The sequence below is a fragment of the Coregonus lavaretus genome (assembly GCF_964263955.1).
Source record: "Coregonus lavaretus genome assembly, chromosome: 23".
Lineage (NCBI taxonomy): Eukaryota > Metazoa > Chordata > Actinopteri > Salmoniformes > Salmonidae > Coregonus > Coregonus lavaretus.
Genome location: NC_140010.1, coordinates 19,383,825 through 19,528,003, shown reverse-complemented (window position 1 = coordinate 19,528,003; position 144,179 = coordinate 19,383,825). Strand labels below are relative to the sequence as shown.

Genomic DNA, 144,179 nt, shown 5'->3' with positions numbered 1-144,179 from the left:
AGACTATGATAAGAGTATGTGTGTGTGTGTGTGTGTGTATGTGTGTGTGTGTGACCTGATGGTCAGGAGAGCAGAGGAAAATCACATGAGCTAAACCCAGGTGTGAGCTTACAAGATGTGTACAGTGGAAAAATACAGCCTGCCTAAAGCGGGGTGGGATTTTTGTATGACGTGTGTGTATAAAATATGGACTCTGAAATTGTGATAACAGAATTCTCTGGGCAGAATTCTCTGAATAAAGACGACCTGACTATTGCAGACTGGGAGCTCTGTCCGTTTCTTGATCCAAAAGCCTTACAACCTTTTGGGAGACGCACAGGGACACTGAAATAGTTAGTTAATAAATTATCTTAACAGGTGTCCACATCACTAAGGACCTATCAAGGTCCAAAAACACCAACACTGTCGTGAAGAGGGTACAATAACGCCTCTTTCCCCTCAGAATGCTGAAGAAATTTGGAATGGGCCTCAGAACCTCAAAAAGTTATACAGCTGCACTATTGAGAGCATCTTGACTGTCTGCATCACCGTTTGGTATGGCAACTGCTTGGCATCCAACCAAGGTGCTATAGAGGGTATACGGCCCAGTACATCACTGTAGCCGAACTCCTTGCCATCCAGGACCTCTATACCAAGCAGTGTCAGAGGAAGGCGCCTAAAAGTTGTCAAAAACTCCCGCCAAGTCATAGACTGTTCTCTCTGCTGCTGCACGGCAAGCAGTTCCGGAGCGCCAAGTCTGGGACTAAAAGGCACATGAACAGCTTCTATCCCCAAAACATAAGACTGCTGAACAGTTAATCAAACGGCTACCCGGAAAATGTACATTGACCCCCTTTATTATGTATTTATTTATCTTAATTGTTTAGCACTGACTCCCTTGCACTGGATCTATGCACTCACTAGACTCTACCCACACACTCACACATGCTACACTAAACTCCAACACACACACACAACATACAGTTGAAGTCGGAAGTTTACATACACCTTAGCCAAATACATTTAAAATCAGTTTTTCACAATTGCTGACATTTAATCCTAGTAAAAATTCCCTGTCTTAGGTCAGTTAGGATCACCACTTTATTTTAAGAATGTGAAATGTCAGATTGTAGTAGAGAGAATGATTTATTTTCATCACATTCCCAGTGGGTCAGAAGTTTACATAAACTCAATTAGTATTTGGTAGCGTTGCCTTTAAATTTCAGGTAGCCTTCCACAAGCTTCCCACAATAAGTTGGGTGAATTTTGGCCCATTCCTCCTGACAGAGCTGGTGTAACTGAGTCAGGTTTGTAGGCCTCCTTGCCCGCACACGCTTTTTCAGTTCTGCCCACAAATGTTCTACAGGATTGAGGTCAGGGCTTTGTGATGGCCACTCCAATACCTTGACTTTGTTGTCCTTAAGCCATTTTGCCACAACTTTGGAAGTATGCTTGGGGTCATTGTCCATTTGCGACCAAGCTTTAACTTCCTGGCTGATGTCTTGAGATGTTGCTTCAATATATCCACATAATTTTCCTTCCTCATGATGCCATCTATTTTGTGAAGTGCACCAGTCCCTCCTGCAGAAAAGCACCCCCACAGCATGATGCTGCCACCCCCGTGCTTCATGGTTGGGATGGTGTTCTTCGGCTTGCAAGCGACCCCCTTTTTCCTCCAAACATAACGATGGTCATTATGGCCAAACAGCTCTATTTTTGTTTAATCAGACCAGAGGACATTTCTCCAAAAAGTAAGATATTTTTCCCCATGTGCAGTTGCAAACCATAGTCTGGCTTTTTTATGGTGGTTTTGGAGCAGTGGCTTCTTCCTTGCTGAGCGGCCTTTCAGGTTATGTCGATATAGGACTCGTTTTACTGTGGATATAAATACTTTTGTACCTGTTTCCTCCAGCATCTTCACAAGGTCCTTTGCTGTTGTTCTGGGATTGATTTGCACTTTTCGCACCAAAGTACGTTCATCTCTAGGAGACAGAACGGGTCTCCTTCCTGAACGGTATGACGGCTGCGTGGTCAGATGAACGTGGTACCTTCAGGCGTTTGGAAATTGCTCCCAAGGATGAACCAGACTTGTGGAGGTCTACACATTTTATTTCTGAGGTCTTGGCTGATGTCTTTGATTTTCCCATGATGTCAAGCAAAGAGGCACTGAGTTTGAAGGTAGGCCTTGAAATACATCCACAGGTACACCTCCAATTGACTCAAATGATGTCAATTAGCCTATCAGAAGCTTCTAAAGCCATGACATGATTTTCTGGAATTCTCCAAGCTGTTTAAAGGCACAGTCAACTTAGTGTATGTAAACTTCTGACCCACTGGAATTGTGATACAGTGAATAATAAGTGAAATAATCTGTCTGTAAACAATTGTTGGAAAAATGACTTGTGTCATGCACAAAGTAGATGTCCTAACCGACTTACCAAAACTATAGTTTGTTAACAAGAAACTTGTGAAGTGGTTGAACAACGAGTTTTAATGACTCCAACCTAAGTGTATGTAAACTTCCGACTTCAACTGTAAATGTTTCCCCTTAAACCACTTGAGTGTTGCTTTAGCAGTATGCTTAGCGTCATTGTCCTGCTGGAAGGTGAACCTCCGTCCCAGTCTCAAATCTCTGGAAGACTGAAACAGGTTTCCCTCAAGACTTTCCCTGTATTTAGTGCCATCCATCATTCCTTAAATTCAGACAAGTTTCCAGTCCCTGCCGATGAAAAACATCCCCACAGCATGATGCTGCCACCACTATGCTTCACTGTTGGGATGGTGTTCTCGGGGTGATGAGAGGTGTTGGGTTTGGGCCAGACATAGCGTTTTCCTTGATGGCCAAAAAGCTCAATTTTAGTCTCATCTGACCAGAGTACCTTCTTCCATATGTTTGGGGAGTCTCCCACATGGCTTTTGGCGAACACCAAACGTGTTTGCTTATTTTCTTCTTCAAGTAATGCCTTTTTTCTGGCCACTCTTCCGTAAAGCCCAGCTCTGTGGAGTGTACGGCTTAAAGTGGTCCTATGGACAGATACTCCAATCTCCACTGTGGAGCTTTGCAGCTCCTTCAGGGTTATCTTTGGTCTCTTTGTTGCCTCTCTGATTAATGCCCTCCTTGCCTGGTCTGTGAGTGTTGGTGGGCGGCCCTCTCTTGGCAGGTTTGTTGTGGTGCCATATTCTTTCCATTTTTTAATAATGGATTTAATGGTGCTCCTTGGGATGTTCAAAGTTTTGGATATTTTTTTATAACCCAACCCTGATCTGTACTTCTCCACAACTTTGTCCCTGACCTGTTTGGAGAGCTCCTTGGTCTTCAAGCTGCCACTTGCTTGGTGGTGCCGCTTGCTTAGGGGTGTTGCAGACTCTGGGGCCTTTCAGAACAGGTGTATATATACTGAGATCATGTGACAGATCATGTGACACTTAGATTTTACACAGGTGGACTTTATTTAACTAATTATATGACTTCTGAAGGTAATTGGTTGCACCAGATCTTATTTAGGGGCTTCATGGCAAAGGGGGTGAATACATATGCACGCACCACTTTTCCATTATTTTTTTCCTTTTTACTTCACCAATTTGGACTATTTTGTGTATGTCCATTACATGAAATCCAAATAAAAATCAATTTAAATGATAGGTTGTAATGCAACAATATGAAAAACGCCAAGGGGGATGAATACTTTTGCAAGGCACTGTACTTTATTACCTCAACTACCTCATACCCATTTTTTTAAGCTAATATTTCTCTTACTTTTTAGCTCTGCAATGTTGGGAATGGGCTCATTAGTAAGCATTTCACTGTGAAGTCTACACATGTTGTATTCGGCGCATGTGACCAATAAAATTGTATTTGATTTGATGTTCAATGTTTCTTTTGAAAAATATTTTTAAAGGAATAGTTTCACCATGCTTTACAATGATGGTGAAAGCTTTGAGAAACTTTAGTATTAAGAGGCTTAAGATATTCCTAGAAATCACAGAGGATGCTTAGAGGGACATGTGAAATTCAGAATTTTGGTACTTTAGCAAGTCTTTATTCATGTTAAAATCTGATTTATTGAATTTTCCATGTGGTCTATATTAAAGGACACATTCAATATTTGTGCACAGTTTCTACTTAAAATAGCAAAGGGACACAAAAGACACTCATTTCGTGGAACGACGAACTGTGACACTAGGGTAGAGTTGAACATATTCTCACATGGCCTGGGCTTCCGAGGCTAAATTGAACATAATAATCAAGTCATACTTTTCAGTCCATACAATGTTGAAAGTGAAGTTTTAACCTCCAGGTCTGCTACCATGCCGGAGGACAAGGCTGCTTTGTCTGAGGAGCCCTTCCTTGATACAATATCTCTAGCCCTATTCTTCTCACATGACCTAATGCATGCAGGGAATACCCTCACCCCTCAGACAGAGAACCAGTCTCACAAGGACACCACATACAATCTCTTCCAGCCCTAACACCAAGTAAACTCCTCACTAAAAAAAGTATTACTATGGTCTGTGAAACAATGTTCTTATTGGATGCCAAAGAAATCAGTGCCAACATACAGTAAATAGTAGGCAGCTGCCAGCTTCTTGGTGATTAACTTGTCAGGCAATGGGCGTGAGAGCAGGAGCATGTGTATGACAGGTTATACTGGATGTTTTCTAGTCATGTATCCAGCCGTGATACTATCAGCCCTGGCAGGGGAAGCTAGATATTTTCCAACTCAGTCCTTTACTCCTTTCAGTTGTAAATCTCCTCAATGTAGCTGGGAAATATTCTGCGACACCCATTGCGTGAAAGAGCAACATGACCAGCTGTAGCCCAATACTCAACACCTCACTATTCACACCATGCTAATACTTAGGGTCTAGAGAAGGTACAGTCCGGATCAGGTTTAAGTTTATGATCCCAGATTAATCTTGATTGAAAATTGAAGTCTCCCTTGTGCACGTACTGGTGAGAAATATTTGAAGACTATTATTCTGGATTCAATTACTGTGATCATGTTCCTGGGCATCAATGCCAGAGAACACCCTGCAGTGCTTTTTTTTTTCAATGCATTAACTGCAATGCTGTCCACCAGAGACCATCCACCACACATCATAGACCCTTTCCTCAGAGCCAGCCAGCGTAGGGGACTTCCTGTTTTGCAGGTTGGCACTCAGCGGGAATTACGTGCAATGAGATTAATTTCATCAAAGGAACTTGGATGAGCTTTAGGGTTTCACTTCAGAATTGCCCTGGTTTTGCTATACCATTGCATTAGTCCTACATGCCAAATGTTGGCCTTTTCGTAAACAGGTTTTGAAACAAGAACCAAAACAGTCAAAGTTGTGGTAAAAATAAAGTTTAAATGTAAAAAACAAAAACCAGGTTCAGCAAATTCTAGTTTTACCAAATCAGATGCCATAACAGTATATCAGTTGACAAAAAGGATAAAACTCCTTCATGAGTCTTATAGGAACTCTACAATTGCCAATACGGATGGACGGACCCAAATGTAAAATAACAGTATTTGGAGCCAGACATCTAAAGAGTGTACCATACATGATCCAGTAATGTGTCAAATCTGAAGAGACCGAAGTGTTGCCATTTAAAAACACTTCCTATTTATAGTTAATAACATTGAAACAGTACATAGTTTAAATGGCTGGTCAACATACAAAAGTACACAAACTAGCCATAGGTTAAGAAAATTACACATGCCGCCCAGCCATAGCAACCCTAGTCTTCAGCGTCCATATGTGCTTTAGTTCATTTCAGTTCGACAGACGGCAGGGAAAGAGACGAAATGGGGACTTAAACAGTTACATTACAAATACTCCCCACTATAAAACAACCAAAACGAGAAGGGAAAAACAATACCCTGTCAGACATATTTTTTGTTTACATCTCATATGTTACCACCAGATTTAAATCCATTTTAAGTTGACCAGCCAACTTTAAGCTACTTAAAAATGCAAGGTTAGAATCATTTCAGTGGAAAATAAAAATGACAAATGCAGTACTAGTTTGACTTTTCAGTCATTCAAAACATTTTGAAAAGAAAGAGGGTGAGGGGATTCAGTCCAGAGAGCTGTGGATCTCGTATCTAATAGTCCACAGGTTCGTCTCCCTCCTCGCTGAGCAAACAGGTGCGGATCAGAGCCTCCGTCACGGCATACGGGTCACAGTTGGCCGACGGTCGGCGGTCCTCAAAGTAGCCCTTCTTCTCCTGGCCCACGGTGCGAGGGATGCGGATACTGGCGCCGCGGTTGGCTACGCCAGCAGAGAACTCGTGGATGTTGGAGGTTTCATGGTGGCCGGTGAGGCGACGGGCGTTGTCAAGCCCCCCTTTAGGGTCGTAGGCGCGGATGTGGTAGCTATGCCTCTTCCCCAGCCTCTCAATGGACTCCTCAATGGCCCTGAGCAGAGAGAAGGATAATTAAATGAATCACAGAAAAGTACAGGTGGTCAGCACCATTTCCTTTAACTAGAGAACATTTAAATAAGTCTGGCTTAATTCAACATCCAAAAGATATAGATGGGTGATATTGAACAAATAACACTAATGATGCATGCAGATTTCTCATTAAACCTTGTCTGAATGCATCTTGATATGATCCAGTACTCACTTCAACCCGCCTTCTTCCCGCATCTCTTTAGTGCTGAAATTGGTGTGGCAGCCAGCACCATTCCAGTTCCCAGGGATAGGCTTGGGGTCAAACGAGGCCACCACGCCAAAGTCCTCACACACCCGGTGGAGGATGAAGCGAGCCACCCAGAGGTGATCACCCATGCTGATGCCTTCACAAGGACCAACCTGGAACTCCCACTAAAAATGGACAAAACCAGTGTTTCAGTGCGTCAGTCTTATGAATCAGTATTTTCTAATGGCTGATCCTTTGCAATCACATAAATGCCACATTATAAAACAGGATTTGAGCTTACCTGTGCAGGCATTACTTCAGCATTGGTGCCACCGATCATGACCCCAGCATACAGACAGGCTCTATAGTGGGCTTCCACAATATCTCTACCATAAGCCTTGTCAGATCCCACTCCACAATAATAGGGACCTATAGAGAAGCATGGTTTGATTACAATTCAGAAAATTCACAAACTAATGCATCTGCTGGGATAACAAATTGTATAAGGTCAGTCAAAGATCACTATGATGGGTCTTTACCTTGTGGGCCAGGGAAGCCGTTGTTGGGCCAGCCAAATGGGTGTCCATCAGTGCCTAGGATTGTGTACTCTTGCTCCATGCCAAACCAAGGGACCTGGTTCTCAACCATGTCCATTACTTTCTTACACGTCAAACGAAGGTTTGTTTCTGTGCAAATAAATTTACCCATATTAGACACTAAAGCAAAAATATATATAACCTTAGCAAGACCGATGCACACCAAGGATTCTAGGTTACCTGCAGGCTTGTGGTTGTACTTCAGCACTTCACACAATACCAATTTGTTGGGATCTTTGCGGAAGGGATCTCTGAACATTGCAGAAGGAATCAAATACATATCACTGTTTGAGCCCTCAGACTGGTAGGTGCTGGAGCCATCAAAGTTCCATTCCGGCAGTTCTATAGAATCAAAGCAAATTATTTAGTTAACTCAAGTCACTCAAAACAACTAGGTAGGCTACAAAATAATAAATTATGCATACAACGCCCAGAAATTCAACTCGAATGCCAACCAACAAAGAAAAAAGTAAGCCCTTCGGTTCTAATTATTGCATACCCTCGATGCTCTTGGGCTCTGAATCCAGTGTTCTGGTTTTGCAGCGGAGTCCCTCTCCGGTGCCATCTATCCAGACGTACATGACTTGGACTTTGTCTCCCTGAGGGAGTGCCATGTACTGCTGTTTAACAGCCTTACTCAGTTCGGCGCTGGCGGACGTAGCCATCTTGTTTGTTATAAAACCCCTAAGAATTGACGACGAAAAGAAAACATGTACGATGAGTTTACATCAAAGCAGCCGCCTTGTTGACCAGCATTGATTTCATTGAAGAAGCATGATGTTGCACAACAGCGCGTTCGGAGACAGGGTTGTGTATTGTTCCTTGTTCCAAAACTAATCAAAGCACGCACGCGAAGATGTCGCTTAGCCATTTTCTTTAGTTTAAATCAATGTCCGAGTCAAAACAGATGTTTGCACCACTTCAAGTAGAACAAGTCTGACAAAAATACATCAATGTCTGCCATATTGATCACAGATGACCATTCCTAGATTGGTAGGCTATGAACCACCATAAGCCATGTTGCACTAATTAACACATTTCCCAACAACAATATTTTATCATCATCATCCTCCTTTGAACCCAAGGAAACAAACTAGTTACCTCTTGTTGCGGCATCCCCAGAACAACCCCCACCCACTGTAGTCATGGCTACACACTATTGCAATTCTAATAATACATCGCACATTTCCTTCATAATTTATAGAACAATTAATCTAACATTACATAATAGAGAGGAGATCAATAAATTATCAAAGACACCACAAATTTGACTTCATCAGACTAAAAATAAGCATTTCCATGTAAGGAAAAAGTGACTAAATAAAAAAAAAAAGGTGTCATCTACTCTGGAACGAGGAAATAACTAGGCTACAATAGAATAGGTCAAATAAAAAAAGGTAGGCAGTAGCTATATCATAAGGAAAACATTTGAAAATTACCTGGAAAAAATTGAATTTTTTTATAATAACTAAAGGACTGGCAAGTCCAATATAACATTAAAAAATATCCCGATAGTTGTTCTCTCATTCTAGCCTCGACCGCTTGTTTCAGTTCAATTTATAACAAGAAGAGCTGGAGCTCGGCGTCTTTGATTGGTCAGAAAAAAAGTGAGTGAAAGCATACGCGGCTCGATCATTGGACGGGGTTCTAGCAATAGTTAAAAGGCATTGCGTGTCATTTTGGTAGACTGATACAATTTAACCAGTACGGTACAGTTGATGAAATAACCAGTGTGGGCTATTTAGTACCTACACCATTACAAAGAGCAGAAAACTTTAGGTTACATAAAGTACTACACTGGCTGGAAATATATGTATATTTAAAGCCAATCGAGATTTGATGGGAGATTGACCTTCATTCCATCTAAGGGAAAATAAAACTCCCTGAAAAAGCCTCTCATCAGTGTATTAACAGAAAAGATGCGCTGGTTGACATCAGCTATATTTCCAACGCCACCCTGTGGTACAAATAGGCTATTGATGTACTGAGAAACTAGTAGTCACGGGCTATAATTACAAATAACTGAATACCAATTAGATTTAACTAGTTTCTCAGCTTAGAAAATATTACATTTGATGAGAACCTTCGTATGCTATAGAAATCCTTTGTTTTTACACTGCTGCTACTCGCTGTTTGTTATCTATGCATAGTCACTTTACCCCTACCTACATGTACCCCTACCTACATGTACCCCTACCTACATGTACAAATTACCTCGACTAACCTGTACCTGTACCACCCCACATTGACTCGGTACCGGTACCCCCTGTATATAGCCTCGTCATTGCTATTTTATTGTGTTATTTTTTACTTGATTTTATTTAGTAAATCTTTTCTTAACTCTATTTCTATTGTTGGTTAAGGGCTTGTAAGTAAGCATTTCACGGTAAGGTAAGCATTTCACCTGTTGTAGTCGGCGCATGTGACAGATACAATTTGAATCATTAAAATTAGCATTTCTAGGTAAATATTTCTCATTTCTGGAACATTGATCAAATAAGAGGTCTGCACAATGAATTAACTACTACTACAGGACCTTCATTTCTGTATTATTCTGAAGTAGGCTATATCATGGTCACTGTGGAGTAGCAGAAAAGTTGACAATCTCTTTGGCATTAGGGTATTGGTTTTCCATGAGGGGAGAGAAGGATGACTAGACTACAGTAGGCTACAAAGTGAGAGATGGTGTCAAGACATTCCAATTTCACCCAACAATGATACATTTGGAACATTTGACATTTATGACATCACTTCAAGAACGTGAAACTTGTGGAAAGACTGTTGTAAAGATGTTTTTGTAATGGTGTTCCTAAAGGCCTAGCTTTTATTTCTATATGGACAACTACTTAATCTTACGTAATTGATCAGACAAAAGGGATGCCTTTTGGAAGTTTAAGAGGGTACACATCTCAAATGACACCAAGAACAGGTGGGTAGCTATGACTGATGCACGTTTTTACTCTGTGTGTGATAACTTAGATAAATAACATTTTAATTTCCATGAAAACATGTGGTCTACTTCTAGGAAGACAAAGTGATAAAGCACTTGCGGACCTTTTTAAAGATTACGTTTTTTAGAATTTCTTCAATACATTTGAATTTGCCAGTATGTGCGCATTTCTTCAGTTAAAATCAGTAGCTACCATTGTTGATTCTGTATCGCTTGGATACACTTAGTTCTCATGTATGTCTTAGCCTAGGTGTTTGTTCAAACTCAGTTATGTGTTCTATCCTAAAACAATTGGTACTTGTGTCCAGAAATTCCATGCATCCAGGTAACCAAACCATCTTTGAAAAGTCAATGAATTACACACACTGATTTAGGTATACAAAACAATCAAATTATCAACAAGATTCCCACATTCAAGCTGATAAGTCAAATTGCTACTGAGTGGCCTGTCATTCATTGCAGGATGTGAGAAGAGGTAGGTTCCTGGTATGACAGATCGTATCGTGTAAAGAGTTCCTGCAGTTTTCGTCATGACAAGCTGAAAGTAAATATGTTTGGAGTAGATAAGTTGAATGGGTTGTCATCTTGACACGTTGCAAGACTGTGCCTTTTTCCTGATTAAAAGAATGTTAGAAAATATTGAATATTAGTTTCCAGCCCAGAGAAAGGCATACAGCTGTGACAATGTTCCACCGTGTCATAGTAGGCCTGTATTGAGAGTTAGCAAACCATTTGAAGCATTGTGATAATATACACTGAACCTAATATAAATGCAACAATTTCAACGATTTGGCTGAGTTACAGTTCATATAAGGAAATCAGTCAATTGCAATAAATTCATTAGGGCCGAATCTATGGATATCACATGACTGGGCAGGCGTGCAGCCATGGGTGGGCCTGAGAGGGCATAGGCCAACCCACAGGGGAGCCAGGCCCACCCACTGGGGAGCCAGGCTCAGCCAATCAGAATGAGTTTTTCCCCCACAAAAGGGCTTTATTACAGACAGAAATACTCCCCAGTTTCATCAGCTGTCCAGGTGGCTGGTCTCAGACGATCCCGCAGGTGAAGCCAGATGTGGAGGTCCTGGGCTGGCGTGGTTACACATGGTCTGCGGTTGTGAGGCCGGTTGGACGTACTGCCAAATTCTCTAAAACGACGTTGGAGTCGGCTTATGGTAGAGAAATGAACATACAATTCTCTGGCAACAGCTCTGGTGGACATTCCTGCAGTCAGCATGCCAATTGCACACTCCCTCAAAACTTGAGACAATTGTGGCATTGTGTTGTGTGACAAAACTGCACATTTTAGAGTGGCCTTTTATTGTCCCCAGCACAAGGTGCACCTGTGTAATGATCATGTGGTTTAATCAGCTTCTTGATATGCCACACCTGTCAGGTTGATGGATTATCTTGGCAAAGGAGAATGGTTGTGCTGAAAGAGGTCTACAAATAAAATGAATGCACAATGAAAGGTTTTGAATGTAAGACTGGCTGCGTTACAAGTATTACCAGTTTGGAGTTTTATACTAAAGAGTTTTTCAAATTCACCACTTACTTGTGAAAATAGTACCAAAGCGATACATTAAAAAAAAAAAATACCCCTGAGATAAGAAGTTACTTAAATGTATGTGGTAAGTGGCCATTTGTTTGCGTGTGTGTGCGTGTATGCCTGCGTGGGTGTGTGTCTTGTGTACCTGAAGGAGAGGGGCAGGTGACGTTCTCTGAGAGAGTGCAGCGCTCCAGATAGACTGGCAGCAGGATGAAACCCAGAGGAACCTCTACCAGGCCCTGCTCACTGTCATCAGGGCTGTCCACCTCACAGAGGGCTCCAGCATTATGACCACCTGTTGCATCCCCTCGGGTAACACAGGAGGGTCTGCGTCCCAAATGGCACCCTATCCCTTTATTGTGCACAACTTTTGACCAAAGCCCTATAGGCCCTGGTCAAAAGTAGTACACTGAATAGGGTACCATTTGGGATGCATACAGGGGTTAGCCTAGTGTTATTGTACAAAGCACTGTGACATATATAGTTATATGGACTATATAGATACAAATTGATTGACACTGCTCTGTTACATATGTATGGCCCTACTACAGTAGTAATATACTGTAGCCTATGTAATGTAACCAACAAAGTAAACATGGATTCTATACAGTACATAGTTTAAACATGTCATGGTATGTTAACACGTTTACGTCATGCTGTATCACCATGTGTTCCACAATGACCCAATGTTAACCACCATGTCACCACTTTTTGATACCATGGTCCTCCTCAGAGGGTTTGTTGAAGATCATCTCGGAGAGTGAGCCTGGTAGGATGAAGGATCAGTGGCAAGAGGGAGGGCAGAAGCAAGGAGGAGGAAGTTGGAGCTCAAAGAGAAGTACCAGTACTCCTCTCCTCAGAAAGTTGAGCTCTACTACGCTTCGGTCCAGCACCGGCCCCCTCCCGGTCCTGCCCGTCCAAGAGCCTTCCCAGCCTGGACAGCAGGAGCAGTGATCCCATAATCCCCCCTCACCCCTGCATGGAGACCCCGATCTGCCACCTCCCCTCTGGCAATGTGATGCCCTGGATCTACATGGCCAAGCAGGAATTATACCAGGTGGGTGTTAAACGTTTGACTGCAGTATGTGCTTGACAGCAAAGTGATAACATGGACAGTCATGTCTTTTATACTTTTCCCTCACCCCTTGATTACAAACTCATATATTCAGTATCAGTACAAGGCTCTCCCTTTCCATTTGAGCAGATTCTGGGTCCCACCTACAATGAATTTCAGGATGAAGACAAACCCCTCTTCTAGCTGGTAACTAATTTATAATCTGATTGATAGGATAGAGGAATTTTAAAAACAGCTACACCAGATCCTCCTGTAATTTTACTCCTCTATGTTCTCTCTCAGTTCACTCAGAATGAGGTCACGGGGAAAGTGAGTCGTGGAGCGACAGTGCCCTCTAGTGCTCCCACTGCTCCAGAGCAGCAGGTGAGGAGGATGAGGGAGGCTCTGGCTCATTGGCAGGCCTGCACTGAGCCTCTCACTGAGGAGACCTGGACCCTCCTGCCTTTAGAGGACATCAGGAAGAAAGGCTCAATCCACCTGCACTACAGGAAGACCAGTAAGAACAGAATGAGTGCCATTTGGTTGTAGTAGAAGTACTCTACGGACAAAAGTTGTACCGAATAGTGCAAGGACATGACAGAAGGTTGTAATTGTGGATCCTCTCCTCAGATCTGTACGACCTTCCATTTGAAACCTTAGCTTAGAAGTACCCCAAGATGGCTATGGAGGAGATCAGTCAAACTCATAGGCTCTATTGTGACTGGAAGCCAGTACAGGGTATGATAGAAAAAGTTTATGTAATTTCAATCAGCTTCAATGATAACAGTCAATGAAACATAATAAAAATGTGTCCTTTAGAGGAGATCCCAGAGAAGCCAGTGGTGACATCCACCAGTACTCCGGCTACGAAGGACAACAGCTTTGCCCGAAGACCATCCATGAGACCAAGGTCTTTAGGGGAGATGAAAAGTCCCACCAACCTGGACTTCTTCAAGCATTACGTGAAGGCCTATGAAGCTCACGGGGCTCTGAACTTCTACCAAGAGGTGGACAAGCTGCGGAACAGACCACCTCCGCAAGACCAAAAATCAACAGCATTGTTGCCCGCTTCGTCAGGTGAGCAGACATTGGTAACCACACTGAATAGATAATAGAATGGATGGTCTTCGGGCAAAGCTGTGGTCCTTCAACTGGCAAGTGTCTTCACTGAAATGTTAACCCTCTCCCTGTCTGAGTCTGTAATACCAACATGTTTCAAGCAGACCACCATAGTCCCTGTGCCCATGAACACTAAGGTAACCTGCCTAAATGACTACAGACCCTTAGCACTCACGTCTGTAGCCATGAAGTGCTTTGAAAGGCAGGTCATGGCTCACATCTACACCATTATCCCAGAAACCCTAGACCCACTCCAATTTGCATACCGCCCCAACAGATCCACAGATGATGCAATCTCTATTGCACTCCACACTGCCCTTACACACCTGGACAAAAGGAACACCTATGTGAGAATGCTATTCATTGACTACAGCTCAGCGTTCAATACCATAGTGCCCTCAAAACTCATCACTAAACTAAGGACCCTGGGACTAAACACCTCCCTCTGCAACTAGATCCTGGACTTCCTGACGGGCCGCCCTCAGGTGGTAAGGGTAGGTAACAACACATCCCCCACGCTGATCCTCAACACGGGGGCCCCTCAGGGGTGCGTGCTCAGTCCGCTCCTGTACTCCCTGTTCACCCATGACTGCATGGCCAGGCACGACTAACACCATCATTAAGTTTGCCGATGACACAACAATGGTAGGCCTGATCACCGACAACAATGAGACAGCCTATAGGGAGGAGGTCAGAGACCTGGCCATGTGGTGCCAGGACAACAACCTCTCCCTCAATGTGATCAAGACAAAGGATATGATTGTGGACTACAGGAAAAAGAGGACCGAGCACGCCCCCATTCTCATCGACAGGGCTGTAGTGGAGCAGGTTGAGAGCTTCAAGTTCCTTGGTATCCACATCACCAACAAACTAACATGGTCCAAGCACACCAAGACAGTTGTGAAGGGGGCACGACAAAACCTATTCCCCCTAAGGAGACTGAAAAGATTTGGCATGGGTCCTCAGATCCTCAAAAGGTTCTACAGCTGCACCATCGAGAGCATCCTGACTGGTTGCATCACTGCCTGGTATGGCAACTGCTCGGCCTCCGACCGCAAGGCACTACAGAGGGTAGTGCGTACGGCTCAGTACATCACTGGGGCCAAGCTTCCTGCCATCCAGGACCTCTATACCAGGCAGTGTCAGAGGAAGGCCCTAAAAATAGTCAAAGACTCCAGCCACCCTAGTCATAGACTGTTCTCTCTGCTACCACATGGCAAGCGGTACCGGAGTGCCAAGTCTAGGTCCAAGAGGCTTCTAAACAGCTTCTACCCCCAAGCCATAAGACGCCTGAACATCTAATCAAATGGCTACCCAGACTATTTGCATTGCAGGTACAGGTTTTATTTTTTGTTGCCAAAATGATACGTGCGTCCACTTATTGTATGTCAGTTTATTCGTAACAACCTAGCCAGTACGAAATGTATGAGTGTGTCAATTCCTTAGTAGGCAAACGGAAGATGGTCCTCCCTTACTCGATAGCTTCCTTTTGGTGAGGTAGCACAAGTGAATCCTACTGCAGAAGAGTTTTGATATCTGCCATTTTGATATCTGCCACACACCCTTTGAAATCAGATGTAGGCTATTGTCGGAGAAAAGCATGCACACATTTAAAAACGATATTCTTAGATTTTATCTATAAAATGTCTTTCACAACTTAATTTGTTTATCACTTTACAAATTTATGTTAGGATCCACCCCTGTAAAACGTAATTTGCTAATTTCATACAAGCCATTTTTGTTCTCTCCTCGCCGCCTCTCCACGATTGCCATTGACGTTTTTCCAAAAGGAGGCGAGTGAGGACAGAGGAGAAAGGACCCAGATGTTGAGCAAATCTAATTGAAAAAATTCATTTTTCTACCTGGCTTTGCCACTTCTGTAAATTCTGAAGGCAAGGAGAGAGTATTCGTATAAACAGATCATTCTCACGAAACTGTCCAATTTATTTTATTTCAAAACATTTTACTAAAATAATCCTCTTTAAAATCACTGAGATTAGGATCTGTACATTATTTCATAATCATTATTATTATTATTATTATTTTAAATCAGATATGCATTTTACCAACATCTTCACCTAATTCTCATTACCGCAACAGTAAGACATCCAATAAAGTAATAAACAAATATTTAAAATATTTAAAGATTTCATTAGGGGAGCAAAGGCCTGAGTTAAACATAAGACTTAAAATATATTTCAAATGAAATGATACAATTATAAAATCTGACTTATCCCAATTTGAGCTCTTTAACCGTCTTGGTAATGAGAAGGCCAAGTGGGGTAATAATAATAATAAATAATATGCCATTTAGCAGACGCTTTTATCCAAAGCGACTTACAGTCATGCGTGCACAAATTTTTTGTGTATGGGTGGTCCCGGGGATCGAACCCACTACCTTGGCGTTACAAGCGCCGTGCTATACCAGCTGAGCTACAGAGGACCGGGTAAAGGGGGTGTTTGAGAATAAGAACCTCATTCTGAAGAGAATACATTTACTTAACTTGTGTTCATCTAAGGAACTTGAAAGTGTTACGTAATGAGATGTGTCCACAGATACTGTACGTAATAAATATAGTTTAATGTAAACTTCAACTAGTATACCATTGTGATTTATGGACAAACTACAGCAACATTTTGTTTTGTTAAAATAAAATTAGGTTTTTCTAAATATTCTCTTTTATAAAATGACCTGAGAATCATCCGGACACATTTCAATAATGAGAATTTGGGGTGGAAATGTAAAACATTCAAGCGAAAATGTAACATTTATGTAAAATAAGACACTTTCCCAAAAACGTGTCATCTTAGTCCTCAGAATGATAGTTGATTTTTACAGATGCATCATGGTTTTGTAACTCAATTTGCTAGAGACAATTTAAAAAACTGGTTTCATGAGAATCACCACCTGTGGGTAAGCCGTTTGTCTCAATGGTGCCCGTAGCCTGGACATATTTACAGACATTATGTAGGCTACCTATACCACTGATAGTCCTACCAATTCCACTGTTATTTTGTTAAACGCCCAATGCTGCCATTATTATATCAAATCACTTCTGGGTAACAAGTACCTTTCAACAGGGACTATAACCAATCCATGAAGTGTGTTGATTAGATGTTTAGAAGTGGTTGCCATGAGATAAAAATAGGACTATCAACCAGGACCTTACTGATGTTACACAGTCTTGAAAAGCACCCTGATATTTATAATACAATTCTACTAATGGTGAAAAATGTATCTTCCAGACTGTCTACAGTTGGCTTTTGTCATTCTGTAACACAATAAGAACAGTAACAGCATTGCATAAACCTGTCCATGTAAAAACATTTTTTTTTTGTCAAAGTCAAGAATGGTTGACTGGCGCTGCAATGGATAACAGCCATTTAATGGGCTCCTGACCAATTTTTTGTTGTTGCTGATCTTAACATTATGTACCAAAAAAAGTTTCCACCATTGTTTCCTATGACCGAAAAGAGCTTCTGGACATCAGAACAGCGATCACTAACCTCGATTTGGATGAAGATTTATACTTCAATGAGTCGGAGGCGCAGGACGTGCTGCTCACCCTGGACCAGGCCCTAATCCCCGAACACTCGGAAGAGAAAAAAGGTGGTATAAAAGAGGCGTGCAGGCACCCTGACGAAACTACGTCGGCGAGTACATAAACCTCCTCTACCCTCCGTTTTATTGGCAAACGAACAATCACTGGAGAACAAACTGGATGAGCTCAGTTTGAGACTATCATTGGGACCTGAACTGCAAAATATTGTGCTTCTCGGAGTCATGGCTGAACAAGGACAATGTACAGTACATCTAGCTGGTTTTTCGATGCATCGGCAGGACAGAATGGCAGCGTTGGGTAAGCTCAAGGCAGGAGGTGTGTGTCTGTTAACAGCTGGTACGCGATCTCTAATATTAAGGAAGTCTCGAGGTTCTGGTCACCTGAGTTAGAATACCTCATGATAAGTTGTAGATACTATTTACCAAGTGAGTTCTCAGCTACACTCAGTGTACAAAACCTCTTTCCTTGACAGACTGACCAGGTAAAATCTATGATCCCTTATTGTCACGTTAAATCCACTTCAATCAGAAGGGGAGGAGACAGGTTAAAGGATTTTTAAGCCTTGAGACATGGATTGTGTATGTGTGCCATTCAGAGGGTGAATGGACAAGATAAAAGATTTACAGTGCCTTCAGAAAATATTCATGCCCCTTGACTTATTCCACATTGTTCTGTTACAGCCTGAATTCAAAAGTGATTCAATACATTTCACACCAATCTACACACAATACCCCACAATGACAAAGTGAAAAGGTTTAGAAATGTTTGCACATTTATTGAAAATAAAAATAAAAATAATTTACATAAGTATTCACACCCGAGTCAATACTTTGTAGAAGCAACATGAACGTCATGGATACATTAGAACTAGTAGATATATGGAGGCTTAAATATCCTGATCTAGTGAGATATACATAGCGGAGACTCAATCAAGCTAGTCGTCTTGACTTCTTTCTTATGTCATTCTCGTTGGCACCAAAAGTTTAAAAAAAGTGTTGATAGTGGACAGAATGCGGTCGGACCATCATATAATAGGCATATACATTACTCTTACTGAATTTCCACGTGGGCGAGGATATTGGAAATTTAATCAAAGCCTATTGGATGATAATTTATTTATAATTAGAACAAAGGAATTTATAACTGACTTTTTCCAACATAACATAGAATCCCCTTATTGTATGGGACACCTTTAAATGTGCCTTTAGAGGCCATGCAATTCAGTACTCATCTCGAAAACAAAAGCAATTTAGGTCAAAAGAGTTTAGACTAACAAAGGAAATAGAAAGTCTAACAGAACAGATAGATGGCAATAAAAACTGTAACATAGAGGCTCAGAATAAATTAGAGGAAAAACAAAAAGAAATGGAGAAACTTATTCAAGAAAGATCAAGTGTAATATATTATAAAAATAAAGCAAACTGGATGGAATATGGGGAAAAATGCACAAAATTCTTTTTTAATCTTCAACATAGGAATGCTACCAAAAAGAACTTAATGAAACTGGTTACAATTGACGGAGTCACCCATAATTCACCAAATGATATTTTGAAGGAAGAAACAAAGTACTTTAAGCATATGTTTTCTTTTCAGTCGCCTCCATCTCCTCTAACTGAAGCTAATTGTAGAGATGTTTTTTTCTATTGATAATGTCAAAATTAACAGCCACACAGAAAGACTCATGTGAAGGTGAAATTACAGAGGAGGAACTTCTGGATGCAATTAAAGACTTTAAGTCTGGGAAAACTCCAGGGTTGGATGGCATACCAGTCGAGGTATACCAAACCTTTTTTGATATACTAAGAGGACCGTTATTAGCATGTTTTAACCACTCCTATGTAAATGGTAGATTATCTGACACTCAAGAAGAAGATCTCATTATTACTGAAACAGGATACAAGTGGAAAATATAAAGATCCAGTCTATTTACAAAATTGGAGGCCCCTTACACTTCAGTGTTGTGATGCAAAAATTCTAGCAAAATGTATAGCGCATAGAATTAAAAAGGTATTGTCGGATATTATTCATTCTAAATCAGACAGGTTTTTTACATGGAAGATACATTGGAGATAATATAAGGCAAGTATTGGAAACAATAGAACATTATGGAAAATATGCGAAACCAGGCCTGCTATTCATAGCAGACTTCGAAAAGTCATTTGATAAAGTTCGACTGGGGTTTATATATAAATGCCTGGAGCATTTCAATTTTGGAGAATCTCTTATAAAATGGGTCAAAATCATGTATAGTAACCCTAGTTGTAAAATAGTAAATAATGGCTATTTCTCAGAAAGTTTTAAACTGTCAAGAGGAGTGAAACAAGGTTGTCCACTATCGGCATATCTATTTATTGTGGCCATCGAGATGTTAGCTATTAAAATCAGATCCAATAATAATATCAGAGGATTAGAAATCCAGGGCTTAAAAACAAAGGTGTCATTGTACGCTGATGATTCATGTTTTCTTTTAAATCCACAACTAGAATCCCTCCACAGCCTCATAGAGGATCTAGATACATTTTCTAACCTCTCTGGATTACAACCAAATTATGACAAATGTACTTTATTACGTATTGGATCACAAAAAAATAATAATTTTACATTACCATGTAGTTTACCAATAAAATGGTCTGATGGTGATGTGGATATACTCGGAATACATATCCCAAAGGAAATTAATGATCTCACTTCAATACATTTTAATAGAAAGTTAGCAAAAATAGATAAGATCTTACTACCATGGAAAGGAAAATACCTGTCAATTTGTGGATAAATCACCCTGATTAACTCTTTAGTATTATCCCAGTTTACCTATTTGCTTATGGTCTTGCCTACGCCTAGAGAACAGTTTAAATTATATGAGAAAAAAATATTCAATTTTATTTGGAACGGCAAGCCAGACAAAATTAAAAGGGCATATCTATATAATGAATATGAATTCGGAGGACAGAAATTATTAAATATTAAAGCATTAGACCTATCACTAAAAGCTTCAGTCATACAAAAGCTATACTTAAATCCGAACTGGTTCTCAAGCAAATTAGTAAGATTGTCTCACCCAATGTTCAAGAAAGGCCATTTTCCCTTTATTCAGATTACAACTCATTTGCAGTTATTTGAAAAGGAAATAATCTCCCAAATATCACCATTTCTAAAACAAGCCATAGAAAGTTGTTTGCAATTTCAATTTAATCCTCCAGAAACGACAGAACAAATAATGCAACAAATATTGTGGTTAAATTCAAATATACTAATTGACAAAAAACCTTTATTTTTTGACAGAATGTTTAAAAAAGGTATAATCTTTGTAAATGATATCATGGGTAGGACTGGTGGAGTTATGTCGCACATGCAGCTAACAAAAACATGTGGAAATGTCTGCTCTACCCAAAATTACAACCAAATAATTGCAGCCTTACCGCAAAAGTGGAAGAGGAAAGTGGAAGGGGGAGAAAGTAAGGAACTTGTCTGTCGGCCTTGCATTAAAGAACATAATTGGTTAAGGAAAACTGTGATAAATAAAAAAAGTATATCAGTTTCACTTAAGGACCAAAGGATTGACAGCCATCCCATATAGATTGTAAAATAGTTGGGAAGAGATTTTTGACGTACCGATCCCATGGCATAGTGTTTATGAACTGACACGCAAAACGACACCGGATTCAAAATTTTTAATTATTATATAAAATTCTTGCTACCAATATTTATATGGGGGATACAATCTTCCCAGCTCTGCAGATTTTGCTGTGAAGAGACAGAATCATTAGATCATTTGTTTTGGTTCTGTCCATTTGTAGCTTGTTTTTGGACACAGGTACAGGAATGGCTAAAGGATTGCAATATTTACCTGGAGCTAACCTTGCAGATAGCATTACTGGGTGATCTGAAAAGTCATAGTCAATCATAATAATATAATAATGCTTTTAGGAAAAATGTTTATTTTTAATTCACAATCTGTAGAAGCAATGAGAATAGAAAGGTTCAGAACTTTTGTAAAACATCACAGTACGGTTGAAATATATATGGCAAATAGAAATCCTATATGGATGGTCTTAAGCGATAGATGGGAGGTATTGAATAGAGTTGAAGGATGGGACTAATAACAAATAATAACAAAGATAGCTAATAATGTAAGCATACTGTGTCCATAATAAGTATATAGGTTGTATGTTGGGAGCTTTTGGAAAAGAGCACAGTTAGAAAGATATGGCATTTAGAAGCAAACCGGATGGACATCATGAAAATGATCGGAGAGGTTGAGAGTAGAAGAAGTTCAGGAGCAAAAAAAAATATATATATAATATAATTATTGTAAAATTAACTGTGTCCATAAGGTGTAGATAGTAAGTATAGGCCAGAAGTAGAGGCCTGGGCATTGTTGTTCACTAATTTACCCCAAGTAGGGAAAGGATGGCGGGGTTGAAAAGTAATAAAGGGGAGTATATATATAAAAAACATGGGGGATTGGAAGTGATGCAGACAATTACATTGATAGAAGATACAATCTGCAATATTAAGCTGATCCATCCCCCAGGGAAAAAAAAGAAAAAAAAAAAGTGAAAAGGTTTAGAAATGTTTGCACATTTATTGAAAATAAAAATAAAAATTATTTACATAAGTATTCACACCCGAGTCAATACTTTGTAGAAGCACCTTTGGCAGCAATTACAGCTGTGAGTCTCTGGGTAAGTCTCTAAAGAGCTTTCCACATCTGGATTGTGCAACATTTGCCCATTATTATTTTCAAAATTCTTCAAGCTCCGTCAAATTGGTTGACAACCATTTTTAGGTCTTGCCATAGATTCAAGTAGATTTAAGTCAAAACTAACTCTGCCACTCAGGAACATTCATCATCTTCTTGGTAAGCAAGTCCAGTGTAGATTTAGCCTTGTATTTTAGGTTATTGTCCTGCTGAAAGGTGAATTCATCTCCCAGTGTCTGGTGGAAAGCAGACAACCAGGTTTTCCTCTAGGATTTTAACTGTGCTTAGCTCCATTCCGTTTCAATTTTAGGCTTGCCATAATAAAAAGGGTTTCAATACTTGACTCGAGACATTTCAGCTTTTCATTTTTTAATTACATTTGTGAAAATTTCTAAAAACAATTTCACTTTTAAATTATGGGGTATTGTGTTGGCCAGTGACAATCTAAATGTAATCAATTTTACACAGTAATATGTGGATAAAGTCAATGGGGTGTGAATACTTTCTGAAGGCACTGTATACAACTTTGAGGCAGTTGTGGCTGGCGGTGGGAGATTACATTCCTCATGCGATTCTAAAACAATATACAGAACAAAAACCATGCCAAGTATATTGAACGTACACAAACTGTCAATGTGCCTTTAAACATAAGTTATACATTCTTTCAATGTAGTTCTTTAGGTTTCTCTTTGAGATCTGCACCGCACTGGCGTCAGTGATTTTGACGTCTTCACATTGCCGTTTTCATTCTGAATGGTGGGGTGAGGGTTTGAACAATTTAAGTCATTTTTAACAACCAGCAGTTTACTTACTGCATTTAAGTATAATGTATCTGCTATTTACCTGTTAACCTCAGAAGCTGAAATGACTTCCATGTCAGAAGGGGTGTGGACCAATCCTTTATTGCTTTGTCATTTATTTGGGGGTCACCACAGAGTTTGGTCTTTGATCCAGTGCTCTGGAATAAACACATACTTCCTTCTCATTTTCCATCCACACTGCTCTGGCCCATATCCTCAGATTAGAACCAGGGGAAATGGACAATAAGCAATAATTGCAAACCAAACTATTCCAATAGATCTGGGCCCGGTTTCCCAAAAGCATCTTAAGGCTAAGTTAATTTTAGAACCATCCTACGGTTCTAACAATGAACTTAGTCTAAGATGCTTTTGGGAAAATGAACCGACCTCTTACTTAGCAAACCTGTGCAACAGAGGGATCACTATATATTGCCTATGATAGGGCAGACACAGCCTTGCTGAGGAGGTACTTGCGATGTTCAAGACTTTGGAGGCACATTGAAGTTGTCAGTTTGAGTATGGCAAATGACATCACAGACAAGGTATACAAATGCACACTTGTCCTGTAAGAGGAAGTAACAATCGCAAATCAAAGTTTATTGGTCGCATACACAGTTTAGCAAAAGTTATAGCGGGTGCAGCAAAATGCTTATGTTACGTTACTAGCTCCTAACAACGTCAAGAATCCAGTATCTAAATACATATGCAGTGTATAAAACAGTGTAACTGAAATGCAATGTACATTAGAATGAGCTATGTCGAGAATAGGCCTACATTATATAATTACAAAGTACAAATAAAACATTGCAAAATGGCTAGAACTGCAGGAAATTTGCTTCCGGATCTGAGTCCAGAATATACATTTAAAAAGGTGGGGGTGTGGATCAGAAAACCAGTCAGTATCTGGTGTGATCCTTATGCAGTGCGACATCTCCTTAGAGTTGATCATAGAGTTGATCAGGCTGTTGATTGTGGCCTGTGGAATGTTGTCCCACTCCTCATCAATGGCTGTGCGAAGTAGCTGGATATAGGCGGGAACGCAAACACGCTGTCGTACATGTCAATCCAGAGCATCCCAAACATACTCAATGGGTGACATGTCTGGTGAGTAAGCAGGCCATGGAATAACTAGGACATTCAGCTTCCAGGAGTTGTATACAGCATTATTATGATGAAACATGAGGTGATGGCGGCGGATGAACGGCACGACAATGGGCCTCAGGATCTCGTCACAGTATCTCTGCGCATTCAAATTGCCATCGATAAAATGCAGTTGAGTTAGTTGTCCATAGCTTTTGCCTGCCCATACCATAACCGCACCATGGGGCACTGTTCACAACGTTGAAATCAGCAAACCGCTCGTCCACACGACGCCATATACTGGGTCTGCGGTTGTGAGGCTGATTGGACATACTGCCAAATTCTCTAAAACAACATTGGAGGCAGCTTATGGTAGAGTAATGAACATACAATTCTCTGGCAACAGCTCTGGTGGACATTTCTACAGTCAACATGCCAATTGCAAGTTTCCTAAAACTTGACATCTGTGGCATTGTGTGACAAAACTGCACATTTTAGAGTGGTTTGTTATTGTCACCAGCACTAGGTGCACCTGTGTATTGATCATGCTGTTTAATCAGCTTCTTGATATGCCACACCTGTCAGGTGTATGATTATCTTGGAAAAGGAGAAACGCTCACCAACAGGGATGTAAACAAATTTCTGCACAACATGAGAGAAATAAGCTTTTTGTGTGTATGGAACATTTCTGGGATCTTTTATTTCAGCTCATGAAACATGGGACCAACACTTTACATGTTGCGTTTATATTTTTGTTCAGTGTATAAAGTATAATAATTGCACGTTTAAGCAACTGCAAATGGTTCTCAAACTCAAAGCAATTAAGTTGAGTGAGCATTTGCCAAGTGAGTGAGACCATGTACATTGTAAAATGTATCACTATAGACACTCTTGCTCAGCTCAACAAAGTGCATCAGCAAATGTTTGGCATAATCAAGGTCATGTCCCCTCCAGTCATCATCTGAATCGAGCAAAATTGACATGCCTACACTGCGGGACATAGTGGTGATATACCTCTTAGAAAATAATATCCTTCAAGACTATTGGACACATGTAGAGCAAAAACTGCCTGTACTCATTGGCCTTCCATCAGTCAAGTTCTGCCAGTGAACGAGGTTATCAGGCAAATTATTTTGGCAATAAGCCTGAAAAAAGGAGTTCAGAGCTTTTGACAATTTGGTTTTCTGAGAGAAAGATGGTCTGCATGTTCTAGGACCTCGTTTAAGGAAAGTCAACATCCTCATGACACCCAAGCACACAATATGAATATAATCTAATGGAAACCCTGAAATACAAGAAATGCCAGTGTCTATCAATGGAGATGCAGTTCAGTATTTAATGGCTAGCCATGTAGGCCAAATTATTGAATTAACCATAATTTCTCTCTGGACATGTTCTCTCTGAGTGCAACACTATCCTTCAGTTCCAAGAGCCTTTAATCTGACATCTCACATGCTAAATTACCAGTATAGAAGTTGATGCATTTTAGCATGGCTCGCACTGGTACATCAAAGAAAAGCTTTGATTGTGACATGGTAATGACAATTTGTCAGATTGATACCTGAAACTCGGAGCACCTTCAACTCAGATAGGACATCAGTCAGGTAATCATCCACAGGGACTGGCTTAACCTCTCCAGTGAATAAGGCAACAACAAATGAATGGAAATCATTAAAGCTGCATAAAATAGGCCAAAGTTGGCAGCTAGATGATTTGGAGAGGAACACCAACATTGACTTTCAAATCCTCAATAAAATCTGAATGCTCAGAGTCTTCACTATACCCTGCTCAACACCAAAATATGAATAGTTACCCTCACATGTCTCAATAGGGTTGTACTCTGTGTGCATGCTAGCCAGCAGATCCGACCCACTTGCTTACAGCTGCACTAGGGTCGGACAGACTTCCTGTGTAGATTAAGACACCGCAGAGCCGGTGGAAAATGTACCTCAATGAGAAATGCTTTGTACTCAGAATTGTCCCAACTGTTACACTGAGATGATTGAACAACTGCTACTTAATTAGCAGTTGTTCAATCTTCTTGTGTAAGAGTTGGGATAATGGGACAACTCAGAGTACAACGCTTAAAAACAATATCCCTGGATTGAGGTACGTTTTCCGGAGACATATCTCGCACCAGCTCCGCAGTGTCTTAATCTACACAGGAAGTCTGTCCGACCCTAGTACAGTTGTAAGCAAGCTGGTCGGATCTGCTGGCTAGGTATATGCATCTTTTGGAACATTAAGCCCCTCTCTGATAATTACCAATAAACAATTTACCCAAGCTGTCAGCTTCACATACACCACCCTTTGTTGCAGATTGAGAAGATCCTGCTTCACACACTATCAGACGACCTCTCAATCTCATCACTATCAAACAACCTTTCAGTATGATCACTTGTAACACTGGAGGAGGTGTCACTCAAGTTACCATCTACACTAGTTCCAGTAGAAATGTCAGATGTTCCATTATTGCTAGACTCTGCCAGAGCTAAAACATCCGCATGGAATTTACCCCACCGTTTATGATAAGCCATAGCTAAATTGCAGTAATACAACAAACAATCAAACTAAGTTCCATTTGCATTTATAGGCGACAAAATGATTGTGTCTTACCTCTTCAGCGATTGTCTTCTTCTCCACAGGGCTTGATTAGCTTGAAATTGGTTGCACTCTGTCTTAAAGATCAAAGGATACCCATACTAATAAGGCAATCAGGTCATTCGGGTGCAGCTGTCAGACGACGTCGCGAACAGGTTGACGAGACACCTTTTTCACTAGTCTGGCAAATCACAAAACATCATATGGCAACTTAACCTTATAAATAGAATGCCAAATTCATGATAATAAACATTTACATTTGGATATTGTCTTATTCATATACATTATAAATAACATATTTATAAAGACAATATCCAAAGGTAAAAGTGTATTATTAATATAATTTGGCATCCTATTTATAGGGCTACTTCTGAACTTCTAAAGATCAATCATGAATGAATGATAGTATACTTATCTACACATTGAAATTATGGTGTGCTTTGGGCAAATCAGATGTCAATGTACTTTCACATAGCTTGTGGAAAATAAGTTAGAGGAGTTACTTTCAACTATTCAATGTTATTAAGGTAGAGCATAGCTATGCAAATGAGTATGGAAGCTGATCAGTATCCATATGTGTTGACATGATAGCTCAGCAGAAATGACCACAGCTTGTTTCCAAAACTAAGCAGGGTACATGGAGGTAAGCATCTGGATGGTTGACATGTTCTCTTCATATACCAATAGGAGATGCTGTTTAGGCAGGAATCGTTGCACTGTGGCTTCAGATTTTATTTCAATATACCTGTAGGTATCTCTTTATTTTGGTTGATGGCATGACATTGAAATAATGACGTTGATTCAAACACACCATTTTACTATCAACATTGAAACAAGGTCAAATAAAATATGTCTAACCAAATATGAAATTCAACATATTTTCAACCACCCAATATACAGTCTATTGAATATAGGATGAAAAATATATGTTGATTAAACAGTGACAATATGCAAAAATGTTAACATCTAAAATATTATGAAAATGGGACATGGATCTGATGTTGCATGTTCAACGTATTTACAACACCACATGACTTGAATTGTGTTGTAATTTCCACGTAGATTCTACATGATATTTTTAACCTTTCTACATGGAATTTTCAATGCAATTTCAATGTATACATAGTTTTGATGATTATGTTGAAATTAAATTGATGTAGCAACCTGTTAGTCAGGTTAAGTCATTGTATTTAAGTTTAAATTTTCAATGTTTGCAACGCTGGTTGAAATGATATGAAAACAGTACTGTTTGATGACTATTTGCAAATCCAGATTCAACGTCATAATACATTGACAAATTACATTGAAACAACATTGATTCAACCAGTCTGTGCCCAGTGGGTTACTGTAATAGTTTACCATTAAACATTTTAAATTTTTTAAAAAAAGAAGCTTTTTTAGCAAAAAACTATTTCTCAAGCAAGAATTTTGCTAGGAATGTCTGGGAGTGGTCTGAGTGGAGAGGGGGAAACTGAAAACTTGCTGTTATTGGCAGAGAGGTTTGGAACCCTCTTCGTTATTGGTCTATATTAACTAAGCCAAAACTCCACCCATGAAAAACCTGCTGATTAAAGGTCCTGTGTAGATTTTTTTTTCTATCAGGAAATAACAATGATAAAAAACAAATTCCAGACTTTTACAGTGTTAGTTGCATCAGCTGTTGTACAATATGATTAAAAGACCGTAAAACCTTTTCACACACTGAGCCAAGCTATTATTAATAACCAGTATTATTTTGATCCCCTGTCTGTTTGTCTGTCATTGTAGAGGATTATCTTCAGTGCAGTGCCAACCTCATCTTGCAGATCCCGAAGATGAGATAGGTTTCTCCCAACTCCCTCTTTGCTGCTCAGGATACGGTTATCACATTTCTGGAGGCAAACTGGTAGGCAACTGAAAGTTGATAAGTGATACCAACTTTTCTTAGTTATTACAGCAGACGCAGTTTATATTATATGAGTTCATTTTAAATGCCTATTTTCCTTGCTGTTCACCACATGTAGGCCAATGTGAATTTTTGCTATCTTTAGACACTATCTGCAGTATGCATGACACCTGCCTTTTACAGTGTGAAGTTGGATCATAACATGCCCATAAAACAGGGGTAGGCAACTACATTCAGCTGCGGGCCGATTTTTGTCGGAGCGGATGGTTGGGGGGCCAGAACATAATTATAATAATTTGTACACTGCAAATTGACCACAACTAAGCCCCAAAAGAGATTTGAAAATAACAATAATGTCACACCCTGGCTCTGGGACTCTATATGTTGAGCCAGGGTGTGTTCATTCTTTGTGTTATATTTCTATGTTGGGGGTTCTAGTTCTTCTGTTTCTTTGTTGGCCTGAGTGACTCCCAATCAGAGGCAACGAGTGTCAGCTGTGGCTGGTTGTCTCTGATTGGGAGCCATATTTATACTGTCTGTTTTCCCTAGGTGTTTGTGGGTTTTTGTTCCAGTTGGTCTTTGTTACCTAGGACGTTACGAGTCGTTTTGTTGTTTTGTATCGTGTGTGCACTTTAACTAATTAAAGTATGTTCGCTCAACACGCTGCGCCTTGGTCCTCCTATATTAACGACGATCGTGACAGAAAAACCCACCATACAAGGACCAAGCAGCGTGTCCAGGAGCAGGCAGCCTGGACGTGGGAGCAGATTTTGGACGGGCAGGGGTCCTGGACCTGGGAAGAAATCCTGGCCGGGATGGATCGCCGGCCATGGAGTGAGACTGTAGAGAGGCGACGGAGAGAGGAGCAACGGCGTGATCAGGGTCGTCGTCGGACGGTCGAGAGGCAACCCCAAATAATTTTTAGGGGGGGGCACAGGGCATGGACGACGGGGCTGACGGAGGCAGAAAAGGGGCGTATTCAGAAGGCCACCAGGTTAAGGGGGCCACTGGTCAAAGTAGAGCCAGTGGTGTGTGTCCCCAGTACGGTCCGGCCTGTCACGGCCCCTCGCACCAAGCCTACGGTGTGCGTCGCCAGCCCGGTCCGGCCTGTCCCTGCTCCTCGCACCAAGCCTACGGTGTGCGTCGCCAGCCCGGTCCGGCCTGTCCCTGCTCCACGCACCAAGCCTACGGTGTGCGTCGCCAGCCCGGTCCGGCCTGTCCCTGCTCCACGCACCAAGCCTACGGTGTGCGTCGCCAGCCCGGTCCGGCCTGTCCCTGCTCCACGCACCAATCCTACGGTGTGCGTCGCCAGCCCGGTCCGGCCTGTCCCTGCTCCTCGCACCAAGCCTACGGTGTGCGTCGCCAGCCCGGTCCGGCCTGTCCCTGCTCCACGCACCAAGCCTACGGTGTGCGTCGCCAGCCCGGTCCGGCCTGTCCCTGCTCCACGCACCAAGCCTACGGTGTGCGTCGCCAGCCTGGTCCGGCCTGTCCCTGCTCCACGCACCAAGCCTACGGTGTGCGTCGCCAGCCCGGCCCGGCCTGTTCCTGCCACTCGCACCAAGTCTACGGTGCGTGTCGCCAGCCCGGCCCGGCCTGTTCCTGCCACTCGCACCAAGCCAGGGGTGCGAGTCGTCAGCCTGGTCCGGCCCGTTCCTACTCCACGCACCAAGCCAGGGGTGCGCATCGTCAGCCCGGCCCGGCCTGTTCCTGCCACTCGCACCAAGTCTACGGTGCGCGTCACCAGCCCGGCCCGGCCTGTTCCTGCCACTCGCACCAAGTCTACGGTGCGCGTCGCCAGCCCGGCCCGGTCTGTTCCTGCCACTCGCACCAAGCCAGGGGTGCGAGTCGTCAGCCTGGTCCGGCCCGTTCCTACTCCACGCACCAAGCCAGGGGTGCGAGTCGTCAGCCTGGTTCGGCCCGTTCCTACTCCACGCACCAAGCCAGGGGTGCGCGTCGTCAGTCCAGCACAACCCGTGCCTGGGTCACCGGTGCCTGGTAAGGTACCGGTCAACTGCTCCACTACGGAGCTGAAGCTAACCGCTCCTGCTACGTCCAGTTCAGCTCCAGCCAGCGGGGCCAGACCGGACCAGGGGCGCTATGGGGGGTTTATTGGAGGGTGGTGGGCAAGGCCGGAGCCAGAACCGCCGCCGAGGAGGAATGCCCACCCAGCCCTCCCCTGTTTTCTTCTAGTGGAGGCGCGGTCGCAGTCCGCGCCTTTAGGGGGGGGTACTGTCACACCCTGGCTCTGGGACTCTATATGTTGAGCCATGGTGTGTTCATTCTTTGTGTTATATTTCTATGTTGGGGGTTCTAGTTCTTCTGTTTCTTTGTTGGCCTGAGTGACTCCCAATCAGAGGCAACGAGTGTCAGCTGTGGCTGGTTGTCTCTGATTGGGAGCCATATTTATACTGTCTGTTTTCCCTAGGTGTTTGTGGGTTTTTGTTCCAGTTGGTCTTTGTTACCTAGGACGTTACGAGTCGTTTTGTTGTTTTGTATCGTGTGTGCACTTTAACTAATTAAAGTATGTTCGCTCAACACGCTGCGCCTTGGTCCTCCTCTATTAACGACGATCGTGACAAATAATTTCATACCTTAATTAAATTGAGTCATGATCACGTGTCTCTTTTTTTATTCGTGGGAATACTTGGGAACAGATTTCCTAAATTAACAGATTTTCCTGAATATCATTTTTCTTTTATGAATTCCTGGTGATTTTACAGTCTTTTCTGACCCAAAACTAAAATCCTTTCTTTAGGAGGCCAAAGAAAATCACTTACGGGCCGGTTTTGGCCCACGGGCCGCATGTTGCCGACCCCTGCCATAAAACATGCATATTTTCCTACAGACGTTTGACTGATTGACTTCAAAGCATTAAAGTTAAATGGACAAATTTGTGCTGTCTTCTTTTGTACAAAGTAATATTTAGATTTTGTTTATAATTTATTATGTATGGCGCAGCAAGGTAGCAAAACAGTATGATGTTATTTTATTATTGTTAAGTCTATTTGAACAGGGACAATGGAACACAAAGTCTCAGTACACTTGAGAAAAGATGCGTTATACCAGATTTAGCCAACAGATCATTTCCGTCTGCGGTCCCCGGGCAGGTGAACATATAAACTACGAAAACATTATTTACGAACAGACAACATACAGTACAAACATCAGACATACTGTACATTAATTATTTTAATTTTTTATGGTCAGGACATACAGATTAGTTTTTCTACCAAACTTTTGATTTCACCTCATTTTAACATTCTGTCATAAAGAGCACATGTTCAACTGCTCAAAGTCGACCTTTAAGAATATATACAGTAGTCCATAGGCCATGTGTATACGCCTATTAGAGTGACGTCACTGGAGAGAGCGTTCTATTCTTGTCAATCAACATTTCTGCTTAGATCTTCACAGTCTAAAGTAAATTGCCCTGAAAATCTTTATATATGTGGATAAGCCGTCTGATACTGTATATCGTGATGCCAGTTGCATGTGCTCATCACAGAAGCAACTAAACCGCAAGCGCTTCAACACACAGCATTTCAGCAAGAAGGTGCCAACTGCTGCACCACAACCAGCCAGTGGGGCGGCAGGTAGCCTAGTGGTTAAGAGTGTTAGGCAAGTAACTGAAAGGTTGCTGGTTCAAAACCCCAAGCCGATTAGGTGAAAAATCTGTCAATATACCTTTGAAAAGACTTAACCCTAATTGCTCCTGTAAGTCACTCTGGATATCAGTGTCTGGTAGATGTAAGGAAATCCAGTGGTGCAGGCTGAAATATGATGAAAACCTACACTGAGTGTACAGAACATTTGGAACACCTTCCTACATTATTTGCACCATCTTTTTCCCAGGTCTCTTCAAGGCTTTCCAGACATCCAGTAGCTGTGAGGAGTGTAGAGGATGGTAGCGATGACAGTTCTGTAGTAACAGCGGTTCTAGCAGCCTACATACATTTTATGATTCTGATTACCTGTTCAGTAAGATTACCTGTTCTGACCTGTTGACTTGTTCTGATGATCAATGTTATCAATGTCTGCAATGTTTTTGTTTGTTTCAGCTTTTTTTTAATACATTTATACTTTATTTGTACGTTTTCAAATTTGAGAACATAGAGACATTGACATCATTAGAACCATTGGAGATGCCTATAAAAGTGGGTATTGGGAATATTATGGTCAACCCTCAGAGTTTTGAATGAGACAAAGGTGTTATCAACAAAGAGGTCACTAAAAAACACCAGGCCATTCCTATACCAGAACTGGAATACTGTGTCTGTCTGCAATGCTGGGAAAAGATGATTAGATGTTAATGGGGAGAAGCAGCTTGCTTGCTTAAGGCTAAAGTGATTTTGGAACTGGGACCAGATTTTAAGGGAGTTCTTGACAATGGGATTCAAAACATGGGTGCCAAGGTATATAGGCGGTGGGGAGCACAGTAACGAGACAGGAGAAGTTGGAAGGCTTGACTGTAACTCCATGATAGTCCAAGTTGGACCATCCTTGTTTTCAAATGTAGAAACCCAATAAACACATTTAGATATATTTGCTGACCAGTAGTAGTTTAAGAAATTGGGAAGGCCCAGCCCGCCTGCGGGTTTAGGTCTCTCTTGATATACCTTTCTGCAGCTGTCTAGTTATTTGAACATTGACTTCGGCAGAAAAATTTGAATCATTTGGAATAACTACAAAAACCTAGGTAGTACAGTCATCTTGACAGACTTACAGTTGAAGTCGGAAGTTTACATACACTTAGGTTGGAGTCATTAAAACTTGTTTTTCAACCACGCCACAAATTTCTTGTTAACAAACTATCGTTTTGGCAAGTCGGTTAGGATATCTACTTTGTGCATGACACAAGTAATTTTTCCAACAATTGTTTACAGACAGATTATTTCACTTATAATTCACTGTATCACAATTCCAGTGGATCAGAAGTTTACATACACTAAGTTGACTGTGCCTTTAAACAGCTTGGAGAATTCCAGAAAATGATGTCATGGCTTTAGAAGCTTCTGATAGGCTAATTGACATCATTTGAGTCAATTGGAGGTGTACCTGTGGATGTATTTCAAGGCCTACCTTCAAACTCAGTGCCTCTTTGCTTGACATCATGGGAAAATCAAAGACATCAGCCAAGACCTCAGAAATAAAATGTGTAGACCTCCACAAGTCTGGTTCATCCTTGGGAGCAATTTCCAAACGCCTGAAGGTACCACGTTCATTTGTACAAACAATAGTACGCAAGTATAAACACCATGGGACCACGCAGCCGTCATACCGCTCAGGAAGGAGACGCGTTCTGTCTCCTAGAGATGAATGTACTTTGGTGCGAAAAGTGCAAATCAATCCCAGAACAACAGCAAAGGACCTTGTGAAGATGCTGGAGGAAACAGGTACAAAAGTATCCATATCCACAGTAAAACGAGTCCTATATCGACATAACCTGAATGGCCGCTCAGCAAGGAAGAAGCCACTGCTTCAAAACCGCCATAAAAAAGCCAGACTACGGTTTGCAACTGCACATGGGGACAAAGATTGTACTTTTTGGAGAAATGTCCTCTGGTCTGATGAAACAAAAATAGAACTGTTTGGCCATAATGACCATCGTTATGTTTGGAGGAAAAAGGTGGTCGCTTGCAAGCCGAAGAACACCATCTCAACCGTGAAGCACGGGGGTGGCAGCATCATGCTGTGGGGGTGCTTTGCTGCAGGAGGGACTGGTGCACTTCACAAAATAGATGGCATCAGGGGAAGGAAAATGATGTGGATATATTGAAGCAACATCTCAAGACATCAGTCAGGAAGTTAAAGCTTGGTCACAAATGGGTCTTCCAAATGGACAATGACCCCAAGCATACTTCCAAAGTTGTGGCAAAATGGCTTTAGGACAACAAAGTCAAGGTATTGGAGTGGCCATCACAAAGCCCTGACCTCAATCCCATAGAACATTTGTGGACAGAACTGAAAAAGCGTGTGCGAGCAAGGAGGCCTACAAACCTGACTCAGTAACACCAGCTCTGTCAGGAGGAATGGGCCAAAATTCACCCAATTTATTGTAGGAAGCTTGTGGAAGGCTACCCGAAACGTTTGACCCAAGTTAAACAATTTAAAGAAAATGCTACCAAATACTAATTGAGTGTATGTAAACTTCTGACCCACTAGGAATGTGATTAAATAAATAAAAGCTGAATTCTCTCTACTATTATTCTGACATTTACATTCTTAAAATAAAGTGGCGATCCTAACTGACCTAAGACAGGGAATTTTTATTAGTATTAAATGTCAGGAATTGTGAAAAACTGATTTTAAATGTATTTGGCTAAGGTGTATGTAAACTTCTGACTTCAACTGTAATGCGACCTGCTAATTAAATAGGAAGAAATGACCAACTTATGAAATCCTGCTTAGTTCGCTCCAGGAGTGTTTTGAAATGTTGCTTAGTTTTTTACTGCAGTTTGGTTAATACAACTCAGTTTAACTCAAATTGATATAAATTGTCCTCATTACATGGTTATATCTTTGAAATACAATGTTTATAGAAAATCTTGGAGTGAATTTGAGAATAAACAAAACCAATTGATATGGAAGCCGTATTTGTCTCTTCAACCCCGTTACCATCTTAATAATAATATGCCATTTAGCAGACGCTTTTATCCAAAGTGACTTACAGTCATGCGTGCATACATTTTTTTGTGTATGGGTGGTCCCGGGGATCGAACCCACTACCTTGGCGTTACAAGTGCCGTGCTCTACCAGCTGAGCTACAGAGGACCATCTTCAACACCGTTACCCTAGTCTCAACCCTGTTACATGACAATTTTTGTGATAAAATGTTGGAACGTTTATGAAATATTAATTTAATGTTTGTTGAGCTCAGTCTGAAATATTTAGAGTTATAATGAGAATATTGATTTTAGTTCAAATTCTGAAGTGAAACTATACTTTTTATAAAAAACGATGAGGCTGCTGACACAGTGTCCATTTCAGGCTTTAATATATCAAAAAGTAAAGATTTTATATACATTTTATATTTGCAATTATTGAATGAGTTTGAGGGACATATGATTAATATGGAAATGTTGATTTTATTACAAGTATCTTTTATAATCATATTCAAACAACTACCGTATTGTCCATAATGGGGTTGAAGACAAATGGTGTCTATATCAAAAGAAAATGGCAGATAACAATAGGTCATTGTCACGATCGTTGACTGAAGACACGGACCAAGGCGCAGCGTGGTAAGCGTACATACTTTATTTAACGTACTTAACGACAAAACAACAAACGATACGTGAAGTCCTGAGGTTACAACAACACAAACCTATACGGATCAAGATCCCACAAATACTAGTGCAACACAGGCTGCCTAAGTATGGTCCCCAATCAGAGACAACGAGCTACAGCTGCCTCTGATTGGGAACCACCCTGGCCAACATAGATCTAAACGATCTAGAACGAAAACATAGAAAAACTAAACATAGAAAAATCCACACCCTGGCTCAACCTTTAAGAGTCCCCAGAGCCAGGGCGTGACAGTCATTGATGCCTGAGATGGGAAAATATGTTTTCTTGGAGGTTAAATATGTCCTTCATGTCATGGGGCATTCAGAAGAATAATTTTTTTTTATTTTGGTCCAAATCGTACTGGTTTGGTGGAATGACCGACACATACAAACGACGGCATCATACGAACATCAGTTACATCACACCTGCCCAGACCCACTAGCCCTCACCCCTATCTCCAGCGCCTGTATTACTTTCTGCCACATGGCAAAACTGCACGATTGTGTTCTCTTCGTCGCCCACACACTTTCCATTTTTTTCTAGTAAAGCATTTTACCTTTCCATTGCGTGAACGTCAGAGGATAGGTTGATTTCCAGTTTTTAAGTTAACTTTTTTTAGAGGATTGTTGAGAATAGTATTGTCCATCCCATTGGGTATCTCATTGCACCCTCATATGCAATGTCTTGAAATATGCAGACAGACTAATTAAAAGTAAATTTATATTCTAATACTTCTGACAGCCATCTTTCCAACTACACCTTCAATTCCTAATGTGGCATGTCTATATTTCTCAAATATTAAGTATTCTTTTATCACAAAATTATTTCCTATTTTTCTTTCTAAAAACATGTGTTGAGCATCTTCTCCTGGTTCATCAAAAGCATCTGTAAATTCCGGAATGCCATGAAGGACATTCTGACCAGGCGCAAGTTTGAGGCATCCCTCAGACACAACTGGCGTGACGTCTCTCTAAGTAAGTTCCCCTGTTTAGCTTTACAGTTCCGGTATTTTACTTGTGATGTAGCTGATGTTATTAGGGATAGATTTAGAGTTAGCAGTTTCACCTCCGTCACCCATCTAGTAACAAAGGTGTCTTTTTCCATGTTTCTCAGAGTACATGCCGTTAATGAAAAAGAGACCCTAGTCTCAGTATAACTTCCCTGTCAAAATAAAGGTTTAATAAAAAATGGAAAGCCAGCAGATTGAATCAGTCAGCTTGGGTTCAGAGGATGGAGACTCCTCCCACTTGAAGAGGTGGGTCGTCAACCACAAAATGATAACGATGGAATTCCTAGTCAACGATCTGTCATTTTACCTGGAGACAGAGAGTTAACTATTGATGATTTTATTTGTTTTAAATTGAATATGGAAATTATTTTATGGAGAAGGATTGTCTACTAACTTCAATTTAATTGTTCAGTCAATTGAATATGAAGAACGTTGTATCAATATTTTATGAATATTTTGCCTACTTACCATAATTGAAGTGACAGAGGAACTATTTTTGTGTTTGTGTCTGCTGTGATGGCTGTTCGTGTCAGGAACATGGCAGACTCAGGCACTATAATGGTGTCAGTGGCATGTATGGGAGAATGACCATGCCCTCCACCAGAAAGCTGAAATGATCTGCAAACTGTTCCTCAAGTCAGAGATCTCTCCTGAACTGTTTTCTTATTAACTCATCCTTTGACTGTGCCGTATCTCGCCCCTCCCAGCCCCCCTGCCCTTCCATAGGAACAGTCTTAACATATTAGAGCTGATCAATAGCATGTGTGAAGTATTTACCTTGCTATTTACATTACAATTCAAGGAGTATGAAATTAGATTAAAAACTAATGAGAACACAGACTCCAGGTGGATATTGTTATAATTTAAATCCTCTAAGTGTCTATCTCACCTATCTCATGATTCTAATCTACCGGTGTCCTCATTGTCTCCTATAGATCAACATAGTAGAGAGTGCCAAGGAGTCCATCCAGCAGGCCTTTGCCATCGGCAAGGTGGACCGAGGACTCTTCTATGAAGCCATGATGGCTATCTTCCCTAACCTCGTCTTCTGTTGGAAAAAGTGAGTGTGTGAGCAACACCTCATCCCAAGTGTGCCCAGCACCTTCTAAAACCCTCCCCACCTTTTGCCCACAGGAATGATAAATTATGACTAAGGCCAAACGATTTTTCCCGACCATGTGACCTTTTACTATCTGATTGTTATTTTTATTTATTTTACCTTTATTTAACTAGGCAAGTCAGTTAAGAACAAATTCTTATTTACAATGACGGCCTACACCGGCCAAACCCGGATGACGCTGGGCCAATTGTGCACCGCCCTATGGGATGATGACTGTATTTGCCTTGCAGGTTCTATAGCCAGAAGGTGAAGAAAGCTATAGTTGGAGATAATGCTGAGAAAGAAGACTCCACAGCTCTTCCTGACTACCTCCATCGCTTCAACTCTGACTGGTACCAAAAGGTCCAAACTACCATGTCCATGACAGGTGAGTCCTGAGGGATGTTATTTCAACACAGTTTTTCATATAAAATGATGAACCCATATATAGTTAGACTTATGGAAACCTAATTATTTAGTGGTGTGTGGGGTTTTGTGTGGTAAATCTGTTTATCTAAGTACACTAAGATTGTCCTCTATCTCTGTCCACAGACGACTACATCACCCTTAGGTTTACATTGTGGTCTCAATCTGGTCCTCTCTCAAATCCGCTCCTCAGAGTAAGTTCTAAGTTCCCAACCAACTGTCATGAAGTAGTGGTGACCCATGCAGTGACCAGTTCAGTTGTTTCTCTGTTTTGTTTTTTACTGCTGTACTTCCCTGTACTTACTGTGCATCTCTTATCGTTTCTGCTAGATTTCCACCACAGGAGGTGTCCAATCGACACAGAAAGTCTGCCGGTCCCATTCTCAGGTAAGCCTATAAATGCACCTCATAGAGTTTAGTGGTACATATCTATTACAGTACTGCAATTACAGTTAGTATTGGGAGGAATCCATTTTGTTAAATGTTGTTTTAGTCCTCAAATGTCTCTGCCTCGTTCTGACTTAACCCACTCGTTCTCTGGATCCTCACTCTCAAAAATCAAAGAGAAGGACTGGTCTATCTTTTTAATAATATAACTAAAGACTATATATTTTCTATATGAATAATACAGCAAGGTTATTAACATTTTATATGGATAGTTAGGATAAGTCAGCACCAACAGCTACAAAACAGATGTGAATGGGGAAAGCCTTTTTATACATGTCTGCTCATTCACCAGCAGGGGGAACCACTGACCAATACAGAGCACTGCTATCAGATCTATTATGGCAATGACATCGATTATTTGCCATATACATTTTTAGCATGCAATATTGTTTTGGTAGTTATTTCTCCAATTCCATTAGTAAGAAAATATATCTAATGTAGTCAAACGTTTGGTACGGACTGTGTGTTGAAGTGCTGTGTGTTGAAGTGTCTCATCCAGTACAATAATCTCCCTATGGAGCTTTGTACTCTTTGTCCCAGGAGGGATAGAGGTTTGTTTGAGGCTAAGATCAGTAGAGACAAAGCATTAAGCGAGATTCAATTTCCATACAAGTCTTTCATCCATGACACCGACCCTCCCCCTCCCCCCAACCTCCCAACTGCACAGACTAAATATTTTCCCCCTCTCAAAACACTCCTCCCCTCCCCTCCCCTCCCTTCTCTCACCCCTCCATCCCCCTCTCTCTTCCTCCACAACCTCAACCCCTGTTGTCCCATGTCTGTCATATATCAGTATGTCTGTTGATACTCAGGACCCATCTAAACCCAGGATAAGAGTCCACCTTAAAAATAAATAAGGCTAACAATATGCCTGTCTCTTAGCTTTAAATGTCCCATGCATTATATCACTAAGCCAATGACCCAAAGTCTTCCCCTGTGACTTGTCACCACTGGAGATGTAAATCAAAGCTAAAGGGGTCTTTTGGGATGCTGCTTCCCTAATCCATTTAACACTTTATTTGGATCATCAATAACCAAAGACTACTTACATTAATTAATATGGCATCATTAAATACTGTAAATTGTGCTTGAAAGGCCATTTGTACCAATCCTGCTTGGATTCAATACTTAGTGTTGTGACTCAGGCACAAAGTACATGATTTTCAGCTTAGAATTTGTTTTATATTGTGGTTACAGTGAGGTCCAAAAGTATTGGGACAGTGACACATTTGTTGTTGTTTTGGCTCTGTACTCTAGCACATTGGATTTGAAATGATACAATAATCAAGAGGTTAAAGTGCAGACTGTCAGCTTTAATTTGAGGGTATTTCATCCATATCGGGTGAAAGTGAGACAGTTACAGAGGCATAAATATCATGGGGGGGGGATATTTGTGCCTCTGTAAATGTCTCACTCATCATTATTCACGATTCATTCAGGATTATCCGCAATCATGGTAGCATCCACATGAATGTAGAAGTGTTCAGAAACATATTCTATTGTTATTTACAATAAAAGTGACTCCAGAATGACACAATACATTATTTACCAAACTGCAAATGCAAATGGGGCTGTTTTTCATGGTTCGGGCTAGGCCTCTTAGTTCCAGTGAAGGGAAATCTTAACGCTACAACATACAATGACATTCTAGACGATTCTGTGCTTCCAACTTTGTGGCAACAGTTTGGGGAAGCCCTTTCCTCTTTCAGCATGACAATGCATCCATGCACAACGCGAGGTCCATACAGAAATGGTTTGTCAAGATCGGTGTGGAAGAACTTGACTGGCCTGCACAAAGCCTTGACCTGAACCCCATCGAACACCTTTGGGATGAGTTGGAACGCCGACTGCAAGCCAGGCCTAATCGCCCAACATTCTAACATCTAGTGGAAAGCCTTCCCAGAAGAGTGGAGGCAGTTATAGCAGCAAAGGGGGGACCAACTACATATTAATGCCCATGATTTTGGACTGAGATGTTCGACGAGCAGGTGTCCACATACTTTTGGTCATGTAGTGTACTCAGAACTGAGGTCAACATGTGATTTTCGAATGGAGACGATGATATTTAATTCCCATGATGCCTTCTGGAATGATAAGGCATTCTGCCTCTTCTATGTCAAAATCAGAGCTGCTGACGGAGAAAGAGGCTCAGTGCTAGGCATCATGGGTTTTATTTAATCCAGCTTTGCTCTTTGTGATAATAACTTTTTTGCTTCATTCCGGACCTTGTCTGTCAGCTTGACATAGCAATATCTTCCAACTCCACTGTTTCATAGTCAGTTTCATTTATTTCAAAACACCATTTCACACCCTGCTGGCTTTAACTAGGTATTATACAGCGTTTGGGGAGAGGGCTGTAGATTGAATCGTGACAGAGACAAGGTCTTTCCGGTGAAAAATAAGTGAATATTGTAAATGGCAGACTATATGTCCCTTTTTCTCCCCATGATTTTTTTGTGTTTACTGTTGTAGTCTGTTATATCTGTGCTTTCTATCATAACTTGATAAAATATTGCTTGTTCAAAAGGCATTGGACCTAATTTTGTCTGTCGTTATTGTTGGATGTTAGCACTGTACACTTTGGTGATGCATCTCCAAATCTGTAGAAAACAATCAACACAAAGTTTGTTTTGGAATCTCAAGCTTGTAAAATGTATTTGTAATATCGTTTTTTAACCAATGAAGCTCAAATCAGAAGGGCTGATGTGAAGTTTGTCCATTGGATTACTTTTTCTTATTTATAATACAGGAAGAAATGCACTGTTAAAGGTCCAATGCAGCCTTTTTATATCTCAATATCTAATAATTTCTGTGTAAAAATGAAGTACCTTACTGTGATTGTTTTCAATTAAAATGGTCAACAACAAAACATATATAGCTTCTTAGCAAAGAGCAATTTCTCAAGAATTGTGCTAGGACTGTCAAATCAAAATCAAATCCAATTTTATTTGTCAAATACAACAGGAGTAGACCTTACAGTGAAATGCTTACTTACAAGCCCTTAACCAACTATGCAGTTTTAAGAAAGAATACCAAAAAAATACCAAAAAAAACATTTTGAGTGGTCTGAGTGGGAAGGGGAAAACTGAAACTCTCTTTCTTATTGGTCTATTAACTAAGTTACAGCATGATGATGTCACCAGGCAGGCTAAAACTCCATCCCACCAAAGCAGGCTGAACTTTCGGGTGGTCTTTTAAAATTGCTCTTACACTAAAAGGGCATTATCATCATATTCACAATTTCACAGTATTATTCCAACCTAATAGGTGGAAATATACATAAAACACAGGAGAATCATGTTTTTGAATGTACTCGGCCTTTAACCAAAGATTTATTTCATGAAGATTTTAAATTCAGCTTTTTAATCTAATCCTCTTCAGTGTGTTCTTTTCCCTTTTGAGTTGTCTGATATTAGTCTGTCCTTCAGTAAAAACCCAGCCACTGGCAAAAGTCAAATGATATGCTAACATATTCTGCATCTTCCAGTGCTTCAGTGTATAATGAGACTAATATCCCCTAAGCATTACTGTGATTGGAGAGTTTTGGAAAGGGACTGCTGGAGTTTTGGCTGTTGCTTTGGCTAGGGGCACAGCTGTTGTCCTCTTTGACACAAAAAAAGAAAATTGTATTTTGATGGCAACTACTTCTCAACTGAAGGTAGTTGAACTGTTGTGTGGGTCTTTGTGTTGTATTTATGAAACACATCTCAATAGTCGTGCATTCAAGTATCTTATTTAACCTTCAAACTAAACCATACAAGTAGCTTTCAGCCTCAGCGCAGTACAATCTGGACTGTAGATTACTGGAACTCTTTCCTCAGCTTGGTTACATTGAACAATTGCCAGGCAAACCCATTCTGACATTAACAGGCAGTTAAGGGTTTTACTGTCTGTGAAGTATTGATTCATACTTCATATCCTGCCTGTTTACGGTCTGATCATCACCTGGTGCTACCCTCCAGTGCCCTCCGGGGCCCCCTTATGGAGCGGGCTGCCCAGGGCCGGGTGTGCCAGGCCAGCTGGTGGTCCTGCCTGTGGGTGGGTGGGTCTGCTGGATCGGGTTCAGTCCCTCCTGCTGCTGCTGCTGACATATCAGTTGTGTTTATTAAGAGGATGACAAGTATATCAGGCTTCATAAGCAGGCCTTCATGCGCAGGAATTCCTTTGTTACTTTGCGAGGAGGGTGTCATCAATCTTGCTGCCAACACTACTCTCCTGAGCTGTTTATGTCAAACTCAGATTCCCTTCCTTTCTGCCTGGCCTCTCCCGCCTCTCCTCTTCTCGCCTTGCAGAGAGAGAGCTTATCACTCTGACGGAGGGAGCGACCGCGCGCCAGCCACCACGGGTGGATAGACTAGGTCTAGGAGTATATGGGAAAATGTGATGAAAAGATATTGACAGGTGGTGCTTTGGTTTGTAATGATTCAAGTTGTATTAATCGTATATACGGGATACGCATAGTATACATTGTCCAACGATAGAAACTGTCTCTGAGCCTGTTGGTATCAGACCTCATGCTCCGATACTGTCTGCCTGATGGTAAAGGAGAGAACAGCTCATGACTGGGGTGTGTGGGGTCCTTGATGATGCTGCATGCCTTCCTCAGGCACCATTTTGAGATGATGTCCTGGATTGGTGTTAACACGGCCCCAGTGATGTACTGGGCTGTCTTCACCACCCGCTGGAGGGCCTTGTGGTCGTGGACAGAGCTGTTCCCGTACCAGGCCGTGATGCAACCGGTCAGGACACTCTCGATGGTGCAGCGGTAGTACTTGGAGAGGACCCGGGGTGGCATGCCAAATTTCTGCAGCCGCCTTAGGATATAGAGTGGTGGTGTTGTTGGTCCATGAAAAGTCCTCTGTGATGTGGACGCAGAGGAACTTAAAACTTGTGACTCTCTCTACTATAGTCCCACTGATGTGGATCGGGGCATGTTCCCTCCTCTGCTTCCTGAAGTCTACAATCAACTCCTTTTTCTTGCTGACGTTGAGGGAGAGGTTGTTGTCATGACACCACAATGCAAGTTCACGTACCTTCTCCCTATAGGCTGACTCGTTGTTGTTAGTTATCAGGCCTAAAACCGTGGTGTTGTCAGCAAACTTGATGATGGAGTTGGTGTCGTGCAAAGCCATGCAGTCGTGGGTGAACAGGAAGTACAGCAGAGGACTGAGGACACACCCCTGGGGGGCCCCTGTGTTAAGAGTCAGTGTGGAGGAGGTGTTGTTGTCAATCCTCATAGCCAGAGCTGTGACTGAATACATACATTTCTCTCTGCTGTGCATTCTCACACATGGACACACACTTGCACACACACGCATCCACACACAGACATATGCATACACACCTTTCCAGGCAATTGGACACAATTGTGTTGTGTACCGTATGTGCTTAACAATACCTTTAAAAAACATATATTTCAGTATTTTAATTTGATCTTTCTATGTAATGAAATCACATCTTCCCACAACTCATTATCCGTAGCAAGTGAATCCTTAATTCCCCTTAGCATGGCCACAGGAGGTTGCTGTAGATATATGAACTGCAGCTGTAGTGTCTCCTGTCCTTTACTGGACTCCCTGTACTGAGCCTGAGAGACTCACTGTGTGTAACAGAGATGGACTGTGATGTATGGACTCCCCACTCTAGGATTGGCTGAGGTCAATGACTCCATATATTTATTTGACAAGTCTGTTATTTTAATCTTTTTTAGTGAAAGATTAAATCAATTCACAGGGCAATAGTACTGCCAAGATCTCTTATGATGGCTTTTCATTGTTGAATATTTTAAAGTTAGGCTGAAATGTTAAGGAGAGATGAGAGAAAGAAGAGATGGAGAGAAAAGGAGGAGGAGAAAGAGAAGGTTAAATTGAAATTGTGGCTATCTCTTCGTTCTTAAAAAAGTTTCTCATAATGTGGATGATGGTAACCATAGAAATTGATTTTATTTCTATGGTGATAACCATGTATCTCTATGGTGATAAGCCAGACAATAGGGTTCTGAGGATCACTGATTGTCTATGCAATGGAGGAGAGGGAACAGCCCATAGAAATATAATTACTATTCTATTGAATAACTATTCTATTTCTATGGAACAGCCTCAGAGACTAGATTTCCATTTTATTCTCAAATCAAGGCCAAGCTGTTTCATTCGTCAGTCAACAATAGCCAATAACAGGGGAGGGGTGAGGCTGTGCTGCCTTTGTGTGCAAACGCCAAGAATATCAAGTCAATCTCTCACATTAACATTGGTAATTTGTTTGCCAATGGTTTCCCAGACACTGTATAATTGGCTAGGAGACAATGTTAGTTCAGGTGTTCCACGTAATTGAATTTTGTAATGCAAATCCTGTGAATTAAATGGCAAAATAATTTATTGAAAAGAAGTATTGTGTATCTGAGGTTTCTTAGAAAGGGACTGATCAAACCTTTCTAGATTGGTGGGTTAGTTTCTTTTTTCTATCAATGTGTAATATTAGATGCAATTATAGTTGCCTAATTGTTTGGCTAATGTATTTTACATAATCATGTGGAACATAATTGTTTTTTTTTTCAAAAGCCCATAGCGGAATCGGTCCACTTGTGTGAGTCCACTTTAATTGATGGTAGTTGGTATTCCCCATATGTTCTCATTTTGATTATCACCGTCCTTAGTTGGAGTTAGAGGAGCATAGTTTATCCAACTTTTTGATTAATAGCTTGTCATATTTCAAATGTTAGAGGTGGTTTTCAATTATAATTATGTCCCTGTGTAAGTGATTCGGTTTGCTAGTATTGTCGGGGTAACTTGCATTGTACTTAAAAGATTACAGATTTGCACCATATTTCATTTTCAAATTAACACACCCATTGAATGACATTATATTGATTACCTAGATTTATTGTCCATTTTCCACAACTACTAATATGTGTTCCATAAGTGTTCTTGTTTGTGTGTGTGTGAGAGTGTACTTCTGTGAGTGTGTATGTCCCTCTTCATGTGCACATGTGTAAGTAATACGTTTACTGCATCCAGCTGGACAGAATTGTTGACAGAGCCAGATGATATATCTGATAATAGTTGGGGGGAAAAGCCTTGACTCAGTTTGATTCAGCTGCCAAGTGCTGACCTGCTGCCTCGTCCCAATCAGTCACCTTGTCCTCCCTTTGACTTCTCACCCCCTGATCCTTCTCTCCTGCCCCAGAGGACCAAGGGAAAACAACCAGAGAGCAGCTCGCCTGTCAACTATCTCTAGCCTTCCCTTAATCCCCTCCCAACTGCTAAAAGCTTTTAGTCACTTCCAAACTCCCCGTCTCCTCTGCTAGAAATGAGATTGGATAAGGAGGCGATTTGATATCTCAAGGCCCTAGGTCAGTGAACAATCAATGTAGGGGAAAACAAACAAAAAAACTCCACATGCTGTGAGATAATGCTTTATATACTTTATACTGGAGTTAGGACCGTCTATGCATCATGACTGAATCTGTGCTTTCTAATTCTATGATTGTGTATTTGCCTACAGCTCAACTCTTGGGGATAAGCCCTATATGTTATTTTTCCTCTGCATTTGTTAGACAGTGTGAGTAGTGCCTAACAACGATCAATGACAGAGATGTTCCAATGACGTGACAGAGAGACAGAGTGCTATTTGCCATAACTGACATCTTCATCCGATCACTTTCCTTGTTTTTGCACCTTTGTGAATGCTGGCATCTGTGGTGTTTCCAGGTGGATACGCTGCAGTGGACTGGGAATTCACCGTTTTCAGACAAGGCCACAGCAGCTTGGGCAGGGAGAGAGAGAGAGAGAGAGAGAGAGAGAGAGAGAGAGAGAGAGAGAGAGAGAGAGAGAGAGAGAGAGAGAGAGAGAGAGAGAGAGAGAGAGAGAGAGAGAGAGAGAGAGAGAGAGAGAGAGAGAGAGAGAGAGAGAGAGAGAGAGAGAGAGAGAGAGAGAGAGAGAGAGAGAGAGAGAGAGAGAGAGAGAGAGAGAGAGAGAGAGAGAGAGAGAGAGAGAGAGAGAGAGAGAGAGAGAGAGAGAGAGAGAGAGAGAGAGAGAGAGAGAGAGAGAGAGAGCTCCAAGACCTCCTTTGTGTTTTGGGTATCTCATCATGAATAAATAGTGAAAAAGATACAGCTAGTGAATAAAAGAACAACACGAATCAAAACTGAAAAGGAATTGATAGCGAGCAGAGCTGGCTGCTGGAAAGCCTATTGTAGCACTTTATCCACTGAATAACAAAAACACAAATAGGAACGTTGGAGAGAAAAATCAATAAAAAGGCCATGCAGATATCAACCTATCAAACACGTACCCTCAATAAATTCCAAAGTATTTCTGCACTCTCAGCTAGCTTACTCAATTTAATTAATTCCCCACAGTTTCAATTACATTTGAATATGATTTATACCAGCAAGTATGACAAACAGGCAAAAAAACTGCCTCCATAAATTGTAATTCCAACTCAAGTTTTACCATGCAGTTTTTTCCTTGTACATTTTGTGATTGGCATTGCTAAATACATACAGTGCTCCTAGTATTAAGAAAATTTGATAATTTATTAAATGTGATATTCTGAACCACTGTACCTCTCTGCTTAATTAATTAGGTCTTATGACACCCCATATTTTGCTTTGCTCTCATCTGATACACAATGTACTGTGTGCCTTATCTGTACGTTATATAGTATGTTTATTTTAATTTAAAATGTTTGCCTTGTCCTGGCTCAAAGGGTCATACAGCACCCCCGGCTCTGTTTAACCTTTTGTAGTAGAGAAGAACTTGGGTTCCCAGAACACCCATAGCCTACCAGTTTCAGAGCACGTTTGCTTTCTCTGTAGGGGAGAAACGGCTGGTTCGAGACTAGAGATTGTCCTTCTTCACGTCACACATTCATATGGATCAGTATCTATCAATGTCCCCGCTCGCTATTTCTGCTCTAATTAGACAGTTAGACAAATGTGAAATAGATTAATTTGTAGATACACTATAATTATCTTGGACTTTTACGACTTGCAAGATGTGAGTTTCACATCTACTAGTTTTGGTCTAACCTCTAGGTCAGTGCTGACTCAAAGACAGACAGACACACAAACACACACACACACACACACACACACACACACACACACACACACACACACACACCGTCTCTCTTTTATCTTCATCCTTTCATCTGTGCTCCAGAGATGCTCGCTGTGTCCGACTTCCACACACTCATCCACTAGCTGCTTTGATGTAGTCCTATATGAGATGTACTGTATATGAGATGTTTTCTGTGGTGTACTGTACGGAATGTTACTGTACATACCAGGGTTAGGGCCAATTCCATTTTAATTCCAGGTAATTCAGAAAGAAAACCAAATTCCAATTCCAATTGTTCCCCATTGAAAAGCATTGAAGGGACTTGGAATTGGAATTTCAGTGTACTTCCTGAATGGACTGGAATTTAAATGAAATTGACCCAACCCTGGTACATACTCTGTTGAGGCATCAGTTCAGTCAGTACAATGCAACACAATTAGACAGTAGAGCAGCGCTTCTTAAAGCATTCTTGAATGCAAGTTTGTGAATCAAACTCATCAGAAACACATCAGTATCAAGCATAAAATTGCTTTATTGTGCATTATGACATCTGAACATCCTCCATGACGATATGGTTGTCTTGTTGGTAATTGAAGGACAGTAGTTGTGTCCTCGAGAGGGAATAACTTTAGGGGTAATTTGCCTCCTACGAATTTGAATGTCTTCAGTTATTTCTCGTCAGCACTTGTACAGACAGAGTCAATGTTTGTAAGGGCTTAGAGAGTAAACTCAGGCTAGTTTACAGAGCCTGTTGTGTTGCCAGAGACCCACGGTGTCTGACCCTCTCCTCTTTTGTCCTTACTGGCACTGTGCTCTGTTTTTCTTTATCTCCATGGCAACCGCCAGTGCATGTCATTGTGTTGGTGTTTGTCCAGTGCTAAGGTGTTGCCTGCGTGTTTGATAGACCACAGCAACACAAAGGCTTCGGGAACCACTCTGCATCTGCAGTGCCCATTTTCCACAGTCTGCCAGCATGCCATACAGTACGTTCTGTGCCCAAGCTAAATTACTGCCCTCCCAACCTTTACCAACATATCAAAGGGTCCTTTCACTCAGCAGGCAGCAGGAACACTAACATTTGCATAGTGCGGAATAGAAAGGATTTGGAACACCTTTTGGAGGTGATTACACTGTGTGACAACAGTGTGATCATAGGTAGCTATAGTACACATGGAGGAGTAATGGCTTGTCAAGGGCTATATTCTCTTAGAAATCAAGTTACTCATTGAATAAAAGGAAACCAGTACAATAAGGTTACAATCAACATTGATGCTTTCCTCCAAATGACAAAAAATCGATTATTAATTCATGAATTTACTTCCCATATGAAAGAGCTTTGTTTGTCTTTTCCAGTGGTATACTATAGGCCTATATTTGTGAATGTGGATAAATGTCATTGTAATGCTTTTCAAATATAATTTTCAATTGATTGATTGACAGAGCCAGAGCAACGTTCCTGTCATGTAGCTCTATGAGTTTTCCATCTGAAAAAAACAATAATGCTTCTCCTCCATTATAGCTTTTACCATTTTCCTGCAATGAAATGTGAATCTAATTCTTGCAGAGAAAAGCCATGTATTGTAGTTTAGGGAGACGATGGGGCATGGATTTAACAATCAATAATACAGAAAGCCCGTTAAAATGGCAAGAAATAATATCTGAGCCTAATGTGCCACAAATTCTCATCTAAGACCCGGTGTTCTAACCTCCTTAGCGCAGCCCCTTGAGGAAATGGGGGATATGATTAGGAATTCGTTAGCAGGCTTCTATTTTTATGCTGATGACACACTTTCTCCTCCCGGGCTCCCAATGTTGCTGGCTCTTGACTTTCTCACTGTCTTTCTAAAACTAGATCAGCTCTTTACCACCATGTTGAAACGTGACATGAAGTTCACTGACTCAAAGTACCCAGAGGTGCAGAGTGATACCAGTAGAATTGAGGATGGGAGGGGAAAATAAGAAAATAAAAAACTGTTTCATCTAGTCTGGTCACACATGTTGACTTCATTGCTTCTTGGATTTTTTAAATAAGAAACATATATTGGCAGACTTGATTTAGATGTTATTCTTTACAGTCCTGTGTGCAGCTCGATTAAGCCTATTGATGAAATGACACACAAAGGACAGACAAAACCAATACACAGAGCTAAACGGTTTTGTTGCTATTCAGCCTGTATATATTGTGTGTGTATCCCATCATGTTTGGAGCAGATTACAGTGTCCACAGCCCCTCCTCCCCTGGCTTGGTCAAGCCCTCTGTGGTTCAGTTATTGTGTACTTGCCAGACAGGCAATCATACCCTTTTCACACTATCATGCCAACCCGAGCCGTACTCTGCTGGCTTGGTTATTTTCCTTTCACAGCACAGTTCCTTTCCAGCACAGTTCCAGCAACTATGGTGGATGCATAACCGGCGCAATACAGTTTGACTCTGCTTGGTTTGGCTCGGCTTAGTAGTGTGAAAAAGGTAACAGGCCTGCCTTGCAGCTCATAGGCCCTGTGTGCTGAGGGAATGGACAGACAGTCGCTAGCCGGCCGCAGCATTTGTTTCCCATTGAAAAGGATTACAGATCCTGACGGCCATGATTAATCACCCAGCAGCAGACATCTGAATACAGCCCGGGAAAGGTTCAACTTTTTAATTCATCCCACACGCAATCTATTCAAACCAGCTGTTGGCGTCTCTCCTCTCTCCCTCTCCTCATTTCCCTCTCTCTCTCTCTCCTCAGTGACCACAGCCTTCCACTGTCTTTCTCTCCTCATCTATGCCTCACATAATTATCTGGGGAAGACTGCTTGTTGCAATTGTGCTGGTTTTGGACATCATTTGGGGCTCTTTTTCTGTTAGAGATGGATTTCCTTCTTCCTTTGTGAGAGAATAGTTTATTGACTTTTTTGTTGATGCGTTTTGGGATCACTGTTCTCTCAGCAATGAAGGACCTTTATGGAGCTCTGTGCATCACATTGTTTGCTATGTGGGTGTGCACTGTCCTCATTAGGAAAATACAGTTCTACTCAGTATCAGGTGTAGAAACATTAGATTCAAATAACCTTTGAAAAACACATTTTATTTTGAAACAATAAAAACTATATTTAGGGGTCATTATACTGTAAATCAAATCAAATCAAATCAAATGTTATTGGCCACATGCGCCGAATACAACAGGTGCAGACATTACAATGAAATACTTACTTACAGCCCTTAACCAACAGTGCATTTATTTTTAATAAAAAAGTAGAATAAAACAACAAAAAAGTGTTGAGAAAAAAATAGCAGAAGTAAAATAAAATAACAGTAGGGAGGCTATATATACAGGGGGGTACCGATGCAGAGTCAATGTGCGGGGGCACCGGCTAGTTGAGGTAGTTGAAGTAATATGTACATGTGGGTAGAGTTAAAGTGACTATGCATAAATAATTAACAGAGTAGCAGCAGCGTAAAAAGATGGGGTGGGGGGGCAGTGCAAATAGTCTGGGTAGCCATGATTAGCTGTTCAGGAGTCTTATGGCTTGGGGGTAGAAGCTGTTGAGAAGTCTTTTGGACCTAGACTTGCCTAGACTTGCCGTGCGGTAGCAGAGAGAACAGTCTATGACTAGGGTGGCTGGAGTCTTTGACAATTTTGAGGGCCTTCCTCTGACACCGCCTGGTATAGAGGTCCTGGATGGCAGTATAAGTTTCGAAGCCGAGATGTCACCATTTTCATAACCAACAGCCATATGATCCTTATGAGTCTTATTAAGAGTCAGCAGGTTATATCATGGTACAGCTGGATGTCCCAGAAGCCAAATGAACAGGGACAGCTACACTGCTTAATGCAACGTAGCCTAGCAACAGATACCGTGATGGCTGTTGGAAAGATACTCTCATATTTATGTTTACATGAGAGAATGATTTGTCTGTCAGCCTGATGGTTCCTAATGTTCTCATCTCCCAGGAGCATTCTCTCTGCAGCGAACCCTGGATGACACTCACCCTTAAGGACAGTCTGTCCCGTCCTCCCATCCCAAAAATCATGAATAGTTCATGCTTTAATACTATAAGTATGCAAATAATGGAAATGGCATTTGATGTGGAGCAGGGTAGCTTGAAAAGCACTGAAAACAAGACATGCGTTGAAAATGTATTGTGAGCATGTGAAACAGTAAGAAATTGAGAACTTACAGCATCAAGAGAAGGCTTGTTGGCTGGATCAATAAATAAGTACTTTAAATATAACATGCAGGAGCAAGGAGAGAAAGTCGTTTTACAATTAACCTATTCTTCATACCTGGGAAAAGGTTTTATGACACAGCAACGGTGCATTTTACAGCATCCACTGAATCTGGTGTCACGTCCATATTGGCATTATATAACAATCTTAACACAAGAGTTGGATTTCCTGGATGTCGATAATTCGTTTATGAATAGTTTTTTTCTGGTCAGGTCACGTGGTCAGAAAAAACTCCTAGTCCTAGATTTATAACATCTTGGGCCTGTTTCCCGGTTTTCCATGGAACACTTTTTACATAGTCTATAGGCTTAATCGTGTCCGGGAAACTGACCCATACAGTAGCCTATATGTACTGTATATATGACTTAACAGATCTCCTCTCTCTCTTTACTGTATGCAGAGGTCCTCTAGGGACACACAAGGCCTACATCAACTCAATTAACTGGGCACAGCCCCAGTATTACCACCATAGATTAGATTTCACTGTGCGTTGTTTACCGGAGAAGAGCAGAATAATATCTTTACAATTTGTGTTAAAGAAAAATGATGATGTTATCGTAGTGCAGAACAATAAATATAGACCTACTCCTGTGTCTGGGTTAGAGATAATGGCTGCAGGGGGGACTCATAGAAATAGAACCTTTTGTCGCATAGTTTATACCTACACCTGGGAAAGTTATGATCTTGTCTCCATGGTTACATTAGTGCTGTTGAACTGGTGGAAACCAGATCATGTTGCTGATGCACCTTTACATGGACTCTTGTCACTTACTCTTTTGATTTTCAACCAGCATACAGTAAGACAAAATCAACCATCACAAATACTTGTAGGTATTTTGCCAGGATTGAAAGGCTGAAAAAGAAGTGAAAGAAGTGTACTGCACTTGACTAGTGGTTGATTTAGGAAAGGCAGAATGACAAAGTGTCATCTCATCCAGTGAAGGTCATCTAAAATTGTCAGTCTGTCTGTCATTACAAACAGAATGCATGAACGCAGCTTTGGCTACGTGCTAATGGTTTCCCCTAAAGATCGATCATTGCTGTGTTGTTAGCCACATGCTAATGTATTTATATTATGAGTGCTCCTCAATGGCATGCTGTTAGCTTCATGCTAATGGCCTTAAAAGAGAGTTAATCACTGCTGTGCTGTTTGCCACATGCTCATCTATTGCTACAGCATGACAGCGATGTGTTCCAGAGGTTAGCAAAACAGTGACTTAACACATGATCGCTCTTTATGAGTCTGGGGCCAGGAAGAGAGAGAGGGCCCACAGACGATGCTAAAAAGACGCTAATGACAAGCCATTCAACGCAATCCAATTATGCAAAAGGGGGTCTAAACAATTCCATCATCCCCTAAATTAGATTGTCCTAACGAGATAAAGGCACCTATTAATCCTGGATTAATATCTACAGCTCATTTTCCCACAGAAAACACTCTAATATGCAAATGCAAACGAGAGAGAGACAGACAAGTGCCCTTCTGCAGTTTTGGATAGGTTGTTGTGTTTTGGGTTTAATTGAGCTTTGCACAGAGGTCTGTCAAAAAGGAAGAAAGATAACAGGGAATGGGTGTTGGGAAAAGGAAGAATTACTAACACATCTGAATTGATTTCAGTGGGTTCAGTTTGAGGAAAGGGTCACAGATGTTTGGGAAAAGATCCTTCACATACTAACTGATTCTGACCAACTCAGGAAAGTGAGAAGAGCATCAGAAGAGTCAACAAGTGTGCTTCTGCTTCTGCCTCTGCAATACCTAATAATAATAATAATATGCCATTTAGCAGACGCCTTTATCCAAAGCGACTTACAGTCATGTGTGCATAAATTTTTACGTATGGGTGGTCCCGGGGACTGAACCCACTACCCTGGCGTTACAAGCGCCATGCTCTACCAATTGAGCTACAGAGGACCACTACTTGGGTTGGCATGTTAACTAAGCAGATTTCAAATGTCCATATATACCTGGGATTGTTGGCATTACTTCTGCTTAAAACATTCAATTTCAATAGATAATAATCGATTAAATAGATACGTTCAATTTAGACCTGAGAGCTGTGTAGATCGTGCACTAGTCAGAATTTCCCTTCTTACTTTAAAAACAAAGCAATTAAGAATTCAGTTCATCATCATCATCATTATCATCCTCACAGTCCTAATTGTTTGCCTGCCAGCTGTCGAGAGTGGTGATAATTGAGTAATCTGACATATTTTTACAACAGCTTTTCTCGAAACAACCTTCCATCACAAGTGAGCGCTTGTTTACAGAAAGGCACAATTTAGAAAGCCGTGATTCACATAGTTGGTTTTTAAGACATTCACTCAAATCTGCCATTCACTGATATCATTGTAATTTCAGTTTGAGACTAATGAGGGAGAGAAACAGCCATGAGTGCTGGTCTCACTAAAGGTGAAATATTTAACCCTAATGTGACCGGTTACAGGATCCTAGGCTTATCGTGATTTTTGACAAAAACTGTTCTTTACACTTTATAAAAGTACAGACTCAGAGCTTCAAAATTGGATATCATACATTGCAATTGGAGAAAGTAATGGGGAAAGTAATGCTTCTTCGATAATGTATAAACTTGTTTACCCACCTTTGAGAAAAAGCCCATAAAGATTTTGGTGCGATTTTCACACTTGCTAGAGAGCTGTTTATTCCCTTTCAGCATCGTTCACACCCTCTTAAGCCTTAGCCCCACCCATCTCTTCAAGAATGTAAATTAATGTGAGTCAGCATGGCATTGTCCTCCAGAAAGTCTCTCTCACAACTTTCTGCCACTGAGCTTTGTCGATAGCACCAGCTATATTTAGGGCAGCAATGTTGTTGCTAGATATAGCAACACCTTTGCAGTTGTACATAGCTGTATCTTTCCAAAAATCAGCAGAAGTTGATCTACAGTGAGCTCCAAAAGATTGGGACAGTGACACATTTTTTGTTGTTTTGGCTCTATACTCCAACACTTTGGATTTGAAAGGGTACAATGACTATGGGGTTAAAGTGCAGACTGTCAGCTTTAATTTTAAGTTATTTTCATCCATATCGGGTGAACCGTTTAGAAATTACAGTCTCCCCATTTTAGGGGACCAACTGAATTGGATCAAAATACCCTCAAATTAAAGATGAAAGTCTTGCACTTTAATAACCTCATAGTCACTATAATTTCAAATCCAAAGTGCTGGAGTACAGAGCCATAACAACCAAAAAATGTGTCACTGTCCCAATACTTTTGGAGCTCACTGTATATACTGACCAGGTAACATGACAGACCAATCAGAACTAATCTCTCGGCATGTCCAGCCCCTCATTATCTCAGCCAATCATGTCTAGCCTGGAAGGATCCTGTCTATCTTTACAGATCACATACAAATGTGTAATTAAGACACATCAGCGTTCCCATGTCAAAGCCTAGTTATGAAATGGAACAATATTTTGATCGACTTTGCACTTTGAAGAAATGTAACGTTGCTTTTTTATATGCCTACTCTTTCTCTTTTCATTGACCTTGTTTCCCTGTTGGGAGAAGGGAAAACGTTATTATTTTGTTTGACATCATAACTGGCTGTACATACACTGATGATGTTTCATGAAGTGACAACAAAGCGATCTAAACACAGCTGATCTTAGCCCTGCTGTTCCTGTTTGTGTCCACTTATCTCAGAACCCAGAACCAAATCTTGCGGCAGAATAGTTTGAGTGAGAAAGTGACTGAGAAAGTTACAGATGCACAAAGATCATGCCCCCAAAACATGCTAACTTCTCACCATTACCACAGGGGAGGTTAGCATTTTTTTGGGGGGGGTATGATATCTATGCCTCTGTAACTTTCTCACTCATCATTATTCACAATTCATTAATGATTATCCGTAATCATAGTAGCATCCACATTAATGTAGAAGTGTTCAGAAACATGTTAAATTCTTATTTACAATAAAAGTGACTCCAAAATGACACATAATCTACCATTAATTTCTATTGAGCACAACATAATCTGAAACACAACCAAAACGAAGTGCAAATACATCCAACAAGTTTGTAGAGTCACAAGCTTGATGTAGTCATTGAGTTCCAGGAATATGGGACCAAATACTAAACTTTTGACTAAATTTAAAACATTATAGTACATTTGTCCAAATACTTATAACACCTTTAAATGGGGGGGACTAGATACGTAAAATGCATTAATTTCTAAACGGTAAAACAGATATGTATGAAAACACACTCAAATAAAAGGTGACGTTTGATCTCAAATCCAAAATGCTTGAGTAAAGAGCCAAATTAAAAGTATTAGCTTCACTGTCCAAATAAATATGTAGGGGAGTGTATATATTGTGACAGTGTAATTTTCATGTAGGGTTTGTATACACTATGTAGATTGCTTACATGGTCAGTAGTATTCTCTCCTCATGTTTTTTAGTCTGTGATGCCTCCTCACTCACTTTGAGCCTCTGGAATGAGAGAGAAAAGACTAAACCAATGAACTGTGACACAGAGAAAAGATAATCAGAGATCAGAGCCTTTCTTTCTCCCCACCTCTTTCTCCCCTCATTCCTTTGCTGTATCTTCCCCACACCTCTCCCCTGCTCTCTCTCTCACCCTCTCTCCATGTCTTCCTCTTTCTCTCTCTGTGTTGTGCAGAAGTTATTTTTCATCTCAGTGAGGCAAGGCAGTAAATACCATGCTCCTCAGACCGTGGACCCGATATGACCCTGCAACCTCTGTGTCTTCAACGTCTCTCCCAAGGTCCCTGGTTCCAATGCCCTCCTGATGCACCGATACTATGGCTGCAGCGCGGCCCAGGCATGTAATTCACCTTGCTGCTAGATCGCCTGCCAGCAGCTATTGATTTTTGTTTCCCCAATCTCCAGGAGAGAGGGAAAGAAAAGATTAAAAACACTTTGTCAGTTTGGTGGGGAATAAGAATTCTGTGCAAGGGGATACCTAGGAGGGCAAGGGGTCAGGGCTGAGGCACTGTATGTCTTTATGGCTTTAACCGTTTCCCTGCCAAAGACATTTAAAAAACATCTCTCTCTCCCTCTCTCTCTATCTCTCTCTCTCTCTCTCTCTATCTCTCTCTCTTCTGTCTCTTTTCTGTTTCTGTGATTCCCTGCTTAGAAAATACTGCAGTGCTGGAGAAGGGATGAAGGTAAGGGCTCGATACATTATACTACCCCTGTTCCTGGTAGTCTAGCTTCTGCTTTATGAGTGTGTCTAATGGTTATGAGTTAGAACCCAACACTTCTATCTCATCCCTGCCAGTTAGGAAGGATGACATTGTCTTAACCTAGTGTCGATGTCCGCGCCCGCATGTAAATCTATTTAACATAATAAAAAAATCCCCATCAAAATATGTCTGTTTAAGCTAGATATATATTTTGCATGGGCTGCGTCTCAATCCACTGCATCTGCCAATGTCGGCCTGCCGCATCTGCGGTGGAAGGTGGCAGAGCTACAGCGATGTTTGTCAGACCAGGAGACATCCCGGATATCGGTCTTCTCACGAAAACGTCTGTAGCGTCCGAACATAACATGACCCCACCATCAATAGCAGAGAATCCCACGAACACGTACTGTATAATAATTTCCAGCTCTTTTGGTACTGTCCTTCGGTGGCTCACTTTTGGAGTCAGGTCCAGGAGTGGTTGTTATGTCATAATGTCTGTGTTCAGATGGACCTAAAAACAGTACTATTAGGAGATCTGAAAAAACACGATCAATCAATGGGAAACATGATTATACTCTTAGGTAAAGTATTTATTTTTAGGACAATCTCGGTAGAAATTGTACAAATAGAGAGATTCAAGACCCTGGTAAGAAGTCACAGTAAAATAGGAAAAGGAAATAGTAAAATAGTAATGTAGTGGGAAAGATGGGTTAGTCTGTGGATATCTGAGGGTGGAATTAAGATTGTAGTCTTCCAGGAACAAGGCCTAACAATACAAATAAACTGGACTTATAAATCCCATACATTTTCATCCATTTCTTTAACCTTTACTGCAGTGTTTCTTGTTAGTCTTAAACAATTCTACTTTGAAACAAAAGTATACACCTCATACACATGGTTATGGGCTTAAAAAAGATGACACCTGTACCATGTCAGATATAGGGCTCTATTTTAACAAACCTAACGCAATGATAAATCTAAGCGCAGGCGGTAGCGCTATAGGTTCAGGGGTGTGTCAGAAATAGTTTTGCTATTTTCACTATCACAATTATTGGCGCACTTGCTGGCGTTGCCGCAAAAGGACTGGGTTTTGGGTGTGTCGAGGCCAAGTTGTGGGTGTGTTGAGGCTTGGCCCCTCACTGACCAATCAGAATGTGCTCCATGGAGAAATATGTGGTTGCTTCAAGTTGTGTGTATTTACGGTCATTAATGTATTGCCTTGGAATCAACTCCAATTCCAATATTAGTCCGTTATAGTTTTTTAAATGGCTTATAGAAACAAAATAACAAAATGTAGACCTATCTTTGCTAAATATGTTAACCTGAACCCATTTGCAGTCCACATTGTTCTAAGTAATTGTAGGGCTTCAATAGCATTCTCACTGATACTGTAAATTGCATTATAGCTGAGCATGGACATGCCAAACATTGTTAATAAGCAAGATTAATTTAATTATTGATAAGGCCTAAAAAGAGAAGGAATAATTCTAATCAAATTCTAAACAAAACGAAAGAACAACTTGTTTTAAATAGGCGATGTCACACTTACAGGCACCATCATTTCTCCCCTTGGGCATATAATATTAAAACAATGCAGATTATGGATGTTTTTACGCACATCCAAGCTTTTCACAGTAGCTGGACAAAGATCCAATATAAAGAGAAAGGGAGAATGTCCACTCACCGTTATACTGCTCCCAAATAGGCCTATGTTTTAATAATATAATAGAAACCATCTGACAGATCAGATCACATTCACACATCTCCAGAAGTTGCATTGCAAGCGTGCCACGGATGTTGTCACCATAAAACCAGGAAGGTGAATCATTCCAATAACTTTGGTTGTAATCAAATTAAACGAAAAACAAGCAATATATACAATATTGCAATAAATAAATGTAAAATGTAATGATATCATAAAATCGCCAGGGTAAAAGGCTGTTGAACCAGCCTTCGTTATAATAGGCCTAAGGGAGGGCTTGGGTTTGAACATATGAAATGGAAAACAAGCCATTTTTACAGGTTACAGATAACTTCTCAATATGAGGTTCACCGGTATTCACCGAAGGTTCTCATCTCTCATTTCATGATGGGCATGGACACTTGGCCTACATCATGGAGAGATTTTTATGCACTTCCAAAATGGGACCTGCATGGCTAAATAATGTGGGCCTGCCTACAACGCATAGATAAAAAAGGAATGTCAGCTCACTGTTTTACTCCTCTAAAACTTGATATTTGAATAAAGCTTTGGTGATTAAGATGTATTTTGAAGCGGTCTCAGGAGCAAAACCCTTTATCGACAGTCTTGTCTGCTTTGTAATTGCATTGGGCAGATAAAAAAATAAGCCTCAATTGAGAGGAGGGGAGGCTATGCTTGTTTTTTTATAAAATAAAACGAAATGGGAAAAAAGTTTACAGTATACAGGGACCAAAAGCACATTAGGCTACTCTTGTTCCATGCACATATGGGCAGTGTGGATCACGGCTGGATAGGCTGCGTTTCCGCTGTCAAAATTCATACCATAACCAACTGCGTTACCGCTAAAACCAGCTTTTGGTTGGTCTTAAATATCCCTATCAGTGCTGCCTGAAATTAGCACTTTGGATCATGTTTTTAAGGACACACTTCAAATATTTCCACCACGCCAATGGTTTTTTTTTTAATTTATTTAACCTTTATTTAACCAGGTAAGCCAGTTGAGAACAAGTTCTCATTTACAACTGCGACCTGGCCAAGATAAAGCAAAGCAGTGTGTTAAAAACAACAACAACACAGAGTTACATATGGAATAAACAAAACGTACAGTCAATAACACAATAGAAAATCTATATACAGTGTGTGCAAATGTAGTAAGTTATGGAGGTAAGGCAATAAATAGGCCATAGTGCAAAATAATTACAATTTAGTATTAACACTGGAATGATAGATGTGCAGAAGATGATGTGCAAATAGAGATACTGGGGTGCAAATGAGCAAAATAAATAACAATGTAAATAACAATATGGGGATGAGGTAGTTGAGTGGACTAATTACAGATGGGCTGTGTACAGGTGCAGTGATCGGTAAGCTGCTCTGACAACTGATGCTTAAAGTTAGTGAGGGAGTTAAGAGTCTCCAGCTTCAGAGATTTTTGCAGTTTGTTCCAGTCATTTGCAGCAGAGAACTGGAAGGAATGGCGGCCAAAGGAGGTGTTGGCTTTGGGGATGACCAGTGAGATATACCTGCTGGAACGCATACTACGGGTGGCTGTTGCTATGGTGACCAATGAGCTAAGATAAGGCGGGGATTTGCCTAGAAGTGATTTATAGATGACCTGGAGCCAGTGGGTTTGGCGACGAATATGTAGTGAGGGCCAGCCAACGAGCGCATACAGGTCACAATGGTGGGTAGTATATGGGGCTTTGGTGACTAAACGGATGGCACTGTGATAGAGTACATCCAATTTGCTGAGTAGAGTGTTGGAAGCTATTTTGTAAATTACATCGCCGAAGTCAAGGATCGGTAGGATAGTCAGTTTTACGAGGGCATGTTTAGCAGCATGAGTGAAAGAGGCTTTGTTGCGAAATAGGAAGCCGATTCTAGATTCAACCTTGGATTGGAGGTGCTTAATGTGAGTCTGGAAGGAGAGTTTATGGTCTAACCAGACACCTAGGTATTTGTAGCTGTCCACATACTCTAAGTCAGACCTGCCGAGAGTAGTGATTCTAGTTGGGCGGGTGGGTGCAAGCAGCGTTCGATTGAAGAGCATGCATTTAGTTTTACTAGCGTTTAAGAGCAGTTGGAGGCTACGGAAGGAGTGTTGTATGGCATTGAAGCTCGTTTGGAGGTTTGTTAACACAGTGTCCAACGAAGGGCCAGATGTATACAAAATGGTGTTGTCTGCGTAGAGGTGGCTCTGAGAGTCACCAGCAGCAAGAGCGACATCATTGATATACACAGAGAATAGAGTCGGCCCAAGAATTGAACCCGAGAATTGAACCCATAGAGACTGCCAGAGGTCCAGACAACAGGCCCTCCGATTTGACACATTGAACTCTATCTGAGAAGTAGTTGGGGAACCAGGCGAGGCAGTCTTTTGAGAAACCAAGGCTATTTAGTCTGCCAATAAGAATGCGGTCAAAAGCCTTGGCCAGGTCGATGAAGACGGCTGCACAGTACTGTCTTTTATTGATCGTGGTTATTATATCGTTTAGGACCTTGAGCGTGGCTGAGGTGCACCCATGACCAGCTCGGAAACCAGATTGCATAGCGGAGAAGGTACAGTGGGATTCGAAATGGTCGGTGATCTGTTTGTTAACTTGGCTTTCAAATACTTTCGAAAGGCAGGGCAGGATGGATATAGGTCTGTAACAGTTTGGATCTAGAGTGTCACCCCCTTTGAAGAGGGGGATGACCGCGGCAGCTTTCCAATCTCTGGGGATCTCAGATGATACGAAATAGAGGTTGAACAGGCTAGTAATAGGGGTTGCGACAATTTTGGCTGCTAATTTTAGAAAGAAAGGGTCCAGATTGTCTAGCTCAATCTGAGCGCAAGCGAGCTGATATAAGACAGGTAAATTGCCGAACCTGGCGTTAGGGCTGGAAAATGCCAGCGCACCAGTTTTTACATGACCAAATTACAAACCAACGTGTGTTTGACACTAGCGCCGCCTTAACGCCAGCCGAAAATAGAGCCCATAGAGTTTAAATGTATTAGATGTTGAGTTTGCGTCCCAATATTACACTTTATATACATCACAGAAGACTGAAATATAACAAAACCGTTTGACATAGAAACACCGGATTTTCAGCAATCATTTTGTATGTATGTTTATTAATTAATAATATTCCACCCATGAGGCCACTAGGTCATTTGACTGCAGGAAAGGGCTACATCATTAAGAATGAGTTGGCTGTCCCAGAAATTAGGGTTGATATCATTGCCTTACAGGAACATTCTTTTTGAGAGATTAAAGATGTATCCATTGGTGTGTAGGACACACTCCAAGGAAGCACGTTTGAAATGGGAATTTATGGTTCTGGCTGACATTTGTTCAACGTTTGATTGGTTCTACAACTCCGTCATTTCATGTCCCACCTTTAATCCAGATGTTCAATTTCCTATTGGGTTTAGATCAGTGCTCCTGACGTCAAATTCTAATGTTGCATGTTGCATGCTAAACTAGAGGTCTTGTCATGTCCAAAAAGTTGGACCCGTTCCAAAATGGACCCAGGGTTTTCTCCCCGGATCCTACCCAAATGATTTTTTTTTTTTATATGGAGACCTGGTCCAAACAGACCCGAGGACAACCAGACTCGGCAGAAAACCTGTTTGCTCTTGGTCGTTGTAGCTTATCCGTCTGATTTAACTTTTAATTCCAGTATTTTAATCTTCCATTGACTGATCTCCTAACTTGCTTACCATGGCACACACAGAGCCAGACGCTATTGCCACTTTGATGACTTGTGCTTGGGCAACAACAACAGGCTACACTCACCACTCTCATAAAAAGCCTGAGCAACAGCTCTCTATGGTCCTCCTTACTGGCAAATCTGTTATAATTACACATACCCGAGACCCGTGACAATCAAATCAGATCCGACCAGGATCCAACAGTACACTACGGAATTTTGGACACGACCCGGTCGGGTCCCGGATAATTGGGTTCGACCGGACCCGTGAATACTTCTATCTCTGAGTATTTTCACTTAATCTAAGTGGGAAAAGTAACACCTTATATTAACAGCCTCAGTTACAAAATATATGGGTTGGGTAAATTGTAAATGGTCAATTTAGAATATCCTTCTAATGACAACTCCAAGGAACTGCTCATGACTGATGTCCATCCTACTGCATCCTACTAAATGTATGTCTGCACCATGATAAACTGTTGTCGTGCAACACTTCTCTATCATATTTAGACATTTTTATTTTTATTGACTTTTTGATCAAACATATTGTATTTTTTTAACAGATTAACATCTCTTTAGCATAATTTACTGTATTTCATCAGCCCATTGAAATCAGCCTGCTTGTGTTGTGTTGCGTCTGCCAACAGATAGAATGCTTGGCGGTACAGTTATCCTAAGAGAACTGGTGGTCTGCTCCAAGGCATATCATTGAGCATGCAGATCAGTCATGTCTCCACAGTGGACTCTTTTACCGTGTCCATGTGCTGTTTGTTCACCATTTTGTACTGTGTGTGCGCGTGCATGTGTGTGTGCAGCTAGGTGGTACATGCTTGTGTGTACGTGTGTGCATGCGTGCGTGCACAGCTAGGTGGTACGTGCTCGTCCATGCCTAGACACATGGCTTTGTCTTGTCCTGGCACCATGCTCAGCTCACCAGATGTTCCCCTGTTTCATCATGCTCCTCCAGCACTACATGTTTCAGAGGACAGTTGTGCTGTGTTAAGAGCTTCCCGCTGGCTGCTCATAATACAACCTGCACACTTTCTTTTCATTGTAATGTCTTGCTTTGTAGAGAAAGAAATGTTATGGAATAATAGTTAAATGGAATAATAGTGATTGACAATGTCATGATAAAAATAGGTCAAAGATATAAAAGACATCTGACTATGCCTGTTTGAATTAGCCTACCTGTGATCTTTCTGGGTGCAATGACACGGTACAATGGGTTACCAACCGCTTTATTGTGGTAAAGTGTTTTTTACTGTCCTCTGGGCCTCACTGGTCAAACGATCACAGGTGGACCTTGTGTAGAGGAGAATTGTCATGATAAAGGGGAAGGATACACACACACAAACACACAAAAACACACACACACACCGACACACACATGCTAAGCTGTCCCCCTTGTCCACCCTGCCAGTCACCCACCCATCACACACACCCACTCACAAACACATAAAGTGGAGCTGTCAAATAAGGCACCGCTTGTTATGAAGGGGAAAATTCAGACTTATTAATTCAAAAATGAAGCATGCCTAGGGAGTTTTGGAGGGAGGCAGACATGAAAACGAGGAAAACTCTTCTGACAAGGAGAGGAGTAGTCTCTTTATTAATGCAAATGAGTGTGTGAAAATTCAAGGAGCTGCTAGTGGGCTCTGAGGCTCCTGCATCAGTCACATCAGCCTCCCACTCCCTAGCAGGCAGAATTAAAGCAGAGAGATCTATGAGGCCTGGGAGCATTACAGCTAATGGGCCTATAGCTAATGTAAACAGGCTCATAGGGCATGGAAGGCCTGTGACTGGCTGTCTGACATTTTCTGTGTGTATCACTGATTTCTGTTTGTTTCACAAAACGATAATAATCCCTTTCTACTTTTAACATTGGAAGTAAATGACCATGACCGGGTTTGTATGTGTTATTAGCAACTATATACACCAGCCATAAACTTTCTCAACCTTCAGTCTCTTGACCGTCGATCTACTCATGATGATTAATGATGTTGTTGTTTTTAATTTGCTTGTATTTGTTGTTGTTGCTTTACAGCGTTTTGAGATTTCTTTATGTATTGAATAGCGCTATAAAAGTTGAATAAATTATTATTATTATTATATTAGATTGCCATATCTCTATTCTGTATTCTTCTTGAATTGAGTACTGGAGTAGAGGATCAGTGCAGTCTAGAACCTGAGCTATGAAATGCTGAGTTCACTCCTGCCCTCTAATCTATTTGAGGCTTGATGAAAGTTTAATTAGTGCCCATCTCGACCAAATACCACTGACTGTGTATGTGTGTGTGTGTGTGTGTGGCTGTGTTTTTCACCATCGGTCTGTCGGTGAGTAGTTTCAAGCTGAGCCCAGGTCTTTTTTTCTCTCTCTCTCTCTGGGCCCCACTTTATTCATGCCTGAGGGACACTGGAAGCAGCAAACAACTGCATTTTTCATCAAGGTTACTTCCTGGAGAGATGTACTCTTATGTACCTTACAGTCATGACTTTCTACGTCAACCTGTATATAACTTGCATTCTCCTGACCTGCAGTTCTTTGCAGTGAGTTGTTTGATCATGGTACTGTTAGATAGGCGAGTGTACAGTATTCTGTGTAGCTCAAGATAGGGATTTTGTTCAGGAAGTATTCGACACCCTGAAATCTATCAGAGTCTGTATGGTCTTTTTTCTCATTCAAATGGTTTGGCTGGGGAGGATTTTGTATAATAGGATGCAATGAAACTAGCTATTGCTACTGGGAATCTAGAACTGCTTAAATATGAAACTTTTTAGTTTTTACGGAAACAACTTCCCATTTACTGTATGTAAGCAGGAAATATCTAATATTTCTAATAATGTTTTTTTTGTGACCTTCATTTGCAATTCTAATCAAATCGGGCTGAATCTTTTTGGGGGACTTATAAATGCTGGATCAACACATTAGGTTTTAATAGAGGGGAATGTGCAATGTCAGTCAATTTTTTTCATTTCGGCTCCACTGCTGTTTTCCTGAATTTGGAAGTTGTAGTGCCACAAACAAGGTCTTGTTTATTTAGTTATCCTTCTAATATCCGTCTTCTAACCGTAGTGAAGGGATAAGATACTTTTTAGAGAGATAGCTACTGTAGCTAACCGACTACACTATAGGGCCAGTGCTGCCAGAATAACAACCTCTCCCTCAATGTGATCAAGACTGTGATGAGTGTGATGGAAAGGAGTCAGGCGCAGGAGGGTAATCACCGAATACAGAGTTTATTCCTTCGTTACACAAAATACGCTGGAATAGCGACAAACGAAACAGGCACAGGGGAAACTATCTACCCTGGCAATACACTGTAACGGTATCTCCAACAATACATAGGCATAGGGGAAATATCTACCCTGGCAACAAAATGGTACGAGTAGCTCCACCGAGCTACACTACTCTCACATTCAAACAATCACCCACAAGGACAAGGGGGCAGAGGGAACACTTATACACAGACTAATGAGGGGATTAGAACCAGGTGTGTGTGATTGACAAGACAAGACAAATGTGATGATAATTGGGGCGGCAGTGGTTAGTAAGCCGGTGACGACGAACGCCGAAGCCTGCCCGAACAAGGAGGGGAGGCAGCCTCTGCGGAAGTCGTGACACAGACAAAGGAGATGATTGTGGACTACAGGAAAAAAAAGAGGACTGAGCTCGCCCCCATTCTCATCGACGGGGCTGTAGTGGAACAGGTTGAGAGCTTTAAGTTCCTTGGTGTCCACATCACCAACAAACTATCATGGTCCAAACACACCAAGACAGTTGTGAAGAGGGCATGACAAAGCCTATTCCCCCTCAGAAGACTGAAAAGATTTGGCATGGATCCTCAGATCCTCAAAAAGTTTTACAGCTGCACCATTGAGAGCATCCTGACTGGTTGCATCACCGTCTGGTATGGCAACTGCTTGGCCTCCGACCGCAAGGCACTACAGAGGGTAGTGCGTACGGCCCAGTACACCACTGGGACCAAGCTTCCTTCCATCCAGGACCTCTATACCAGGCGGTGTCAGAGGAAGGCCCTAAAAATGGTCAAAGACTCCAGCCACCCTAGTCATAGACTGTTCTCTCTGCTACCACATGGCAAGCGGTACCGGAGTGCCAAGTCTAGGTCCAAAAGGCTTCTTAACAGCTTCTATCCCCAAGCCATAAGACTCCTGAACAGCTAATCATGGCTACCCGGACTATTTGCATTGTCCCTCCCACCCCACCCCACCCCACCCCCTCTTTTTCGCTGCTGCTACTCTCTGTTTATTAGCTATGCATAGTCACTTTAACTCTACCCACATGTACATATTACCTCAATTACCTTGACTAACCTGTGCCCCCGCACATTGACTCTTTACCGGTACCCCCTGTATATAGCCTCCCTACTGTTATTTTATTTTACTGCTGCTCGTTAATTATTATTTGTTATTCTTTTTTACCTATCCATTTTTTTACTTAACATGTATTTTTCTTAAAACTGGATTGTTGGTTAAGGGCTTCTAAGTAAGCATTTCACTGTAAGGTCTACACCTGTTGTATTCGGCGCATGTGGCAAATACAATTTGATTTGATTTGATTTGATTTGAGTATAGCTCCAATCAAACATTATACAAATGTAAACCGCTGAACATTTATCCCACTAACTTACACATATCTGAAATATATTATTTTCTCTTGTACATTAGTAAATAAACAGAATTCTGAATTTGAGTGGAACCTGTGAGTGACTGAGTGACATACGTGGGTCACCATTATGAGATCAAATTCCATTTCAATTTAAAGGCTGTTACACAAAATATTCCACAATAGATTTATCCAACACTATTACTCCAACTCAAAGCTCTTTGGGAAGAGATTACAAAGATAGATATACGATATGTTCAAATGACAGAAATCCATCACAGTTTTATTCACATAAAGGGGCATTGGTGTAAAGAGAGGGCAAACTCCTGAGTGTTGTGTCAAGATGCAGTATAGAGGACACAGACATACACACACACACACATACAACTCATGTGGTCCTCTGTAGCTCAGCTGGTAGAGCACGGCGCTTGTAACGCCAAGGTAGTGGGTTCGATCCCCGAGACCACCCATACACAAAAAAATAATAATGTATGCATGATTGCAAGTCGCTTTGGATAAATGCGTCTGCTAAATGGCATATAATTATTACACACACACACACACAGTACATACACACGCACCACCTGCCCCATGTGACAATTACTGCCTCAACTCCTATTCAAAACTTTATGAGAAAATGGACTAATCGATTTAACTCTGGCCATAACAGGAAAGGAGTGTAGCCGTGATAGCATAGATCAACTGTCCTGCTGTTTGGTATCAAAGACATCCAAAACACCAGCTCCGGTGTTAACACAAATACTTTTTCCAAGGTTAGAACCAGGTCCTTTCATTTAAAGTAGTCTTTATAAAAACAGCACATACTATATCTGTATAGACCTAAATAAATAAATAGAGCTGTGCTGAATATCTGGTGTATCTATTTTAGGGTAAAAAGTAAGGTAAACACATTTTTATTTGGCATATTGATTTATTTGAATAAGTAATAGCCATGTGAATCTGTAGTGGAACAAGACAATGCGTTATTTCAGACAGGGGGAGTTCTGTTCCTTGTGCCATAAAAAGCGGACATCAGTAGCAGAGCTTTGGTGCCAAGCGCAATTATTTATTACATAGTCAGTCTCTATCCATCATTGTATTGCCATGGACCCCTTCCAGACCCAATGTTAACCGTCACATCTCCTTATGTTTATTGCCGCGTCCCACCTTCCCGAGAAAGATGATCGACGTTTCTACAGGAGACGGAGGTGGGACTTACGCGCTCTTCTTCTCCAATCGTGGCTCAGGGGGCGTAGGCTTTGATTCCATACTCTGGTTATGTGTCGTTGCTAGACATAAGGAAACAGTAACAGTTTACAGTTGGTGTTACTTTCAACATCTAACCCTCAGAGAGAGTGACTACATGTTCCGTCCATCAAGCTTTCGAGGAAATTGGGAATTGCATATTACGGGCTCTGCGCACGTCACTTTTGACACGATTTGAAACCATTTAAGTTGAATCTGCTTTTTTCTACAGTAGGCTAACTGTGCAGGAGTGGTCAGAGCCTAAATCAGCTATTCAGATCGGATTTCACCCAAACCAGCTGGGAGAGAGAGCGGAGAGAGAGAGCATTTGTCATTTTGCTTCCCTTCCCGATCCAGGAAAGCTTAGGCTACTAGGGAGAGAGAAAAGAGAGCGAGAGAGTGAGTGAGAGAGGAGGAGGGAGACGGGGGGTTCCAAAGGAATTTCCAAGGATATTTCTTCTGTTGCCGTAAGAAAAGTGTTGGTCAGTTGGGGGCGAGGCAGAGACCGCGGTCAAGTATGGATGAACAGCCTCGGTTGATGCACTCCCACAGCGTAGGCATGGCCGGACACCCCGGCCTGGCACAGCATATGCAGGATGGCACGGGTGGGACGGACGGAGATGGAAGAAAGCAGGACATTGGAGACATATTACAGCAAATAATGACCATCACAGACCAAAGCCTGGACGAAGCGCAGGCAAGGTACGGTGACATAGAAAATTATAATATGTTCAAAGCGTTATCAAAATAGCATGTGATTACTGTGCAATAAATGATTACTGTGCTGTACATTGTAACAATATGATGTGCATTCAGTTCAGTAGGCTATCCAACGAAAACAATTATTCCCACCCCAACGCAACAACTACTCGTAGGGGATAAAGTGCGTAACGTTAAACTCCCTTCAGTTTAACAGTCTTTGTCTTGTGAAAGTGAACTTTTATATTAACAGTGTTATCGAAAATGTTTTAATGTTAAAAATGAATGACATTATTAAGCTACTGCAACTAAAGCTATTCTGAACTGTGGAGCGGGGTGCATCCAAATCGCCTTATCTTGTTACAAATGAGATTACTCAGTAATTCACCGCCGTAATACATGTTGCGGATGCATTGCTTTTGGATACTTTGTTTCTTTTTAGCCAATGGCAATAAGGATTATCAAAGCACCAGTGCTGTGCGTCGAAATTGAGCCAATGACATCTATTCACATGCTCCTGTGCAAGAATAGATTACATAGGATAGACTGGGTCCTATTCATTACTGACATCCCACTGTGTTTTTAAATCGCAATGACCCTTCCATGTTAATAAATCATAGTTAATTAGGAATCAAGTGTAGTGGCACAACAAGGGTTCCAAATGTGGTTTGATGAGACAAAAGTATTTTCTCTATTGAAGAATAACACTATGCTATACAATAGGTATTTAGTTTAGATCACTTTGATTGAAGGGTTGATTGGTCGAGTGTGTAAAATCAGAACAAATATGCATTGTCAATAACAATAGCAAGGAGGAGCTTTATTGTTCATCATTAAATTGACAGTGATCAAACCAGTCTGCTGATTTTAGATATGATACAAGCACATGCAGAACACTTTACCACGAACTATTACCATCTCCTCATCTTATTGAATATGGTATAAAGTTGTGTCTTTTCCCTTTTTATAGGAAACATGCACTGAACTGTCACAGGATGAAACCGGCTCTCTTCAACATCTTGTGTGATATAAAAGAGAAAACAGGTAAGGTGAAATTCTACCACATTAAAACAATGACTTTTTATTTTTATGAAGTAATTATGGCCAGGACAACTTATAGCCTACACTATTTATAACACCATCTTTTGAATATTAGAAATATTGATATTACATTTCTCTACATATGTACAGTATGTTCAGGTGATCACCCCATAGTTTAACAAAATGGTTCTTACAATGCAACATGATGCTTTGTGCCATCCTACTGTATCTACATTTATTACCACACAACCAAACAACCTTATGTGTGTCAGTCAGTATTTGTATTTATTATGGTGAGCCATAGCAGACACACACATTCAGAACAGACAGTAGAGATGAAAGGACTTTACAGTAGGACCAAGGTGTTGTCATTGAGACATTTATTAGGGCTGTACTTATTCGATCTGTTCTGTGTCATCATGTTTTTCCTTGCCAAGTGTGATGCTGTTTGTTTGTGATGAGCTGTTAGAGTTTCTACATGCTGATGCTGGCCAGAGGGATTCTCTCTGTTTGGGTTTGAAGCGACGGTCAAAGCATGTAGAGGAATGTGGGAAATAAAGGCACTTAACACAAGATTAAAATAAATAAGCGCTTGTCTCTGTTTATGAAAGAAAGCATGTGAATATGCTTGGAAGAACAGTCTAAGTTCTAGCCTACTAAATATTTATTTTTAGAAAATGGAAATCAAACTGCGATCTCTAATACATCTCTCTGAAGGCATATATCTCTGAACATGCCTTTTAACAGGATCCTCTTGAAAATATTAGAGGATGTTATCACTTGCTCTGACTTTAAAGTGAGAAGTGTTACCAGCTACTATCATGACTGTCTATAACCAGCCAGAGAAATACGAAAACAAATGGAAGATCAGTAAAATGAGTCTGTCGTATCGTCTTCCTAATTTGCCCTAAAGGCTAATTTACGGACATTTCATTACTGTGAGTCAGACTCTGGCACAGGGCTTAAAAAAATAGGTGTTATTAACAGAAGACACTGTGTGATTTTCATTTTAGAAACAAAAGGGAGAGAAGGAATTAAGTCCAGTCTGAGAAGTAGCCAGTGAGATTGAAGTAGCCAGTGAGATTGAAGTAGCCAGTGAGAATGAAGTAGCCAGTGAGATTGGACCCCTGCCCACGGCCCCCTTACTTCTCAGGAGGAGAATGCTTAGAGCAGGGAGAGAATTATGCCTGGCTCTTTTTAAACTGCCTGGCGTCGCTCGGGGTTCAACCAGAGTTCGTTTCCAAAATGAAGAAGAACAAAGTGACTTGGCCTTTTTCCTGCCCCCCCCCCCCCCCCCCCCTCACCCCCTCCTCCCCCTTCCCTTCTCTGCTTCTCTTCTCTTCCCACTGTTCCTGGCAACGAGGAACCTGGGGGCTTCTGACTAGAGCAGCTCTCTTGGCCTGCTAACTCTCTACGTCTTAATTTAGAGGGGGAAAATGGTGTTGAAGGTAACGTTTCAACATAGATTTCTGTAGTTTTTGTTGTTGTTGTTTTCTACTCCTTTTTCTACTATCGTGAGTGAATTAAATTTGGGTAATGTTTTGGCCTCTGTCGAGTGTTTAGCCTCCTTTGACATGGTTTCAGTTGGTCGGGCGAAATTCAATGTACTTTGGCCCTCAGGATAAAAGCACCATGGGGGAATCCCTTTTGAAGAGTTTACTGATTTACACCCCCCCCCCCCACCCCCCCTTTCTGTTTTGGTGTTACTCGAGCACTGCATGCCTTGTGTTCAAATCAAATCAAATTGTATTTGTCACATGCGCCGAATACAACAGGTGTAGACCTTACAGTGAAATGCTTACTTACAAGCCCTTAACCAACAATGCAGTTTTAAGAAAAATAAGTGTTAAGTAAAAAATAGATAAGTAAAAAATTTAAATAACAAATAAATAAAGAGCAGCAGTAAAATAAAATAACAGTAGGGAGGCTATATACAGGGGGTACCAGTACAGAGTCAATGTGCGGGGGCACTGGTTAGTTGAGGTAATTGAGGTAATATGTACATGTGGGTAGAGTTAAAGTGACTATGCATAGATAATAAACAGAGAGTAGCAGCAGCGTAAAAGAGGTCGCCATGATTAGCTGTTCAGGAGTCTTATGGCTTGGGGGTAGAAGCTGTTAAGAAGCCTTTTGGACCTAGACTTGGTGCTCCGGTACCGCTTGCCGTGCAGTAGCAGAGAGAACAGTCTATGACTAGGGTGGCTGGTGTCTTTGACAATTTTTAGGGCCTTCCTCTGACACCGCCTGGTATAGAGGTCCTGGATGGCAGGAAGCTTGGTCCCAGTGGTGTACTGGGCCGTACGCACTACCCTCTGTAGTGCCTTTCGGTCGGAGGCCGAGCAGTTGCCATACCAGGCGGTGATGCAACCAGTCAGGATGCTCTCAATGGTGCAGCTGTATAACTTTTTGAGGATCTGAGGACCCATGCCAAATCTTTTCAGTCTCCTGAGGGGGAATAGGCTTTGTCGTGCCCTCTTCACGACTGTCTTGGTTTATTTGGACCATGATAGTTTGTTGGTGATGTGGACACCAAGGAACTTAAAGCTCTCAACCTGTTCCACTACAGACCAGTCGATGAGAATGGGGGCGTGCTCAATCCTCTTTTTTTGTCCTGTAGTCCACAATCATCTCCTTTGTCTTGATCACGTTGAGGGAGAGGTTGTTATCCTGGCACCACACGGCCAGGTCTCTGACCTCCTCCCTATAGGCTGTCTTATCGTTGTTGGTGATCAAGCCTACCACTGTTGTGTCGTCGGCAAACTTAATGATGATGTTGGAGTCGTGCCTGGCCATGCAGTCATGGGTGAACAGGAAGTACAGGAGGGGACTGAGCACGTACCCCTGAGGGGCCCCCGTGTTGAGGATCAGCGTGGCAGATGTGTTGTTACCTACCCTTAACAGCTGGGGGCAGCCCGTCAGGAAGTCCAGGATCCAGTTGCAGAGGGAGGTGTTTAGTCCCAGGGTCCTTAGCTTAGTGATGAGTTTTGAGGGAACTATGGTATTGAACGCTGAGCTGTAGTCAATGAATAGCGTTCTCACGTAGATGTTCCTCTTGTCCAGGTGGGAAAGGGCAGTGTGGAGTGCAATAGAGATTGCATCATCTGTGGATCTGTTGGGGTGGTATGCAAATTGGAGTGGGTCTAGGATTTCAGGGATAATGGTGTTGATGTGAGCCATGACCAGCCTTTCAAAGCACTTTATGGCTACAGACGTGAGTGCAACGGGTTGGTAGTCATTTAGGCAGGTTATCGTAGTGTTCTTGGGCACAGGGACTATGGTGGTCTGCTTGAAACATGTTGGTATTACAGACTCAGTCAGGGACATGTTGAAAATGTCAGTGAAGACTCTTGCAAGTTGGTCAGCGCATGCTCAGAGTACACGTCCTGGTAATTCGTCTGGCCCTGCGGCTTTGTGAATGTTGACCTGCTTAAAAGTCTTACTCACTTTGGCTGTGGAGAGCGTGATCACATAGTCATCATGAACAGCTGATGCTCTCATGCATGCTTCAGTGTTGCTTGCCTCGAAGCGAGCATAGAAGTGATTTAGCTCGTCTGGTAGGCTCGTGTCACTGGGCAGCTCGCGGCTGTGCTTCCCTTTGTAGTATTTAATAGTTTGCAAGCCCTGCTACATTCGACGAGCGTCGGAGCCGGTATAGTACGATTCAATCTTAGTCCCGTATTTACTCTTTGCCTGTTTGATGGTTCGTCAGCGGGCATAGCGGGATTTCTTATAAGCGTCCGGGTTAGAGTCCCGCTCCTTGAAAGCGGCAGCTCTACGCTTTAGCTCAGTGCGGATGTTGCCTGTAATCCATGGCTTCTGGTTGGGATATGTACGTACGGTCACTGTGGGGACAACGTCATCGATACACTCATTGATGAAGCCAGTGACTGATGTGGTGTACTCCTCAATGCCATTGGAAGAATCCCAGAACATATTCCAGTCTGTACTAGCAAAACAGTTGTGTAGCTTAGCATCTGCTTCATCTGACCAATTCCTTATTAACCGAGTCACTGGTGCTTCCTGCTTTAGTTTTTGCTTATAAGCAGGAATCAGGAGGATAGAATTATGGTCAGATTTGCAAAATGAAAGCGTCTCTGTGTGTTGAGTAAAGGTGGTCTACGTTTTTTTTACCTCTGGTTGCACATTTAACATGCTGGTAGAAATGAGGTATAATGGATTTAAGTTTCCCTGCATTAAAGTCAACGGCCACTAGGAGCGCTTATTAAGATATTACAGTTTTTAATCTCCCGTTGGTAGGATGTCCTTGATCGTAGGTCGTCCATTTTGTTTTCCAATGATTGTACTTTAGTGAATAGGACTGATGGAAGAGGCAGATTACTCGCTCGCCGTCGGATCCTTACAAGGCACCCCGACCTACGTCCACTATTTCTCTGTCTCTTTCTCATGCGAATGACAGGGATTTGGGCCTTGTCAGGTGTCTGTAGAATATCCTTCACGTCCGACTCATTGAAGAATAAATCTTTGTCCAATATGAGGTGAGTAATCGCTGACCTGATATCCAGAAGCTCTTTTTGGTCATAAGAGATGGTGGCAGAAACATTATGTACAGAATAAATTACAAATAACGCGCAAAAACACACATAATAGCACAGTTGGTTAGGGGGCCGTAAAACCGCAGCCATCTCCTCCGGTGCCATTTACAACAAAGTTAACTGAGTTCTATGATTTCTCTCGTTGTTACTTTTTATCTGGATGCCTTGTCACGTAATACTGATATCATGAGCTCAGCTATGAGCTGTGCTTCTCTCAGTGAATGAAGATGTGCTATCAGCATGTGGCTAAAGTATTTTAGTGCAAAAACAGAAAGCTTTGTTATTTGGATGAGGTTTATCCAAATAGAATAAAAAGACCTAAGACCACTTGGTATCACACTATTCCTTCTATATCATTTAATCTAGTTGCTGTTCATCTTGTGTGCATAGATAGTTTCCCCCCTGTGCAGAACAGACAGAAGCCCAGAAATCCACTGCAGCGACAGTAGAAAATGACTCAAACCTTCACCATGACATTTACAGCCAAATGTGCTGAGCGCAGTGTGCATAACGAACAGCCCATAATTTGTCAGGTCTTTTTTATATTATTTTATAAAGAGTCAGCTTCTCAGTTTTACATTGTTGCAGCCAGAGTCTCTGGAGGATTGAAAAGGAGAGACTATTAAATCAGCAGGCAGCCTGGTTTATGCGACTGTTGTGTCCCCTTCCGTGACTGCATTAAGAGGATATTATAGATATGACGCTGTAGGTTGGCTTTCCTTCTGTAGATTTGATTTAGCATTTAAATAAAACGTTTTTAATTACATTGTTTTAAGTAACATCACCTGAATATAATGCAACATGCAACAATTTCAAAGATTTTACTGAGTTATAGTTCATATAAGGAAATCAGTCAATTTAAATAAATTAATTAGGCTCTAATCTATGGATTTCACATGACTGGGAATACAGATATGCATCTGTTGGTCACAGATACCTTTAAAAAAAAAGTAGGGGCGTTGATCAGAAAACCAGTCAGTATCTGGTGTGACCACCATTTGCCTCATACGGCACGGCACAACTCCTTCGCATAGAGTTGATCAGGCTGTTGATTGTGGCCTGTGGAATGTTGTTCCACTCCTCTTCAATGGCTGTATGAAGTTGCTGAATATTGGCGGGAACTGGAACACGCTGCCGTACACGTCAATCCAGAGCATCCTTGCAACATGGGGCCATGCATTATCATGCTGAAACATGAGGTGATGGCGGCGGATGAATGGCACAACAATGGGCCTCAGGATCTCATCACGGTATCTCTGTGCATTCAAATTGCCATCGATAAAATGCAATTGTGTTCATTGTCCGTAGCTTATGCCTGCCCATACCATAACCCCACCGCCACCATGGGGCACTCTGTTCACAACATTGACATCAGCAAACTGCTCCGTCACATGACGCCCTACACGCTGTCTGCCATCTGCCTGGTACAGTTGAAACCGGGATTCATCCGTGAAGAGCACACTTCTCCAGCGTGCCAGTGGCTATCGAAGGTGACCATTTGCCCACTGAAGTTGGTTACGGCACCGAACTGCAGTCAGGTCAAGACCCTGGTGAGGACAACGAGCACACAGATGAGCTTCCCTGAGACGGTTTCTGACAGCTTGTGCAAAAATTATTTGATTGTGCAAACCCACAGTTTCATCAGCTGTCCGGGTGGCTGGTCTCAGATGATCCCTGCAGGTGAAGAAGCTGGATGTGGAGGTCCTGGGCTGGCGTGGTTACACGTGGTCTGCGGTTGTGAGGCCGGTTGGACTTACTGCCAAATTAATTAAAACGACGTTGGAGGCAGCTTATGGTAGAGAAATTAACATAACATTATCTGGCAACAGCTCTGGTGGACATTCCTGCAGTCAGCATGCCAATTGCACACTCCCTCAAAACTTGAGACATCTGTGGCATTGTGTTGTGTGACAAAACTGCACATTTTAGAGTGGCTTTGTATTGTCCCCAGCACAAGGTGCACCTGTGTAATGATCATGCTGTTTAATCAGCTTCTTGATATGACACACCTGTCAGGTGGATGGATTATTTTGGCAAAGGAGAAATGCTCAATAACAGGGATGTAAACACATTTCAGAGAAATAACCTTTTTGTGCGTATGGAACATTTCTGGGATCTTTTATTTCAGCTTATGAAACAAGGGACCAACACTTTACATGTTGCGTTTATATTTTTGTTCAGTGTATATGTGTCTGTGTGTGTGTATGCATGGCTTGTTCCCTGGTTGCTTCTCTCCGTGGCGTGGCATGTAAGTGGTGGGCGCGTGTTGACAGCAGCGATATGGGACAGTGCGGTCTTGAGCCTTCCAGCTGACAACTGAGGCAGGACTGCATTCCAATAGCAGACAGAGCAGGCCTTAACTCCTGACCCCGCTCCCCTCTCCCCGACCCCCCACGCCCAGCCCACCCCCATAGATTTGTGCTCCCCATAGATTTGTGCTGGGGTCGGCCGGGTGTCATGGCAGAGGATATTTAACCAGCTTAAACAAGCACAGGGCTGCTAATCAGCTGTGAAATACATAGGTGGATTGTGTTACTGTTTTCAGCTATTTCAGGAAAGTGTCTTTCTTTGTAAAATTCCTGAAAGTGCTTAGCATTGTGTTTTTCATTTGCCTTCATTTGCCGTGTGTGTGAACATGTACGTGTGTTACCTGTACTTGTGACAGAGGGAAAGTATGAGTGTCTGTGAAACCATTGTAGATAGTGGAGCTGGCACATACAGGTTGACCAAGTAAGAGAAGCCAGACACCAAGACTACGTTTCTGGGTGTCAGGTTACAGGCCAGAGCGCTCTCTCTCTCTCTCTCTCTCTCTCTCTCTCTCTCTCTCTCTCTCTCTCTCTCTCTCTCTCTCTCTCTCTCTCTCTCTCTCTCTCTCTCTCTCTCTCTCTCTCTCTCTCTCTCTCTCTCTCTCTCTCTCTCTCTCTCTCTCTCTCTCTCTCTTATTAACACTTTCAATCTCTCTCTCACTCACTGTTCACCAGGCCAGTGTGTGTCGACAGCCACACATTACTCCCAGACTGAATAGCTCCTGCATGGATAAGAGCGTCTGCTAAATGATGTAAATGTAAATGTAATGTTAAATATGATCCCACTTTGAGTTGTCAGAGCTAAAGACCTGGTGAACTAAGTGACCCATGCCATCAAGCTACTAGTTTTCACATTACTGGATAATATGAATGCAGTGCTTTCGAGGTTGAGCATATTGCAGCACTGCAAATTGTACCTGTGATTGAAGTTGAAGTCTGGGGTGGTTCTTATATACTGAAGCACACATCTGGAAAACACTGGTATCCTTTCATTAGACTAGACTGGAGCAAACTTGCACACATTTTCTTTGACCAAATTTGCTTCGATGGCTATGTATTTACTAGCTAATGATTTAGTGGTGGACTTGCAGTAAATTTAGTGATACTAGAATGTCAGATAACTATTCAGTTGGTTCTATAGCCCAGTAAGCTACTGTAGTAAACGCATCACTACAGTATTGTGGATTATGGTCTACTTGGTTTAGCCATGGAGAGAGTCTGGACTGGACACTGGTGTTGTGTTGTTGTTGCTGCAGTTTTTCAGTATTTAATTGACATGGCTGTCCATGATGAGTTCAGAGGTTAGTGTTCCCTCTCTTTGTTACTCTCCACTCATCTCCACTGACAGATGGAGGCATAAATCTGTGATGTGCCGCGGTCTGTCCTGAAACTAATAGCTATGTCCTTGGTTTCCCCACCGTGTTAGCAGGCAGACAGTATATCTGGCCTGGCCTGTTGGAAGTGCAGAAGCAGCATTTTATCCCAGCCAGGGTTTTAGTTTCCACAGAAATAAGAGTGAACACAGCTCTCATAAATAACAATATTTCCGAAACATCTTTTGAAGTTTCTCCAAAAACGTACTTAGTTTCTACGTTGATTAGCCTAGTAGTTTGAACAAACCTCCCAACACTCTCCTCCCTAGCAAATGTAAATATAGGATAATGAACAAGAGTGGATTTACGTTGTACAGAAATAGACATAGCCGCCTTTACTGGTGGGAAAATGAATGCATCGTCTTTCCCTTCTGGGTACTGAAGAAGATTATCTTCTTATCTACGGTGTAGCACTTTGACAGAGCAAACAGACAGACGTACTTCAGAATAACTTCAGTTGTTCAGAACCGGCAAGACATGTCCAGTGTTTCTGCTGTTCCCAGTTCTACATCATCTGAACCCACACTTGCAATTAGGACAGCTTATAAATTATGCAAATGGTGAGTGTGGTAATTGAGACATGTTAATCATGTTTTAATAGGCTAATTACACCCTGTATATCTGAGGTGGGAACTGGTAATTTGCTATGATAACAGGTCTGGCGATTGGAATGGTCATATGGTGGAATAGTGTGTGTGGTGTGGGGTGGGGGGGGGGGGGGGGTGGCGGGGGGGTGGGGGGGTTGGTGTACTGTTCCTCTGGGTCATCAACAAATACTTATGTTAATACGAGTAATTTCCCTTTGGGAGGAATAATGTTCAGTATCGATTCCTCTGGTGAATGTGTGATTTTCTATAAGTGTGCATAAATCACCTAGATATTGGGAGTATTTCATAAAGCTAAAGGGGAAGTTGTTCCCATTTAACTTGCCACTTGAAATAGCCCATTATCCCTGCATCTACATGTAGCCTACTGTTCAGTTTGTGCTAAACCAAACATTTTCCTCTTGCGTTCTCCCCAACATGTTATACGCCCTACCACTCTATGGGAACAGGTAGGAAAGAGAGAGAGAGAGAGAGAGAGAGAGATTTCATTGTACAGTATTTATTCAACAAAAATATGAATGTATTGTATTTCTATTTAGCTACAGTCTGTTTACTGCACTCCTCTCAATTTGGTTATCTGAAACAGCAGTATCGTATCGGCCATTCTGCAAACGCGGCTTTTATAAAAGGCTTTGTTCTTACTTGTCTGACAGATATCATATTCAGATCCATTATGGTAAGAATGCCTTCCCACTTATCTAACACTAAATTGCTTTAGAGAGGAAATTTGCTTCACAGCGCAGTGGAGTTTTTTGTTTTATCTGATGTTTGTCTCTAATGCAGTTTTCAGTCCTAGAAAACAACAACAATAACAACTTAATCGCAGCGGAGAGTCTCCTCGACTATTGTTCTTCTTTGGGAGCAATTTGAAGTGGTATTCTTACATGGTTTTCTTAATGTTCATTCATGCAGTCTGAAATTCCAACTGCTTTATTTCTGTATAAAAAGGTGGTCAAATCACACTCAGTTACTGCAGTACTGTGTAGTAAATATGTGGAATTGAAATGTGTGGAATTGAAAGTTTGTACCGACAGATATTGAGTATTATTATACAGTGCCTTGCAAAAGTATTCATCCCCCTTGGCGTTTTTCCTATTTTGTTGCATTACAACCTGTAATTTAAATGGATTTATATTTGGATTTCATGTAATGGACATACACAAAATAGTCGAAATTGGTGAAGTGAAATGAAAAAAATGACTTGTTTCAAAGAATTATACAAAATAAATAACGGAAAGGTGGTGCGTGCATATGTATTCACCCCCTTTGCTATGAAGCCCCTAAATAAGATCTGGTGCAACCAATTACCTTCAGAAGTCACATAATTAGTTAAATAAAGTTCACCTGTGTGTAATCTAAGTGTCACATGATCTTAGTATATCTACACCTGTTCTGAAAGGCACCAGAGTCTGCAACACCACTAAGCAAGGGGCACCACCAAGCAAGCGTCACCATGAAGACAACAAACCTGCCAAGAGAGGGCCGCACACCAAAACCACGGACCAGGCAAGGAGGGCAATAATCAGAGAGGCAACAAAGAGACCAAAGATAACCCTGAAGGAGCTGAAAAGCTCCACAGCGGAGATTTGAGTATCTGTCCATAGGACCACTTTAAGCCGTACACTCCACAGAGCTGGGCTTTACGGAAGAGTGGCCAGAAAAAAGCTATTGCTTAAAGAAAAAAAGAAGCAAACACGTTTGGTGTTCGCCAAAAGGCATGTGGGAGACTCCCCAAACATATGGAAGAAGGTACTCTGGTCAGATGAGACTAAAATTGAGCTTTTTGGCCATCAAGGAAAACGCAATGTCTAGCGCAAACCCAACACCTCTCATCACCCCGAGAACACCAATGTTTTTCATCGGCAGGGACTGAGAAACTGGTCAGAATTTAAGGACTGATGGATGGCGCTAAATACAGGGAAATTCTTGAGGGAAACCTGTTTCAGTCTTCCAGAGAATTGAGACTAGGACAGAGTTTTTTTTACATTTATTTTTTATTTAACCTTTATTTAACTAGGCAAGTCAGTTAAGAACAGGTTCACCTTCCAACAGGACAATGACCCTAAGTATACTGCTAAAGCAACACTTGAGTGGTTTAAGGGGAAACATTTAAATGTATTTGAATGGCCTAGTCAAAGCCCAGACCGCAATCCAATTGAGAATTAAATTAAAGATTGCTGTACACCAGCGGAACCCATCCAACTTGAAGGAGCTGGAGCAGTTTTGCCTTGAAGAATGGGCAAAGTCCCAGTGGCTAGATGTGCCAAGCTTATAGAGACATACCCCAAGAGACTTGCAGCTGTAAATGCTGCAAAAGGTGGCTCTACAAAGTATTGACTTTGGGGGGATGAATAGTTATGCACGCTCAAGTTTTCTGTTTTTTTTTGTCTTATTTCTTGTTTGTTTCACAAAAAAAATTATTTTGCATCTTCAAAGTGGTAGGCATGTTGTGTAAATCAAATGATACAAACCCCCCCCAAAATCCATTTTAATTCCAGGTTGGAAGGTAACAAAATAGGAAAAATGCCAAGGGGGTGAATACTTTCGCAAGCCACTGTAGAATATGCATAAAATGCATCCCCCAATTGCAACGTCTGCCTATTGTCTCAATACATGTTTCGATTTTTTTATACCTTCAAACACCAAGTTAGGCATACATAACTTCAAAATAGGCAATGGCATCATTACTGTCAATGGTGAATTATAATTCTTCACGTTTCACCAGTGAAATGACCAAACTGCGTCTGCATGCCAATCATTTAATCTCAATCAGTTTCATGAGAATATGCATTTAGATGTTCTTCAGTTACTGTTTCGTGAGCTAATTAGAGCATATGGTGTTAACAAACTATATAGCCTTCCTGTATTTTGTTTCAATCAAAGCACATTCTGTCTAGTGGCGCGAGCTGTTGCGTTTTGGCCACAAGAAATTAGGTGGTGTTTTTGGTGGAACAGTAACGTTATACTATCATTGTGATCTTCCAAGACATTGATTCAGCTTTGATCTAACTTTACTAAACGAGCACCATTGTGAGAAGTGGCGCTCTGGTGTGCTCCGGCAGCACTACAACCCTACAGTCAGCTGCATCGACTGAGCAATTGAAGCTTAGCCTACTCTTGATGCAGAAACGAGAATGAAAATCTCGGAATATTTGGCCAAGGAAACATTTCTGGTTAGTCTCAGGGAATGTAAAACAGTTAGGATGGGAGTCTTTTAAGACTGGATTGAGTGAAGTAGCAGCAAAAATGTTGAATGAGCAACTAAGAGCCTCACAAGTTTGACGAAATTACCTGATATCTTTTAGTCTAATAAGGCTATTTACTTACTTTTGTAGCTCTTCATCAGAAGCACACTTTTTGTAAGTAATTAAGTAGTTAGGAGGCCTAACTGTCCTCTCCAAGTTTATCTGGAATATTGTCCGAAATGATTTGAGAAAAATTATTGGTTGACGATAGGCCTATGACATTGTCCTATGTCTCGTCTTGGCGCAGGATATCAGACCTCAACAACGATTGGAGAAGTGTTCAACATCACCAGTAGGCTTAGCTAGCACATCCTTATGATATATATTTTTTCATAAGCGCAACATGACTGCAAGAGACAGGTTGGAATGTCTGACTGAAATACGGGACAAATCAACCTTTTTTTCTAAGTTGGTGGTGTTTGAATTTGTTGATAAAATGCGGGAAACTATTATTTGGTTGTGGGACAAAGGGCACATTAGGTCCTATGTGCATGTCACTACACAGTAACACTTGTAAATTCTTTAGAATGAGGGTTCCTTATTCACAGCTGTCGCTTGTTAGGATTTATTTATCTAGTTTGTAGGCTACTATGTAGTAATGTAGGCTACTGTACCACAATGCATTCAGATTATTTTTTTATATCTTGTTTGGTTGCCATATAAACGTCCCGGTTTTTTATATTGTTTAATTTGAGGGTCTGGGATCATGTCTCTCGCGCCCTCTGCTCACATTTGACGAGTGCAGCGTTCGGAAGCATGGTGGTGTATAAAGAAACCCCCTCGGCTGTGGTGAACAGTCAAACATGAAATGGCGAGAGGCCCTTCCCTGCCCGACTTCGTAAAAATGACACAAATTAATACACTCTACTTAAACCAGAGCAAGAGTAATGGTTGCCTTTTGCTGCGGCTTAGGAGCACTGTCAGTCGCTGCTCACTGCCCAGACGGAATCAACACCAATCAATGTTGCTGCTTCCTCCCCTCCTCTGCGCTCACTGGTTAGGATGGTAACAGGACTGCTGTAAAGGTGCACACACACACACACATGCATATACACACACATATATACACACACACACATACACACACACACACACACACACACACACACACATGCATACACACACAATGAATTCTTTCACACACACAAATTCCAATTCACAAAACATGAAATAGCTATAACATGAACATGGACGTAGAAGTGTAAAATCAATGTCTGTGTGTGTGTGTGTGTGTGTGTGTGTGTGTGTGTGTGTGTGTGTGTATGTGTGTGTGTGTGTGTGTGTGTGCGTATCTATCATATTTTATTTTATTAATAAAATATATATATATATATACAGTACCAGTCAAAAGTTTGGACACACCTACTCATTCAAGGGTTTTTCTTTATTTTTTACTATTTTCTACATTGTAGAATAATAGTGAAGACATCAAAACTATGAAATAACACATATGGAATCATGTAGTAACCAAAAAAGTGTTAAACAAATCAAAATATATGTTATATTTGAGATTCCTCAAAGTAGCCACCCTTTGCCTTGATGACAGCTTTGCACACTCTTGGCATTCTCTCAACCAGCTTCATGAGGTAGTCACCTGGAATGCATTTCAATTAACAGGTGTGCCTTGTTAAAAGTTAATTTGTGGAATTTCTTTCCTTCTTAATGTGTTTGAGCCAATCAGTTGTGTTGTGACAAGGTAGGGGTGGTATACAGAAGATAGCCCTATTTGGTAAAAGACCAAGTCCATATTATGGCAAGAACAGCTCAAATAAGCAAAGAGAAGGACAGTCCATCATTACTTTAAGACATGAAGGTCAGTCAATACGGAAAATGTCAAGAACTTTTGATGATCATCGTTTTTATGTCTTCACTATTATTCTACAATGTAGAAAATAGTAAAAGTAAAGAAAACCCCTTGAATGAGTAGGTGTGTCCAAACTTGAATGGTACTGTATATACAGTGCCTTGCAAAATAGTTCATCCCCCTTGGCGTTTTTCATATTTCGTTGCATTACAACCTGTAATTTAAATGGATTTTTATTGGATTTCATGTAATGGACATTGTTTCAAAGAATTCTAAAAAATAAATAACGGAAAAGTGGTGTGTGCATATGTATTCACCCCCTTTGCTGTGTAGCCCCTAAATAAGATCTGGTGCAACCAATTACCTTCAGAAGTCACACAATTAGTTAAATAAAGTCTAAGTGTCACATGATCTGTCACATGATCTCAGTATATATACACCTGTTCTGAAAGGCCCCAGAGTCTGCAACACCACTAAGCAAGGGGCACCATCAAGCAAGCGGCACCATGAAGACCAAGGAGCTCTCCAAACCGGACAGGGACAAAGTTGTGGAGAAGTACAGATCAGGGTTGGGTTATAAAAAAATGTAAAAAACTTTGAACATTCCACGGAGCACCATTAAATCCATTATTAAAAAATGGAAAGAATATGACACCACAACAAACCTGCCAAGAGAGGGCCGCACACCAAAACTCACGGACCAGGCAAGGAGGACATTAATCAGAGAGGCGACAAAGAGACCAAAGATAACCCTGAAGGAGCTGCAAAGCTCCACAGCGGAGATTGGAGTATCTGTCCATAGGACCACTTTAAGCCGTACACTCCACAGAGCTGGGCTTTACGGAGGAGTGGGCAGAAAAAAGCCATTGCTTAGAGAAAAAAATAAGCAAACACGTTTGGTGTTCGCCAAAAGGCATGTGGGAGACTCCCCAAACATATGGAAAAAGGTACTCTGGTCAGATGAGACTAAAATTGAGCTTTTTGGCCATCAAGGAAAACGCTATGTCTAGCGCAAACCCAACACCTCTCATCACCCCGAGAACACCAATGTTTTTCATCGGCAGGGACTGAGAAACTGGTCAGAATTTAAGGACTAATGGATGGCGCTAAATACAGGGAAATTATTGAGGGAAACCTGTTTCAGTCTTCCAGAGAATTGAGACTGGGACGGAGGTTCACCTTCCAGCAGGACAATGACCCTAAGCATACTGCTAAAGCAACACTCGAGTGGTTTAAGGGGAAACATTTAAATGTATTTGAATGGCCTAGTCAAAGCCCAGACCTCAATCCAATTGAGAATCAAATTAAAGATTGCTGTACACCAGCGGAACCCATCCAACTTGAAGGAGCTGGAGCAGTTTTGCCTTGAAGAATGGGCAAACATCCCAGTGGCTAGATGTGCCAAGCTTATAGAGACATACCCCAAGAGACTTGCAGCTGTAATTGCTGCAAAAGGTGGCTCTACAAAGTATTGACTTTGGGAGGGTGAATAGTTATGCATGTTCAAGTTTTCAGTTTCTTTGTCTTATTTCTTGTTTGTTTCACCCCCAAAAATGTTTTTCATCTTCAAAATGGTAGGCATGTTGTGTAAATCAGATGATACATACCCCCAAAAAAATCATTTTTAATTCCAGGTTGTAAGGCAACAAAATAGGAAAAATGCCATGGGGGGTGAATACTTTCGCAAGCCACTGTAATTGTTTTCGTACTGTAATGCAGTGTTTGCCACAGATGAAAGCTAGTCAGTGTATTTCTATATTATTTACATGGTGGCATGCTTAATCAGATGCTACATAGTCAGATGGGGAAGCGTACTGGGCCCGATGCTTCAGCAGTGATTGGATGTTTCAATTACTGATATTAATGCCTTGGTGTAGTGACTCATGCAGTGCAGATAGCACCATTCATTTTCATCAGGACAGGGGGGTTAGATGGGTGTGGAAATGTCTCCCTCATCGCAAAGTAGTTTCCCATTTAAATGCCGGGAGGTGCTGACACATACATGCACACACACATGCACGCGTACACACACATGCAGACACACACACAGGCATTCATACACACACACACTTCCTCTCTGCCTCTTTCACACACACATGTTCAGGTGGATTGAGAATGGAGGAGAGGTTGCTGTGGGTAACACATAACGATGAGGTACTCTCTCTCTCTCTCTCTGTTAGCTATTCTAATTTATGTTAATATACCTTGCCGTTGCCGTGAGAGACAAAGGGGCCACAGATGAGTCAGCCCCCCACCTTCAGCAGGAGGTAAGGACCAGACAAAGAACAATGCAGAGAGAGACAGAGACAGAGAGAGACAGAGAGAGAGAGAGAGAGGGGGGGGGAGAGGGGGGGGGAGAGAGGGAGAGAGAGAGAGAGAGAGAGAGAGAGAGAGAGAGAGAGAGAGACAGGGACAGAGACAGAGACAGAGGGTAGTGAAAAGAGAGCGAGATGATACATTTAGCTTCCATCCTGAGTCTTTTGGGGTCTGCTGAATCAAACCGCTTCACATCCACAATCCCCAGTGTGTGTGTGTGTGTGTGTGAGTCTCTGTACTCCGTCAATGTGTGTGTGTAGCTGGGGAATTGAAATGCAGTTTTGGATCACTTCCGGAGGCGGACATGAGTGACATCCCAGGTAGTGTTTAGCACAGCGGGGTGAGAGCAACAGTGTTAGAACAGGTCAGTACTTGGCTTGGCTGCTCGGCAACAGATCACAGGAAAGGCCATTTCTGGGAGCCAGATAGTAGGGGTCCTCTGAAGTCCCCTTAACACACCCAGGGAGGGTTCTTCAAGGGGGGATGGAAACCCAATAACCTGGACTTGAAGAGTGTCCTGTGACGTAGACGTGGTAGTAAGAACACAAAATACTGTAGTTTCAGATGGTGGATCAGGAGGACCAATGCTATTTGGTGTAGTTTAAGTGTGTTGTGTGTTATACCGATTTCCACAGTTCTAATGTGAGAATGATGTGAATGTATAATCTTAAATGAATTGGCTATTTGTGGTGTGTGTATGATATATATCCAAACCAATACCTGTTGACCATGACAACAACCTATAGGATTAAACAAAATCTCATGCTACAGATTAAATACACTTTGGATCATGCAGTTTATTCTCACTATGCCCTACTGCATATACCCCAAAGATGTTAAGCTGTTGGTTTCCCCCTCCCCTCCCTGCTGTCTGCCAGCTTGCCTTTGGCAGTGTTAGTTCTGGACAGTTAACTCCCACTGATATGATGTTAATTGCTGTCATTTTCCTTTTTAGCTTGAGCATAATCAGCAAATGATAGACTTCTCTAACATGTATTATTAGACCACATCCCCTTCACATGGACACCTTACCCTTGGAGCACAGAGTTGGGAAAGGCACAGGTGGCAGGTTTATGTGAGTGTGTGTGTTTGTGTGTCTGTCAGTGTGTGTGTCATGTACTATTTGAGGAGGGGGCGAGATGCATTGCATAACAACTTCCCCTTGGAAAAATGGAAAGGGAGTCGAGAGGCATGTGTTATGAATTTAACGAGACTATGAGTATGTCTCCATCAAGTGTAAAGCTGACATTTGCAGGTCCTGTTTCCCTATCTGACTCTCTCTATACATTTTGACATATGATTGATCATCAGATGTTGTTCTTCATTTGCCTACGTGTCATTTTCCCTTTATTTTCCTCCTCTCCTCTCTCGTTGCTCTGCTCGATGGTAAACACGGCTGTTTTATGACACAGGGACGTAAATAGATGTTGTGGTCATATTGAGGGCTGGCTAACTACTGCACTCACACCACCGAGGCTAGGGCATCAATTTCGAATGAAGGGAACTTCAATGTATTTAAACCACATTAAAGTGTATACCATCCATTAAAACAAATTGGATTTGAATGTGTAGCCAACACCCATCAAAATCAAATTGGGATGTGCAAATGTAGCCATAGCCTACACATTTTTTATTATTGTTATAAAAAATGTTTTACATGCAATACATAAATACAAACAAGTACAGTTGTCCTGTTGCAGTATATTATAATACATTTTCCAGACCTCTTTCCTCTCAAACGTCAACACTAATATCCAAAGTTATTGTGGCCAATATTGTGTCACTGTTAATCTGAGGAGCATTTAACTCTTCTATTGTGACCTTTGATCTCCTTTTGACCTCTTTACAGCCTCTACTAGCCTGCTCGTTTTATAGGAGATGGCCTTCGACAACATGTTTAGGAGTCTCCTCCCACAAATAAATAAAGTCCCATTATGTCCCCATTACTTCCCTTTATAGAGTGTCCCTCCACTCCTTCCCTCTCTCTCTTCACCAATATTATAAAGACAATTCGTAATATAATTCAAAATTTGCCTTGAGTCTACAGGTATGTGATGCCGCAGTTAGACACACTTCCAAAGCAACCAAAAAACAGGGAATCCTAAGCTCCGATAGTATAAAAACAAACAGAAATGTATTTGCCAGACAAAGGCTTCACGTTTCCAATTCATAGCTTAATTTCATAGGCTGTATTCCATCCATGATCAAAGCAAAAGCGATCAGATTTAAACAGAACACATCAGGGTATAGTAGTAGCTTTCTTTAGTTCATGTAGTAGCGGTCAAAAACTGGAAAGTACCTCCATACCTGAGGCCTAGCTGAGCCATAATGCCACACCACTAAACACTGTAGGTATAGGGAAGGTAGACATGGGGAAAAAGGGGTGTGCCCAGGTGAGATTCCATATTTCTTTCAAATAACCATGAGTAGAAAACCAAAAACATGATTTCATCAACCATACTCCATAATGAATAATGCAATATTCATATCTATATTCAATAAGTCAATATTTCATTATTCTAATTAGGCAAAACATAAACATTTATTATGAGACTGAAAGTAAGGTGATTTGGCTCCAGCAGATACGATCATATTGATAGATTGATATTTGGAGACCCTCTGCGTGGTAAAGGAAGGGGGTTAAGAGCTCTGTGGATAGTTTAACCTTGATAAAACAGTTGTTTCAGTGAGCCTGATTTTCTCCCATCCGTCTTCATCCGTCAAGGCCCTGCTGAAGTATGCTAATGAAGCCAGCGGAGGGGAGCGCCGTGTGCGGTTAAATGGGGTGTTGCGAATGAGCGGTGTACCGCGCCGCTGGGGTGATACTACTTACTGTCCAAATTTAGTGTGTCTTCTGTGAACGAACAGAACCCCCCCCCCTTCTCTTTCTGTTCCTCGACGGCACCACATCCAGAATATACAGCCCCTGGGTGGATGGGGCCTCTCATAAAACATTACTACCATGTAAAGAATTTTACACTTCCACCCACGTCGTTGTTCATGTTATAGCTATTTAATGTTTTGTGCTCTGCCATTTGTGTATATGTGTGTGAGAGAGAATACAGAATATGTGTTTGTGTGCGTGTGCGTGTTGTGTGTGTGTGTGTGTGTGTGTGTGTGTGTGTGTGTGTGTGTGTGTGTGTGTGTGTGTGTGTGTGTGTGTGTGTGTGTGTGTGTGTGTGTGTGTGCGTGTTTCCAGTTTGGTCTGTTTTATTGTGCCATTTGAGGAATATGTCTGTTTATAGAGATCATTTGGAGAGTATGGGGTTGTAATAGTAATAATTTTTACCTTAATAACTGTTGGTGTTTTAAGAGTAAACACAGTGCAATAAGCTTCTGGACCCCATCACCAATAAATCATGTTCAATGTTTTATTGTTGTTGTTTAATATATATTTGCTTCCACTGTTTGGTATTAATAACCAATGAAACTGGGAAAATATTAGATTGACTTCAAATTAATTCAGAGTCATTAGAAGTAATAGACAGAATTGGGTTTCCTCTTAATGTTAAAAACATGCCGAGTTGTTATCTTCAGCTTTTGGTATGTTGAATTAATTGGTTTTAGCTTAATTTGCCTGATAAGTTGTGTAGGTGTTTGTGTTTGTGTTTTGTTTGTGTGTTTGATATCGCTCATTTATTCTCACGTGGCGGCATTATGATTGACTTCCTCTCTCACTCTTTATTTTGTTCTCCACTTCACAACTAATTTCAGAAAGTAGGCCACCAGAGAGGCCTGGCTGGAACAAAAACCATCGTTACTGCGACCACACAAATAAAGCTGTCTATCAACCACTATACTGCCTGGCCCAGTGTTATGACATGCTGGTTGTGTGGGTGGGTCCTCAGCGTGATGGATGGCTCCCAGAGCCTATCAGGCGGCACGGAGCATCCATCTCTTTCTGGAGTCTGTAAAACAAGCTTGGGAAAGCAGCCATGTAGTTCTAACCACGACTGGCCTCCACTAAAAAAAAACATTAACATTAATGAAGGATGGCTTTTAAAGATCCCTAGTAATAGGTTGGAATTAAATTTATGAGTCAGACGGTTGGCCGGAGAGACGTTGTGATTAACGGTTGTGGTGGATGGATGGGAAAAAGGCCTTTAAACCGCCGGAGACAGAGATCAATTTGAAGGGGAGATTTGACTGGCAGATGAGCGTCAACATACAGTTGAAGTCGGAAGTTTACATACACTTAGGTTGGAGTCATTAAAACTCGTTTTTCAACCACTCCACAAATTTATTGTTAACAAACTATAGTTTTGGCAAGTCGGTTAGGACATCTACTTTGTGCATGACAGAATTAATTTTTCCAACAATTGTTTACAGACAGATTATTTCACTTATAATTCACTGTATCACAATTCCAGTGGGTCAGACGTTTACATACACTAAGTTGACTGTGCCTTTAAACAGCTTGGAGAATTCCAGAAAATGATGTCATGGCTTTAGAAGCTTCTGATAGGCTAATTGACATCATTTGAGTCAATTGGAGATGTACCTGTGGATGTATTTCAAGGCCTACCTTCAAACTCAGTGCATCTTTGCTTGACATCATGGGAAAATCAAAAGACATCAGCCAAGACCTCAGAAAAAAAATTGTAGACCTCCACAAGTTTGGTTCATCCTTGGAAGCAATTTACAAACGCCTGAAGGTACCACGTTCATCTGTACAAACAATAGTACGCAAGTATAAACACCATGGGACCACGCAGCCGTCATACCGCTCAGGAAGGAGACGCGTTCTGTCTCCTAGAGATGAACGTACTTTGGTGCGAAAAGTGCAAATCAATCCCAGAACAACAGCAAAGGACCTTGTGAAGATGCTGGAGGAAACAGGTACAAAGTATCTATATCCACAGTAAAACGAGTCCTATATCGACATAACCTGAAAGGCTGCTCAGCAAGGAAGAAGCCACTGCTCCAAAACCGCCATAAAAAAGCCAGACTACGGTTTGCAACTGCACATGGGGACACTTTTTTGAGAAATATCCTCTGGTCTGATGAAACAAAAATAGAACTGTTTGGCCATAATGACCATCGTTATGTTTGGAGGAAAAAGGGGGTTGCTTGCAAGCCGAAGAACACCATCCCAACCGTGAAGTACGGGGGCGGCAGTATCATGCTGTGGGGGTGCTTTGCTGCAGGAGGGACTGGTGCACTTCATAAAATAGATGGCATCAAGGGAAGGAAAATTATGGGATATATTGAAGCAACATCTCAAGACATCAGTCAGAAAGTTAAAGCTTGGTCACAAATGGGTCTTCCAAATGGACAATGACCCCAAGCATACTTCCAAAGTTGTGGCAAAATGGCTTTAGGACAACAAAGTCAAGGTATTGGAGTGGCCATCACAAAGCCCTGACCTCAATCCTATAGAAAATGTGTGGGCAAAACTGAAAAAGCGTGTGCGAGCAAGGAGGCCTACAAACCTGACTCAGTAACACCAGCTCTGTCAGGAGGAATGGGCCAAAATTCACCCAACTTATTGTGGGAAGCTTGTGGAAGGCTACCAGAAACGTTTGACCCAAGTTAAACAATTTAAAGGCAATGCTACCAAATACTAATTGAGTGTATGTAAACTTCTGACCCAATAGGAATGTGATGAAATAAATAAAAGCTGAAATAAATCATTCTCTCTACTATTATTCTGACATTTCACATTCTTAAAATAAAGTGGTGATCCTAACTGACCTAAGACAGGGAATTTTTATTAGGATTAAATGTCAGGAATTGTGAAAAACTGAGTTGAAATGTATTTGGCTAAGGTGTATGTAAACATCCGACTTCAACTGTAGGAAGAACATGCTTCTGTATCATCATGCCTCTCTCAGTCCTCTTCCTTCGAGCTGTCAACTATTTCTCCCGTCTCCTCAGTGGCTTATTGGAGAAACAGAAAGGTGAGTGATGTTTGAAGTGACCACAGGAATAAAGCTGTCTCTCTGTGCTGTTGTTTGAATACTGTTATTGAAAAGCCTTTCTTAAATGCTTGCAGTAGGTAACTGCTGAGCTCCTGGTGCTAGTGAACATAGCCAGGCTATTTTAATATAGTCTAGCTGCCACGTTACCTGGCTGACAGGTCATTTTTAGACAGGTGACGTCAGGCTGCCATTGACGACGGCACTACAACTTTCAATGGTGGTGGAGGCCATAGATTACTGTAGCAGCACAGGGTAATCAAACGCTAAAAAGGTTTGATTGCACAGGCAGAACATCTATTTCAGAATGCTAAAGCATCTTTTTTATGCTATTCAACGGTGCAGTCACCACTGTAGGAAAGTACTCAGATTGTCATAGTGCATCAAAGGGAGAATGGTTTTGTTTCATTGCCACCTCCCATCCTTAGAACTGGCATTTTAAAGGAAGATTTAGAAATGTATTTGGACCAAACAAACAGTGGCCTGGTATGTTACATAGTAGTAAGGAATATCAGAAGACCAGAAGAATATCTCTCTTCCCCCTCACGTTTCGCTCTCAATTTCAATTTAAGGTGCTTTATTGGCATGGGAAACATATGTTTACATTGCCAAAGCAAGTGAAATAGATAATAAACAAAAGTGAAATAAACAAGAAAAATTTACAGTAAACATTACACTCACAAAAGTTCCAAAAGAATAAAGACATTTCAAGTGTCATTATGTCTATATACAGTGTTGTAATGATGTGCAAATAGTTAAAGTACAAAAGGGAAAATAAATAAACATAAATATAGGTTGTATTTACAATGGTGTTTGTTCTTCACTGGTTGCCCTTTTCTTGTGGCATCACGTCACACATCTTGCTGCTGTGATTGCACACTGTGGTATTTCACCCAAAAGATATGGGAGTTTATCAAAATTGGATTTGTTTTCAAATTCTTTGTGGGTCTGTGTAATCTGAGGGAAATATGTGTTTCTAATATGGTCATACATTTGGCAGGAAGTTAGGAAGTGCAGCTCAGTTTCCACCTCATTTAGTGGGCAGTGTGCGCATAGCCTGTCTTCTCTTGAGAGCCAGGTCTGCCTTCGGCAGCCTTTCTCAATAGCAAGGCTATGCTTACTGAGTCTGTACATAGCCAAAGATTTCCTTAATTTTGGGTCAGTCACAGTGGTCAGGTATTCTGCCACTGTGTACTCTATGTTTAGGGCCAAATAGCATTCTAGTTTGCTCTGTTTTTTTTGTAAATTCTTTCCAATGTGTCAAGTAATTATATTTTTGTTTTCTCATGATTTGGTTGGGTCTAATCTCTCCCCCTCTCTCTCTCTCTCTCTCTCTCTCTCTCTCTCTCTCTCTCTCTCTCTCTCTCTCTCTCTCTCTCCCCCTCTCTCTCTGCTCGCCTCTTCTCTGCTAGCCTCTGATGCCATTAGCATTGGATGAAGGGTTGAGGGGGAGGCGGGAAGGGTGGGAGAGAGGGTTCTAGGCTTAATGAATTCCACTGCGTCCTCCCACTCCCCCACCTAGTTAACCCCACCCCCTTCGATGCTCAGGGTGTCAGATTAGAACAGCCTGGAAAGGAAAGCGCAAGGAGATGGGGATGGAGCATCTCCTCTCTCATCCACGCCTCTGAATCACCTTCAAATCACCTAATGCAACATGACAGTCATAAAGAAAACCTACAGAGCTACAGTAATACTGATTTCATTACCATTCACTCCAAGTTGTAATACCTACTCAGTATAACTACCATACACGATACCTACTCAGTATAACTACAATACACGGTACCTACTCAGTATAACTACAATACACGATACCTACTCAGTATAACTACAATACACGGTACCTACTCAGTATAACTACAATACACAGTACCTACTCAGTATAACTACAATACACGGTACCTACTCAGTATAACTACAATACACAGTACCTACTAAGTATAACTACAATACACTGAACCTACTAAGTATAACTACAATACACTGTACCTACTAAGTATAACTACAATACACGGTACCTACTCAGTATAACTACAATACACGGTACCTACTCAGTATAACTACAATACACAGTACCTACTAAGTATAACTACAATACACTGAACCTACTAAGTATAACTACAATACACTGTACCTACTAAGTATAACTACAATACACGGTACCTACTCAGTATAACTACAATACACGGTACCTACTCAGTATAACTACAATACACGGTACCTACTCAGTATAACTACAATACACGGTACCTACTCAGTATAACTACAATACATGGTACCTACTCAGTATATCTACAATACACTGAATTAATCTACTAAGTATAACTACAATACACAGTACCTACTAAGTATAACTACAATAAACTGTACCTACTCAGTATATTCAGAGTATCAGTATTATCTCCTGATACTAGAAATCTAGCATACTCGAATAGCCTAACCAACGCTGATCATAGTACAGTATATGGGCTACCTGATATTGTTATTTAGTTAAATAATGTTTTGATGGCTGACATTCCTGACTTAACAGAGATGTGTCATCATCGTGCCGCCCGGTGCTTACTCACTCCTCCTGAGCCCTGCGTTTAGTTTTCCTTGGCAGGCTCAGGCCACAGCTCATTAGACTAAGAGAATGCGCCGCCTTAATTAATGATATGTAAATATCCTTGAATTGGCCACATTTGCATATTAAGAGAGATTTGCAGAATCTGTGGAGTAATATATTTTAATTAGGGATTAATTAAAAAATAATGGGAATTTAATTTTGCCTGGCAGGTTGTGTTTGGTGTGATGCGCACATCTCGCCCAGTGTTTGACTGCTGAACCAAGCTATACCAAAACATGAAGGAAAGGAAGCTTTTCTCTCGCACGCACACGCGCACACGCTCACACACACACAATCCACACTCCTGGAGCTGCCAAACTCCTTCCCAGGGGGTCTCCACATCACAACATGCTAGCTTGGAGGGGGGAAATCAAACACAATCACACACACCACATATACACTTTGTGTGTTGTTGGGGGGGGTGTCCCAGATCGGCTTCATCTTCACTCCTCTTTTCCTTGTTTCTTTCTAGAGTATAGGGAATGGCTTTCAGACACGGAACACTAGTTGTGTTGGCAATTATGTTAATAGAATGCCATTAGGCCATGATTCTGTATGAGCGATTGGGGAGCGAGGACACGTTTTCACAGACCAAGTCAATGCCAATACCAAGTCAATGCCAATGCTGCTGCATCTGCTTGACACCTTTCCAGTACACTAATTTACATAAACATACAGCCCTACTGTACCTGGCAAATCATGGAGAGCTTTCTCTTTTCTTTGTTGTGATTAAAATCAGTCTTGTCATAAACTAACAGAAAGTCATGTGTCATGAAATGTGGCAAACTGTTATTAATAGTCATAGCAGATGTTCATACTTTTTTAGGGTTGCGTTACTAAAGCTTTTATGACATAGACAGATGAAGAGTTACAGAGACCTCTGATGAGGGTTTATTGTTTCCAATAGGTGTATTATGTATTAATAAGGTCTATGTTAGTGTTGGCTAGAACCAGAGCAGAAGTAGACACACGAGGGAGAGAGAGATCCTTTGGCATTTCTGATGTGTAGTCAACAGCGTGCTGACGTTATTGATTCAGGACCTCTGGATTCATTATGAGAGCTGCTGGTAGAACTGCAACCACCCACCCTCCACCCCACCACATCTTTATTTATGCTGCTTCCCCCTCTCCTCTCCTCTCCTCCTGCATGGCTCAGTCTCTCCTCCTCTTTTATTCTCCATGCATTATTCTTTTACAGCCGCCTTATCGGGTGTATTTCGGCGTGGATAAGACCTGTCATCTTTAGGCCCTGCCTGGGGATTTGATGGGAGAGTTTTTTTAGCCTTTGGAGGGGAGGTGAGAGGGAGAGGGTGGGAGGGGAGGGGAGAGGGAGAGGGTGGGAGGGAGAGGGTGGGAGGGAGGGAGGGAGAGCGTGGGAGGGAGAGGGTAGAGGGTGGAGGGAGAGGGTGGGAGGGAGAGGGGAGAGGGTGGGAGGGAGAGGGGAGAGGGTGGGAGGGGAGAGGGTGGGAGGGAGGGGGTATAAAGTGCCCCAGTCACCCCTTCCCGCTCTGTCTGTGAGATGGACTCTCTCTGTCTCTCATCCTTAATGAGAATCCCCCTCTAATTGTGTGAGCAGGCGGCGGTGCGGTGTGCGGGCGGGGTGAGGGGAGGGAGGCTAGCGGGGTTATATTGTGATACTGGCTACGTGACCGCTATGCTGATGGAGGCAGGGGATCAATAATTTATGCCCTGACCTTAATGGTAGTGTTAAAAAGCTCATCCGTCTGGAGTCTGGAGACTCAGGCCCTTAAAGGTGCAGCACAGAATAAATTGAGACTGAGGAGCTAGCTGGGGCTATAGGTAGGGGGAGGAGAGTGGTAGGAGAGTCTTTCATCAGTGGCTCAGTCTAAGAAAGCGAAAGGTGAAAGGGATATTTGATTGGTGGATGTCTACTACATTGTCTACTACATCCACATACATTTCCCCAAACATTCATCCTCTTACTGATTTAAATGAATGCTGACATAAGCTTTTGCTTGTATTTTTGTCTGGTGGTGGTGGTGTTGGTGTTGGTGGTAATCCGTTCCATGACAAATCCATCCCTCCATTTTATCCACTGATGCTTTACAATACTTGACCCAGTCAGAGACACCAGAACTGAACAAAGAGAGAGCGCTGTGATGAGTGGCATTAATCTGGTTGTGGAGCTTGTTTTCCTCTCCGAGCCTTGAGGCCATACATATTGAGAATTCGGACATCCATCGATTTGATTCGGGATATTAATGTCAAGACTCTTTTTCTCTCTCTCTCTCTCTCTGTATCCTCAAGCACATGCGGACAAGGCTTTCATTCCCCTGATGGCAGGATGCAACCATCTCAGTCCCCACTCCCCTCCTCCCTCACCCCCTCCATCTCCCTCTCTCCACTTCCCCCTTAGGGGATGATATATTAGATATAACCAATTCAATTTTATGCAGCCAGGACAGACGCCCTGGGGACATAAACACGCAAATGTTTAATACACTCCTCACCAGGAAGCCCAGTGCAGTGGGAGCCTGGCAGAGCCTGCTGCCTGCCCGCGGCTGCCTGGGTCTCCTCTCACACACTCAATTATTAATGTAATGGCCAAAGCAACTTAAATAATAAAGACAACCTCCCCGCAAAGGAATGGGACAAGGACGAGTCACGGAAGGAGGTAGCTTTGCTAAAAGTAATATGCTGTAAAATGAGGCAGAAAATAAACAGGGGGACTAACCTTCAGTCATTCTGGCTGATGCAATATGATGAAATGTAACATTTATGTGAATGCGCAACCCCCTACCGTCTTTTGAAATGACCAATTTTATAAGACAGCAAGAGAAAATGTTTTAAGACTGGTGGTTAGCTAGGGATTTAATCATCAACTAATCACCATGGGAGTCAGGTCAGAATCCAGCGTAGGCCTAGTTGAACTACTGCCTGCTACTTTGAAAAGGCTGATTTCCTCTGTATTCTGGATTTCTGCCACCTCCAGGGTCACTCAGAGGAAGTACAGTACTCTGGCATTGACGTGATGAAATGTGACATTATCTTTTACTTGGTTTCATTAGATTCACTAGAGATTGCACTCTCTGGCTCTCCCTACCCTCTAAACCTGGCTGGTCTAGCCTGCTCTGCTCTGCTCCAATACGATGATAAATCCACTGGCCCTGGGGCAAAAATATTTCCTGCTCCTATTTCTCGGGTTGATGCCTGTTTTAACGTGTAATTAATTATTCAAATTAATTTTGAAACACAAGTCACATTTGAAGTGGCTCATTCAAGGGCACAGGCAGTTCTTTCCACTAATGGCTAGTAAGCGCCGCCATTAGATTGAAAAATAGGCCCATTGTGTCTGTTGGTGTGGTGGCGGGCTGCGATAAAGGATGGCGACAAACTGAAGTGTTTAAATCTGCGAATTGAAATGAATGCCCCCTCAAAGCCAGCATTGCTGACGATACATTAAATCTAATACTCTGGGAATTAAATACATTGAAAACAGAACCATTGGAGAGAATGGAAAGATTGAATTTCACCCAAAGTAGATTTTCCCTCAGAACTCAAATCATAGAGGAGGGAACTAAATGTAGTACAACAACATAGGGTCACGGTGTTCATTTCTAACTTGTGGAATTGCATAGGGTTGATTATCATTCTTTTTTACTCCCTTTCTTTAGAATCTGTTAGAATCTTTTCTGCCCTATCCATTTATTGACTCTATGGTCATTTCATCCTTTAATGCTCCATATTTAATGTCGATATGTCCCTTTCCTTCTCTGGTGCTACTGATGTTGAGACACCTTCAGAGGTCATGCATCAACTCTCATCTTTTATTTACAAGATTTTTTATTTATTCATGTTACTTTTGCATTGAATAATTTAATGTGTTGAAATGTTTCTTTTTTCACCACTAAGTGCCCTCCAGTGTCACACATTGTGACACTTAAAAGTGTTCTGTGACAAGCCTCACAATGTATGCTGTTGTTGTTGTCAGTAAAGTCTGATGAATATATTGATTGAAGTTATCCTGCATTTGCACTTGTAGTTACAGGCCAGGACAGAGACAGGCAGAGCCATTGGAAGAGTCTCTTTTTGTCCCTTTTCCTTTTCCCTTAGAATTTACTGCCGACGGCTGAGAGTGGTATTTATTTTCCTCAGTCTGCTCTGCTATCCCGGAGTTGGCAGAGTGATTTTGTAGAATAGAAACATTATAGACTGTTACTGTCAAAGTGTTAAATGTGATGTATAGGTTCAGAGGGAGGAGGAGGGGATGAGGAGGAGGGGGAGGTAAGGAGGTGAGCAACGGCACCGCCAGGCAGCCGTGACTGCAGCAGCAAGGTGCTCTGGGAGAGAGGAGAGAGAGGGTGGGGGGAAGATAGAGAGGAAGAGAGATTAAGTAGAGAGAGACGATGTAGAGAAGAGAGAGATGACAGAGAGAGAGACGATGTAGAGAAGAGAGAATAAGAGAGGGAGGGAGAGAGAGAGAGACAGAGAGAGGGGGATGTGAGGGATGGCTGGGTAATGTAGCGGGAAGTAATGGTTACTCTCAGCCCACTGGAACAGAGGGGAGATCATTAGGGGGAGGCCGTCACCCCTCACTGTCACAATCCCCGTGCTGTGCCTCGACGCCGTTTACCCCCCTCACCTCACCAAAGGCCCCCGTCAGGGTGGGGAGACAGGGAGGTAGACACACAGTGTTTGTGTGGAGAGACAGGGAATGGGGAGACACACACAGTGTGTTTGTGTGGTGGTAGCCCACTGTAGCAGAAGCACATTGGCAGAGTGGCGCGCCAAGGAGGCGATAGTGATTTGATGAGTGGCTCATCGTACGCTCCCTCATAGGGAGGGATAGCCCACATGCTTTGTTTTAGTGGTACTCCCACACAGACAGGCAGACACACATATACAGTGGGGAGAACAAGTATTTGATACACTGCCGATTTTGCAGGTTTTCCTACTTACAAAGCATGTAGACGTCTGTAATTTTTATCATAGGTACACTTCAACTGTGAGAGACGGAATCTAAAACAAAGATCCAGAAAATCACATTGTATGATTTTTAAGTAATTAATTTGCATTTTATTGCATGACATAAGTATTTGATACAGTGGGGAGAACAAGTATTTGATACACTGCCAATTTTGCAGGTTTTCCTACTTACAAAGCATGTAGAGGTCTGTAATTTTTACCATAGGTACACTTCAACTGTGAGAGACAGAATCTAAAACAAAAATCCAGACAATCACATTGTATGATTTTTAAGTAATTAATTTGCATTTTATTGCATGACATAAGTATTTGATACATCAGAAAAGCGGAACTTAATATTTGGTACAGAATCCTTTGTTTGCAATTACAGAGATCATACGTTTCCTGTAGGTCTTGACCAGGTTTGCACACACTGCAGCAGGAATTTTGGCCCACTCCTCCATACAGACCTTCTCCAGATCCTTCAGGTTTCGGGGCTGTCGCTGGGCAATACGGACTTTCAGCTCCCTCCAAATATTTTCTATTGGGTTCAGGTCTGGAGACTGGCTAGGCCACTCCAGGACCTTGAGATGCTTCTTACGGAGCCACTCCTTAGTTGCCCTGGCTGTGTGTTTCGGGTCGTTGTCATGCTGGAAGACCCAGCCACGACCCATCTTCAATGCTCTTACTGAGGGAAGGAGGTTGTTGGCCAAGATCTCGCGATACATGGCCCCATCCATCCTCCCCTCAATACGGTGCAGTCGTCCTGTCCCCTTTGCAGAAAAGCATCCCCAAAGAATGATGTTTCCACCTCCATGCTTCACGGTTGGGATGGTGTTCTTGGGGTTGTACTCATCCTTCTTCTTCCTCCAAACACGGCGAGTGGAGTTTAGACCAAAAGCTCTATTTTTGTCTCATCAGACCACATGACCTTCTCCCATTCCTCCTCTGGATCATCCAGATGGTCATTGGCAAACTTCAGACGGGCCTGGACATGCGCTGGCTTGAGCAGGGGGACCTTGCGTGCGCTGCAGGATTTTAATCCATGACGGCGTAGTGTGTTACTAATGGTTTTCTTTGAGACTGTGGTCCCAGCTCTCTTCAGGTCATTGACCAGGTCCTGCCGTGTAGTTCTGGGCTGATCCCTCACCTTCCTCATGATCATTGATGCCCCACGAGGTGAGATCTTGCATGGAGCCCCAGACCGAGGGTGATTGACCATCATCTTGAACTTCTTCCATTTTCTAATAATTGCGCCAACAGTTGTTGCCTTCTCACCAAGCTGCTTACCTATTGTCCTGTAGCCCATCCCAGCCTTGTGCAGGTCTACAATGTTATCCCTGATGTCCTTACACAGCTCTCTGGTCTTGGCCATTGTGGAGATGTTGGAGTCTGTTTGATGTTGTGTGTGGACAGGTGTCTTTTATACAGGTAACAAGTTCAAACAGGTGCAGTTAATACAGGTAATGAGTGGAGAACAGGAGGGCTTCTTAAAGAAAAACTAACATGACTGTGAGAGCCGGAATTCCTACTGGTTGGTAGGTGATCAAATACTTATGTCATGCAATAAAATGCAAATGAATTACTTAAAAATCATACAATGTGATTTTCTGGATTTTTGTTTTAGATTCCGTCTCTCACAGTTGAAGTGTACCTATGATAAAAATTACAGACCTCTACATGCTTTGTAAGTAGGAAAACCTGCAAAATCGTCAGAGTATCAAATACTTGTTCTCCCCACTGTACATCAGAAAAGCAGAACATTATATTTGGTACAGAAACCTTTGTTTGCTATTACAGAGATCATACGTTTCCTGTAGGTCTTGACCAGGTTTGCACACACTGCAGCAGGTATTTTGGCCCACTCCTCCATACAGACCTTCTCCAGATCCTTCAGGTTTCGGGGCTGTCGCTGGGCAATACAGACTTTCAGCTCCCTCCAAAGATTTTCTATTGGGTTCAGGTCTGGAGACTGGCTAGGCCACTCCAGGACCTTGAGATGCTTCTTACGGAGCCACTCCTTAGTTGCCCTGGCTGTGTGTTTCGGGTCGTTGTCATGCTGGAAGACCCAGCCACGACCCATCTTCAATGCTCTTACTGAGGGAAGGAGGTTGTTGGCCAAGATCTCGCGATACATGGCCCCATCCATCCTCCCCTCAATACGGTGCAGTCGTCCTGTCCCCTTTGCAGAAAAGCATCCCCAAAGAATGATGTTTCCACCTCCATGCTTCACGGTTGGGATGGTGTTCTTGGGGTTGTACTCATCCTTCTTCTTCCTCCAAACACGGCGAGTGGAGTTTAGACCAAAAAGCTCTATTTTTGTCTCATCAGACCACATGACCTTCTCCCATTCCTCCTCTGGATCATCCAGATGGTCATTGGCAAACTTCAGACGGGACATGCGCTGGCTTGAGCAGGGGGACCTTGCATTCGCTGCAGGATTTTAATCCATGACGGCGTAGTGTGTTACTAATGGTTTTCTTTGAGACTGTGGTCCCAGCTCTCTTCAGGTCATTGACCAGGTCCTGCCATGTAGTTCTGGGCTGATCCCTCACCTTCCTCATGATCATTGATGCCCCACGAGGTGAGATCTTGCATGGAGCCCCAGACCGAGGGTGATTGACCGTCATCTTGAACTTCTTCCATTTTCTAATAATTGTGCCAACAGTTGTTGCCTTCTCACCAAGCTGCTTGCCTATTGTCCTGTAGCCCATCCCAGCCTTGTGCAGGTCTACAATTTTATCACTGATGTCCTTACACAGCTCTCTGGTCTTGGCCATTGTGGAGAGGTTGGAGTCTGTTTGATTGAGTGTGTGGACAGGTGTCTTTTATACAGGTAACGAGTTCAAACAGGTGCAGTTAATACAGGTAATGAGTGGAGAACAGGAGGGCTTCTTAAAGAAAAACTAACAGGTCTGTGAGAGCCAGAATTCGTACTGGTTCGTAGGTGATCAAATACTTATGTCATGCAATAAAATGCAAATTAATTACTTAAAAATCATACAGTGTGATTTTCTGGATTTTTTCCGTCTCTCACAGTTGAAGTGTACCTAGGATAAAAATTACAGACCTCTACATGCTTTGTAAGTAGGAAAACCTGCAAAATCGGCAGTGTATCAAATACTTGTTCTCCCCACTGTATATTGACTCACTCCTCCTGCATCCATTCCATTTGGATTAGATGCATTCAACTGTACTCTATTTTCTATGATTCAACTGTTAATTTGGCCCCAATTTAAAAATGATAACCAAGTATTAGTGAGGACGTTTCTCTGGTTACTTCCCTAGACGCAATTCCGGCAACACATACAGTGCATTTGCAGACTTGAATTTACATTTCATTCAGACCACCGTGTCATTTTTGTGTGTAGATTTCTTCCACTCGTTAAAGGGAAACAATGTAATGTTTGTGGCTGAATGTGTAAGGAATAAAGGTGTGCGTGGGATGGGCAGGGAGGAATCCTCCTCAGACCGAAACGGTTAACTGCTCTCTGAGCTGCAGGTCGATTTTTCCCCTGGTGAGCTCCCAGCTCTCTGTGACAGGAGAGATTGGACGTCATTAGTCCTACACTCTGCCCACTACACTGCCTGGGGGAAGGAGGGAGAGATAGGCTGGGTTCTTGAGGGAGCTTGTCTGGTATTTTCTGTGTCTACATTGTATATTATAGAGACATTGTATATTGTCTATAGCCTACTGTTTATAGACATTGTATCAGTGGCGGTCGGTGCCGTTTAAGATTTTTAAAAATATGAGTATGGCCTTATTTCTATTACAGCATATTGGATGACTGTCATTCATATTCCATTCACCCAGCTCAATGTAACATCGATAGGTTTACTCAAAATTCCCTTATACCCATCATGAGGTTGTTACAACCTAGCCTATGAATGAAAGTTTACAAATTAGGTGCACAGGTCAAGGTGACAGACAGTGACATATTCAATACCGCCTTGCACAATCTTGCATGCATCTAGCTGATCTAGGGTGTAATCATTAGTCCAACAGTTGCAAACGAGAGTTTCTATTGGACAAATTCAGGTGTGTTCATCCCTGTTTGGTTCTGTTTGGTTCAGTTTAAGAAACGTTTTTTCAACAGAATCGGCGGAATGAATACACCCCTGATCACATGCACACTCTGGCCTGCATCTAGCTGATCTAGGGTGTAATCATTAGTCCAACAGTTGCAAACAAGAGTTTCTATTGGACAAATTCAGGTATGTTTATCACCGTTTGGTTACGTTTGCTTCAGTTTAAGAAACGTTTTTCAACAGAATCGGCGGAATGAATACACCCCTGATCACATGCACACTCTGGCCTGCATCTAGCTGATCTAGGGTGTAATCATTAGTCCAACAGTTGCAAACAAGAGTTTCTATTGGACAAATTCAGGTATGTTTATCACCGTTTGGTTACGTTTGCTTCAGTTTAAGAAACGTTTTTCAACAGAATTGGCGGAATGAATACACCCCTGATCACATGCAAACACAGTTCACTTTCATAGCAGTCACATACAAACAGCATGATCAATTTTCTTATTGTATAATTCCTTCTCGCATCTATGCACTCTCCTCCTCTAACCTTTTCCCTTCGCTTGTGGACTTCATTGCACAACAAATCAGCTGTCTGTGACCAGGCGGAAAAAAACTCTCCAAGCCAAACCTTTATATCATAACCGCTAAACACAGCCTACTTCGTTGTCACCATATTAGCTAACGTCATAGTCAACATAGCTACTAGAACTAACGCATTAGTAAACCCACTACAATCATGCAGTACAGTCAGTGTAGAGCAAGCAGTTTAGCAGTTACACCGGTGGGCCCAAGTGGCAATAAATTAATAAAACCAAAAGCTTACCTTGACTTGGAAAAGTTCCAGTGTTGGATAGCCATAGCCAGCTAGCTAACATGGCATCCCTCTCTGTTTGAGCCGGGTGTTTGAGTAGGCTAAACTAGCTAGCTGCATTTGCTAGCTAAGTGAAAGTGAAAAGAAATAAAACGAAATATAGCTAGCTAAATGAATTTGTTCAAAACTCTTCAACTATTGTCTTTCTCTCTGAGTCAACTACTCACCACATTTTATACACTGCAGTGCTAGCTAGCTGTAGCTGTAGCTTATGCTTTCAGTACTAGATTCAGTCTCTGATCCTTTGATTGGGTGGACAACATGTCAGTTCATGCTGCAAGAGCTCTAATAGGTTGGAGGATGTCCTCTAGAAGTTGTCATAATTACTGTTTAACATGCTGACCACACCACACGCGTTGCGTGCGCGAGTGTTGCAAAATAAATGTACACATACATGTTATTCAATCATTGCACCCACACTGCTCGTGCGCGTCAACGAGTGTCTGCGTGGCCAGGCGCTAAAATAGAACTTGGTTCTATTTGTGACACTCAACGCGCTGCAAGTCCTGCCTCTCCCATCTCCTCATTGGTTTTTAGGAGCATCTACCCACGTGGGTGATTGAAAGATGAACTGAGGTCCACACTCCAGTCCAGTTGGTTGTGATAATGCACCATAAATTTGGTTGCCAACCGCCATATAAAGTCCAAAGAAGAAGAAGAAGCCTGAAGGAGGAGAGAACTAGAAACTCACTCAGTGTTTATCTGTGGATTAATTGTCGGAGTAGAGGACCTTGTGCATTTCAGGTAAAATAACAACCCCAATGTTTATATCCCAGGACAAATTAACTAGCAACAGCAAGCTAGCTAGCTAAATTGCCATACATGTTTAATGGTTTTCGACCTGTCCCCAAATTAATATAGTTGGTTCAGAGTTCATTTTGATATTTCAACCTGCGTGTCCTGATCGTGTCTGGTGGGGTGGACAAAATCAACAAGTCTATGGAAGGGGGTAAGAACCATAAGCCTCCTAGGTTTTGAATTGAAGTCAATGTACCCAGAGGAGGACGGAAACTAGCTGTCCTCCAGCTACACCATGGTGCTACCCTACAGAGTGCTGTTGAAGCTACTGGAGACCTTCATTGCAAAACAGTGTGTTTTAATCACTTTTTTAATGTTTGAAAGTTTTTCTTTTTATTAAATGTACTGAGGAGGATGGTCCTCTCCTTCCTCCTGTGAGGAGCCTCCACTGCATTGTATAGACATTGTGACATTGTACTGTATATCTAAGATTACGGGAGCTTGGGAAGCAACTACAGCAGCTGACTGTCATATCATAGCATCTCTGTATTTTGATATTTTATTTTCCATCCGCTCAGCTATAATACTTAAACGTTAAAGACAACATGACTTAAGCTGTTTCACAGATCCTCCACATGTCTTATTCAAGAATGATTCATACTGTGGCCGGGGAAAAGATCTTGTGAGAAATATTATAACACCAATAAACCAGACCAATTACTCCCCATTGACAACCTTCAAAACCGTTTTTTTATGGTTGATTCAGTCAAATAAAACTTAACTGCACCAGTGGAAGGGGACACTGTCATTTTTGCATATATTTTCCAAGCCGCCAAGATTTTATATGATCATGGTTATCGCACCTCTGACATTTTCTACTTTATTGAACAAGACTTTAAATTCTGGTCGGCAGTATATAAAAAGTGAGGAATTTATCTGTTTCAGAGACCTGACTGAAACAGACTGTGACGTTAGTTGGTGTGGGTCTGCTGTTGAGAACCAATAACTCATTCATGACTTTGACCTCTGAAAGCAGGATGTTGTGGTATAATCCTTATTTGGGACATTAGAGAAAATCCTACATAAAAAATATCCACCTTTCTCTCAGTTGTCTGTGTGCAAGAGAGAGGGAGAGAGAGACAGGGAGAGAGAGAGAGAGATTGCTTTGGCAATGTTAACACACGTTTCCCATGCCAATAAAGCCCTTAAATTGAAATTGAATTGAAATTGAAATTGAATTGAGAGAGAGAGAGAGGGAGAGATAAAGAGAGAGGGAGAGACAAATAGAGGAAGAGAGAGGGAGTTAGAGAGAGCGAGAGAGGGAAGGAGAGAGGATGAGAGAGAGAGGGAGATAGAAAGAGAGAGAGAACAGAGAGAGAGAGACAGAGAGAGAGAGAGGGGTCCTGTAATTAAAAGGGGGTGTCTGTCAGGACGGCTGGGTCTTTGTGTGGGCCCATATGTTTGCGTGCTGATACAGGGAGGATTATTCTGTTTGGAAGGCTGATAACAGCCTGTTTATAACCTTGGCACAGACCGAGCCCTAATCTGTCAGGAGCACATCTCTCCCCCCTCCTCCCTCTCCACTACTAACACCACACACACACACACACACCAAATTCTCACCGAAAAGCACATTGGTGACTCTGTCACAAAGGGGTGATAGTCTTGACCCAAATAGATAGATACTTCACCCTTTACACCCCGTCTGTAAAGATGGATGGATATTCCATATATGTCCAGTGCCTATAGAAAGTCTACACCCCCTTGGATTTCTTCGCATTTTGTTGTGTTACAAAGTGGGATTAAAATGGATTTCATTGTCATTTGTTTGTCAACGATCTACACAAAATACTCTGTTAAAGTGGAAGAAAAATGCAGAAGTTTTTTTTTTTATGAATGAAAAATAAAACACTAATATACCTTGATTAGATAAGTATTCACCCCCTGAGTCAATACATGTTAGAAACACCTTTGGCAGCAATTACAGCTGTGAGTCTTCTTGGGTAAAAGTGCTTTGCACACCTGTATTGTGCATTATTTGCCCATTATTATTTTCAACATTCTTCAAGCTCTGTCAAGGTGTTGGGGATCATAGCTAGACAGCAATTTTCAAGTCTTGCCATAGATTTTCAAGCAGATTTAAGTCAAAACTGTAACATGGCCACTCCGGAACATTCACTGTCTTCTTGGTAAGCAACCCCAGTGTAGATTTGGCTTTGTGTTGTAGGTTTTTGTCCTGCTGAAAGGTGAATTCCTTTCCCAGTGTCTGGTGTAAAGCAGACTGAAGCAGGTTTTCCTCTAGGATTTTGCCTGTGCTTAGCTCAATTCTGTTTCTTTTCATCCAGAAAATCTCCCCAGTTTTTTGCAGATGTTAAGCATACCCATACCATGATGCAGCCACCACCATGCTTGAAAATAAAGAGGCAGTTACTCAGTGATGTGTTGTGTTGAATTGCCCCAAACATAAGGCTTTGCATTTAGGCCAAAAAGTGTATTCCTTTGCCATGTATATATTTTTTCCAGTATTACTTTAGTGCCTTGTTAAATGCATAAAGTATATTTGTATTCTTCTTTTCACTCTGTCATTTAGGTCATTATTGTGGAGTCACTACAATGGTGTTGATCCATCCTCAGTTTTCTCCCATCACAGCCATTGAACTCTGGAGCTGTTTTAAAATCACCAATGACCTCATGGTGACATCCCTAAGCAGTTTCCTTCCTGTCCTGCAGCTCAGTTCAGAAGGATGACTGCATGTTTGCAACAAAATGTGAAAAAAGTTCAAAAGGGTGTAGACTTTCTATATGTACAGTGTGATATATTTTCGACATATGCAGAGCGTACCATACTTTTAAGTGGTCCTCTGTAGCTCAATGTGGTCCTCTGTAGCTCAATTGGTAGAGCATGTCGCTTGTAACGCCAGGGTAGTGGGTTCGATCCCCGGGACCACCCATACGCAAAAATGTATGCACACATGACTGTAAGTCGCTTTGGATAAAAGCATCTGCTAAATAGCATATTATTATTATTAATGATAACACCATTTAAAGGTGTAGTGGTGTGTTGTTGCTACCTTTCCCCCACCTTTTCTAAACTGAACTTTTCTAAACTTCTAATGTGGCCTTGTGATTGCATTTCTTATCCACTGTCAGTCTCTTCAGTTTACAGTTACAACTCTCATTATTTCTTTGAACATTCTGCTATTGACTGTAAGCTTACACTCTTAGAAAAAAGGGTTCCAAAAGGGTTCTTCAGCTGTCCCCATAGGAGAACCCTTTTTGGTTCCAGGTAGAACCATTTTTGGTTTTACCTGGAACCAAAACTAGTTATTCAAAGGGTTCTCCTATGGGGACAGCTGAAGAACCCTTTTAGGTTATAGATAGAAACTTTTTTTCTAAGAGTACACCTTGCATATCGTTTTTTTCCCCATTAGTGTACAGTCATGGTCAAAGGTTTTGAGAATGACACAAGTATTGGTCTTCACAAAATTTGCTGCTTCAGTGTTTTTAGATATTTTTGTCAGATGTTACTATGGTATACTGAAGTATAATTACAAGCATTCCATAAGTGTCAAAGGCTTTTATTGACAATTACATTAAAGTTTATGCAAAGAGTCAATATTTGCAGTGTTGACCCTTCTTTTTCAAGACCTCTGAAATCCACCCTGGCATGCTGTCAATTAACTTCTGGGCCACATCCTGACTGATGGCAGCCCATTCTTGCATAATCAATGCTTGGAGTTTGTCAGAATTTGTGGGTTTTTGTTTGTCCACCCGCCTCTTGAGGATTGACCACAAGTTCTCAATGGGATTAAGGTCTGGGGAGTTTCCTGGCCATGGACCCAAAATGTCGATGTTTTGTTCCCTGAGCCACTTAGTTATCACTTTTGCTTTATGGCAAGGTGCTCCATCATGCTGGAAAAGGCATTGTTCGTCACCAAACTGTTCTTGGATGGTTGGGAGAAGTTGCTCTCTGAGGATGTGTTGGTACCATTCTTTATTCATGGCTGTGTTCTTAGGCAAGATTGTGAGTGAGCCCACTCCCTTGGCTGAGAAGCAACCCCACACATGAATGGTCTCAGGATGCTTTACTGTTGGCATGACACAGGACTGATGGTAGTGCTCACCTTGTCTTCTCCGGACAAGCTTTTTTCCGGATGCCCCAAACAATCGGAAAGGGGATTCATCAGAGAAAATGACTTTACCCCAGTCCTCAGCAGTCCAATCCCTGTACCTTTTGCAGAATGTCAGTCTGTCCCTGATGTTTTTCCTGGAGAGAAGTGGCTTCCTCGCTGCCCTTCTTGACACCAGGCCATCCTCCAAAAGTATTCGCCTCACTGTGCGTGCAGATGCACTCACATCTGCCTGCTGCCATTCCTGAGCAAGCTCTGCACTGGTGGTGCCCCGATCCCGCAGCTGAATCCACTTTAGGAGACTTTAGGAGACGCTTGCTGGACTTTCTTGGGCGCCCTGAAGCCTTCTTCACAACAATTGAACCTCTCTCCTTGAAGCTCTTGATGATCCGATAAATGGTTGATTTAGGTGCAATCTTACTAGCAGCAATATCCTTGCCTGTGAAGCCCTTTTTGTGCAAAGCAATGATGACGGCACGTGTTTCCTTGCAGGTAACCATGGTTAACAGAGGAAGAACAATGATTTCAAGCACCACCCTCCTTTTAAAGCTTCCAGTCTGTTATTCTAACTCAATCAGTATGACAGAGTGATCTCCAGCCTTGTCCTCGTCAACACTCTCACCTGTGTTAACGAGAGAATCACTGACATGATGTCAGCTGGTCCTTTTGTGGCAGGGCTGAAATGCAGTGGAAAAGTTTTTTTGGGATTAAGTTCATTTTCATGGCAAAGAGGGACTTTGCAATTAATTGCAATTCATCTGATCACTCTTCATAACATTCTGGAGTATATGCAAATTGCCATCATAAAAACTGAGGCAGCAGACTTTGTGAAAATTAATATTTGTGTCATTCTCAAAACTTTTGACCACGACTATATACTATTTATTTTCTTTATTTTCTCCACTTCCTATTTCTCTGACTAACATGTTGCTGCTTTTGTTCTCGTTCCATATTGTCATATAATTGTTTTAGCTTGATTGAATGAGACATGATTTTAATTCTGCTGCTGCCAAGGTTTTGTGTGTTTAAAAGTCATTTCTATTGTGCTTTGAGAACCTTCATTTGAGAGCATGTTTTCGTCATCTAGAACATTCAAATTGATCTATTATTATGCTAATGTAGACATAATTGATGTTTTGCATTAATTGAGCAAGGCACAAAATCACCAACAATAGTTCTGTAGAATTGTGTTTTAAGATACAGTACTTTGAAGGCATTCAACTGAGTGGTGGGTAAATTATGGATTGTCCAACCAACACTGTAGACAATCTACACCCTGATTTAGGTGTGTCAGGCATTACACTTATTGACAATAATAATACAATGCCATTTAGCAGACGCTTTTATCCAAAGCGACTTACAGTCATGCGTGCATACATTTTTGTGTATGGGTGGTCCCGGGGATCAAACCCACTACCTTGGCGTTACAAGCGCCGTGCTCTACCAGCTGAGCTACAGAGGACCACACAATGTGGTACACTACAAACTCTCTGGTGGTGTGAGATTGAACATCTCAGCCTACTCCATATTTCACACAGAGTTGGGTCATTTACACCACATTTCTAAACAAAATGAATACATTTTTTATTTGTTTTATCCTATGACTATCGTTTAATTCCTCAATTGAATTTCAATGCACCTGCTGAAAGTGAGTCTAGCTGATTAGTTCCCTAATATACTGAGAGACACACCAGTCAGACTTTGCATTACCCCATTAGAGAGAGAGAGACAAAGAGAGAGAGGGGGAGGGCCCTTAACCAACCCACCACAGGGACTGCTACTGTTTGAGTGGCAGGAGAAGAAAACAGTCAACCTGTGACATTTCCCCCTCTTCTTCCCTCTGATAAATTAAAGTTACACAGTGTGCGCGTTGTAGTATAGTGTGGCAGTGGAAGGGAAGGCTGTGCTGTGCAGCAGAAAGCCTGGCATCGCAGCGTCGTAGGTCTCAGGAGATATCAAGCAACTAGGTCAGACTGATAATGTAATCCGCTGACTGCAAGGATCCTCAGCCCAACACATCCGGAAAGAAAAAATGACAGGAAAAAGGAAATATAGGAGGAAATATAACTCTATGATGATGTTGTTGCACTGGCTTAGTCTTAGTGTTGCTGCCAAAATAAAAACAGAGAGGGGAAAATAAACATATTTCTGTCATTTCACTCTGTTTTTTAGGAGAGGAAACTGATGTTGTGGTGCTTTCTTCAACAGTAGGGACATTTAACACGATCATTATCAGCATTATCATAGTATATAGTGTGTTTTATATGATAATGGGAAAGCTAAATCCACATTGATAGTCTTACATCAGTGTTCAGATGCTCCCATGGTGTCATTCCTCAACACCCCGCAACTAGTGATGGGGATAAAATCTATACAGTTACATATCACTATATTATTTTTGTCCGATATTATATAGATATTTGACTCCAAGTATTGATACAAATAAAAAAAGATATATACATATTTTTTAGTTTTGTTACTGTAGGCAGCGTTATCTAGTGCTAGTCGGCTGTATCATGTTTTCAACACTTATTTCCCTGACTGATCAAAACTAGTTTTCTCATGCTCTCTCTTGTCTCTCTACAGCAGAGATATAGTGAGCAATATGTTTGGAATATCAAATCGCAATACAATCGCAGTATCAAATCACAATACATATAGAATCGCAATACATATCATATCGGCACCTAAGTATCGTGATAATATCGTATTGTGAGGTCCCTGGCAATTCCGAGCCCTACCCACAACATCAGCCTATACTGTACATTATCCACCGTACATCAATAACATCACAGTCTCATTCCTGGGAGGATAGTGAGGATGAGAAGAAGTTACTGCATCAGCAAAGTGCATTTTCATTCACATGCATTATTCCAGAGAGAGAGAGAGAGAGAGAGAGAGAGAGAGAGAGAGAGAGAGAGAGAGAGAGAGAGAGAGAGAGAGAGAGAGAGAGAGAGAGAGAGAGAGAGAGATCTCCCTCCCTGCAGGTGTGGGAATCAAACGGGAGCTAAAAATAAGCCTGGCAGCTGGGAGTTATTCACAGTGACGGGAGGGGGGAGGAGAGGGGTTGTGGTGGGGAATCAGGGGGTCCAGCTGGGGAAGCAGGTGTGTGTGGGCTGACAGAATACATCTTATATCCCACTGTGTCTTAAAGACATCTTCACTCGGATTCTGATATGTAGCAACCAGGGCCTGAGTCGGTGGTCTTTCTGTAGTCTTGATCTAGCCTGGTCCCAGATCTGTTTTGTGCTGTCTTGCCAAGTCCTATGGTCATTGTCACACCAAGACAGCAGATCTGGATCTAGGCTAGTGTTGACTAGGGCTGTTGCGGTGACCGTATTACCGCCACACCGGCGTTCACGAGTCATGAAGGCAGTCAAATTGGTCATTAGTAGCCTACCAAACTTGCTAACTGCCAGGTACTCAGCACTCTATTGTCCCTCTAATCACTCTGACATTGTTGTGTATTGATATTCTAGTTTGTCCCTTTAGGGCACCTGTAACACCCCCCTGCTTACGTACATTGGAATGCTTGGAATGTTTTGTCCTGTAAAACGCATTAAACAATGCCCACGTTAGTTTCTACTCCCGTCTCATGTCCTGTCCTTATATTAGTTGTATAAGTAATACAGTGTGCTATACAACAAAACTGGCGACGAGGAAGAAACGTTCTCACGTTTGTGTTCATTCGTTTCGGTAGAAAGTCTGAGTTTAATTCATTTTTTCGCTGTAGAAAGACGCAAAGAAAATGTGGAGCTAGCCAGTCGAGTGATGCTAGCTAGCTTCTGATGTCACAGCAAGGAGAGCCTCGAGGGATAAGAAGAGTTTCGCTGCGGGAGAAAGTGAAGTCACTGTGAGTGAAAATAAGAAAAAAAAGGGCTGGGAGTAAGGGACTGTCTGAAAAGTGTGAGAAAGAAAAATAATAAACCGAAAATGTCTGCACTGGTTGGAGATATAGGAACATTTGATGAATCTGTGGAACAATGGCGTTCTTACACAGAGCGTTTTGAGTACTTTGTGTTGGCAAATGGAATTAAAGCAGAAGTAGTTGTGCCAACATTTTTTACTGTTATGGGAGGAAAAACATTAAATTACTGCGCAGCTTAGTAACGCCTGAAAGACCTGCTGATAAATCATATGATGAAATTGTGGCTACCTTAAAAGGACATTATTCTTCCAAACCACTGATATTCGCAGAGAGATTCAGGTTTCATAAGATAAATCAAGAGGAGGGGGAGTCAATCTCACAGTTTGTGGCTGTATTGAAACAGTTATCTGAACACTGTGAATTTGGGCGATCACTGAGTGACACTATACCTGATAGGTTAGTATGTGGCATGCACAGCGAGGCAATTCAGAAACGCCTTTTGACTGAGAGTAACTTAACATTGCAGAGAGCAATAGAAGTGAGTATGTCAATGGAAATGGCAAATAAAGACGCACAACAGCTAAGTGCACCGACCCAAGTGCATAAGGTGTCTACGGAGTTAAAAAACAAGGCAGTAGGTGGCAAGCCATGCTATTGCTGTGGGAAACCAGGTCACCAAGCAGCAGAGGAGTGTTGATGCAAAGACTTAGACTGCAGAAGTTGTGGAAAAAAGGGTCACATCGAACGTGCATGTCAAAACAAAAAGACACAATCAAACAAAAAGCTACTTCAGGAAGTACAAAAAGAAAGTGCCTAAAATGGAGCACACAGAGGATGAACGAAAGTGATACCCTGTCTGAAGGGGAAGAATCTTTGCATGTTTTGTCCATTTCAGACAATGGACACGGATACTATACTGGGTGACACCACTACTGGATGGAAAAGCAGTAAGGATGCAAGTGGACACTGGAGCAGCCATATATTTGCTGTCTGAGGCTGTATCCAAGGAGAAACTACATCACCTCACACCACAGCCCACAAAGATGACGCTGAAAACATACACCGGTGAGATTGTTCCAGTGAGAGAAAGTGTGATTGTTACAGTGGAGCTCAACAAACAGAAGGTAAAGCTACCACTCTACATCGTGAAAGGCAACCATCCAGCTTTGCTAGGACGCACATGGCTGGAAAATATCAAACTAAACTGGCAGGAAATTCACATGGTTGCAAAAGAGGCCACAAACCTACAAAGGATATTGAGGAAACATGCGGATGTGTTCAATGGAGAACTTGGCAGTATGAAGGACATAACAGTTAAACTGACAGTGAAACCAGACAGCAAGCCAAAATGCTTCAAAGCTAGACCTGTCCCATACGCCATAAAACCAAAAGTTGAAACTGAGCTAAACAGACTAGTCGAGAGTCGAGTATTGGATCCAGTGAATATTAGTGAATGGGCTACACCCATCGTTCCAGTCATAAAAAAATATGGATCACTCAGGTGATTTCACTCAGGTGATTTCACTCAGGTGATTTCCTGATTTCAAAGTACGTCACCATTAACCCTGTCTTGACTGCTGAAAACTATCCACTACCCCTCATTGACAACCTCTTTTCTGGTTTAGCTGGAGGACAGAAATTCAGTAAGATAGACTTGTGTCAGGCCTACAGTGAGGGAAAAAAGTATTTGATCCCCTGCTGATTTTGTACGTTTGCCCACTGACAAAGACATGATCAGTCTATAATTTTAATGGTAGGATTATTTGAACATTGAGAGACAGAATAACAACAACAAAATCCAGAAAAACGCATGTCAAAAATGTTATAAATTGATTTGCATTTTAATGAGGGAAATAAGTATTTGACCCCTCTGCAAAACATGACTTAGTACTTGGTGGCAAAACCCTTGTTGGCAATCACAGAGGTCAGACGTTTCTTGTAGTTGGCCACCAGGTTTGCACACATCTCAGGAGGGATTTTGTTCCACTCCTCTTTGCAGATCTTCTCCAAGTCATTAAGGTTTTGAGGCTGACGTTTGGCAACTCGAACCTTCAGCTCCCTCCACAGATTTTCTATGGGATTAAGGTCTGGAGACTGGCTAGGCCACTCCAGGACCTTAATGTGCTTCTTCTTGAGTCACTCCTTTGTTGCCTTGGCCATGTGTTTTGGGTCATTGTCATGCTGGAATTACCCATCCATGACCCATTTTCAATGCCCTGGCTGAGGGAAGGAGGTTCTCACCCAAGATTTGACGGTACATGGCCCCGTCCATCGTCCCTTTGATGCGGTGAAGTTGTCCTGTCCCCTTAGCAGAAAAACACCCCCAAAGCATAATGTTTCCACCTCCATGTTTGACGGTGGGGATGGTGTTCTTGGGGTCATAGGCAGCATTCCTCCTCCTCCAAACACGGCGAGTTGAGTTGATGCCAAAGAGCTCCATTTTGGTCTCATCTGACCACAACACTTTCACCCAGTTCTCCTCTGAATCATTCAGATGTTCCTTGGCAAACTCCAGACGGACCTGTATATGTGCTTTCTTGAGCAGGGGGACCTTGCGGGCGCTGCAGGATTTCAGTCCTTCACGGCGTAGTGTGTTACCAATTGTTTTCTTGGTGACTATGGTCCCAGCTGCCTTGCGATCATTGACAAGATCCTCCCGTGTAGTTCTGGGCTGATTCCTCACCATTCTCATGATCATTGCAACTCCACGAGGTGAGATCTTGCATGGAGCCCCAGGCCGAGGGAGATTGACAGTTATTTTGTGTTTCTTCCATTTGCGAATAATCGCACCAACTGTTGTCACCTTCTCACCAAGCTGCTTGGCGATGGTCTTGTAGCCCATTCCAGCCTTGTGTAGGTCTACAATCTTGTCCCTGACATCCTTGGAGAGCTCTTTGGTGTTGGCCACGGTGGAGAGTTTGGAATCTGATTGATTGATTGCTTCTGTGGACAGGTGTCTTTTATACAGGTAACAAACTGAGATTAGGAGCACTCCCTTTAAGAGTCCTGGGAGCCAGAAATCTTTCTGATTGAGAGGGGGTCAAATACTTATTTCCCTCATTAAAATGCAAATCAATTTATAACATTTCTGACATGCGTTTTTCTGGATTTTTTTGTTGTTATTCTGTCTCTCACTGTTCAAATAAACCTACCATTAAAATTATAGACTGATCATTTATTTGTCAGTGGGCAAACGTACAAAATCAGCAGGGGATCAAATACTTTTTTCCCTCACTGTATCTACAGATGCATGTGGACCAAGAGTCACAATAACTGTTTTTACAGCCTTCTGTTGAGTAACTGGGCCACATCATCGACAGTTCAGGGCTCCACAAGGTACCATCAAAGGTGAAGGCCGTCGCAGAAGCGCCATCCCCACAGAACGTGAGTCAGCTGAAATCATTCTTAGGACTACTGATGTACTACGCAAAGTTTGTGCCGAACCTAGCTAACATGTGGAAGTAGACAGACAAATGTGAGGAGGCCTTCAAGAAAGTGAAAACAGCCTTCGCTCAGTCAGAGGCCCTAACCCACTTCAACCCAAACTTGCCATTACAGTTGGCATGTGATGCATCACCTTATAGCATTGGTGCTGTTGTCTCACACATCATGCCATCAGGTGAAGAAAGGCCAATTGCTTTTGCATCACGGACCTTAAGTAAAGCCGAGAGCATTTATGCACAGATAGAGTGTGAAGCGCTCGCCATCGTGTTTGGAGTTAAACAATTTCATCAGTTTCTGTTTGGCCGACGATTCACACTGCTGACGGACCATAAGCCCCTCACCTCCATCTTTGGTCCCCACACCGGCATTCCTTCGCTTGGAGCCAGCCGCATGCAGCGATGGGGATTACTGTTATCTGCTCACCAGTCCGATATCAAGTACAGAAGGTCTGAGCAGCAATGCAATGCAGATGGCCTCTCAAGGCTTCCCTTACCTGTCGCACACACTGAGCACTCCAATGCTGAAATCTTCTACTTCAAGGAAGTGACGAACGCCCCAGTTACGTCTGTCCAAGTGAAAAAGTTCACCCACACTGATCCAGTGATGTCTGAGGTCGTGGACATTTTCACTTGTGAGAAAGGAGGAGAGCTGTCGGACAGCCTAAAACCTTACCTAGTGAGGAGAAACGAGCTCAGAGTTCAGTTTGGATGCTTGCTATGGGGCTTTCGAGTCATCATACCGCCGCCACTGAGAAGGCAGGTGCTTGAAGAACTCCATTCAGGGCACCGTGGCATGGTGCGAATGAAGGAGATTGCACACAGCTACTTTTGGTGGCGAGGTTTGGACCCAGCTATCGAAGACAAGGCCAGGTCATGTTCTGCATGTCAAAAGATGAGGAACATGCCTCAGCTAGCGCCACTACACCCATGGGACTTCCCAGAGGAGCCTTGGCAGCGGGTCCACATAGACTATGCAGTCCCACTGGAGGATCATATGTTCTTAGTCAAAGTTGATGCACACAGCAAATGGCCTGAGGTCACAGTGATGAAGAGCACCTCAGCGGAGAGAACCATCGAAGAGCTACGGTCAATTTCCAGTCGCTTCATATTGCCAATGCAACTCGTTAGCGATAATGGCCCCCAACTGGTGTCTGAAGAGTTCCGGTCATTCATGGAAGCAAATGGAATTCAGCACATCAAGTCAGCACCATATCACCCTGCATACGAATGGCCTCGCTGAAAGATTTGTCAAGACGATGAAGCAAGCTTTAAAATCATCACAAGGGAACGGGTCCCTCAATAGGTGCCTAAACACCTCCCTGTTGACCTACAAACCCCCCCCCCCATGCTACAACCAAAGTGGCACCCGTGTCAGCCATGATGAAAAGACAGCTTCGCTGCACCCCAGTCTGGGCATACACCATCACCACTCAGAGACAATGTGACTGTAGATTCACCTGTAAGTCGTCATAATCCTACAAGAGAAAAACGACCCCCTGAAAGGTTGAATATTTAGTTCAGACTAACCTCCAACATTGGGGCAGAATACACGCCAGGGTTAAGTCTGGGAAATAAGGCAGTCTACCCTCTTTCCCTAGTTCAGAAAAGGTTATTCTGAAAAGTTCCTTTATTTACATTAAGAGAACTGTTATGTTAAAAATAAAATATTATGCAAAACAGTGAATATTTACTTTTTCCATATGAGGCATCAAAAGTAAAGGGGGAGGAATAAGTTGTGTATTTATATTCTAGTTTGTCCCTTTAGGGCACCTGTAACACCCCCCTGCTTACGTACATTGGAATGCTTGGAATGTTTTGTCCTGTAGAATGCATTAAACAATGCCCACATTAGTTTCTACTCCCATCTCATGTCCTGCCCTTATATTAGTTGAATAAGTAATACAGTGTGCTATACAACAGACATCAATGCAAATCTAATCGAAAATCTAATCAAACACTTAATGAAAGCCAAGAGCTCATGTTGCGCAACATTTCTATAGGCTATGCAATTGCGCGAGAAAACAGAGTGATCGCCTCTACTAAAAAGAGAAGGATCCCATCAGCTTTCTATAGGCTAGGCCTGCTATATTTATTTCTCAACTTTCCTAATATTAAGCACATTGCTTATATTTACAACAGGAGTATAGCCTACCTGGCTGGCATGAAAATGAACCATGTGAAAAGCATCCTCCATTCACTATTTAAGTGCATAGATGACATATTTTCCCCGCTGCCCATGTTTTGATACAGGTACATGATAATGGCCCATTCTAAATCAAAACAAATTACACACATATATTATTTAGTATATCTAAAGACAAGATTAAATCAAGAATAGTCTGATGTGTGACAATATTAGCCAATCACTTGTGAATTATACAGTGGGGAAAAAAAGTATTTAGTCAGCCACCAATTGTGCAAGTTCTCTCACTTAAAAAGATGAGAGAGGCCTGTAATTTTCATCATAGGTACACGTCAACTATGACAGACAAAATGAGATTTTTTTTCCAGAAAATCACATTGTAGGATTTTTAATGAATTTCTTTGCAGACTATGGTGGAAAATAAGTATTTGGTCAATAACAAAAGTTTCTCAATACTTTGTTATATACCCTTTGTTGGCAATGACACAGGTCAAACGTTTTCTGTAAGTCTTCACAAGGTTTTCACACACTGTTGCTGGTATTTTGGCACATTCCTCCATGCAGATCTCCTCTAGAGCAGTGATGTTTTGGGGCTGTCGCTGGCCAACACAGACTTTCAACTCCCTCCAAAGATTTTCTATGGGGTTGAGATCTGGAGACTGGCTAGGCCACTCCAGGACCTTGAAATGCTTCTTACGAAGCCACTCCTTCATTGCCCGGGCGGTGTGTTTGGGATCATTGTCATGCTGAAAGACCCAGCCACGTTTCATCTTCAATGCCCTTGCTGATGGAAGGAGGTTTTCACTCAAAATCTCACGATACATGGCCCCATTCATTCTTTCCTTTACATGGATCAGTCGTCCTGGTCCCTTTGCAGAAAAACAGACCCAAAGCATGATGTTTCCACCCCCATGCTTCACAGTAGGTATGGTGTTCTTTGGATGCAACTCAGCATTCTTTGTCCTCCAAACACGACAAGTTGAGTTTTTACCAAAAAGTTCTATTTTGGTTTCATCTGACCATATGACATTCTCCCAATCCTCTTCTGGATCATCCAAATGCACTCTAGCAAACTTCAGAAGGGCCTGGACATGTACTGGCTTAAGCAGAGGGACACGTCTGGCACTGCAGGATTTAAGTCCCTGGCGGCGTAGTGTGTTACTGATGGTAGGCTTTGTTACTTTGGTCCCAGGTCTCTGCAGGTCATTCACTAGGTCCCCCCGTGTGGTTCTGGGATTTTTGCTCACCGTTCTTGTGATCATTTTGACCCCACGGGGTGAGATCTTGTGTGGAGCCCCAGATCGAGGGAGATTATCAGTGGTCTTGTATGTCTTCCATTTCCTAATAATTGCTCCCACAGTTGATTTCTTCAAACCAAGCTGCTTACCTATTGCAGATTCAGTCTTCCCAGCCTGGTGCAGGTCTACAATTTTGTTTCTGGTGTCCTTTGACAGCTCTTTGGTCTTGGCCATAGTGGAGTTTGGAGTGTGACTGTTTGAGGTTGTGGACAGGTGTCTTTTATACTGATAACAAGTTAAAACAGGTGCCATTAATACAGGTAACGAGTGGAGGACAGAGGAGCCTCTTAAAGAAGAAGTTACAGGTCTGTGAGAGCCAGAAATCGTGCTTGTTTGTAGGTGACCAAATACTTATTTTCCACCATAATTTGCAAATAAATTCATAAAAAATCCTACAATGTGATTTTCTGGATTTTTTTTCTCAATTTGTCTGTCATAGTTGACGTGTACCTATGATGAAAATTACAGGCCTCTCTCATCTTTTTAAGTGGGAGAACTTGCACAATTGGTGGCTAACTAAATACTTTTTTTCCCCACTGTATATTATCACTTGTGAATGATGCCCAGCATAAGAAACAATGCCTTTTGTTTGCGACTTTTTCTAATCATAGTCACACACCTCATGTAGCCTAGCCCATAGGCCTTGATAATAATAATAATATGCCATTTAGCAGACGCTTTTATCCAAAGCGACTTACAGTCATGTGTGCATACATTTTTACGTATGGGTGGTCCCGGGGATCGAACCCACTACCCTGGCGTTACAAGCACTTTACAACTAAAGTGGCCAAATAAATGAAGCACATTAATCCGCTTTACAAGCGGTGTAGAGCCTAACTGGCATACATACAGCGCGTAAGTCTCACGTTTGGGGAAGATCATTTTCACCATAAAAATGCACCTTTATAATAAAAGCATTACATGCATAATTTCATTTGTGCTCACTTTTGATAATGGTGTTTTCCGCTAATGGAACATTCGCACTTATAGCCTACTACCATGTGCTCAATACTGAGCTTATAATGTGAAGAAATAGCCCCACGGGGGGCCAGTATGAAAAATGTATGCACTCACTAATTGTAAGTCGCTCTGGATAAGAGCGTCTGCTAAATAACTAAAATGTCAATTGGATCACAAAAAAAAAAAAAGATCTGTTGCGTCAGCGTAAAAAAAGTTTTTTTGATGCTAGTGGTTGTATTAATTTGGGATCTATCGCATCCCACAACTGTCCCAGACTATGTTTGGAATATTTCGTTCTCGCACAGAATAGAATAGGTCGACTTTTGTACTATGGGGGATAGTAGATTGACATAGGCTAGTGCTTTTGCTGTTCGTTAGGCCTACTCATCTTGTTGGCTGATGAAAAGTTAATGTGGACAGTTCTTCCAATATCTTCAATATGTACCTCAGAATTGGATAAGGACGCGCAATGTGTCTGTCTTCACTTGTAGCCTGTGAGAAAGGCCCGATCACCTGATGGAGAGCCATGTGAGTGAGAGGTGATTCAGAGCGCTCAGCCCTCAGGGAGAAGGGCACAACGGCCACTGGCCGCAAAAGGCATTTTTTTAGGGTGCATTACGGCCACACAAAGGGGATGCCGCCGTGAAATTCTAGGCATTATCAAGTGCTTGTCAAATTGTGAATGAGTGACTGATGTAGTGTGTACAGCCTGCGCAAAAAGCAAAGCAGAGCTCATGCCTTTCAAGCAACTTTTTTCAAATCATCATTAGAGTCGCATCATGCAGCCTTACAATGTATTACACATCAAAACATATAGCCCTACGTTTGTAGAACAACTAAAGTTACATTAATAACTCTAAATTAAGCATATAGTAATACCTATTTATTTGTTAACCGCTCAACACAGAATAGCCGTATGTGCGCACTCCCTCAAATCGTTAGTAGAAAATATATTTTATATTTTATTCAGCTTTGTTCAATTGTATTCTTCACACTATAAAAGAATGCCACGGAATTCTAAGCAAATCTTGTCTGCTAAATGAACTAGTGTAGCCCACAGCCATTTGGCATAGCCAGATCAGGGCCTAACATAAGGACAACTCAGAGTATGCTATTCTGTTCTTCTGAAATAGATTACATTTTCTTCATATCATGCTTCTTTAGACCTGTCTAAAATAAATAATGAATTTATTGTGAAGGTGTAGGCTATATTACATGGATTTATTAGACTTTTTTAAATGTAGATGTTCCAAAGGTCTGCATCAGTGGCTTGTAGGCTATGTGTGGAAGCCTGGAGATACTAAATGTGTTTATGTCAATTAACGGTCAATTACCGTGAGACCGACAGTTATTTCCTTGACAATCACCGGCTGATGAAATTTTGTGACCGCCACAGCCCTAGTGTTGACCTGTGTATAGTATTTTGTGATAACAGAGTTTATACAGGGCCAGGTCCCTGTATAAACTGTCTGCATGGCGTTACAAGTACTGCTGTTTGTTGATTGCCCCGGGGCCAGCAGTACTGTAGATTGGACACTTGAACCTTCCCTGACAGTTAAAAAAAAATATTTAGACTATATTTTTCAAAAGGGATGACTTTGCGATTTGCTTTTGGTGCAAAAATTCAGTTTTCTTTCATCTCGTCGACTTGATCTGTCTCTCATGCAAATGACGTCTAGCACTGCATTTTATATCTCTGTTTTGCATTAGGACTTTTTGCTCCCGTTAGGCTGTACCCTCGCCATGGCTGGAGGCTAATCCCATGACCCTACTGCCAAACACACACACACACACACACACTGATGATTGACAGCAGGGGCTCCCTGTGACCCACTATTCTTGCATCAATTCAACCCCCCAACGGCCTGTGGCTATGATTAATGACTAGCTGGGTCTGCTACATTGGCTGTAGTTTTGGGCAGGGTGTGGGGTGTGTGAGGGGCCTGTGCCACTGTCTGCTAGGCATGGCCATGGATTGCCTGTCATATCCAGTATCCACCGCTGCAGTCCTATAGGAGCCCCCCCTCTCCCTCTCCCTCTCCCCCTCTCTCCCTCTCTGGATGATGATCCATGCAGCTAATTACTGTGATTAGGCTGATTGCTAATCCTTTCTATTGAAGGCAATAGTGGTAGACTAATGAGAAGAAGAAACTTTTCGATTGAAGTCTGAACGAAGGGTCAGGGGATAGTGCACTCTTATTGCAAGTTCAAATGTAATCATTTCACAGCGTTGTGTCATATTTCTCCTTTATATTATGTAAGCGGACAGAAAGTAGGTTTAGGATGTAAGATAGACAGCCAACACCCTGAAGAAAGGATATTATTGGACGTTATTATATGGTTTCCTCTTTTCTCCTGGTAAAATATTGGTAATGTCTAAGCTGACCCCTTGTAATACAGTGTGATGGCTCACATTGTTTTCCTCCTGTAACTGCCAAGAGCAGAGTAAGAGTTAGCAGCAGCAGGACTCAGTCGCAACAGTAACCCTCTTGGGATTTCAGGCAGCTAGTGACAGCCTCTAAACAAATCGCAAACTCTAAACAAATCGCACAAATCGCAAGCTACAACGTTCGTTCGTCTCCAGACTGACTTCAGCCTTCATTACATTGGAGGCTCCCTGATAAATGCAATGAGGCAATATTTACACCCAGAGCAGCTATAGCTTTCAAGATTTACAATATTAATGGTCCTCACCCTCTATCACTCTATAGTGTTCAGTCAGAGAACATACAGTCATGGTATCACACATACAGTACATACATTCATTGAAGCTTCCTTCCTCTTGTTCTTTTCTTTCTGTGGATCTGCTAAATACTTGTTACCAACCAGCTATATTGTAAAACAACATGAAATAACAACGGTGTGTGGGCAAATCTGTGTTCTTCCATCCCCTTACGTCACATTTACAGTACCAGTCAAAAGTTTGGACACACCTACTCATTCAAGGATTTGTCTTTATTTTTTACTATTTTCTACATTGTAGAATAATAGTGAAGACATCAAAACCATGAAATAACACATATGGAATCATGTAGTAACCAAAAAAGTGTTAAACAAATCAAAATATATTTTATATTTCAGATTCTTCAAATAGCCACCCTTTGCCTTGATGACAGCTTTGCACACGCTTGGCATTCTCTCAACCAGCTTCACCTGGAATGCTTTTCCAACCGTCTTGAAGGAGTTCCCACATATGCTGAGCACTTGTTGGCTGCTTTTCCTTCACTCTGCCGTTCACTCTGCCGTCCGACTCATCCCAAACCATGGGTTGAGGTCGGGAGATTGTGGAGGCCAGGTCATCTGATGCAGCACTCCATCACTCTGCTTCTTGGTAAAATAGCCCTTACACAGCCGGGAGGTGTGTTGGGTCATTGTCCTTTTGAAAAACAAATGATAGTCCCACTAAGCCCAAACCAGATGGGATGGTGTATCGCTGCAGAATACTGTGGTAGCCATGCTGGTTCAGTGTCCCTTGAATTCTAAATAAATCACAGACCGTGTCACCAGCAAAGCACCCCCACACCATAACACCTCCTCCTCAATTCTTTATGGTGGGAACTACACATGCAGAGATCATCCGTTCACCCACACCGCGTCTCACAAAGACACAGCGGTTTTAACTAAAAATCTCAAATTTGGACTCCAGACCAAAAGACAAATTTCCACCCGTCTAAGTCCATTGCTCGTGTTTCTTGGCCCAAGCAGGTCTCTTCTTATTATTGGTGTCCTTTAGTAGTGGTTTCTTTGCAGCAATTCGACCATGAAGGCCTGATTCACACAGTCCCCTCTGAATAGTTGATGTTGAGATGTGTCTGTTACTTGAACTCTGTGAAGCATTTATTTGGGCTGCAATTTCTGAGGCTGATAATGCTAAAGAACTTATCCTCTGCAGTAGAGATAACTCTGGGTCTTCCATTCCTGTGGCGGTCCTCATGATAGCCAGTTTCAACTTTTGACTGGTAGTGTATGTCTCACGTGTTCTAATGGAGAGGCAGAGTAAGAGAGAGAGAGAGAGAGAGAGACCAGCACAGGCAATAGTGGCCATATGGTGGATGTCCTCTGCCTGGTAGCTGCAGGGAGACTTTCCCCCGGAGATGAGATGAAGTTGTTCTGAAATGGTATCTGTTTCCCATCAACCCCCTACTCATCCTCACCTGTTCCTTGTCCCAGGACCCCTATCTCCCTCACAGGAGTGTAACAGGGGTGTAAACACCACCCTAAACTACAGAGGAAACTCAGAAACGTCCCAGGTAGGCCTAACCAAATGCTGTCAGATGGAGTCCCCATGTCAAAAATAAACCCTCCCGCCCTGGCTTGTACAGCCCCGTTCCTTGCCTGCCTCCAGATGTGGCTTAATTTACTGCGACTCGACTAATTACTGTAATTAAGGATTAATTACTGTTAATTACCTTCGCATAAACTCATCACCAGTCAAAGAGTGGAGCCTTATGAAATGTGCCATGCACACAAACACCTACCAGGGGCCCCAGAGGGAGCATGTTGTTGGCTTCTCGTTGGATGCCTGATTAGTGTGTTGCTGAGAGGACTCATGTAGGGCCACAATAGGGCCACAGTAAAGGGCAGGACTCCAGTTACTTCTGGACAGTCACCTCTGAGCTCCATAGGGTTCTAACTACTAACTATCCATCGCTTCACCAACTCATGGAGCACTACGTCTGTCTCTGGTGGCTGCTGCCATTTGCTGCATGACTTTCAGGCTAACAAGCCCTTGCCGAAAGTTAGGGAAACCATTCAGGGCATATTGATAAGGCCTTGAGTTTTTCGTGACCTCAGCAAGAAAAAGCTCCTGGCCCTACTTATTACTAATTCTGACTACCCACCCATATTTTTTGGGTAATCTAATGGGGGAACGGTAAAACAATCAGAGTCTTCCCATTTCCGTGCTGACAGTGTGTCGTGTCGGTTATAATTAGTTAGAGCTAGGATGGGCAGCTTTTCTAATGAAGGTAATGAACGTACCCCCCACTGATTCCCCCCTTAGGAATGGAGATTAAGTCACAAGCACCCGGTCCCTTTGGTACACCAGAGACACACACACAAGCGCGCACACACACACACACACACACAGAATTAACAACATTTTAAAAAGTGACTCCTCAGGTCAGTGTTATTTGATTGATAATCTAGAGTTGGGAGGAATGTTGATAATTAAATGTGATTTAAATCTCTATGGTCTTCCCCAGATGAATAATTCCTAGGTCCTATAGGATATGTATCACATACACCATGTAACAGAACACGTCAAATATATGACATTTCAACACAGGTCAACACAAACAGATAGTAAGATAACAGGTAAACAATCACTGTGGTAATTCAGCAGCTCGATGACTCACTACACTCAAGAGGGGCGGCAGGTAGCTTAGTGGTGAAGAGCGTTGTGCCAGTAACCGAAAGGTCGCTGGTTCTAATCCCCGAGCTGACTAGGTGCCCTTGAGCAAGGCACTTAACTCTAATTGCTCCTGTAAGTCGCTCTGGATAAGAGAGTCTGCTAAATGACGTAAATGTAAAAGAGCACAACTGGTTTAATCTCTCTGAGATGAGAGAACATGAGTAAACTAAGCATTATTCACTTGTTTTTAATAGACCAGCAAAGCTACCAGTCACTGTATTGCTATGTTGTCGGAAGGTATTCCCCCCAAAAGTGACCTTACATAGGGTACATAATACTTCATATAGAGGCCTTTGTCTCTCTCATAGTCGACTGACTATACAGCTCCCTGCTCAGCAACACTCGTGACTTATCAAGAATGAGATATTCAGCCACCATGATTTCCACTGACGCCCCGGGGAGATTAAAACTGCATGAGCCGAGCATGGGTTTAATTAGATCAAGACGATATATATTTGAAGACACCTTAAGAAAGGACCGACGATTGCTGGGGGGCTAATGTATTGCCTATTTTAAATAATGAATAATTTTAATGAAGGGGCCTTTAACTGTGGAGTGCTGGATGGGGGACGGGGAGGGGATGGTGATGGGGGACAGTGGGGTGTGTTCTGAATGGTCTATCCTCCTCTGGCGGGAGGGAGGCGTTGGCTGCTGCTGCCTCGTTATCGGGACCAGCCCCTCAGGCCTCAGCCTGGCCTGCTTAAGCATCAGATGACCACCATAATTACCGTTATTATCAGTAGCTGGAGGGGGAACTTGCTCTGAAAAACACCCACCAAGCTGAGTGCCCTGTGTGGACTGTGTCTTGCCCTGACATGCTCCCTTTGCCCTTCCTTTCCTTTCTTCGCCTGGCCTCTCTCACTGCCTGTGACTGCATGAGGAACCACTGGTCGCAGAGGGGGGTGAGAGGGGAGAGGAGGGAATGAGGGGGGTGAGAGGGGAGAGGAGGGAATGAGGGGGTTGAGAGGGAGAAGGAACGGCCACCAAATCCGCCTAATGTGACGCCTGTCAACTCGTCTCTTACCAGCTGTCACCTCCCAAATGCACTGGGGTTCATTTTTTTAATTGACACCTCGCTTTCCTATTCTATTCTATTTTTCGCCTTTCCTCTCTCTCCATCCATCCATCCCTCTCTACTTCTTTTCCCAATCTTCCTTCTTCCTCCTCTCTCTCTCTCTTTCTTGGTCCCTTCTTTTTCATTGTCCTTGTTGTCGTCTGCCCAGCCTCTGTCAGCTGCTATAACAGTGGGTTCTGCCCACTTTTGAACATGACACTGGAGATTGCAGATAAAGCATAAAGCAAGTGTTTTAGAGGGTCTTTATGGCTTTACCCTTGTGTACCGGAGTTGTTCTAGTCCCCATTATCTGATGATGGAGTGGACATTTTGGGCCATGGAGACTTTCCCGTGAACACAGTGAGGAGTAAACCTTTCTAAGGACAAAACTGCTTTGTGATTTTTTTAAAGGAACGGAACATGCTTGTTGACTGACTTTAATAGGCACTGTTCTACCCATGTTGGTAGACACCCATACATTTAGTAACTATTGCTTAGCATCAGTAGCTTACGCTTCTATCAGATAAACCACATTGAAATGAATAGAATTGATTGTTTCTATGCTGACGGATTCATCATGCCATGCTGCCATCACATGCAGATCAGTGGATGATGTTGATACCTTGAACAATGAATCCTTAAGGACTAGGGAAGTCAGTTGACAATTTGTTTTTGTTGTGATACTCGTCATGTCCATTGTAAATCATCACACTGCTTCCTCAGGACAGTTTGTTGTTTTTTCTGTCCCAGAATCCTGTGTGGCAGGGATGAATGGTGGTGATGTTCGATTATCATGTGTCTGTCGCTACCATTCCCGCTGACTGGCCTGTGACAGGCCCACACACACACACACACACACACACACACACACACACACAGGGTTTGTGATAGGCCCACACACACACACACACACACACACACACACACACACAGGGTTTGTGACAGGCCCACACAGACAGGCACCGCGCGCCTGCGTCAGGAACACGGCTGATTTATGAACTGCTGAAACCCTGGATGACGTGTGCCCACAGAATCAATACAGACCGTGCTTATAGGCCTGATGCTGTGACGTGGTCCAGAGATATGCACGCACACACACACAGACACACAGACAGACACACTCATACACACACACCCACAGAAACACACACACGTACACACAGCACTGCGGAGGAGTGTATTGCGTTACTGTATCGACGTAAAATGGATCCGATCCAGCGGTGGCTGCTAGCTGCCAGTCAGAGGCGAGGAGGGTAAACTTTCATCATGGCTGTCAGGGACATCACTGCTGCCTTGTTTGGCCGTTCATCTTCCTAATTGTGACAGAATACTTCAACATCATTAATTAAACATGCTTTCATTTGAAAGCGCTCACTGGGAGCCAGGGCTGGGGGCTGAGAGAGAGGGGAAAGTCTGACAATATGCAGAGAAGGCTGTTTTATGTATGGGTATATTCTCTGTGTGTGTGTTTGTGTGGGTGGCTGTGTGGTAGGTTTGTGTTTGTGTACAGACTAGTGCTTTGCAAACATCTTACAGCCCAGTAAGACAGAAAGGTATGACTATGAGCCGCCATTTGAACAAAAACCAAACAATAGTCTTAATTCAGAACGTGAAATTATTTCAGTTATTTCATCAGATGGATGGTTATTTCACAATTTTTATTTATCATATTCCTGCTCTGTGGGGGTGAGAGAGAGGTTGAATTAAACATGAGTACAGAGGGAGGGAGAGGGGGATTGTGAGTCCTCTCACTGTTCAATTAAAGCCTGTCTGTAACGGTCAAGATGAAATGATCGCAGTCTTTTTATAGAGACACACCGCTAGTCCAAGAATACTGGCCTGAGGGGCCTATCAATGAAAACAGTTGGACCAATGGGAAACAGTAGGAGACATTCTAACAATAGTAAGGTATTTTAAAGGGGCAATCTGGGATTGGTACATCCATTTTTGGACATTTAAATTATTATATAAAGCCATTGATTCTTGAAGAATCCGCCTCCTATTGCCAGATGATTATGATAATGTAGTGTTTTAGGGTGGCAGAGTTCACTCTATGATGCTGGACTGGCATTGAGGACTTTAATATATTTCATTGCCATTACTGAACAGGAGTAAGTAAAGCTGATGGCTATGGTTAGAGTAATTATGCCACAGCACAGTGAATTGTATGATTATCTTTATTAATTGTATTTATTTAATCAATTTCATGCTTTTAGTGTTTCACTGGAGGATACGGTGAACGAATAAATCACTGTTTGCCTCATTAGGTTTCCTCTCCAGTTGGAAGTAGCCTACATGTTGTTGTCAGAAAAACAACACAGTATTCTAGTTTTCCTACACAGCAAATTGCCAGTGTTACCTAGTGTTGATTTTTCAGTGTAACATTTCTAGTGTTGATTCAGGAGTTCAATTAACACTCAGTGGTGTAAAATAACCCCAGTGTTGGTGTTAATAACCAGGGTTGAGTGTGAGAGTGTGATTGTGTCAGTTTTACTATGTGGCCCATCATTATCAGATTTTCCAGCATACTCTACTGCAGGTAGACATTTTTAGGATTGTTTTTAATATCTGTGTTTTTGTATACATTGGTTAATTAATATCATGCTACACAAAGATAAATAACATACATTTTTCTAAACTAATCCAATCAGTTAGTTAGATTTATTGCACCCGTTACTAAAATGGTTGTTCCAGTTTAAATGGTTTAAGTAGTCTCCTCACAATGTTCCTAACCCTGACAGTCATTCTGAATGCAGGTTGCGGGAGAATAAAAACTGTTGGATGTCGTAAGTCTGGAAGGATTCCAATAAGAATTACATATCACTTTGTAATCCAGCATAATGTGACTTGCAGGCCTGATGTGGCATGTAAACCAGGAGGTTCCTAGCACCACTGTGTTAGGGTAAAACCTGGCCATCAAAGTAAGGCCTTATGACATATTTAATGTATTATCTTAAAGAGTTTAATTTTAATCATAACATTTGCCTCCAGTAAGAACTCACTTAGTGAAGTCCACAGGACTGAAAATGAACAATTTCAAAAACCATGTCTCTAACACTAACAAATACAGTCATGGGTGGTAACTCTACAATTCACTCAAAAAGGCCAAGGCACACTGGGAAATTATATTGGAAGCAAAGCTTAGTGGGGGCATGGCTTTCAATTTGTTGTTTTGGGCCACCCGTGAGTTGAAGTGTTTTACCAGTTTAAGTGGTCTATGGGTATGTTAATTACATTTTGATCATGTCCGCTGCTAGACCTGAAGTTTTTGTAAATGCTTACATAAGAGCATGTGGTATTAAAGACTTGTAAATATTATTGTGATGTCCTTAATCCAACACGAGCGACCTTGTCAAGAGATACGGACCTCTTTGCGTAATGGTAAAAAATACTATACGAGGTGTTTTTGCATAACACAATTGGTTTAACTATATACACTTCCTAGTGTTAAAAATACTATGTGGTGTTATTGCATAACACTAAAAGTGTTAATTCCCTAATTATGACAAAGTGTAACAGTGTCAGCACTAAGCACAGTGTTCATTTAACACTCAAAAGTGTGGACTTGTAAATTTAACACTGTCAGTGTTGTTTTAACACTGGAGAATTTACTGTGTACTGGTCTGCGAAGAACAGCAAGGCACTATTTATTTGTTGTTCTCTATCTCGTCTCAGTCATTTAGATTCAGAGTGGACATTGAGGTTAGAGATAGTGACAGTGACTGAGAGATTGTTGTTTGGTCTGTTGGGAGGGTTCTACAGCTGAGGAATGAGAGATTAGTTAGGAGATGACTGACTGAGGTGGAAATAGCTTTAGGGCTTTTTAAGTTTCAAGGAACACAAGCAGGAGAAATATTACAGGTGGACAGAAGTCAACATCCGCAACACATTCAAGCAAACCTCCCCCCCCCACACACACACACACACACACAAACACATACACACGCATACACACATACTCTCCTTTCTGAAACCCTGCCCTTTCCAGTCTTCTGATAGCCATTGACATTTTGACTCCTGAGTCTGCATGCTCAGATGGTGAAGCTGATCGGGTGTGGATGGGAGGGAGGGGAGGGGGAGGAGGGGAGAGGGTTCATGGGAGAGACAGGTTCTCCGTGAGGGCTTGGGAATCCATCTGGACCCCCCTCTCACTGGAGAGGTCAGCAAGCAGACAGCATATCCCCGTGGACAAAGCCACAGACCAGAGCATAGAGCAACATACAATAACATTGGCCAGACAGACAGTGTACTCCAGCAAGCCACCTCTTTCATCTACTGCGATTCTGTCCAATTTTCACTCTTAGCAATTGTAAATACTGTATGTTTAAAGGTAGTGATTCACCCCTTATAGCAGGTATGTATATAGATTAATTGATGCAGATGCAGTACTATGTCCAGGCAGTGTAGTGTATGCTGCCAGTCTTTGTAAAGATGGTGGATGAAATGAACAGGCTACACCTGGTTGTTTTTACCACGTCTGAGAGGAGACAGATAGCTCTGCTCCTTTACTTAGGGAGCCGTCTAGTGGCAGACAGAGGAAGAGCAGTGTGGTCCATGTCCACACACCACACACATTCCTGTTGGTACCAAAGTGAAACACAGCCCTGTTGGTACCATAGTGAAACACAGCCCTGTTGGTACCATAGTGAAACACAGCCCTGTTGGTACCATAGTGAAACACACCCACAAATGTACAGTGTTTTCTCAATTCTGAATATTTTCTAAGTGTTGTCCTCACAAGATCAGACTTTTGTGAAAGGGGCTGTAGTGGACATGCATCTCTCTCTCAAAGATGCTCCACTTCACTGTTTGTTAGACATGATAGCATGGTTTCACTGTGGAGTACACACCACAGGAGGTTGGTGGCACCTTAATTGGGGAGGAGGGGCTCGTGGTAATGGCTGGAGCAGAATCAGTGGAATAGTATCAAATACCCCAAACACATGGTTTCCAGGTGTTTGATGCCATTTCATTTGCTCCATTCCATTTGCTCATTATTATGAGCTGTCCTCCCCTCAGCAGCCTCCACTGGTACACACACAATTTAACTGTATAAGACCACAGGAAGAACAGTTGAAGGAAGATTATCTTCAAACAACCTTTTGATGTTTGCGTGTGTGGATGTGTGTGTGTAAGCGTGTATCTGTGAATGTACAGGGGTGACGGGTGTTGTTTGCATGTTTCATTGAGTGCTGGCTGATGTTGGTGTGTGGCGTGCTACAGCCACCTCTCCAGTGGAGCAGTGGGTAAGGCGGGAGGGAGCAGAGAGCTAAGTGCCTATAGGGGTGTGAGGGGTGAGGAGCAGGGCCAAACTGGCCACTACACCCATCACTGAGACTGGACACCCCAAACTGTGTGACCAGGGCCAGAAGTGGGCCAGGAGCCTTAAGGGCCAGTTGCCTAAATAGGACTGAGAACTACCTTGTTAGCACCCTTTCAGCAGCCATTAAGGGAGTCTTTCAATTTTGCTGCTTGTTTGCTAGCTGTTACTCAAAATCTAGCTTAGCATTTACAGTTGAAGTCGGAAGTTTACGTACACTTAGGTTCGAGTCATTAAAACTCGTTTTTCAGCCACTCCACACATTTCTTGTTAACAAACTATAGTTTTGGCAAGTCGGTTAGGACATCTACTTTGTGCATGACACAAGTAATTATTCCAACAATTGTTTACAGACAGATTATTTCACTTATAATTCACTGTATCACAACTCCAGTGGGTCAGATGTTTACATACACTAAGTTGACTGTGCCTTTAAACAGCTTGGAAAATTCCAGAAAATGATGTAATGGCTTTAGAAGCTTCTGATAGGCTAATTGACATTATTTGAGTCAATTGGAGGTGTACCTGTGGATGTATTTCAAGGCCTCCCTTCAAACTCAGTGCCTCTTTGCTTGACATCATGGGAAAATCAAAATAAATCAGCCAAGACCTCAGAAAAACAATTGTAGACCTCCACAAGTCTGGTTCATCCTCGGGAGCAAGTTCCAAACACCTGAAGGTACCACGTTCATCTGTACAAACAATAGTATGCAAGTATAAACACCATGGGACCACGCAGCCGTCATACCGCTCAGGAAGGAGACGCGTTCTGTCTCCTAGAGAGGAACGTACTTTGGTGTGAAAAGTGCAAATCAATCCCAGAACAACAGCAAAGGACATTGTGAAGATGCTGGAGGAAACAGGTACAAAAGTATCTATATCCACAGTAAAACAAGTCCTATATCGACATAACCTGAAAGGCCGCTCAGCATGGAAGAAGCCACTGCTCCAAAACCGCCATAAAAAAGCCAGACTACGGTTTGCAACTGCACATGGGGACAAATATCGTACTTTTTGGAGAAATGTCCTCTGGTCTGATGAAGCAAAACTAGAACTGTTTGGCCATAATGACCATCGTTATGTTTGGAGGAAAAAAGGGGGGCTTGCAAGCCGAAGAACACCATCCCAACCGTGAAGCATGGGGGTGGGAGCATCATGCTGTGTGGGTGCTTTGCTGCAGGAGGGACTGGTGCACTTCACAAAATAGATGGCATCATGAGGAAGGAAAATGATGTGGATATATTGAAGCAACATCTCAAGACATCAGTCAGGAAGTTAAAGCTTGGTCGCAAATGGGTGAAATGACCCCAAGCATACTTCCAATGTTGTGGCAAAATGGCTTAAGGACAACAAAGTCAAGGTATTGGAGTGGCCATCACAAAGCCCTGACCTCAATCCCATAGAACATTTGTGGGCAGAACTGAAAAAATGTGTGCGAGCAAGGAGGCCTACAAACCTGACTCAGTTACACCAGCTCAGTCAGGAGGAATGGGCCAAAATTCACCCAACTTATTGTGGGAAGCTTGTAGAAGGCTACCCGAAACATTTGACCCAAGTAAAAAAATGTAAAGGCAATGCTACCAAATACTAATTGAGTGTATATAAACTTCTGACCCACTGGGAATGTGATGAAAGAAATAAAAGCTAAACTAAAGAATTATCTTTACTATTATTCTGACATTTCACATTCTTAAAATAAAGCGGTTTTCCTAACTGACCTAAGACATGGAATTTTTACTCGGATGAAATGTCAGGAATTGTGAAAAACTGAGTTTAAATGTATTTGGCTAAGGTGTATGTAAACTTCCGACTTCAACTGTATTTAGTAATTTAGAAACAGTGACCCATAAATAAGACTAAGCCAGCATATCTTTGCTTTTCCTGTTTGTCTGGTGTTAATAGTTTTTGTTCCTATCACTGCGATTATCCACATTGATATTAGACGTGAGTCATTTTAATGCTCTTCAGCTGGAGAAGATCATTATTACCCCATTTTTTACCCTAGTCAGGTTGTGATAATAATATTAGTTTGCCTGACCAGGAAGATTATTATATTTTTATGACAAGATTTTATTGTTTTAGCCACTAAGTAAATATCATAATCTGCTCTCCAGGAGTGCAAAGAAAAATGAACTCTCATGGAAGTCTGTGTTCATTATTTACATGAAATTATATTCGAAATCAATGAGGGTGGGTGCTGCCAGGCTCAGTAAGATCCAGGTTTTTATGGCACAGACATGGGCTATTAAAGAGACGGTCATATTTCAGATGGAACAGGTTGAAGACTGTAGAAAGAGGAAAGTACAGTAGTAGACTGCAGTCACTTCACTTCTCACCCAAATAGTAATTTTTTTATTACAGCACTGTCCATTAATGTTAACTTTGCCTCTTTCCTTTGCAGTTCCACTGCTAACCATCAGATGTTGTGTTAGCGTCAATGTTGTGTTCACTAGTTTGTTACTAACTGTTATTCTTCTTCTTCTCTATTGTCTCTACAGTGCTCAGTATCCGTGGTGGCCAGGAGGAGGAGCCTCCAGATGCCCAACTCATGCGATTGGACAACATGCTTCTGGCGGAAGGCGTGTCTGGACCGGAGAAAGGGGGCGGGTCTGCGGTGGCGGCGGCTGCAGCAGCAGCTGCAGCGGGAGGAGGAGTGGGCTCGGACACCAACGCGGCAGAACACTCAGACTACCGGGCCAAGCTGACTCAGATCCGCGGGATCTACCACACAGAGTTGGAGAAGTATGAACAGGTGAGGACAGACCACGCCCCTCGTAACCACTCTCTCCCTTCCCATAAACCCCTTTGGCTTTAAGAAGACCCTCACAACCCCTCTCACTTCCTATAGGCAACCCCTCTCTCCGTTAGGTCCTGTCTGCTCTGAGTTCTGCCATCACACTACATACTGAGGACCAAGCCTCTTGTAACCGTCTTCTCTCTGCTCCAATAGACAACCCCACTGCCGTCTCACTACACTCACACTGCACACAAGTTTTTTTATATGCAGATAATCCTTCTCAAATCAAACCCCCAAAGCACCTCCTGAGCAACCACGCTTTCAGAAATCACTTTCCAGCTGGCAAACATTTTATCAGTCACACTCATCCTTCGCCAAAGAGATCATCCTGTCATTCTCATGGATGTCATATATATTACCGCCTGTCATCATCTCAAAGCAGACTCATCATCACTACCTGTCACAGTGTTACTTATGCACCTGAGTATACCCATGTCACCACTATGTGTACTACTGATACAGTGTGTACGGGCGGAACGGCTGTTGCACTGAACTGTGTCTCGTTTCAACTGACGCGACCCCGGTTCTGACAGTCAACAGACTCCCCTGTCCCCAAACACAGCAGACACTTCCCAGTGACTGATTCTGACAGAGAGAGAGAGAGAGAGAGAGAGAGAACAAAAGAGACACTGAGTGAAAAGACAGAGAGAGAAGTGGAGAGAGAGAGACATAAAATATAGTTCAAAGCTGGTGAACGTGAACAGGAAAGAAAGCCTCCTGTCATTTTAGACGTCTTAACTTTTTTCTTAACTGTTGAAGAAAAGTCTCCTCAATATACAAAGAAAGTCTCACAGCTTAGTTGTATAGCTGTTGTATAGCTAATCCACTGCTATTGTGTCTGCCACAGCACTGCAATACTTGTATTACTACTACTAGATTTTGTCATTGTCGGATGAGAATATAGTTTCTCCAAAACAGAAACTTTTCAGGAAATGGAAAAAACGGATTCTTTCCCCCGTTAACGAACATACAATTATGAAGCTATTTTGAATACATTTTCTAGAGTCACGAAATGTTCAGAGTACATTGAGGGGAGTTACTGCTTTCAATATTATAATAATGAAAATTGGCAAAAATGGAGTTGCAAGGTTTTCCAACAGCGACATAGTACTACTTATGATATTAACATTACTTACAACACTTGCAGTGTCTTACTTCTCTGCTGTATTCAAGTGCGTGTGATTGCTATCTGCCTCATATGAGTGTCTGTCTGTCTCTTTAGGCATGTAACGAGTTTACCACCCATGTGATGAACCTGCTGAGGGAGCAGAGCCGCACACGGCCCATCTCGCCCAAAGAGATAGAGCGCATGGTGGGGATCATCCACCGCAAGTTCAGCTCCATCCAGATGCAGCTCAAACAAAGCACCTGCGAGGCAGTCATGATCCTACGCTCCCGCTTCCTCGATGCCAGGTCTGTGTGTGTGTGTTGTGTGTGTGTCTTTCTCTAACTTAAATGTATTGTTATGAAAACAGGCAAAACCTTTGTTATGATGTAACATTATTTGGACAGCAATTGTCTGCCTTGTGATATTAAATATGTTCTCTCGCTCTCCCCCCCGCTCTCTCATCTCTTCTCTCTTCCCTCTCTCTCTCGCTCTCTCTGCAGACGAAAGAGGAGGAACTTCAACAAGCAGGCAACAGAGATCCTAAATGAGTATTTCTACTCCCACCTGTCCAACCCCTACCCCAGTGAGGAGGCCAAGGAAGAGCTGGCCAAGAAGTGCTCCATCACAATGTCACAGGTATGTTCCGCCAGTCACAAGCCTCGTATCCATCCTGTATGTGATGAAGCCAACTCTAATCTTCTATTGTTGTGCGTGTACATGTATGGCAAAAACAGTATGGCTCCTATCATGCCACAGGAAGTCAGCTAGCATAGGGTCATACAGCACCAATGTTTAATTCTGCATTCTGTTATGGAATCACATAGGCAGTCTTGTGACAGCATGTGATAGCTTTCTCAAACAATTGTTTCAACAAAACAAAAAGCGATTTACTACAGACATTTCTTCTCAAGTAATTTGTACTTTAAATGTTTCACAGGTATCGAACTGGTTTGGAAACAAGAGAATCCGATACAAGAAAAACATTGGCAAATTCCAAGAGGAAGCAAACATGTACGCTGCGAAGACAGCCGTCAGTGCAACCAGTGTATCAGCCCACGGCAGCCAGGCCAACTCCCCCTCCACCCCCAACTCTGCAGGTCAGTATCAATACCAGCCAGCCATAGTAGATGTTACCAGTATGGTACCAAGTCAGTACTGTTAATGTTAGTTTGGCTACGTACCTACCCCAAATTCAACATGAACACAGATCATCATTATAAAGAGCTAAAGCATTATATATGCTACATTGAGAGGGATCCACATTGCAGTAGTATGGACAATAAAATTCAGAAATACGACAGAGTTGAGCAGAGAGGTGTAGAGCACTGATTAGAAAACTTGGCTTTACGCAAATGTCATCTCAACCCTGGGCCCCAACTCAAGAATCCAGTCTCTGTCTCTGTTCCTTTTGACTAACAAAATACTGTCTGCATCCAACCTTTCTGAACTAACCCGATAACTTCTGGCCCAGTGGTCCGGTCCCTCTCTCTCTTTCTCTCTGGGGTTTGTCTGGTTAACACACCATTTCGGAATCAGTCTTGGTTAAAGAAATAGTTCATCCATCCTATGACTTGTCTGGTTGACCTCTTGTGTGTCATTAAGGTGATGACAGGGCGCTCCAGCCTAGTCCTTTGTCATCATGGTGACCCTTCAGCTGTATTGGATTATGGCCTTGTCTTGTGTTTTTTTCTGCCTTGAAATCAAGTTAGGCTGCGTTCTCTTTTAACATCTGGGGAGTTTGGCTCCATTAAAAGGACAAAGAGGATTCTTTCAGTCTTCCTGTCGATCAATTAGCACTTCCTTAATGATCCAACCTGTCCAGTAGCAAGGAACTTAAACAACAAGACAATCCATCTATTCTGTTTCAGGTTCACCCCGGTTTTAACCCCTAACCTTATTCTTAGTAATATGATTGGCATCACAATAGTGTAGTGTATTGTTGATCATTAGTACAGTATAGTTCAATATTTGCTTAGAACACCCCTTAGCCAGAGGGGTTACATTTCCATAAGTACATATAGTAGACGGTGGCTGGTCACTGATGTGGTTCCCTGTTCACTACACCATATTTTGCTTTCAACCCTCTCCTACTAACCCAACTGACTGCACTTTTTCTGTTGCATGATCGTTGTTAACCCGTCTTTCCTTTCTTCTCTTCTCTCTCTTCCTCCCTCTCTCTCTCTTTCACTCTCTGGCCTCCCAGGTTCTGCTGGCTCTTTTAACATGGCAAACTCCGGAGACTTGTTTATGAGTGTGCAGGCTCTGAATGGGGACTCATACCAGGGGGCCAGGGTTGGGACCAATGTTCAGTCCCAGGTAGGAGCCTCGCAGAGACTAGTACGTTATCCATACATTAGTAGTACACTAGTTGTCATGTAGATAGATACCCAGCTAGCAGTCATACAGTAGTAGCCTATTAGTGGCCTGTTGAAAGCAGTCATTGACCCGCGACGGACAACCTTATAAGGTCTCAAATTAAAAGAATGAATCTCCCTGGTCAGTTGTTCAGGCACTGCCCGGCCTACAAGGTTTAATTGAAATCTGAATCTGAATCTCTTGACCTAGTCCGTGAGACAGAGGTCATATGTGGCCTTTAGCCATACACTGATGTGGCGGCCATTATCAGGCTCATGAATGAATAGACGACTGCAGACAGATTTGGAAACAATACAAGACTCGTCAACACTGCAGACAACAGTTGTCGTAGGCACTGGTGTACAACAGTCATCTGACCTTGCCCCGTTGGACAACGATGACCAGCACAGAGTTTTCTGAGTATTGGGATTGGGAGGGAGTCTCATTCACCATAGTTTGGGTTGAAGAGTCACCACCTGCTTCATCCCTCCACCATCCCACCTTCATTTTTAAATCAACTCTCTGTTTCATGAATATGCATAGTATTAACCCCTGAGCTGGACAAGAGGTCTCCTGGGTTGATACTGGGTTGAAAAACAATGTCCTTGTCAGAAGGTCATTTGGCTGCACACTTCAAACGCGTTCCCAGCCACTGAGGAGAGGAGTTTTGAGTCGTATAATTAATTTGATTTGTTTCATTTTTGTTCCTCTTTGAATTGTAATAAGATTTTTATATGAGTTCCCTTGTGATGTTATTTGTGGTGGTTTGTCGTTGTTCTTATGTGATATCTATTGTGTTGAACCAGTATTACAGGCCAAATCATTCTAAACCGTCGCTGTGGTAACCTTTCCCAGTGCATGATACCCTTTTGCTATCAGACTGACCTTTCTTATGCATGAAGGTCTTTTTCATGTAGAGCTTTTGTCTGTCTGACCCGCCCTTTTCTCTGTGTGTTTCTGTGTGTACATGTGTGTGTGTGTGTGTGTGTGTATGTGTGTGTGTGTGTGTGTGTCCGTTCCAGGTGGATACTCTTCGCCATGTTATCAGCCAGACAGGAGGATACAGTGACAGCATCGCCGCCAGCCAGATGTACAGTCCACAGGGCATCAATGTAAGAACACCACCAAACAACAACTTTCTTTCATTTCATCACAATATTGCCTTTCTATTCTTACTTTGGTCTCTTTGAAATAAAAATAAGCTAACTATTTCTATCCTATACATCTATAGCTATTCTTCTTTTGTTCCGATGCAGTGTGTTCATACATTTGAACAACAATTCGATAGAAAGCTGCCTTTATTAGGGTTTCAGTTTGTCCCTTTGCCCAATTATTTTGAAGCCAATGTGTGTGGGATGCCACTTAGTTAGCAGTGGCCTATTGGTGGCTGGGCTGTTGTCCAGGCAACGGCCCTTGTGTACTGGTAATGCCCCGGGCGCCAGGTGAGGAGGCAGGAGTCAGACGGCGTGAGAGGCGGCCGGCCAGGCGTACGGACACACTCAGAGCCTGCCTGTCTGGGGACATTAGTGTTAGCGAGGCACCTGCAGCCGAAAGGAACAAGGCCACAGGTGACACCCTGCCTGTCCAACACTCAACTCACATGGCACCAAATGAAAAGAAACACAGACCTCGTTACTTCCCCGTTCCAAGGGCCCCCAAAAAAATAATCGCCCCAGAGTACAAGCTTCAGTCCAATCTATCTACCACCCTAAAAAAAGAATGCCACGTTCTGATGGGGTTTTGGCAGGGCAAGGCTGGGAACACTGGAGGGGGTGTGTATAGTGTTAAGATCTACAGTGACAGGCTGTGTTGTAGAGAGGGGAATCAATAAGGCAGTCAGAGCAGGCTGAGAGGGGTTCTGGGCCAGCAGTCCGAGTGCATTGGTCGCATCATTCGTCCAACAACCACAATGACACTGACAGCAGCGAGCCCTGTAATGTCCAATCCAAGATGCTAAAAAAGGAAGTTGGGGTGGACTGAAGACGTTCTCCTGAGCTTCCTCAGTAAACTATCGAATCCAAATTAACTTTTTATGCAATTATGTTTTCAAGTATTCAAACATCAAAATATGATGTCCTTGTAAGACACTTCTTCTTTTATATTGTAGAAATCATGTTATTAATTATATATTTAGACTTTTCTGTAGAAGCTTTTAATCTTGGATGGATCTTTCATTGTGCAGCTAAACAATTTCCACTCATTCTGAGGTTTCTAATGACTGAGCTGAGGCAGGGAGCAGCATTCACATGGCAGAGCTCTCTTCTATCCTTGAACAGTAATTATGGCTGTGAAATAGGCGGAGGGTGTCACCAAAGTTGAAGATTTTCAAAGTGTTTTTCTCTCCCCTCGGTTCTAAATGTGATGAAAGACTTGCTCTATGTGAAATAACAGGGTTTGAAAATAAGAGGGTGCCAAAGCCCATCTCCAACAGCTTTCACTGATGGCATGGAAATTGCCATTAATGTCCCAAACGCTCTTTAAATCGACCTATCTTCCGGGATTGGAAATTGCCTCCTTTTTTACGCACCCATTATATTTTCATCCCAATAGCCGATGTGATAATTTGCTATAATTTATTCTCCCATCAACCATCTTGTAGGTTTTGTGTGTGAGAGGTCTGTCTGTGCGTTCTCAATAACATGTCTCTATTGTCTTGACATGAGGCCATTTTGAAACAGATGGGAGATGAAGTCTTGATAGAGGAATTGTACTATTGTGTATTTTGAAGATGCATAATCTCGCAGAGAGCAAAAGGGTGTATTTCAGTTCAAGAGTTTCATGTTAGCTACCGATGCAGCTAAAAAAAATATACAGTATGTGTCATTATTTCTGTATCTTTTAGGAAATTTGACCTGAGGCATACAACAAATTGTCTCACAATTTAATCTCTAGATTTATTTAAATTATTTTTTTTAAAGACTTTTGTCTTTGACTCCACAGACAAACGGTGGCTGGCAGGATGCTCTGACCCCCTCGTCAGTGAACTCGCTCACAGAAGGACCTGGAAGTGTTCACTCGGACACCTCCAACTGATTATTTTACCCTCCACACCTTCCATCCCCACATCCCATCGATGAAACTTCAGAGCCTATCACAGTGTTAAACATAGAGGCATACTACACAGTGTCCTGTAGATTTCAGGGGTGCTGTGAAAACCATAACTAAAACAACCTTTCCTAAGCTACAGTACTATGGGACATTTGAGATACATACAGTAATAGGAATGTCAGAACAAAAATCAAAACAATACAAAAAGGATGAATACAAATGTTTGCTCAGATTTCACAGGATATTTAGAGGGCTGGGGCTGATGGTTTCACTCATATTGATGATATTTAGTGATAAGATCAATTCAGACAACCCAACCTGTATACTTCAATTTAAATGCTTCATTCTACCTCTCAGCAACTAAAAAGTAAAAATAATATGAAAGAACATTATTTGTTTTCTGACTTAAACATGAACTTTGTCATTGTATGAAAGAAAAACTTTGTCATGCTGTTTTGTGGTCCCTCGCCCATTCAATGGTACGCCATTTAGGCTTTTAATGTTGCTCCCTTGTTTACAGTGTGGGCTTGATAAGCTGTGTTTGCTTTACCCTCTCCCACAGATAAATAACCAGGATGACTTAGAACTTGATTTACTAAATGTTTTTGTATTAGTTTCTCCATAGAGGACTTGTAGGGAAAGCAGGTCAGCCTAGTGAACTCCGAGGACCCTTCACCCTGACTAGCAGGTCTTCAATCTGGGTGGAAGGCGTTAGAAAAGGAAAACATGCTGGTATGAGATTGCGCATTGGCTGATCTAAAGGCTTTAATGGAAATTGAGTAGACAATTGAATATACATTGTAGATGTGTGTCTTCCTGGTTTATAAACTTATGCCCCACGACCCCTTTGATATCTTATCAGAAAGCGGGAGTGCTGTGGGCCCACAAGCACTCACAGGGCTCTGTTCCAATATCCATACTAGCGTACCACTTAGAATGCATGCCCAATACATGCTTCATTCTAAGTATGCTAGTGTGGATATTGGAACAGAGCTACAGAGTGTGTGCTATTGATTGTCTGAGGGCCTGTGAACATGAGGAGCGCCCTCCTTTTAAACAACCACCTCATTGAGTATCCATGTGTCTCATCAGAGGTAATCGTGTGAAGTTACAGTTATGTCATGTGTAAAAAAAAAAAGCATAAATAAAATAAACACCTGTCATCAAAAAACCCATACGAGCTTGATTCACATCATTCATTTCAGTGAGAATTACTTAACAAAAAGAACACGGCTCATTTTAGAAGTCATTTGGAATAATTTCCTGTGTCTGATTGTTTTGAAGCTGCAGCCTATGGGGTCAATAAAAGCAGACGTATTGAGCAGAGTGGCAGAAACATCAAGTCATTATCTCCTTGTCTAATGTCATTTCCTAGCTCGCTCTCTAACTTCACATTCATTTGGGTTTTTAGTCACCTAATGTTACTGTTAACCAAAACCCTTAAACTTGTTGATCTATTGTTGTCATTTTGTGTACTTTCAAGAGGTCCTAATCCATCTAGCTATATTCACTCATGTACTTATATGTTGGATTTTTTACTGTACCTTTTGCTAATTTTCCCAGCATTGTTCAGTTGATAACCAACTGAATAATGCTGCCTAATTGAAAAGCAATGTTGTTGAACAGTCCAATTCAGAAGAAACCATTTCTGTAAAAAATCTGTCAAGGATCTGTGTAGTAACTGAGTTTGTTTTTAAGTACATTGAATCAGAATCCAGTTAAACAGGGAAGTCGT

The 144,179-nt window shown here is 42.1% G+C and overlaps 2 protein-coding genes across 2 annotated transcripts; one reads left to right on the top strand and one right to left on the bottom strand.

Annotated features, from left to right (window-relative positions):
- Positions 1-3,985: 3,985 nt before the first annotated feature.
- On the bottom strand, positions 3,986-8,768 carry LOC311150440 (glutamine synthetase). The gene is made up of 7 exons (XM_084187927.1): positions 8,642-8,768; positions 7,702-7,886; positions 7,383-7,544; positions 7,146-7,292; positions 6,908-7,035; positions 6,592-6,791; positions 3,986-6,381 (listed from the first exon to the last, which is right to left on the bottom strand). Exons 2-7 carry the CDS (start codon positions 7,865-7,867, stop codon positions 6,069-6,071), a joined length of 1,116 nt encoding a protein of 371 aa, XP_084044053.1. The 5' UTR covers positions 7,868-7,886; positions 8,642-8,768; the 3' UTR covers positions 3,986-6,068.
- Positions 8,769-68,882: 60,114 nt separating this feature from the next.
- On the top strand, positions 68,883-143,618 carry LOC311150438 (pre-B-cell leukemia transcription factor 1-like). Its single transcript, XM_084187925.1, has 8 exons — positions 68,883-69,177; positions 70,145-70,218; positions 135,635-135,888; positions 137,156-137,346; positions 137,542-137,677; positions 137,979-138,138; positions 140,419-140,508; positions 142,337-143,618. The coding sequence occupies exons 1-7, from the start codon at positions 68,993-68,995 to the stop codon at positions 140,463-140,465; spliced, it is 1,047 nt and encodes a 348-aa protein (XP_084044051.1). The 5' UTR covers positions 68,883-68,992; the 3' UTR covers positions 140,466-140,508; positions 142,337-143,618.
- The last annotated feature ends 561 nt before the right edge of the window (positions 143,619-144,179 follow it).

Excerpts from the sequence above, each read along its gene's own strand:
- LOC311150440 (XM_084187927.1), bottom strand. The coding sequence starts at position 7,867 with ATGGCTACGTCCGCCAGCGCCGAACTGAGTAAGGCTGTTAAACAGCAG. Across the intron at positions 7,545-7,701 it reads AGAGCCCAAGAGCATCGAGG|AACTGCCGGAATGGAACTTT; the intron begins GTATGCAATAAT and ends TTGATTCTATAG. Across the intron at positions 6,792-6,907 it reads CTGAAGTAATGCCTGCACAG|TGGGAGTTCCAGGTTGGTCC; the intron begins GTAAGCTCAAAT and ends GTCCATTTTTAG.
- LOC311150438 (XM_084187925.1), top strand. The coding sequence starts at position 68,993 with ATGGATGAACAGCCTCGGTTGATGCACTCCCACAGCGTAGGCATGGCC. Across the intron at positions 69,178-70,144 it reads CTGGACGAAGCGCAGGCAAG|GAAACATGCACTGAACTGTC; the intron begins GTACGGTGACAT and ends CCCTTTTTATAG. Across the intron at positions 70,219-135,634 it reads TGATATAAAAGAGAAAACAG|TGCTCAGTATCCGTGGTGGC; the intron begins GTAAGGTGAAAT and ends TTGTCTCTACAG.